The sequence below is a fragment of the Notothenia rossii genome, assembly GCF_949606895.1.
Source record: "Notothenia rossii genome assembly, chromosome: 3".
In the NCBI taxonomy this organism is placed as follows: Eukaryota; Metazoa; Chordata; class Actinopteri; order Perciformes; family Nototheniidae; genus Notothenia; species Notothenia rossii.
In genome coordinates, this window is record NC_136901.1 from 63,117,946 (window position 1) to 63,231,511 (window position 113,566).

The 113,566-nt window shown below is 41.0% G+C and overlaps 4 protein-coding genes across 8 annotated transcripts; all 4 read right to left on the reverse strand.

Annotated features, from left to right (window-relative positions):
• Positions 1-4,327: 4,327 nt before the first annotated feature.
• On the reverse strand, positions 4,328-24,238 carry LOC307031418 (caspase-3-like). 2 transcript variants are annotated; one of them, XM_079668518.1, is made up of 7 exons: positions 24,157-24,238; positions 17,989-18,057; positions 17,232-17,398; positions 7,069-7,197; positions 6,792-6,967; positions 5,124-5,250; positions 4,328-4,641 (listed from the first exon to the last, which is right to left on the reverse strand). In XM_079668518.1, the coding sequence occupies exons 2-7, from the start codon at positions 18,051-18,053 to the stop codon at positions 4,406-4,408; spliced, it is 900 nt and encodes a 299-aa protein (XP_079524644.1). In that variant the 5' UTR covers positions 18,054-18,057; positions 24,157-24,238; the 3' UTR covers positions 4,328-4,405. The 2 variants fall into 2 exon arrangements, with proteins under 2 accessions (XP_079524644.1, XP_079524643.1); XM_079668517.1 differs by lacking the exon at positions 24,157-24,238 and adding an exon at positions 18,985-19,107.
• A 1,968-nt stretch (positions 24,239-26,206) lies between these two features.
• cenpu (centromere protein U) lies at positions 26,207-42,298 on the reverse strand. Of its 3 annotated transcripts, XM_079668372.1 has the most exons (13): positions 42,036-42,286; positions 37,852-37,906; positions 35,347-35,434; positions 34,747-34,966; positions 34,580-34,652; positions 32,580-32,666; positions 32,400-32,490; positions 31,309-31,435; positions 31,124-31,202; positions 29,484-29,531; positions 28,439-28,500; positions 27,749-27,905; positions 26,207-26,528 (listed from the first exon to the last, which is right to left on the reverse strand). In XM_079668372.1, the coding sequence occupies exons 1-13, from the start codon at positions 42,038-42,040 to the stop codon at positions 26,391-26,393; spliced, it is 1,230 nt and encodes a 409-aa protein (XP_079524498.1). In that variant the 5' UTR covers positions 42,041-42,286; the 3' UTR covers positions 26,207-26,390. The 3 variants fall into 3 exon arrangements, with proteins under 3 accessions (XP_079524498.1, XP_079524496.1, XP_079524497.1); XM_079668370.1 differs by lacking the exon at positions 37,852-37,906 and having other exon boundaries at positions 42,036-42,294; XM_079668371.1 differs by lacking the exons at positions 29,484-29,531; positions 37,852-37,906 and having other exon boundaries at positions 42,036-42,298.
• A 403-nt stretch (positions 42,299-42,701) lies between these two features.
• On the reverse strand, positions 42,702-82,742 carry LOC307032588 (long-chain-fatty-acid--CoA ligase 1-like). Of its 2 annotated transcripts, none has more exons than XM_079670678.1 (21): positions 82,675-82,742; positions 69,744-70,058; positions 68,095-68,209; positions 66,166-66,230; positions 65,259-65,360; positions 63,535-63,634; positions 63,058-63,233; positions 62,640-62,672; positions 60,241-60,292; positions 59,790-59,863; positions 58,642-58,719; positions 58,374-58,508; positions 56,031-56,165; positions 55,419-55,514; positions 49,978-50,050; positions 49,310-49,398; positions 49,110-49,226; positions 48,871-49,014; positions 46,890-46,994; positions 44,780-44,851; positions 42,702-43,790 (listed from the first exon to the last, which is right to left on the reverse strand). In XM_079670678.1, exons 2-21 carry the CDS (start codon positions 69,936-69,938, stop codon positions 43,650-43,652), a joined length of 2,097 nt encoding a protein of 698 aa, XP_079526804.1. In that variant the 5' UTR covers positions 69,939-70,058; positions 82,675-82,742; the 3' UTR covers positions 42,702-43,649. The 2 variants fall into 2 exon arrangements, with proteins under 2 accessions (XP_079526804.1, XP_079526805.1); XM_079670679.1 differs by lacking the exon at positions 82,675-82,742 and adding an exon at positions 73,278-73,370.
• A 682-nt stretch (positions 82,743-83,424) lies between these two features.
• Positions 83,425-106,195, reverse strand: LOC307033000 (lactosylceramide alpha-2,3-sialyltransferase-like; the record flags this gene model as incomplete). The annotated part of the gene is made up of 3 exons (XM_079671269.1): positions 83,425-85,040; positions 104,972-105,130; positions 106,184-106,195. 3 exons carry the CDS (start codon positions 106,193-106,195, stop codon positions 84,783-84,785), a joined length of 429 nt encoding a protein of 142 aa, XP_079527395.1. The 3' UTR covers positions 83,425-84,782.
• Between the last annotated feature and the right edge of the window lie 7,371 nt (positions 106,196-113,566).

Genomic DNA, 113,566 nt, shown 5'->3' on the forward strand with positions numbered 1-113,566 from the left:
ATCCTGTACGCAGCTCGCGACGTAACTATGAGTCTAGTGGACGGTATCGGTACTACAAGTACATTAAAAAATATATATATTTTTCTTTGTTAATTACGTTGTTTTTAAATTAATATGGGGGCCGCAAATGAGGAGGTGGGGGCCCGCCATTTGCCCATCCCTGCTCTAGAGTCTAACTGCCATGAGAAAAAAATAATCAATGTTCCACAATCCATCACTAGATGTCGCTCATTGTACCAATACGGTTTATATAATACATAACATATTATTATTATTATTATTATTATTATTATTATTATTATTATTATAGTAAAAGGGCTCGCTTTGGCAAAATCCTGATCCATACAGGCAGCCCTAAATAATAAGTAACCATCATGTGTGGTGCTATCTGTAGTTGTCTGTCTTTTTTTTTCTTTTCTTTTTTTCGATTTCATATTGTTTTCACAGAGCTGTGGAAATGAATTTCCCCCATGCGGACAATACATCTAATCTAAACTAATTTAATATTCAATCCCACACTTGGCGATTGAGAACATACATTCGTAATTTACCTCATTTAAATCACTTTTGTTCTAATACTATGGATTTAGTTGACACTACTAGCCGACTTTCTTTTGTCCAATATTTTGCGGGAAGGTACATTGAATTAGAAGTAGAACAAGAAGAAGGAGTAGAGGTAGAAGAAGAAGTAGAGGTAGAAGAAGAAGAAGTAGAGGTAGAAGAAAGAAGAAGTAGAGGTAGAAGAATAAGTAGAGGTAGAAGAAAGAAGTAGAGGTAGAAGAAAGAAGAGGTAGAAGAAGAAGTATTAGAAAAAGAAATACGCTAACGCTACAAACAGGCACAACACTGTTACTCTATTTTTACTGAAATGTAACATTTTACTTCACGTTGCTCTATGTTTTTTAACGGACATTCCGAAAAAGGGGACTTTGCCCGGAAAACGGGGACGTTTTGGTCCCCCATCCGACTGTGTTTACAGCTAAGCACACATGCTAACATTAATTAATACACGTTGCTTGACTCCCTGCCCACATATCTGATCTAAACATAGTAACGTGTGTTGGGGAAAATAATTATTTAAAGTTATTTCATAATTGTTACATTTATTTAACGTTTCGATGGATGAATGATGCTCAAAGTGAGGGGGCAAATAAGACAACTGAGGGGGCAATGCCCCCTTTTGCCCCCTCGTGGCGCCGGGCCCGTCTACAGGCCTGGCATATGTACTACAGCGTCTCCAGCGCTTTCGAACGGCAATGTCCGTGGCTGTCTCCTCCTGATTGGTGGAGTTGGCCCAATAGCCGTAGCGCCACTTCTGTGACGTCACAGAAGTGTTCAAATCTGGATCAGTCGGTATCAGATCCGTTGCAGCCCCTTTTTAAGAGATTTGGGTATGGAGGAAATAGAGAGGGTTGTGTTTTCTGACACTTCGTGAGTTCTCTGGAACACCGGGGACACATTGATGTATAAAAGACGTACAAAAGTGCATTGATAGGTCACCTTTAAATGTCTTGTTTTTGTCGGTCCAAAACCCAAATATACTCCGAAAATAATTCATCTCTATATCTAAGAAGCAAAAGACTGCATTTTCTGCAATTTTTTGCCCAAAAAAACACTTAAAGGAATAATCTGTGAGTTAAATAGATTATTTTTTTCTCTATGTAACAATGGATAAATATAGTAATCAGCTTTTACATGTAGGCTGTACACACACACACACACACACACACACACACACACACACACACACACACACACACACACACACACACACACACACACACACACACACACACACACACACACACACACACACACACACACACACACACACACACACACACACACACACACACACACACACACACACACACACACACTAATGTAGGAGAAGATCTCCACTTCCTGGAATAGTGCACTTTTTTAAATTAAAGGCCCTCAGAACACATTCAATATTTCTCTTCTTCCTCTAGTGGCTGCTTGTTTAACCTGTCACCAATAACTTACATAACAATCCTAGTAAAGTACACAACAGGCTTAATAACAGGCGCATTGCCTTTATCAGACTTGGTGAACAGATTAGAACCAGGTACACAACACATGAAGAAAGAAAATGCAGATTGTCAGGTCCTGGCCGTTCATCAATCAGTTTATATACTCCATTCTTTCTCACTGTAAGATGGTGTAATATTAAAGTGCCTTGCTGACACTTTAGTGCACTACCATTTTTATTATGCTGCCACCTTCTGGTGCCGAAACCGAATGGCTTCATATAAACGTAACCTTTGCGTTGTCTTTCTCTCAGCTACTTTAGTCCTGTCTATTAAGTGTATAAATCATAACCCAAATCTTGGATACACCTTTTTAGCTGTTCATATTATTGTAAATAAACCTAATGTACACATCAAATTTACATTTTGGAGTTTAAAACACTCAATTTTTTGACTATAGTTATAATGAGAAATATCCCTGATATCAAATTTTAGCCATGAATCTATTTTGAAAAAATATAAATGCAACAGTCCCATCATTCAATGCAAATAGTGATAATAAATGTTGTTGCGTAGAACATTGCATGAAACTATGTGATTTTTGTGGCAATTAGATGAAATAACCACATTTCTTTTTCATGAAAACATTTAGAGACGGGTCAGATTTGACCCAAAGACAACAGAAGGGTTAAAATTATCTAATCTCTCTGAACACACTTGGACTGAATGTTTAAAAGTCAGAATATTACTAAAGAAATCTGAAAAGGAGGCAGTTTCTGGTTACTTAAAGGCTCAACACATTTCCATCGACACATATTTAGTAAAACATGTGGTTAACAAATGTTTGTGGAAATAGTAAATCCTGAGTTTAGTTTAGTTTTCTTTTGTTGTGTGTTTTTAAACACTATTGCCTTGCATGTCAGGGTTTTGGTTTTCGAAGTACAGTATGGAAGCCCATTTCTGCCAATGTGATGGAAATAAACCCTGCAAGTAGGCCTGTCGCGATAATCAATAAATTGACTTATCGTACGATAAATAAAAATGGACTCGATAACTTTTCTGAGCTTGATAAATTGCCGTTTACATGCGTGTTTGTTTACATAAGGATGTGACCAGCATTTTAGCCAGGCGCACAGTGAGGGGCGGGGCTCACACACAGCCCATGACACAGCCAGGTCAGGACACTCCGCGTGAAGCAATGTAGCAGCCGAATTAATAATATAGAGATAAGCAGGAGACAACGTGTGACTTACTCGAGGGGAATTTGAAATGAAATGGAAGTGGTTGCAAAACCTAATACCACATCTCCGGTGTGGGAATATTTTGGATTTAGGCCAAATCAACGAGGCGAACCTACGGACTTGAATGAGCCGGGCGGTGTGTCGCATTTGTTTTAAAAAGGTAGCAACAAAAGCTAGCAATACGACCAACCTTAAACTGCACCTGAAACACAACCTACCCATTCCGTTTTCCCAGCTGGGAGCAAACACGGCAGCTGGAGATGGAGAGCCCCCACCTTCCCGACAGTTTGCAATCAAAGAGGCATTTGCCCGACAATGCAAACATGGTCTTCCTTGCTCGAAATCTTTGAAATACCGATTTTGATATGGCCTGTTGAGGCATCTGGGTCTTTGTATGGACAGTGGACTGTACACTTGACTGTTGTTTTAAGGAGGGTTTTATTGCTTGTGAGACAATTTGTGCTCATATTTATTTATTTATATATATATATATATATATATATATATATATATATATATATATATATACATATATATGAGAGAGAGAGAGCTCTGTTTTCCAGCCTGAGTCTATTTAATTGATTGTTATGGTTGCTTGTGATTTTTTTGTGTATTGATTGTATTCAAAAACTGTTAAAACGCAGACACATTGTATGTTGTAAACTCATTGTTTATCCTTAAATATACTGTTTAATGCTATTATAAAAGAAGTCCACATTTCCAGGCTTCTGCTTATGTTTTAGTGTGAAATCACTGATAATGTTCCCAACACCCTTTACTGTACCACAGGGAGTAAAAACGTTTTCTAAAACCAAACACTAAAAAAAAAACATATAAGAAAGTTAATGCTTATTATTACACAGCTCAGTTGAAGACTTGATTCTGATTGGTCAATTTGGACATTCTAGAGGTTAATCTTTCTGCTCTCCTTTGCTCAGGACGACGCTCTGCAGAAGGGACTACAGTGCTGTCATATCAATCCGCGGAAAGAAGTCCGGCCATTTTAATGTTGTTAATCGAACAAGGCTCTGGCAGTGTTTTAAGACAATGGACATAGAAAATGGAAAAGAAAATACGGCATCCTAGAGATCTACTCTCTTGGATGCCGCATTTTCTTTTCGGTAAAAATAAGTAATACCTGGTTTTTAGACTCTGATTGTAGTTAAGAACGCTCTATATTTTTTTAGGAAAGTAGAAGTCTTTGGTCAGCATTGAGACGATGCAGGGGATCTGCTTCTTCCCGCTGTACCCCGGCAAGTTGGAGGAGGACTCAAAGTGCAGCGCCACCTTGCGGTTGACTCGGGTCATGATCTGCATGAGCTCCAGCTCTCCGCTGAATCTCTGCAGCATCTCACACAGAGACTGCATGAACCAGGAGCCGTTGCTTTGGTTCCTCCATGAGTAGTAGCCTGAAGGACAGTGTGAACACTGATTACAAGGCGCACACACACTGTAGTGCCGATTCAGCTTTATACAGGTATCAGACAGTGTGTCTTTTCATGAAAATAACGCATAAAGGCAGGAAATTATAGCAGGACAAGAAGTATTTAACTATGGTATAATGGCCATTGTAGGAAATGTTATTAATAATAATTATAGCGCCAGGTGATACAAAAATAAAACGAGACGATTAAAGTTGTACATTCATGAGAGCATAACTTGAATATTTTTTCACCATGTTGTTTTCTTCTAAATAGTTAAATTCCCAGCTATGTTTCTACAAAGTCCATCAAATTACAATGGTATGGAGTTTTTTGTGATAACATCTGAATTATTTCTTATATGTTTTATTTTTTTACCATATCCTATATTAAATCCTTTGTATTTTTTAGACTTAAATCATTGCCCTTATACTCCATTTGACTTTTCTAACACTTCTGTTTGAAGTTACCTGGAGCAGTGGAATAAGCATACAGGAAGTCTGCCTCCACTGGAATCCTCTCAGATGATGATGATTGGGCATCCACACTGTCAGCCTCAATGCAGGATCCCTCGTCCAGGCCCGACCCACGGCACGCCTGCAGAGGACAGGGGTCAGCTGCATATGTTACCATTAATAGATGTACACTAAGTGTGATGGTGTTTCATGGTGCTACAGAAGCTCTGTAAACACTGCATGTGGTTTACAGCTGTAATAACAACCAGTTTTTTTATTTACTTCCTTCGTCAGGTAAGACAGTGGAATACTTGACGTCAGAGAAATCAGCAGAAGAGAGACAGGAACTAAAGCTCTGGCAGTGTTTCAAGACAGGTGATGGAAAAGAAAATGTGAACAGACTTGGACAGTTACAGAAAACCTTGTTCAGTGCTGCTGATAATCTTTTGTTATCGGAAGCAATACGGTATTCTTGATATCAATAAAATCATTAAAAAATCATTATTTTTAGGCGATTTTCAAAACCCTCTGCTCCGCGTCTTGATCCTGCTCAACCGGTCAGTGTTATTTTTTCATTAGTGACTGGCTCGCGCACATTACCCCTTACTTTAAAAAAGGGTAAACCACATTTGGTGTGGATTTCCAAAAGTTTGAAAAACAGAACTTCCTTGTTCTCTTTGCTTGGATTGCAAACTATCTACGTTCTGAACAGCTGAATCTTGTTATATAATTGCAGAGTGCAGATATGAGAGGGATACATTTTACAGTGTTTTGGTTGACTTGGATATTTAGCCTGTTTTTATTCGGCCAATAGGGACAATCCTGATACTAAACCAAGGAGCAAATTCTGCTGTAATGAATGTCAGCAGGGGCAGTTTTTGTTGCAGGTTTTTTCCAATACAACCCCCCGAGAGAGAGCCTCGTTTGCATTATTTTGCATGAACAGCTAGTGAAGGTTCCTTCTTTGAAATCCCAAAGATAAACTGGAAAACTCTTCTTTGTTAGCCAAATAACTTAGTGAATTTAAATGTATATTTTATTGTTAAAGTTTAAAATGGAAAAAGTAAGCTTTACTGAGCTTTTATAGAGTGGTACAGGTATGATATATTTTAGGATGCCGACCAGGAAGTTAGAATCGCACAAGTTTGCTAGACTAAAATACAATGGGATCTCCCATTCGCTTTTAAGATATTGTAGAGACTAAGCTCTGTGGCAAACTAGCTTTCATAAGACTTCTTTTAGCAGGATAATCTCCATATCTTTACCCGACTTTTATGTTTGTGAAGCCTAAATGCAATCACCAGAATTAAAAGTCAGACCACAGTCACATGAGGTCACGTCCACATTGCTAAGTTAAAGGCAGCTAATGTTCGGCGTGATGATGTTTCGTAGTTTCATTTAGCCAATTTTTGGCATGAATGGTGCTTTAATAAGACACGTAAGAGCTACAGATATTCACAAATGGGCTATTTGTTGATTTAAAAGATGCATCTTGTTAGCTAAAGACGTTATTCAAGATGTTTTTGTTTATTTTTTTACCTGTGTGTAGGCATAACTTATTAACCCTGGCTATAAAAATGTTTTTATGTCAAATCAGTGTCAGTATTGCTAGCATTTCAACGACTTATGTGGCAAGAGACAGTACTGGTAAAACAGGTTTGTGTCACTTTGTTTATTTCTCACCTGTATGAAGAAGAGCTTGGGTTTCCCCACCAGACCCCTACAGCGATCTCCTTTAAAGTGCTTAATCAGTTCCTCAAGCTGTTCACAGCCGTCGATACCGTATATCACCCCGTCATTTCCGTGACTCAGCAACACACAAGCAAATGATGCATTTTGACTGTGGTCCATCTTGGATGCTAGAGGCACAAGCGAGAAAAAACAAGACAAGAGTAAACTTGTCAGATTTTGATTTCACACAGCGGTAGTTTGGAATGGATGAAACATTGGTTTCTGTTACCATTACACAACAGTTGTTTCATCTCCTTCACAGTCTGATCATTGGCAAACTGGACCTTATAACCCATCTCAGAGAAGGTCTTCATGGCAGCGGCAGCATCTAAATCCGTCCCGTTACGAGCAGTCATCCCTAGAGAGACACAAACACAAGTAGAGCAGTCCAGGGACGGGATTACTTTGATATGAAATTAACATTTTCAACTCATACTAAAAATGTGGACAGCTAATATTTAGGGGTGCTCCGATCGATTGGCCACCAATCGATATCCGCCGATACTCACTCTCTGCCGATCGATTGGTGCTCTCTAAAGGCCACTACACACCAACCTGAGACCAAAGAACGCGTACCGAAGGCGTCCCGACTTTTACGTCCGCTACGTCGCCTGTGTCGGCTACGCCGCCCGCCTACGCCGCCCGCCTACGAACGTGTGTCGTGTGTATTCGTCATTCAACATGTTGAATCGGCCGCGGGAGGTGTGAAAATGTGTTTTGGACAGTCTGCCGTGGTTCCATCTAGGGCTGCACGATATTGAAAAAAAACTGACATTGCGATTTTTTATTCCCTGCGATATATATTGCGTTTTTTTTAACTATATTTAACCGGATGAAGGTATTGTCCTCCTGTGCCTCGCTCATTTTTTACCGGTGTTTTGATGGTCTGCAAACTAGCGGGGCGGGGCCTGCTGTGATCAGATCAAGAATGATTGTGATTGGTGGTTTACTGTGCATGCAGAGCCTGCATGTCACTCACTCAAGTACCCCTGACAAGAGAGCCGCGCAAGTTTTCCTTTTGTAGGAAGCAGCAAAAATAATTGTAACATGACGTGTTTGAGTTAATTCACCTACTTAAGCACTGAGCCTGTTTTTCAGGTCTCAGGCTCGAAATGACATTCCCAGAACAAATGACAATACCTTCCCTTCTAAAAGGGTTACATTCATAATCTTTTCTCTCAAAGTAATGATAAACCTTTGAGTTGGATGTAGAAAAGTCAGAATCAATATAGATGTTTTTTATTTGAAAGAAAATTCAGATTGAACAAAGTAAAAAACTGTAAATTATAGTGTCCGTCCAAACATTCTTTTTTACTTATAGTGAAAACTACCCTTGGATGATGGTAAGGTAGACTAAAAGCTTTAGGACTCCAAAGTACAACATGTAATAATTACCCTGTATCAAGATTGATGCAAAACAATTTACCTTTGACCTTTTTAGAGAGATTTAGCAAAAAAAAACACTTCTGGGGTCATTTGGGTGGATTTTCCATATCTCTGGCCCCCACTCAAACATTAAATCACAGAGCTTGAGGACTATCACAGGGTTTGTCAAGCGAAGACAAACACTATAAATTGACGGAGGAAGGGGGTAGCAATAAAGATAACACCATTAAACAGTTACACTAGATAACAGAAATAATATCGATCGTCCCCAGCAACCACCTTGGTAACAATGAAATCGTTGAATGGACACAATTTCCTGAAGTAATCTTCGTAATAACTAGGGATCTTACCATTTCAGAGGCGTTTTTGTAGAAATACTACGTCCCAAGTTGTGGACCAACTTATTACACGTTTTTTTGTGAGACTGGGTTGGTGTGTCAGGGCCTTAAAAATGCAGATCGCAAGAGCCGATCGCATCACGTAAAATTATGACGTAAAATACATGACACGTTTCTATGTGCGCGGCAGTATTTGAAGGTGTCCGAAAATGACAATAAAATAGCGGTATGCAACGTGTGTGAAGTACACATCCTGCAGCTCCACCCGCTGTGACGGACCGGTGAGCGGAGCAAGACACACACTAAGAGTTAGACCTAACACACTTGGCTATTTTTCTACTTCTGGAACAAGCTAAACTAGTTATAAATATGTTTATTCTTCAATGTCTGGTCACTCATTACTGGATCAGTGAGCTGCATGAGATACTGAGAGGCTGTCAGGAGAGGGAGAGAGGGAGAGAGAGAGGGAGAGAGGAAAAGAGAGGGCTTCTGCTCATTTCCCCCTGTGTTATTATCCAAAGTTGATGTAAACTTGAATAATGTACTTCATTTGAATGTAATAATTATGTTGGTTGTTGTTTGTGGAAGCGCCAGTGAATGATCCCCATTAACTGAGTTTTAAACACAGGCCCGGTTCTACGGGGGTGCATAAGGGTGCTTGTTCGTCATCTGCAAAGTGCTTACACAGCAGTTATGATTGACATCAGAAAATGGTTAAAACAACCAGCCCTTATCGCCAGCAGTAACGCTGCATCTACTGCAGGTAATAACAGTTCAGATCATGGGGACATTACATTACCCGCGGCCACTGTTGTGGACACTAATGTCTTCCCGCCCTCCTCACCCACGGAGGCGGAGCAGCCGCAGCCATCTCCGTTGCCCCAAACACCGCCACCCCTCGGCGGCCCGCAAGTGCCAGAGGACCTCGGCAAAACAGAGCCTGCCCAGTTATATTTAAAAAAGTACCCAACTCGCCTGTACAGTGGGGTAAGGCGCTCATTTTGCAGCTCATGGTTTCAAAACAGAGATTGGCTGGAATATTCATGTAAAAAATATACCATCTTCTGCTATGCATGTAGAAATTTCGTTTCAAGTAAGTCAGATGCCTTCACCACAACTGGCTACAACAACAGGCACCATGCTCTTGTACGTGATAAGGGACTGGGAAGGCATGAATCAAGCAAAGAGCACATAGATCCATAGATCTCTTAATTTTGCTCTCAAACACTAGATCGCCTTCGCGTCCGAGCGCCTGTCGGGGAGGTTCGCCGGTCGTCACGGCTTCAAGCAGACGCGCGCGAGTCCTCCGAAATGAGAGAATGGAAGCCATTTTTAAATATGTCTGCAATCCCATGAGGAATGTCTGTGCCAAGATTCGGGTACCTCGGAGAAACTATATGTGACCACCGCACAATAGGGGGCACTATTGAGCCGTATTTGCAAAAACATACAATTTTTTTGTACAGTCTGGAAAAGGTTGTGGGCTGTCACGTGTGTTCGAAGTGTAAAGGCCGTAACTCATTTCAACACAAAGTTATGTGTCCATAAGTGTTTTTAACCCTTCAATTTCGAGAAAAAACTGAATAGGACACGCCCACCTTCATCATTGGTTGCGACACTTTAAATCTCAGTTTATACTCATCCTGCCAGTATATCTATGACAAAATATATATAATTCGTCCATCTGTTCTTGAGGTATACATTTGTTGTGTTTTTGGCACCCCCTATTGTCCAAAATGGACATGCTTTTATGTGCATATTTCCCAAGACAGACTGCACCTATCCACTGAAATCTGTGATATTTGGATAAATTGTGGATGAATTATGAGCATTTATGTGTAAGCCACACCTTTTTGCTAATATGTTGCGATTGATGTCGGCCACATTTTTCCACACATCGTGCTCATTTCCTATGGTAATGTGTCTGACCATCCACTGATGCTGCACACCAGCGTTTCTCAAAGTGTGGGGCGATTTTTTTTAAAATTAATTTTTTGGACCTCAGGCCGGAATCGAAACAGTGTCCTCACGGGCGTTAGTGGACTGTTACAGCCAGAGACTCGCAACGGCGGTGGACTTTACAGCGCCGGATCCGCCAGAGCCTCGCAACGGCGGGTATTTGCGGCGGCGGGTGCGGTACCGGCGGGTGCGGTACCGGCGCAGCGGCGCTGTGAAAGTCCACGGCCCACCTATGTCAGAGCCAGCAGTCCACCAAAGGCAGCGGCCCACCGGGAAAAGTCCCGAATCTCCCGATGGCCAATCCGAGCATGCTCACACACACACAACTGAAACCAAAATAATTTTCAGCGTTGCAGTCGGGAAGAAAAGCAATGTGGAGTGGCACCTCACCACTTCACAAGGAGTTTAACCGTGACACTTTTCAAAATCCCGTTTGTGTCCCCCCACTTTACAATTAGGCCTATGTTTATTATAACTTTTTAACGCAAGCCGTCATCGCCACGGAGGAGCACACAGCCTCTGTGAGCGAGCGAGACAGAGAGAGAGAGCGAGAGAGCTAGAGAGAACACACATTTATCTATTTAATATAGCCTAGGTGTAAAAAATAAAGTAAGAAATCATTCCAATGTGTGCTATAGGACAGTAAAAAAAAAAAAAGTTTAAAAGGGAAGTGATTAGTAAAATATGCATAAATAAAAAGAAAGAATTCTAACTAGGTAACATAAGATAAGAATAAACAAGTTTAAATGATTTGTTATTGGTTTTGATCATATTCTAAAGATGTTTGGATTATTGAAAAGTATACAGCTCCCTTTCAGTGTGTTGAGAGCTGTATCCATAAATTCATTTTTTGCTCAAAGTGCACCAGATTGAGGCATTTCACTTCAACATTAAAAAAAAAATCTTCCCGGGGATGCATCCCTAGAGGAGGTGAGGTCCACCCCCAAATAAAGCAGGTCAAAATAATTAAATTGCATACATTTCCTTTTAGTAAACATTGAAAACGGGTCCCACAGACCCAAACAGCACACAAAGGTTAAAGGTAAGCATATAATAATGTTCAAATGTACTAAATATATACAGTGCAAAAAAACTAAAAAAGAGGAGTAAAAGTAGCTCACGACTTGTTTTATTTTTTGAAAGTAGCTCTCATCCTAAAAAAGGTTGGGGACCACTGTTATAGAACGATACATTTGACAATTTTAAGCTTGGCCTACCAATTGGAGCGATGAGGAACAGGTGGGGCTTGAAAAGGCCCACCTGTTCAAAGTGGGGAATGACAGAAAAAGTTTGAGAACCACTGCTGTACACTAAGTTTGTTGTAGCTTAGTAGGCAGAGCTTAGGGATACGCAAAGCCGTAGGAACATGTTTCAAATGGGGTTGCTGTGGGGATGACACCAGGGCCGGTTCTGACCAATTTGCTGCCCTAGGCAAGATTTTAGCTGGCAATGAAAAACCTCTATGACCAATACACTACAAAAAGAGAAACGTATTGACATGATGGACAGCTTATATAAAAAGGTTTCAAATGTATTTAGTATTGCATGAACATGTTTTAATTGGGGGGGGGGGGTGGACTTCACATCCTCTAGGGGGGTCCGGGGGAGCCCCCCCGCGAAGATATTTTTTAACATTTTACAGTAAAATGCTTCAATCTGGTGCACTTTGAACACCCAATTACTAGAGACTGATCTAGGGGGTACAACTGTAAACATCCATATGAAAAAGATCGGCTTGCATTTTATTAATCAAATAAGTATGTGAACATAACCAATAGCCTACCATAACCAATAACCTACCATAACCAATAACCTACCATAGCCAATAACAAATAAATGTAGGCTAACTTATTGTATTTTTGTGGTTCATTTATATCTTATTTTACCATTTAATATTTATTTTTGCATATTTTTAAATCTCTCCAGTTTTAAACAATATGTTTGGTTACTGTATATATAGTATACATCAATCAATCAATTGTGATCAAAACGTTTGAGACCCACTGAGACAACTTAGACTAAAGTGAACTATCCAAACACTCAGAGTCCTTTACCTCACTGAGCCTCTCAGTCTGACAGGACAAAACTCTCCCTCAACATTATTTTAGAAACAGCTTCTTATATCCGTTAGCGCAGCAGAAGCTAACAACTATCCCCGCCGCTACCGGTGCACCCCCTCTATCTATCTGTCTGTCTGTCTGTCTGTCTGTCTATCTCTCTCTCTCTCTCTCTCACTTTGGCTGTGAGTTGCGGGCGCCTAATAAGCCAACATCCCCCACTTTCATCACTTACAGCGCCCATACAGGGCAAATGGAAAATGTAACCGGGGTGAAAAGGGTGTTATCTTTACTTAATTATGAATGTTATTAAATCAAGGCTGAACATTTTTTTGTATTATATTTGTATTTAATCTTGTGGAAGTGCAGATCCCCTGTCCTCCACCAGGGGGTGCTGCAGCACCCTCAGCACCCTTACTTCCCACGGCCCAGGGGATACGTGAGGATAATATGTAGAGCAGCTCCACCCGGATAAGTGTGCAAAATTTCAGGTCCATCAGAGTGACGCTGCGACTATGTACATTTTTCGAAAACTGATTTTTCACAGGTAGCTCTAGCGAGCACAGTGGACATTTTTGAACCCATCGGCTTCAGAATCTAAAAATGTTGACCCGTCCTGGCAGCGTTGCCAAATGTCGCTACATGAATAGTGTCGTAACCAGAGTTGGGTGTAACGAGTTACTGTAATAATATTACTTTTGTCCGTAACGGAGTAGTGTAACGCGCTACTTTTATAATTCAGTAATCACACTACAGTTACTAACATTGCCCCGACACGCGTTACTTTGTTACTTACTAAAATCAGTCATAATCACACTGACAGACAAGAGGGGTTTCCGCCGCAGGTTTATATGTTCGTAATCTGCGCGTGCAGTGCTGCATAAACATGGCTGAGTCAGCGATAACTTTCGAGGGGTGGAGGTGTGCCCCTTATTTTGAGTTTGTCCGAATAACAGACAGTAATGTGACGGTGAGGTGCAAACTGTGTCCAGGACAGAAGCTGTTATCCACTGCTGTGAACACCACGTCACACCTCAACAAACAACTGCAAAGAACACATGCTAAGGTGAAGCTAACGCATACGCTATATCAGGGCTATTCAACTACACATTCAGTTGGGCCAGATTTTATAACTACAAAATTCAGCTGGGCCAGACATTCAGCGGCCTGTAAAAAGCGGGTAGTGACACATTTTAAACCAACACATATTACTGCGATGAAAAACATGCAATTTTTATTCATTGTTCATCTAACAAAGGTAGGTCAAAAAGTGCATAAAAACACAACAAATTAGCATTAATTTAACAGAATCTGAAAAAAAAAGTGCACAGTTGTAGCATTACATTTGTTTGCTTTAGAAGTCAAATATTCAGGTTATTTTTTCTGAACCAGGCACAACACAAAGTGCATTTACTGAATACAATAATAGCAGTCTTAATAAATGCGCTCACATACAAAAAAAACAGCTAAAGAGCTCCAATGCAACACAAAGAGGTAGTACTGTAGCAATATTTTTTCACCTTTCAAGTAATAACAAAAAAAATCATACGTTTTGGTCACATTTGTCCCAGACACATTACAAAGTGCACTTAAATGAATACAGAAAGAACTGTCAAACACTTCAGTGCACAAACCCATAACAAGGGATATGGGTAACTATATGAATGAATACTACACTACACATCTACTATAGTAAACTAGGTGCTTACTATCACCTCATTTGTGATTTGTCATCGCTGACTTTCTCAATGGGAGAAGGGACATTTTTTGTTGTAAACAAGAGCAGTGATTTTTGGCTCATAGGATGTCAATGCAATCCTAAGACATTGGTGAAGAGTGCTGTCAGTCAGGGAGCAGCGAGTGCTACTTTTGATTGAGTTCATGTGTGAAAAGCTTGATTCACATGTGTATGTTGATCCAAACATACTGAGCACACAGATCGCTACTTTCTGAACGTTAGGGAACTGCTGTTTTTTGACATCACTCCAAAACTTCGCTGGCCCGTTAGTGCGCTGCATGTCAATAAGTTCCAGTGTATATTTCCCCTTGTCGATGCAGGGGACCACTTCCTTTGCTCTGGTTGATACGTCCCCCTCTATTGCAACAGTGAAGGGGTCTCTGGCAAAGCCCATCATCACATCTGTGGGCAGAGCAAGTCCATCCAATCGACCGGCAAAGTTCTCTTTCAACCTCGCAATAAAATCTGTCATCACATCCGTGATTTGTGCCGGAGATGTGATGTGTTTGGGGAGCGTCGGAAAATGCAGCATCCGACCCGTGCTCAAGTCGGTAGCGAAAAGGTCCAGCTTGACTTGAATCTGCTCCACAAGATCAATTACCGTTTTGTCTCTGTTTACGCTTCAGAGTTGAGAGGGACATGTTTTAGAGTTGCTATCATAGGACCACCGTTACTAGCACCACTAGATGCACTTTCAAAAAACGTGCTGCGTTGTGGTTTGGTGGTTTCTATGCAACGCGGAGTGTTACGTTCATGGTCTGTACTAGTGTAGGAATTTGGCTACGAGAGGCTGGGCCACTCGGGAGTTGGTTCTGGGCCGCATCCGGCCCGCGGGCCGCCAGTTGAATAGGCCTGCGCTATATGTTGTTTGTTTATATAAAGTAGTCTGTTCTTCTTCTGTCTTCCGGTTGTTGCCTGTTTTGAATGACGAATACACACTACCGCCGCCTGCTGGTAAGGAGAGTTATTGCCACTCACGCATGCGCAGTTCGTACGTGCTCGGCGAGTAAAGTAACGAGTAAAGTAACGAGTTACTTTATGTAGAGAGTAACAAAGTAGTGTAATATATTACTTTTCTTTTAAAGTAATATATAATATATTACATTTTTTTAGTAACGACCCCATTTCTGGTCATAACCCCCTCAAAAACAGGTCGAATCCCCAGACTATGAAGAATAAGAATAAGAATTCTATGCAGAACAATAGGTCTTTGCACACTTCGTGCTCAGGCCCTAATGATTGTTCTTAGGGACATTTTAGCTGCCATTTTGATTTGTTTTACTGGTTTGAGTCTTTTGTGTTCCCATATGATGCAAATAAAATAATCAAATGTGAGAAAGTACGGTATGTTCCTTTTAAACATTTCTTATGTAATGTACATTACGTAATACTGTATTCTGTTGTGTACCATTTCTGTGATGTATAATTACTAAGGCTGTCAGTCGATTAAAATATTTAATCGCGATTAATCGCATGATTGTCCATAGTTAATCGGAAATGTTGTGTCTGTTCTAAATGTACCTTAGAGGGATATTTTTCAAGTTTTTAAAACTCTTATCAACATATGAGTGGACAAATATGCTTTGTGCAAATGTTTGTTTATTATCATTTGAACAATGACAAATATTGTCATGAATATTAAACACAACATCTCTGAACATTACAAATATTCGCCTCAATTAAACCTGGAACCTCTCTCATACAATAATATAATACAAAGTGTGTGTGTGTGTGTGTGTGTGTGTGTGTGTGTGTGTGTGTGTGTGTGTGTGTGTGTGTGTGTGTGTGTGTGTGTGTGTGTGTGTGTGTGTGTGTGTGTGTGTGTGTGTGTGTGTGTGTGTGTGTGTGTGTGTGTGTGTGTGTGTGTGTGTGTGTGTGTGTGTGTGTGTGTGTGTGTGTGTGTGTGTGTGTGTGTGTGCGTGTGGAGACAGACACTGTGATGGATCGTTGCAGCTATGTGCAACTCAAGGCATATGCTCGAACGGGAGCTGCCTGGACGCTGCAATCATGTTGCGCGCACTATCAGTGCTGAGTGTGCTGACCTTTCGTACAATGTCCCACTGTCTGTCTACCTGCATAAAGTCAAGTGCTCGGCGCAGTTGTCGGCGAAATGTCGCTCCTCTGTTTTCATTGAAACAGCTCCTTATATCCGTTAGCGCAGCTAGCTTGCACCAGATGCTAACAACAACAATACACGTAAGGTGTGCGCGTTCTCTCTCTCTCGCTCGCTCGCTTGCTTGCGCCACACATACACACACCCTCCCGGTCCTCCCGATGGCCAGTCCGATTAGCGTAGAAGTGTGGTCTGCCACAAGCGGGCAGCAGGAGCGGGGCTGTCAGCATCAGCTTGTAGATGGTATTTTAAACTTGATGCGCTCTGAAACTATGGGGCGGCCGAGGACAAAAAATACACATGCGTTAATTGCGTTAAAATAATTAGTGGCGTTAATTTTGCGTTAATGCTTATTAATGCGTTAACTTGACAGCCCTACTAGTTACATATAACATGATAGAAGGAAAATGCTTTTTTCCACATTTGTTTAAGTCACAAACAAATGTAATGTAAATTAGAAAATGGTTCACCTGATTTTTTCTTTGTCTTTCTTGCCTCTAGGGCTTCCGTAGTATTTTGTCTAATTGTGTGTAATGTAACAGAAAATGGCCAAACACTAACTAATTTGACAGTTTAGTAAATTACTAAAGGTGAAGATGTGACAGGGTGGAGGCTTTCAATCATTTCTTTTTTTTATATATAAATATACAGAGGGGGAGATTTGGTACAAGTCCATCAGAGAAGACCTTTTTTATATTTATTTTATGTTTGTTGTGTACATTATTAAAAATGCAGAACATTGAGTGCAAGTGACTATACAATGAAAAATAACTTTGTGTTTTGTAGAAAGGGTGTATCTACCTGTGCTTGGGTGGAAGTTCTTGTTGTTGATGATCAGACAGGTTCCGATGCAGGGATAGTCCATCTTGTAGCGGTAAGTGTCACTATGGTTGCGGGGGGCAGAGTCAGTTTCCTCAGGAGTCTCACTGCTAAGAGTCTCACTACGGCCTGCAGGCTTTGCACCCAACCTAAAAATACATACACACACAGTACACACATGAAGACAGGGATGGACAATAAACAGGCCTACCAAACAGAGCCCCATTACCCATTTGGGTTTGATCAGGGCACTTCTTGGCTTCACCAACAGAATGAAACTAAAAGAGTTAAGTACAGAAAAATAATCAAAATAATCACAAAGCAACTACAGAGAGACAAAGAAATACTTCAAAGACGACCTGAAAGGGTTAAAAAGACTCAAAACGATTTTAAACAGACAAAAAATACTTCAGAGACACAAAATAATTTAATAACGAGTTACAAAGACTTCGAACAGACACAAACATATTTTAAAGAGACAAAAAAGACTTCAAAGAGACACCAAAACACATTTAAAGAGTTACAAATACGTTGCAGAGACACAGAAAGACCTCAGAGACAAAAGAGAGAAACAAAATCACTTTAAAAGAGACTTCAAGGAGAGATAACACAGCTGCAAAGAGACATGAAGGGATTCAAATGTTATTAAAAGGGTAATACAAAAAGGAAAATAAGTCACAAAACGGGAACAAAGAGGCACAATTTTACTATAAGATAGTCATCAGTGTACAAATATTACCTTTTTCCAAACAATTTTAAGGCGTCCACAGAGTCCTCAGCACTCTGCAAGTCTCCGTCAGCCATGTTCCTACAGGCACACATTCAGAGGCAGAGATCAGAAAATAAATACAATGGAAACATACCATTATTAAACAATTAGTACTTTTCCAGCAAATAAGAATGACTACCACACCCCGAAGGAAACTTGATAGATAACATCATAACAAAATAAAAACTGATAGACATTTTGAACATTGTAATTTATGATAAAAATAAGTGTTTAAAGCAATACAGTTTTTCCCTCCAGGAAATAGTTTTGCCAAGGTAGTAAGTCACCCCATATCGAGGCAGAATTAGCTAAATCTTTCATAAATATTAGGCCTTTTCCGTATGAAATAGCCTCTGCTCGTGTCCCATCCATAAAACTAAAAAGTACATGTTTGATGTAAAGACATCTCCACTATTCTATAATACACAACAGGAAATCCTGCATACAGGGGCGGACTGGCCATTGGGAATACCGGGAGATTTCCCGGTGGGCCGGTACCGGAGTGGGCCGGTCGGACAGTTCACTAGCACCCCCATTAGTCCAGCAGATATGTGAAATATCTGAAAGAATTGTGCTTTTGATGAAAAAAGCATGACATTTGGAACACTGTTAGAGCATGCCCTAACGAAATTTTTTGGCTATACGGCCATCGCAAATTTGTCTAATGGTTGTTATTTTACCAGCAGTTTAGGATCTAGACCACCTAGGATCTTGATTCTGGTGGCTAATCCTACATTTTCAAGGATGGGGAATGCATTGGTACTATTTACAACATGCTAGAATGTAGCTAACTATATGTATCTGGTATTCAGGGAACAAAATACACAGTAAACCATTAACATATTTATTATGGTGAAGTAATAATACATGTTCCAGTGTAATATTACAGGTTTTCAACTAAATGCAGAGTTAGTTCTGAAAACACAGTTCACCACAGTGGCAAAGGGCACTGCACTGAATTGCTACCTTGACACATTTGCATTGTCCACTGCACCCCTTTTTGCATCCACAGCGGAGGAGTTCACGACAGGCCTGGTAATGTGGTCCAGTAAACTTCCCATCCACCTGTGGCCTTCCTCTTCCACCCCCAGACACCTGGGGATGTGAGTTCCGGGGCTGCAAACATCATCTGTCCCCAGCAGTGACCAGGAAGGCAGCTCTCTTTGTGTGCTGAATCAATGCTGCTTGTGTTCGGGGGAGACCTTCAATTGTTCTACCTTTCTGGGTGAAGAGCTGCTTGCGTGCCTGATTGACTGACTCCTGGCTGCTAGTGCGGTCATACAATACCAGAGAGCAGTGTCACACTCACTTCTCTACTTCCCCTCTTCTACGACCAGGCCAATTATGTAGCCATGATTCGTCATTCCATCAATGTGGTAAGTCAGGCATTACAGATTCTGAATCCTGGTCAGATCACTCTGGACCATACTTGCCAACCCTCCCGATGTCATAGCCCTCTCCCGGTTTCCTCCCGGGGTCATATTTCTCCCGCATTTCTCTCGATTTCTGACAAAATCAGATTTGCACACGAGTGTTTCCACTCGGACTTTATTACAGCTACACCATTGTTTGGTTTCCATGGTAGCGCGTCACTTTACTCATGGGCGTAGGAAGCATCCTGAATGTGGGGGGCACATTTTTAACGTGGGGGGGGGGGGGGTTTGGGGATCCCCCCCATGAAAAAAAAAATAGATTTCCTGTATTCTGGTGCATTTAAACAGGTGGTTTAATACTTTTATGTGGCTATACTAGCATGAGGAAAATGATGGGTACATTTTGTAATTTCATCCAGTAGTAAAGAAAGGAAACATATTTGATTATTAATTCAGAGCCGTCTTTGGATTAATAAAAAGCAGTTTAAATGCCCATATTTTGTACATTTATATACAACAATAAATATTTGAGTGCATTGAGAGATATTGTTGTGGAGAGTCATTTATATATAAATCGCAAAATACATTTGTGAATCCTTCTGAGCATTTATTAATATTGAGACTGATCTGACTCCATACAGATGTTAAGTTCACCTAGGATTGTTATCATTGACTTAAATGTTCAAATACATGTTGCTCCTCTGTCTATATTGGTCATACGATGCCCCTTGACTGCAATTTTTCTTGTTCAATATCCCCACTGATTTCCTTAAAATTCTGGGATGAAAGTCCACATCACAATTTACTCTAAACTGTCATTTCCCTTTCATCACTCACCTCAGCAATGGACCTCTCTCCACTGTCCCTGTGTTCTGCCTCTGACTCACTCTCAAGCGCCTAGATGTCAAGAGAGGTGGTGAAGTGATCATCATGTATTGAGCAGTATACTCTTTCACATTGAATCATAACAAGTCATACTGAATGTAAATACAACTGACTCTAAAGTAAGTCCCAGTCTGTGACATTGGACATTTTGAAGACTCAAAGTCCCAAGCAGTAGGTAAAATATTAGCTAGTCTATGTAATGTGGACAGAAAATAAATAGTTAACTGAATACTGGGATGGAAATTGCCTATAAGCACTCAGTAAAACATAAACTCACACAAAAAGCTTCTGAATGATAAGAAGTATAATTGAAACATAATGCACATTACCATTTTGAGAGAGAGTACCTAAGTTAAAGAACTCAGAAAATAATCTCTTATCGAACTGAGGCTCCAGTCAAACACACTGACTGCATCTCTACAGTACATCATGGTGTTTACATGAGCACAGTGAGATCGGGTTATTCATGTTCCCTGTTTACATGATAAATACTAGTAACCTGGCATTTCGATGCCTTTTCTCATCTAAACTATTCAATATTTGTATCTCTCTATCATGACATAAAGACGAAACTCCTCTCAAGAAGTGAGACGCTTTTGCCGCCGCCATCACTGTTAACTGATGAACTGCTACCAGCTGAAGACTTACTTTCCTCTTCTTTGAAAAAAATGTTCTTATGTCCATGTTGTCTGGGGGAGAAAACATATCAAACCAAGAGATCGTCAGCTTTGATTTTCGCTGTATTAACCATTTCCTGAACACTTGATGTGTGTGCCTTACCTCTGCTACCGTCATCGCTTCATACAACAGATCTGAGCTGTCCAACTATGGCAACACTCCATGAACATGCGCGCGCTATGGGAGAATCTGTGCACGCTATGGGAGAATCTGTCTTGGTACAAAGTAGCAGTGAAAACATGGTACGAAGTTTCATTGATTTGGGCATTCTCTCAATAAGCAAGTGGAATGGATTTGATAGTGAAGCACTGACACAGCGCTCTACAAAGTGCGGAGAGTGACCGATTCACGGACTTTCCACATGGTAGAAGTGGGGGGGTCTAAAATAATCATTTGAAAAAGTGGGGGGGACTTGTCCCACCCTCATATAATGGCTGCGACGCCCATGACTTTAGTAGCGTGCGTAACTACATAGTCACAGAAAAACAGAACAAGAATCGACATCTCGACCCTCTGGTGCAACAGGCCGCAACTCAGAACTACAACTCAGAACTACAACTCAGAACTACAATAAGCATGTTAATGTTAATCTAACAGCTCCGGCGATCCACTAGCGATTTCTGAGATCTCAAGGTTGGCAAGTATGCTCTGGATCAACCTCTATACGCTGTGGCTAAACAAATCAAGTGGAGCTGGCCAGCAACTCACAGTGAAGATATCCTGGAGGGGTAGCGGGGTGGACAAGAGCAGTGTCATGTTCCCAGTTCCACTTCCGGTCAATCATCCTGCAGCTGGAAATAGAGTTGATGATCTATGTGCGATCAATAAGAGAGGGCGACTTCCTACTCTACATAAATGCCTTGACCAAGATTGTGCCAACATCACTGCTGTGGGTTGCCTTTGGAGCTGGGAAGAGTTTTCAGCATTTAGCAGCTCATGAGATGGCAAGGTCACTAGGTCCAGATCGATGGATTGATCCAGATCAATGTTCCATGCATTTACTGGATGTGACATTGTCATCTTTTGGTGGCAGGGGCAAGAAGACGGCGTGGGATACATGGATGACGTTTGATGAATGCCACTAGAGCCTTCTGTGCCTTGGCTGCCACCCCAGACTCCGTACACAACTGGATGGAGCCTCTGGAGCGATTTGTGGTACTGCTAGCAGCCAAGAGTCATTGAATCAGTCACGCAAGTAGCTCTTCACCCAGAAAGGTAGAACAATTGAAGGATTTAAAGAGAGCTGCCTTCCAAGCTGGTCACTGCTGGGGACAGATGATGTTTGTAGCCCCTGAACTCCCATCCCCAGGTGACTGGGGGTGGAAGAGGAAGGCCACAGGTAGATGGGAAGTTTACTGGACCACATTACCAGAAGCGACCCAGGCCTGTTGTGAACTCCTCCGCTGTGAATGCAAAAAGGGGTGCAGTGGACAATGCAAATGTGTCAAGTTAGCAATTCAGTGCAGTGCCCTTTGCCACTGTGGTGGACTGTGTTTTCAGAACTAAGTCTGCATTTAGTTGAAAACCTGTAATATTACATATATATTATGTAACATGTATTACTTCACCATAATAAATATGTTAATAATTTACTGTGTATTTTGTTCCCTGAATACCAGACACATATAGTTAGCTACATTCTAGGATGTTGTAAATAGTACCAATGTAGGATTAGCCACCAGAATCAAGATCCTAGGTGGTCTAGATCCTAAACTACTGGTAAAATAACAACCAATGGACAAATTTGCAATGGCCCTATAGCCAAAAATCTTCCTTAGGGCATGCTCTAACAGTGTGCCAAATGTCATGCTTTTATCATCAAAAGTACAATTCTTTTACATATCTGCTGGACTACATGCAGCAGCAATGTCCAGATACCCAAAAAGATAACTAGGCTGTTTATGGAAATGTCTTTCCTGTGCAATTTGGGTGAAGTCACTTCTTTAAATGCAGCCTTCTGTATGATTTACATTTGGCAACTTTTTAAAAAGAAGAAAAAAAGAAAAGACGTTCCTTACTGGACAGCAGACACTTTTTAAAAAACATATTTGATACAGGTGGTAGGCCCTACATTACACAGGATGGTACATTACACAGAGGCTTTAAATGAAATGTGACTATAAACTAAATTCCATTGCATAATATATGGTATATATGCAAATGTTACTCAAGTAAAAGTACTTAAGTATAAGCAATGCATCAAAAATAAACGTAAAGTACCGAAAGCAAAAGTACTCATTATGGAGATTGGCCCATTTTCTTATAATATATATTGTGATTTAAGTAGGTAAAGGTGCAGCTAGTTTAAATTAGCTTGTGAATGTACTCCAGGTGTAACTAAAGTTTTGTTTAAGTGTTGATTATATTTCACATCATTAAACAAAATCTGTAAAGTAACTAAAGTTCATAAATAAATGTAGAGGAATAAAAGTACACGATTTACATCTGAATTGTAGTGGAGTTGAAAGAGGCAAAACACTGAGTCCCTCAAAATTGTATTTAAGTACATCTACTTAGTTACTCTACACACCACTGGAGCTGATGCATCCTGCAATATATGATATGAATATCGCAATATAATACTGTTGACGTCAGGAGGTAGCTCATAGCGAAACTGCATTGACCAAACAGAGCCAGTCAAAAGTGGGAATGATTAACCGAGTGGTGTAAACCGACTTGAGTCACTGACAAATCATACCGCAGAAAAGCACAAGGGAATATTCATTAAAAAGTTAATATTATATAAACGCTTTATTTCGACTGAGGAGTGTTGTGTACGCTGAAGAAGTGACAGTACATTACATTACAACGGTAGTCGTGTTATAGAGCATGTTTGCTGTAACTAGCTAACGAGCAAGTATACTGGATTAAAAGCACCAGTGAAACCAAACTTTGAATATCTGTCATAACAGAGGCTACTATGGTTTAACGCACCTGCATTTATTTTAAAAACACCGAATGAATTCACAACTGCCTGCTACTTCAGAATGAACATTAACCTACCGACAAAGAGTTGTTTATTTAAGGTGGTACCCGAAGTAAATTAAGTTTCCCGTTCACAAAAACGCATAGCCTACTACAGCCGGTTTTACAAGCCCTGTTAACCACAGCAGACACGACAAAAGTCAAGCTTCGTCAAAATATGAATTAAAACTAATGATATATCTATATATTGTATTCTTTTTTTTTTAAATAAACCTACCTTTTTGTGTAAGTCGTTAGCCCCCGGCCGTCTCTACTATTATTAGAGTATAAGGAAATGTTCAACTGTTCTTCAACTTTCAGCCAATCAGGAACGCCCCTCCCTATGTGGGCGGGAGAAACTAGGCGCACACCTTGACCATAGGTAGCAGTTCATTGGCTTAGAAATCTGTCCGGTAACGTGACGACCAATCTTTTGTCGTGTCAGAACATGTTTAAAGAAAGGAAAAACTGAAACTACAGTATTTTATGAGCATGCACATTTAATGCACCTTTTCAAATAAAAAATATATAATTTACATCATATTTAAAACAATCCATCTCCAGAAATACAACCTACTATATAACTTTGTGAAGAAAAACGCACAAATTAAAAAGTTTAATTAGTCTGTCAAATCAGGTTGTGTGTGTGTGCGTACACCTAACTTTAGTTATTTGGAAGCTGTTTTCACTATATCAGCCTGCGCTGAACTGTTGTTTTGAAGATGTGGTTTAGAACCACAAGACCAAAGCGCATTTTATTTATTTATTTTATATGTTTCAGTTGGCAATTTTTTGGCAGCCTCTTTACAAAACTGCAGCATTGCAGTTTGTGATTCAAATATGTTCCGAATCAAACATGCAGTTGTAATCATTTAACTTCCTGAAATAGTGTACGTTTTTCAGGGCTTTTGATTCACTAAAGGCCTTCTTAACTACATTTGATATTTTCTTCAGGCTTCATCTAGGCTGCATGCCCAACATGTCACCACCAATTTACAACAACCATCCTGATGAACTGTTAATCATTCCTATTTTTATAGTATACCAAACCCAGTAGAAAACAGGTTCAAAGCCTTTCATCGGTCTTAATGCACAATTATTTTAGACCAGTTGGAAATAAATACAGATAGTTCAACCTTAAAACTAAATTATTTTTCCAGGAAAGCAGCCCTGTGAGATGTAACTATAGACTGTACGTGACATCAAATAATCTTGCTGGGATAATGCTGTCGCCTTCTGGTGCATAAATCAAATGGCTCTAAAATAAACTCATGAGTTGCTTCTCAATACTCTCTCTGTAAACACTTGGACTCACATGTTGTTACAGTTACGAACCTGAACAGAAGGCTGTTTCTGTTTACTTAGCTTCAACTAATGTGGTTTGTAGATTTCAAACTTTTGGATTCAGGATTTCAAGGGACATAACTTTCGCATTTTGGTTTAAGAAATTATTGTTAAATCGCATGTGATTAATTATATTGTCTTCTGTTGTGCGTACCCATTCTTGCCTTGCTTGTGTGTAGGCAAGAATGGGTGTATCTACACCAATGGGATGAAAGGAAAATATCTTGTCGATATAATGAGACACTTTCTCGGAATACTGTGTTAGTATTTTAAGAAATTAAATCATTATTTTTGAGTTTTCTCATAATATTGCAATATGTATGTAAAATGGGAAGGGGTGTGTCACTTGTCAAATATTTGCCACTAGACAGGTTTTGGATGCATTGGTTCTGTTGCAGCTTGATTATTGTTTGGTTATTTGGTCTAGTGCTGCAGAAAAAGACTTATACAAATTACAAGTAGCACAAAATAAGGCAGCACGATGTGCATTGCAGTGCTCCTACAGTACCAGAGTAACTGAAATGCTGGAGACACTGAAATGGTTAAGTGTCAGACAGATGTCCACTTATATGTTGTTACATTTTGTCAGAAATATTAGTAACGCACTTACCACATACTGTATATTATCACAGAGGTTTATAGCGTAGTATGTTCAACATAACTATCAAACACGACATGCAATAGAAGGAAGGTTTGTATTACCCAAAATCTAAATCCAGTATGTAACAGTATTTTTTCTCAATTTTGAATTTTCTATTGGAGTAGGAGTAAGAGAAGTAAGAGAAGTTAGGACATCTGGAGAAATGTCTGTTTTTTTATTTTGGATGGAGTAACACATTAAATGTAGGGTACTGTAACATTTATATTTAAAGATGATTTAGAAGAATTAAAACATAACTTTGAACGCAAAACCAGTAAACCATATCACCAAAACCAAAACTTCCTGCAAGTGGTTCAAGGTATTTTAATGTGATTAGTAAGGTTACCGAACAAGATTATATTTCGATCTGGGGATCCTCTACGTTTCCTTCCTTCTTTCTCCCACCGTTACATTTATCTCCACAAGTGGCCAAACTAAATAATCATATAAACACAAAAATAAATAATGTCGCTTTTCCATTTACTGGTTTAAGAAATGTCAGTGTCTGGGGTATAGTGCATTATTTCTGAGTTTTGTTCTTCTTCATTGTTTCCTTTTGGCTGAAGTTCTTCTGCCTGAATACTCTTGGCCTCTAATAGCAGAGCTGGCAAGCTGGAGGCACCATACTGCAGGAGAGGGGGAAGAAGGAAAGGAGTGTCAGTCAGTTATATTAAAAGGGGCCCTTTTATGCTCACATTTGTATTTTGTGCCTCTACTGTGAAATGTCTCCATGCTTTAATGTTGACATTTTTTTTATTTTTCTCATACTACCTGTGCTGCAGCACCTCTTTTCACCCTCTATCTGAAACCAGAGCCCAGTCTGCTCTGATTGGTTAGCTGACCGGCTCTGTTGTGATTGGTCAACCACTTAGAGATGTCCTACCACTTTTACACAGAGACGAAACGGGTTGTATTCGCTACAGTTCTCTATCGTATGGACGGTTCGTCCACACGAAGCCGTAAAGGAACCGCGGAAAACGGAGGCCCCTAACAGCTCCCAAGGTAGGTCGATCTGTGGACGAGACGCTCTGGGGGGCCAAACGGCTGTGCGTACGTCCTATACGACTATTTCCTGATAACGATGACGCCATAGCCCCACCTCTACCCACCTCTGCTGCTCACCCCCGCGTCACCGCTGATGTGTTTCGCCAACAACAATGGCGGATCACACCGTTGCTTTCGTGCTCCAGATACTACTGACCATGCTACAGATGTTAGTGTAAAATCTACAGCTCCTCTACCACAACCATCAGCAACAAGTGGACAAGGAGAACTACATGAACTACATGTTGCTAAATCCACCGCGGAGAATAAACAGAAGGGCAACCAGGCAACCGTGGCAACCATGCTCGGAGGGTCTTCTTCGCTGCTTTTGGTGTATTTTGTGGCTGAAGTACAGCGCCACTTACAGGCCAGGCCTATGTACTATAGCGTCTCCAGCGATTTGAGCGGTCTCGTGTGGACGGACACCTTTCTTGAGCCGATTCCGTGTGGACGGAAGACTTTTTTGATATCGACATCGGTTTGTTTTCGTCTCTGTGTAAACGTGGCCTTAGCCTATCACATATCTTGGTGCGCTAGCCAATAGAAGTGGAAGTGTTAAGTAGTGATGTCACTATGTTAAAGAAGTAAGAAAGAAGTCTAATGGAGGCGTTTCATGCAGGGGGGGTGCAGAAGAGAAAAGTTTACATTTTAGCCTTTGCAGACCATTTACAAGCAGATAAATCGATATAACACACTACAGGAAAGAGAAACATCCAAAAAGCATAATAGGGCCCCTCTAAAATGCTTTAAAAAACATCAATTAAAATAAATGTAGGTTGATTTCCTAAAGTTGTGTGTATACCATCTCTTTTTCTTTGGGGTGTTTGTGTCGGTAGTCCAGGTATTGTGTGTTGAGCTCTCTGATGTCGTGCAGGAAGGCTTGGCCTCGTCTCAGATCAGCTAGTCGTGCTTTAAGTTCAGATTTCTCCTTTTGCAGCAAACACACCTGCCTCTCCCCCCTGACCAATCAAAAGAGGAGTCATTGTGAGTTAAGGATAGAAGTAACCTTAACAGGAAGTAAAGGTTGTTTAAAGAACATAGGTTTCACCCCGTTTCAGTTTTTATTACAAATGTATTCTTATTTTTCTGTATTTTATTTCCCCTGTTATATCCATTTATACAGGATTATTTTTAGGTTGAAATATCTAAATTAATCATTAAAATTACTAATCGTATCTTTATTTTCTATACCGTGGCAATGTCTTTTTGTCGTCGTAGGGTAAGTGGGATCCGTTTGATTCCACCAAAACATTTAAAAATACTTTTGAAATGAACAAAAAACAGACTTAGATAAGAATTTAAAAAAGAGCTGACTTTAGAAAATATCACTGAAAATACATTTATGTGCAAATTATGGACCTCACTGTTGAAACCATAACGGTTTTTATTACTAGATTCTTTCAAAGGCAATATTTTTAATCTTTTAGACTATAAGATTTAACATGAATCAAAATGAAAACTGATCTGTTGTGGCATCCGAACCGCCTCTCACCCCATCAGCTCATTTTTGGCATCCAACAGTCTCTTTGTCTTTGTACGGATTGAAGAAGCCACCTGACACAAAAAAAAACACACACACACACACACACACACACACACACACACACACACACACACACACACACACACACACACACACACACACACACACACACACACACACACACACACACACACACACACACACACACACACACACACACACACACACACACACACACACACACACACACACACACACACACACCAAGTCAGAGCATCACCAGAGTTCAGATAAATTATGCCAAGAGTGTGATAAATGTCCACGATATTAGTTGTTGAGACAGTTCATTGAAAGCCATAACATGTTAACGTCATGTTGGAGTAGAACTTTCCTTGGAGAAATGCTCATTATTGGAAAATAATGGGTGTTCAGTATAATGCTATAATACTTGGTATAACACAGTATAATACTATAGTGTAATGTTAGGGTGTGTGTGCACTGTCCGAACAGTGTTTCCACCAGACTGTGTGTGTAACTTTATGTGGAGGAGAGTAGTGGACACTGCTGCTAAGGCTAATACACATGTCTGTATGCGGGTCCGACCCTCACACAGGAACTACAGGAAAGGGACAACCCCAAAAAAGCATAATGGGACGCTTTAAGAGATTTGCTCTATGCTCACTGCAAGGTAGGGCGCAGAGCCTTGGGAGAAAAACAACAAGTTAGTTTTGTTTAAATGGTTACCTCCCCCGCTTGCCTGTGCCACTATAACAATCTGTTATCTGATTAGTTTCTGTTACATCCCAGCTCGTTAAGGGAAGGGGAAGCAACACAAAACCAGATGTTCTTTGGTTAAATAAAGATATTGTCAAAAAATATAGTCTGTCTCAAGGGCCAAGTGGCGTTATCGGTGTCCATGCCAATGACCTCTTGTGCAAAATGTAATCGTACTTCTTCCCGTGGTTGTCATCATATTTCAGTCTGGACTAAAGTGATAGGTCAACTTCGTAAAGCCATTTTGTTAGCATTGCTTAAAGCTGGTGGCCATAGTTACCTTTATGTTTTCTCTTTTTAAAACCTTTAGCTCCTTGGAAGTAGAGATCTGGGGGAAAAACACATAAAGAATATACAGCAGTGTTTCCCACAGATCTGAAATATACTTGGCAGGGGTGGTGGTTGAGGTGAACAACATTAACCTTTCTGTTGGTCGCTTGTTAGCAGACCCTTCACACGATAGCAGAGCGAACAGGCAGGGCCCATAGTGATAGCCCTATAGTTTAAATCTACTACCCACATATAAACATATGGACATGGGTCACTATTTTAAAAAAATGGTAAATGTATTTAGGAACCTATCAATGTGATTTTAAGTGGGGGTGGACCTCAAATCCTCTAGGGGGGTCCGGGGGCATGCTCCACCGGTAAGATTTGTTTTTAAATGTTGGAGTTAAATGCATCAATCTGGTGCATTTTGAGGGGAAAATAAAGAGACTATCTATGGAAACACCTATATGAAACAGAACTGTGTACATTTTAATAATCATAAAAGCATGGCCATAACCAATAACATCCCATTTCCAATATGAAAAAAACATTGAAACTTGTTTATTTATTTATTTTTGGTTCATTTATAGTTGTGAGTGTGTCTGTGCTCCTGAATCAGCCTCTCCTGTCTCCCTCCTCTCCTCCCTTCTCCTCTTTGAGGCAGTAGCAAAGACTAATTTTAGCCCTCAACAAGTTTTTTTAAGTTTTCCCCGCGCGCTGTTAAAAAAATGGCAGCACACTGCTCCTAACACTAGGATGGGTCAAATGCAGAGAAACAATTTCCCCACGGGGATTAATAAAGTATATCAAAATCAAAACAAAAAAAAGTGTATCTTACCTTTTTTCAGCTAGTTAACTTTTTATTTTTTATTCATGCATATTTTACTAATCACTACCCTCTCAAATGGAAATATGTGTTTACATAAATGGTGACCAAACCGTTTGAGACCCACTGAGAACTTAGACTAAGTTAACTATCTAAACACTCAGAGAGTCCTTTACCTCACCTGAGCTGAGGTTATCCCGAGCTTGAATGACACACAGAGACCAATTAAGGGCTTTGATTTATGATCTGTATGACAGTGGCCATGTCGGCAGGCCACATCATGTAGACAGCCAGTCACCCTGTGTGAGGCAGGCCACTTAACAGGCCAGTTCATCGGGAAACCCCCCGGTCCTCCCGATGGCCAGTCCGTGTACTGGGTACAGGAGGCGTGGAGCGAGGGATCATTGTCCACAAGTTAATCGATCGCAGATGGCGTCGTTGTCACGGATGAATAAAAATAAATACATTTAAAAAATAAAAGGGTCGCGAAATATACTTGGGCGGCGGTTAATATACCTGGGCGGCCCGCCCAAGTATAGTCAATGTGTGGGAAACCCTGTACAGAATATGTCTTTGATTAAAATCCTGATATCAATTAATTTTGTTCACCTCTGTTTTGATGTTTAACGCTTATTTTATGAGGAAAAAATACTTTGGTGGAATTAATGCATATTTCCCTAAAGATAATAATTATTCAAAAGCTGTAAAAAAACAGAGTACTGTCTTCCTGTTTTACAACAGATTTGTCATTTCTTATGTGAATGAAAAATGCCTCAACAGTTAGAAATATGGTTGTAACTCTGCACTACATTCTGTTATCTGACCTTTTCTAAGAGCTGATTTTCCACATTGGAGGAGAAAGAATCAACACACTCTTGCAAAGTGTTGGACTCCAAAGACTCCCTGAAACACAAACACAAAAGGTTCACTTCTTCAACTGCAAAACTTGCAATAAAAAGTATTAAAATGTAAGGAGTGTTGGTGGTGAAATGATTTGACTGGAGTTTACCTGTACTGGTCACAGAAGTCCAGGAAGGCTTCCAGCACCACCTCTAACTGTGTCCCCCCCTGGCCCTCCTTCTGCCTCTTCCTCTGTTTTTCAGTGCTGGCCGTATCTGGTTCAGGAGATGCACTGCCTAAAAATGATCCAGGGCATTAGCGTTGATCTCGTGCACAATATATGTTGTGATGTATAATAAAATAAAAGTCTCAACTACTGTCACAAACTGGTTGCATTTGTAATAAGAGCTTTTCAGTTTGCTGTACATACTGATTGAGGATGCAGAATGCAGCAAATATTGAATATGGATCACCTTAAAAGAAAATGCTTTCTTGCTGAGAGTTAGATGCAAAGCTAAATAAACTTAGCTTGGCATGAAGACTGGAAAAAACTAGCTAATGCTAAGCTAAAGGCCTCCAAGTTCCAGCTTCATAGGGAAGGTTTGGATATGAGGGTGCTATTAATTCACATTCTAAAAAACGGTTTTATTTTACCTATTTGTTGTAGTATTTTTAGAGTTTTATTTTTACTCTCTATATTTATGTTCTATTTACAGTATTTATATAGTGAATTTTCTATTATATATTTGTTACTAGTCTTTATATAGGTATTTTTTTATTTTATATTTATGTTTTTGTTATATTACCTTATTCAGTTTTTTATTTTAATGTTTTGTTTCTATATTTTTTCTAAAAGCAGCTTTTCACATTTCTATTTTATTTTATTGATTTTCTTATTATAGTGTTTTTACAGCATTGTTTTCATATTTTTATTGAACATTTTCTATTATATATTTTTGTTATTGTTAAAGTATTTTATATGACCTTTTAAATATATTTCTTGTATTTTTCTATATGTATGTTAGAAGATTTAATATTATCTTTATTATAATTTTTGTATTTTCTATTTATGTTCTTTTTACAGTACTTTAACATATCTCGTAAAAAAAAATATTTTAAGATTTCTGTTTTTTATTTAATATTATTATATTATTATATATCCATCGTATCCATATTGACACCAGAGCACATAAGTATAACTCCCAAAATGTCAAACCATTATTTTTAACTCGGTTGAAACTTAACACTTTTTTCTCTTACCTGATGAAGACTTGTTAGATTTCGACTTCTCCGATGAAGACTTTCTGCTTCTGCCCAAACGATAGAACCTGGCCGTCTTTGGACTTGGGCACTGAGTCAATAATATGAGAAAAAGTCACAATTTAATTTGAAATTCCTGGCTGCTGATGCAAGTATCTGACTCCAGGAGTTAGTCCGTACCCAGCTCCTACCCTCTCCCCCATCCTCTTCCTCAGAGGACAGCACCCTCTTACGTCTCTGTTGAGCGCCACCAGAGTCAGACTGCTCCTAAGGAGGAAAAAAACAAGAAACAGTTCATCGTCATACCTTTTCAACTCGACTACTGATACAAAAAGTTCCCTTCCTAATTATCTAATGCTACTTTCACAACGTCATTATCACAATTATTGTAAACTACAGACACTACCCTTGGTATTGGAGACACTGAAACTGACGTACATTTGAGTATGTAATACACTCTGAATGTACAGTGGGGCAAAAAAGTATTTAGTCAGCCACCAATTGTGCAAGTTCTCCCACTTAAAAAGATGAGAGAGGCCTGTAATTTTCATCCTAGGTATACCTCAACTATGAGAGACAAAATGAGAAAAAAAAAATCCAGAAAATCACATTGTCTGATTTTTAAAGAATTTATTTGCAAATTATGGTGGAAAATAAGTATTTGGTCAATAACAAATGTTCATCTCAATACTTTGTTATATACCCTTTGTTGGCAATGACAGAGGTCAAACGTTTTCTGTAAGTCTTGACAAGGTTTTCACACACTGTTGCTGGTATTTTGGCCCATTCCTCCATGCAGATCTCCTTTAGAGCAGTGATGTTTTGGGGCTGTCGCTGGGCAACACAGACTTTCAACTCCCTCCAAAGATTTTCTATGGGGTTGAGATCTGGAGACTGGCTAGGCCACTCCAGGACCTTAAAATGCTTCTTACGAAGCCACTCCTTCATTGCCCGGGCGGTGTGTTTGGGATCATTGTCATGCTGAAAGACCCAGCCACGTTTCATCTTCAATGCCCTTGCTGATGGAAGGAGGTTGTCACTCAAAATCTCACGATACATGGCCCCATTCATTCTTTCCTTTACACGGATCAGTCGTCTGACAGGTGTCTTTTATACTGATAACGAGTTCAAACAGGTGCCATTAATACAGTTAACAAGTGGAGGACAGAGGAGGCTCTTAAAGAAGAAGTTACAGGTCCGTGAGAGCCAGAAATCTTGTTGGTTTGTAGGTGACCAAATACTTATTTTCCACCATAATTTGCAAATAAATTCTTTAAAAATCAGACAATGTGATTTTCTGGATTTTTTTTCTCATTTTGTCTTTCATAGTTGATGTATACCTAGGATGAAAATTACAGGCCTCTCTCATCTTTTTAAGTGGGAGAACTTGCACAATTGTTGGTTGACTAAATACTTTTTTGCCCCACTGTATGTGGATTTTGCATCCACGAGGAAAGCATGGATGTATAATACATTAGCAAAAATGTCTGCGTATGAGACATAAGCTTACTGGCCCAGAATGCATTGCGTGTTTTCAGACTGTCCCATGGCGGACAGCTATAATAATTCAAATTTGGCAAGTGAGGTTAAAGAGCTGTTAAGGACAGGAGCTTGTATATATAATCTACCGTAGAAAACATATTTAACACTACAATATGTAATACCATTAATTTGCCTTAGAATAATACTGGTAATATTGATTTACATTTGTAAAACTTTTTTTTTAACCAGCACTAGCTCAGAAAAAAATGCAGTACATACTGATTGAGGATGTTGTAGGCAGTACAATCATCATTCGTCTAAAGTGGATTTTTGTGTCTATTATTATTATTATTTTTCTATGTCCCACTTGTCTGAGTATCATTGAAGTACACCCCCATAACCTTGCTCTTGTTCATCATTTATTTCATAGCATGTTTAAAGCAGAGTCCTGCATCGGGTCGGGCGGGTTCGGTATTGCACGTCGCGGGTGCGGGGCGGGTCTTGAAAATCCGACCCGTGCAGGACTCTAGTTAAAGGTCAATGCCTCTGTATTGTCCACAAAAACTGTAATTCATTGATGTGTGCTTTCATTGTACTACAGAAGGCGTAAAGAGAATATTGATATTTATTGACAAGGATTGTATAGACTTGAAAAACTGAATAAAAATAGAGAAAGTCTTTATGGTTCAAATCCTTACCTGTGGCTCTGGGTCACATGACATCCCGCTCTTTCTCTTCTTGCCTTTCTTCACCAGCTGATTCTTCTCCGGCCTTGTCGACACAGAGACAGATAAATACTTTGATGGGAGAACAGGACATTCATCATGATCTCTGTGAGTGGGATGTAACTTCTGTGTGAGCTCACCTCGCTGCAGACGTCTTCACAGCACTCCTCCTCTTTTTCTTCTCCTCTTCCTCCTTCCCCTCTCCATCCCTCTGTGCCTCCTTCCTCTTCTCCTCAGCTCCACGCTCTTTACCAGCAGCCTTCAACGTCTGAGGAATTGCCTTTCTCCCAGCCTTTCCTTCGTTCACCTGTTCCTCGACGTTTAAATCTTCTTCCAAGGCAGTGCTGTGAAGAGGGTTGCCTAGGAAACACAAGAGTTAGTCTATTGTTCTTAGGTGTGATTAGGTTTTTCCAACTTTGGAAAGGCAAGTGACATATGTTTACAAGTTTTTGTCTCGTAAATGTTTTCTCTGGAATGTACCACTTGTTTGAGATAATATCCTGCTTTTGTCTTTTTCTTTTAAGTTTAATCTCCAATTTATAATGCAGCAACCATATGAAAGTGTTGTGTTGGGCTTTCAAAGATCCTTGGAATTAAAAAGTTATTAAATTCAAATGGTTTATTCCTTTTATCTTTACTAACAAGAGAGAATTTTTTTTCTATTAAACCCCTCGAAGACAAATAGTGTGTTTTAAATGAAATAGTGACACACACACTTTATAATGATATAGCTGACTTACCATAGTTTAGCTGCAGTCCCTCCAGGAAGCTAGTTCTGTCTATAGCTGACAGGTTGGGAGAATCTGTGTTCTCATTAGACGAACCTTTCTGGATTTCAACAAAGCAGAGGATAAGAAAATGTTCATCATTCAAACATGTTATCACGTTAGGCCCTTTCACATCGCAGTACTTTTCCACTTTAGTTCCGATATAGTTCCGAAATGTTGCGTTTACACCAAAAAAATCCGGAACGAAAATTAGTTCATGAGAACCTTCTTACCCCCTTTTCCGTCCCTGCTAGAGAGCAGGAACTTTCGTGGGAGAAAAAGGTTCCTATTTCTGATTGGCTGGGCGGATGGAAAACCATGCCCCGTAAAACTCCCCAAAAGTTTTGTGAAGCCGCCATTTTATTATTGCATTAGCATTATTAGCATTAGCATTAACCCAGCGCACTTATGGCAACACAAAAGAAACAGGGGAGCGGTGGAGATGAGGAGGTGTCGGCGTTCTGGCGATGTACTCGGAAGGCTTCAGTAGAAGCTGCTGGGAGTCCCAGCGGCTTCTACTGAAGCCAGTCCCCAACTCCGGGGACTTCCGGCCGGGGACTTCGGGTGGCAGTATAGAGTGGCGAAGTCCCTCCCCTTCCGGTGGACCTCCATGGGACCTTATTTCGGAAAAATTATGTATTGAAGTCAATGGAGAGAGAACAATTAACTTTCGATCCCGTTTGAATTGTGCCACGAATTACACATACACTGAACAAAAATATAAACGCAACACTTTTGTTTTTGCTCCCATTTTTCATGAGATGAACTCAAAGATCTATAACATTTTCTATATACACAAAATAACAATTTCTCTCAAATATTGTTCACACATCTGAAAAAATCTGTGATAGTGAGCACTTCTCCTTTGCCGAGATAATCCATCCCATCTCACAGGTGTGGCATATCAAGATGCTGATTAGACAGCATGATTATTGCACAGGTGTGCCTTAGGCTGGCCACAATAAAAGGCCACTCTGAAACTTGCAGTTTTGCTTTATTGGGGGGGTCTGAAAACCCTAGGGTTAAACCCTAACCCTAACATGTCACCCATCTCCTTCGCATAGAGTTGATCAGGTTGTTGATTGTGGCCTGTGGAACTCCTCTTCAATGGCTGTGCGAAGTTGCTGGATATTGGCAGGAACTGGAACACGCTGTCGTATACGCCGATCCAGAGCATCAAAAACATGCTCAATGGGTGACATGTTAGGGTTAGGGTTAAACCTGACTGGTTTTCGGACCCCCCAAAAAAATAAAATGTGTCTAAAAAATGTGAAGTAACACATTTGTTTGTGTGAAACGCTGAATGAACTACATCTCCGGTCTAGCAGAACAACACACGTCACCAAGATGGCCGTCACTACTGTCTTGTCAACAAAAGGATTGACTACCCTCACTATCACCACAAGGAAACATGTCCAGAAGAATGTCATGCAAAGCTGCCTGCCTTCCTTCCTTTGATTCTCTCTGAACTGCCTGATCTTTTTAATGTTTAATGTGTGAACCATTTGTGCAGATAGCGTGAAGTAAAAAAAAGATTACAGATGCTAATGTAGCGTTTCTCCCCCGGGCTTAAATTGTGTATTATAGAATGATCACACCGGTGTGATCATTCTATACTCTTCAAAGGGTTCACGAAATATGACTACTACTCTTACTGTTTAACATGTTGGGTTACTTAATGTTAGGGCTAATAAAAATGACAAGGCTGTAATGCTAACTAACGTGCTAGCTACTAGCTAGGTAGCTAACTTGATCCAGCCACTCCTGGTCCTTTCATCAGACGGGAAGCGATAGAACGAGCAAGACCCATTACTGGTATGATAACAACCTGGTACTAAGCACACAGGCATCTTGTTAAAGTTATCTTATCTTAGCCAGCCATAGATTATATCTATATGGCGCTGATCTTAGCTATCTCTTAGTGGAGGAAAACAGTTATGACATCACTTACGCGACTCTGGGATTTGTAGTCTTTCTAGTTGCGTATTTTTCATAGTCTTATATTTCAACAGTTTTACGACAAACTGTGACTTTTTTGACAAGGAAATTATTTTTGTAAGATTGACAAACATCATATGTGTAATTCATGGCACAATTCAAACGGGATCGAAAGATAAGTTTTCTCTCTCCATTGACTTCAATGTATAATTTTTCCGAAATAAGGTCCCATGGACCGGAAGTAGATGGGCGTGACTTTGCCACTCTATACGCAGTGAAGTTGTTTGCGGCCTGCCAGTAAACCCAAAGCAGAAGAAGAAGAAGTGACGTCAGCGGTTTCATTTGCCTAATCCTCCCCCATGGATGTATTCCGGTGTGAACGCGATCTGTACTTAGTTCATGAGAACTAAAGAGTTCACATGAACTAAGTTCTGATTAACCTTTGTGGGAAAAGTACTGCGGTGTGAAAGTGCCTATTGGTAATACCATTTTTCTTCAAATCAGTAGGGCAAATTATACAATGGCCATTGACCAACTCACTTTGCTCTCATGTTGTTGTACTGTGCGCACTTTGGCTCCTCTGCCTTTAATGGCACTGTGGAAACAAAGGAGAAAACACTAAAGACCTAAATACACATATTTTGCAAGCTTATAGTTAGGCTTGAAGTGTCAAGTTAACAAAATATTATTTTTTGCATTTATAATAATTTAATATTTGTATATCCTTTCCTTTTTATTGCAATACCTTATCTTATATGAAATACCATCTTATCAAACCTATTTTTATATATCACACCACCCCTTTAAAGGTGGGGTAGGTAATTTTGGAGAAACCAGCTCGAGTGAGCTAGAATTTGAAAATACACAGCCGGAAAAAATCTGCCACTTCCTTACAGAGCCCCTCCTCCAACACACACAAACGCACACATGACCAATGAGGGCAAGAGATACATTTGTGCATAGATGGAAGGCTGACAGGTAGGCCATCCAGTTACTTTAGCCGGGACGGCTAAAATGATTGGTCATGCTTTTTACAGTACTACGGCTTCCACAGATGACGGTTTTTTGTGGATTTTTTGTCAAAGCACTTAAGATATTCATTGCTATCAGGATGTTAAGAGCATCCCATGGAATATAACAAAAAGTTTATCTCGAGCCGGTTTCTCAAACGTGCCTACCCCACCTTTAAGTTTGTATATACAGTACCAGTCAAAAGTTTGGACACACCTTCAAATTCTAAGTTTTTTATTTATTGAAATGTTTTCTACATTGTAGATTTATACTGAAGACATCAAAACTATAAAGGAACACATATGGAATTGTCTAGTAAACAGAAAAGTGTTAACAAATCCATAATATGATTTATATTTTGCTGACTACTGCAGCATGCTGTGGTAGCCATGCTGGTTAAGAGTGCCTTGAATTCTGAATAAATCACCAACAGTGACACCAGCAAAGCCCCCCCAACACCATCACACTTCCTCCTCCGTGCTTCAAGGTGGGAACCACACATGCAGAAACCATCCGCTCACCTTTTCTGCGTCTCACAAGGACACAGAGGTTGGAAACAGAAATCTCAGATTTGGACTCATCAGACTAAAGTACAGATTTCCACTTTCTAATGTCCATTCCTTTCTGTTTCTTGGCCCAAACAATTCTCTTCTTCTTGTTGTTCATCGTCAGTAGTGGATCTTTGCAGCGATTGGACCATGAAGGCCTGATTCATGCAGTCTCCTCTGAACATTGGATGTTGAGATTGTCTGTTACTTGAGCTCTGTGATCATTTATGTGGGCTCTAATCTGAGGTGCTTTGATTTGTGTTTTCTGAGGCTGGTAACTCTTGTGTTTTTATCCTCTGCAATAGAGCTCACTCTTGCTCTTCCTTTCCCGGGGGGGTCCTCGTGAGAGCCAGTTTCATCATAGCGTTCGATGGTTTTTGTGACTGCATTTGAGGATAAATTCAAAGTTCTTGACTATTTCCGGATCGACTGGCCTTCATTTCTTAAAGTGATGATGGACGGTTGTTTCTCTTTACTGAGTTGAGTGGTTCTTGCCATAATATGGATTAGAAATCACCAGCCTCAACGACTACCGCTTAGTAGCACTCACCTCCATCATAATGAAGTGCTTTGAGCGGTTAGTCAAATCATTCATCACCTCCTCCCTCTCTGACTCTCTGGACCCCCTGCAGTTTGCCGACAGAGCAAACAGGTCCACAGACGACGCCATAGCCCTCACCATCCACACTGCCCTCTCACACCTGGACCAGAAGAACACATGAGAATGCTGTTCATTGATTACAATTCAGCATTCAATACCATTTTTCCCTCCAAGCTGGTCATCAAGCTCAGAGACCTCAGGCTCAAAAGCGCCCTCTGTGACTGGATCCTGAACTTCCTGACGGGCAGACCCCAGGCAGTGGGGATGGGAAACATCACATCCTCCACCCTGATCCTCAACACCGGAGCCCCTCAAGGCTGCGTGCTCAGCCCTCTCCTCTACTCCCTGTTCACTCACGACTGCGTGGCCACACACAGTTGAAGTTTGCTGACGACACGACCGTCATCGGCCAGATCACAGACGGCGACGAGACGGCGTACACTGTACAGAGAGGAGGTCGAAAACCTGACATCTTGGTGCCAGGATGACAACCTCCATCTCAATGTCAGCAAAACAAAGGAGCTGATTGTGGATTACAGGAAGCAGCAGAGAGAGGGACACGCCCCCATTGCCATCAATGGGACTACGGTGGAGAGAGTCAGCAGCTTCAGGTTCCTCGGTGTCCACATCAATGAGGAAATGACATGGACTCTTCACACCATCACCAAAAACATTCGACAGCGGCTCTTCTTCCTCCGCAGGCTGAGGAGGTTCAACATGGACTCCAGGATACTCTGCAACTTCTACAGGTATAGAGAGTATCCTGACTGGCTGCATCACGGCCTGGTACGGCAGCTGCACCGCCCTCAATCGTAAGGCTTTACAGAGGGTGGTAAAAACTGCACAGAACATCACCAGGACGGAGCTGCCATCCACGGAGGACCTTTACTCCCAGCGGCTCAGGAAGAAAGCCCTCAGGATTATAAAAGACCCCCCATCACCCCAGCCACAGACTGTTCTGCCTGCTGCCGTCTGGCAAGCGCTACCCCAGCATCCGGACTAAAACCACCAGACTCAGGGACAGTTTCATCCCACAGGCAATAAGACTGTGAAACACCTGAACTTTTGAAACAACATCCACAATATTCATCTGGCTGCTACTTAACAATTATTTATCTATTTACCTAATATATCATATTTCAATGATTTGCATATAGACTCTTATTGCATTTGTAGATAACCCAATTTGTGTTATTTGAAACTGAAGGGGATGTTGCATTTTTTTTTGTTGCTTTCTTTGCAGTTTTATATATATCTTATAGTGTAATTTAGGTGAACTTCCTGTTTCATTTGTATTCCTTTATGTTGAAGGCGAGTTAACAAGGCTGACAGGAAGGGGTTGTAGCTTTTGAAAACAACGTGACGGAGAAAGTAATATCTTCGATGTAACGGCGGAGAAAGAGAAGAACGGACTGTATATTTAAATGTTGGCACCCCCCGAAGAGGCTCAAGCTCTTACGTTGGGTCTGGAGTTTGATTAAATTCTGGTTCATCAGTAAAGCCTACGACCATTATTCGGAGGGAAATGCTACAGCACTATTTCACTTTTTTAAACTATTTTTCTTCTTGTATTTACTATGCACTTGCACTATATTTTTCTAATTCCATAAGTGTTCTTTCATAGTTTTGATGTCTTCAGTATTAATCTACAAAGTAGAAACAATTTAAAAATAAACAAAAAACTTCGAATTTGAAGGTGTGTACAAACTTTTGACTGGTAGTGTATGTAATGCCCTTTTGCAGTAGGCCTATCTGTTTTATACATTGAATACCCATTTATATTATGTGTTTTTATATGTGTAATCTTCTTAGCCAATTTTTTAAAAATATTTGTAATACCTTTTTAACATGTTTTTTTATGAATGTAATACCCTCTTATCATATATTCAAAACCCTCTTATATTATGTTTGTATATATTAAATGTCATATAGTATTTTTTTGTATAAATGTAATACCTTCTTATCATGTCTTTATGTATTTAATACCCTCTAACATTATATGTTTTTATGTATTTAACTCTCTTCTATATTGCATGTATTCATATATGTAATACCTTCTTATCTAATATGTTTTTGTCACGTATGATCAATACTTCAGTCTGCTGATATAAATACACTTCACTTGAGCATCCTACTGCACGTGTCATGACACCACTCCTGGCTGCTGTGTGATAATGCGGACCCAAATCATCCAGGACCGGTTTGTCATTATGTTTAGCTGCTATGTGGCTAGCCTTAAACAACACTCTATTCAGTCAGGTAGCACCTTCATGTAATACGTTAAATGCAACGCCAAATGTCGTACAAATGCTACAAAAATGAATGCTTTTCTAATAAGTTGTAATAGCTTAGCTCTTCTGAACTTCCTAACGAAACTGACAACAGACAAAGCGTTTATTAGCCTCTTCTTTCACGTGCATTTGTATCGAAATTACAGTAACGTTACTCTCACCGCGAAAGCATTTAACAATTATTTAATGTGTTATTAGCTTACGGCTATGCCGATACCAGCAACACAAAATGAGGTTGATTATAACTTATAACTAATTAATAATGTGTCTTACCTCATTGAGACGACTGTAGTAGACTGTAATGTAGTTTAGTAACAAGTTTGTTTTGTAAACACTCCGTAGCTCGGGTTGCTTCCTCATGGTTGCTTCCCGCAAAATGCTTGAATTGTTGGACTGTACCATTCCAAAGACTTGGGGTTTGAAGGGTGTTCAAAATATATTAAGTTTAAAGTTATATCTCAAAACTTCAGTTTTCCTTTTACAAAATAACATTTTACACTTAATTATATGGTGGTCAAATATTGGTTGTATTGTTCTTAAAATAAACAATTGTACTGAAAATATGTAAAAACAAACGACCCCGAGAAGACTTAAATGTCGGTCCTACGGAGAGCAAAATGGTTCATTATATGCTCAAGCCGTTTCAATAAAGTAGCTATCTAACACAAGTCGTTTAAACCTTTATATAAAGTAGGCCTATATGGTTTAAACCCATAAGCAAGACCATTTTTTTACCAAGATAATATATGTTTATAGCTCAGTCTAGTGCATGCAACAAATACAATCCATACCAAAACAAATAACAATAATAATTATACAAATGCGGATTATGAGTAAAATATATGCAAATATTTTTGGGTCAAAATAATTTGATTAACTATTCAAATAGTTTTTCATGATCACACAGCCCTGATAAAGCAAAACACATGGGACTCGCACTGCTCTTATCTTCCGATACATTTTAATTACATTTTTTACAAAACAAATTTGAAGACAGATTAAAATGATTAAAACATACATATTTCACTATAAACATTTCAAAGGACTTTAATCAAATTGTTAACCATTTTATTTGGAGATGTTTATTCTCCCCCTACAGCATTAAATTATAATAATTTAAGAAAACCAATTTATTCAACAAATCATCATCCCTTTATAAATAAATCAAAAGATTGACAGTGTCCGTTACTGTTCTTTAGTACCCGGATTCCAGCTAGTTTTGTTCAGATTATTTTAATATGGCTCACGCTGAATTTTCCCGGGGTCCTTATTGGATCCAAGCTTATTCACTGAAAACAATCTCGTTACACATTGTGGAATTCAACTTCAAAACAAACTCAAGAAACATATTAAACTAAAATCTGACAAAAAATCGGATCAAGGACCTGAGATATATGGTTTGTAAAGCTGCAAAACCTTCACTGAACCCGTTTCGGCCTTCATCTATCCTTAGAGTTAAAAGTGTGTGTTTTGGAGGTACTGTGTGTGAAATCCTGAGTTGTCTGATGCCACAAAGCTGCACTTTCCCTTTTAAAACACCCCTAATGGAGATGATATCACAAAACAACTGATTAGAATCAACACTTTATCACATAAATCGTACTGCACATGGCTTAGGCAAAACAATTTAATCAATAGACAAACAATCATAATCTTTTAAATCTACTCTTGTATTCTGTGCTATAGATCCTCATAGATTGTGTTCTAAATGCTCTGAATCAAGTTCCATTTTAAAGCTACATCACTTCCTGTTGCTGTTGTTTCCAGGGTAACTAAACATGTTGTTTTTGGTCTGAGAGGATCTTTTCATTTGCTTCCCTTTGTGTTTTAACTTCCCTTCATCTTAAAAACCACTTTGGTAGAGCTTGTGTCCACTTTGTTTTTGTTTTACATTTTGATCGCAGAGTATAGCTCGTCTATCTGGGATCTGAAGTACTGTCGCTGCTCATTCCTCTTCGCCTTCAGTGTGGGAGTGAGCAGGCCGTTCTCGATGGAGAACAGCTCAGTGTGGACGTAGATGGACTTCACCTTAAAGGACACACAAACAAATATTGGCAGGTTTGGTTAAATGGGATAATTGTTAAGACAAAAAATAAAAATAATACGTGAATAAATGCATGAATAAATAAATAGATTGTTAACTGTGATGATTACGGCAATTGACAATGAAACATTGTTGGTATCTACATGGCGATAAGGCCTGCCTCCATGTCAGCGTGTGTAGTTTCAGTGACGCGAGGAAACACAATGATGTCGAAATAAATAAATAAATTAATAGATAGTAATTAATTAAATAATCATTTTTACAGTATTTTCCTTTTAGATTCATAAAAGTGACAATTTTGGACTTAAGCACGCCTTCTTGCCAACACATCTAGTTTGAGTGACCCAAGTAAACACCAATAATGCCTCCGTCAATCTTGTGCGAGGCGAATCTTCGCCACCTTCAGTTGTTTTTAAACAATAAGCATCAGAGGAACTAAAAAGGAATTTCTGTTTGTTCTGTAATGTCAATAACAAATTAAGTTAAGTGAGGCAAAATCCAGATTAAAAAAACATAACACGTAAAAAGAAAAGTAACAATAACTTTATTCTAAAGGAAACTTAGAAGTTAGTTTATACAAAAATCTTTTTTTAAATGTGCTAATGATTCATTCTAAAATTATGAAATTGTTCTTATTGTAAGTCGCTTTGGATAAAAGCGTCAGCTAAATGCAATGTAATGTAATGTAATGTTCATTTTCGATTATTTTGTGAAAAATCCTTTAATAAAAACAACGCAATAAGTATGAAAATGTTGAAAATGGTTTTAGCTGTGGCTAACAAGTTAATTCAAACGTCTATTTAGGTCAATAACCATTTAAAAATACTTAAATGAAGAAAAGAAGATTTAAATTAAGTTGTGCGATCCATCCTTTGTTTTCTTAAAACCTTTCACGTTCAGGCAGACATTGAGAGAGAGACTAACTAAATAACCTAAAAATAATGTTTCAGAAAAGTTTAGAAGAGTGTTTTACCTGCTCAAAAGACTTGAGGCCTCCTTCCTTTCCAAGTCTCATCATGTCCTCAAAGATGGCTGCCTTTACTTCCTGGACAGACAAGAAAAAAAGAGGCACATTTTATGTCACAAGCTCTTTAAATTAATTCGTTTTCACAAACACTGAATTGCACAAATGTTTAATTGGAGTAGTCTTGTGCTGGTATCTGGATTTCTAAAAATGTATTTTGACCAACACATTATGATTAGCCTTGCTCATCTTTAGAGACCTCTATCTTACAAATATGTCAAATAGAGAAAAAATGAAATACAATTAGAAGACTTTATATTATTTTAAACAGATAAAGATTAAAATACGTTTTCTTTTTTTAATTAAGCCCAAGTAACTGCAATTGTATCTCCTGGTGTTGGCTCTGTTAGGAGAGAAACGCTGGAGGGAACACAGGTAATTTAGCCTTGCAGACCATTTACATGCACACAAACCTATATCACACACTACAGGAAAGGGAAACCCCAAAAAGCAAAATAGGGCCCCTTTAAAGAGCAACTTGCAGGTTAGAGATCCCAGTGAATAAATGTGCAGGAAAATGCTGTATGCACTAGATTTTCCCAAAAATATACATACTGTAAATATACACTACAGTGACATCTGGCGTCGTTTTTGTAAGACATTTTTACCTCCGCATGAAAAAAGACCACCCGCGTGTGAAGTCACATCAGGGAGAGCGGCCGGTCTAGCGTATTAATATAAACATGGATCACAATGCTAGTTTTGACACAGAAGAGGTTGAAAATGTATATTCGTGTGCATATGACAGACCACAACCTTATAATTATGAGCCTGCTAGGCGTCCAAGAGACCAGGAGCAGCCAAGGATTAGAAGAAATAACGGCCATCGGAGAGAAATGGAGCTGTGGTGTGAGGAGAACCAGTGGAGAACTGGGCAGCTATCTTGGTGAGCGACCGGCGTTAGCTACAGTTAATGTTAGCTAACGTCACATCACAACACTGTAAAGTTATTATTAGTGTAAATCATATATCAGGCTATAACTAAAGTAGTATTGATAATATAGTAACGTTACTGGCAGGACTATTGATACTTATCCATAACAGAAACTAATGCGCAAGTATCAGCGGTATCTCGCGTTACCTAATGCAACTACACACTACGTCTTACCGGAGTAAGGTGTCCCCCCCTCCGGTGTACCGGAGGGGAGGGAGAGAGGAGCAAAGGGGGGGGAGAGAGATGTAATACGGTTTCCTGATGAACGTTTTGTTTGATAGGTGCTTGTGTGGGAAATGCCGGCCCATGGCCTCAGCTGTGGAGAATATGTGCAGCAGGGGGGTGGATGCACCTCGCACAACGCACCCAGGAACGAAAGCTAGCTCCGATCCTTTTCCTGTTAGGGAAACTGTGGACTCGATGTCCTGACAGGCTGGAGTTTGTGCAACCTGCACAAACATAATAGCTCACCATGATTAAAAATTGTGAAATGCAATGTAAAATTACCGAAAAAATACCAGCTCAATAAATCACAACCGCTCAAACCAACTACTACCGTGAATTGGGCAGAGAAGGAGTCCGAGAAAGTTGCTCCCCTATGTGACGTAATATGACGCGTTTGACGTTAACAAAACAGTTTTTAGGAGCAGAGCTCAAAACGGCTACTTTCCCCTTTGAATTCCTGCCCTTATGTCTCGTAAAACATATCAAATCCTGCATTAACTTTTTTAATTGTAATTGTCAGGCAAGGTTAAGCATAAATGTAGTAAAAAAATAAATCTGCAAGTTGCTCTTTAAGTCTTCATGAATTCCATCTGTATGATTCTGAGCCATATCCAGAGAGGAAAGAATGGGCATGTACTGCCTTGGTCAGGGATCATTGAATTTGTCACACGTCTTTGTAGATTGTTTGTTGCTGATTCCTAGGTTTACGAACGGACAAAGTGAGTTGTCAGCAATGCGGTCCACTTTATTCATTGTACTTGTGTAAAGTTATTTGAACTCTTTAGTGTTCTTGTTGTCGATTTATTATAGTCCAGATGGTCTTTTTCCTTTTCTTCCATGTTCAGACGCCCCCTTACCCCCACCCATCACTTTTGTACACACTGTGGTCAAAAGTCTTACCGCTCTGCCACAGAGCTCCTGGAAGCTGCCCTCCAGTCCCAGAGTTCTTTTGGTCCAGCCAGACAGGAAGTCAGGGTCAGGAACCACCACAGCTACCAGACACGCCTTCAAAATAAACACAATGCATAGCAGTTAAAAGCAGCAGAGATCTTCGGGACTTCATAATGCACTCATCCCACTGAGGTTTAAAGGTCCCATGTCATGCTTTTCTGGTTATTACCCGTCCCCTTGTGTGTTATGAAGGTTTTTATGCATGTAAACGGTCTGCAGAGTCAAAAACCCTCAAAGTACACCCTGTAGGGAGTAAAACTCTAACACAGAAAAGACCTCCCCAAAACGCCTCGTTGGAGATTTCTCATTTACTTCCTGGGAATCGCTACGTAGGGATACCCAGTAGCCACGCCCAGAGCTATGGCCGCACCCTCTGCCAGCCTTTCACGAAACAAAGCTTCCCAAAACCTTTCAGCGATTCATGCCGGATATGTACAGTGTAGGGCACTGAAGAACGATGCTGTTCCTACTTTGTTTGGACCAGCGGGAGATTCGGGTACACAAGTATTCATTGTTGTTTGTGTATTTATGATGTTTAAAACAAACAAGGTATCTACCACGACTGTTTAAATGGGTAAACGTTTTTCAGGCTACTACGTTGGGATCAAAGAGAAATGCTCTCTGCAGACCCACTCTCACAACGTTATAAACCTTTTTCTTACTCAATATCAAGCCACACTTATTGTTTTTACTTCGGCTGTGAGTTTTTGTGTGTGCTCAGGATGAGTTTTGCTTGTTCTTGCTGTATTTGTTTTGACAGACGGAAGCCCTGTCTGCTCCTCACAGCAGCTCCTCACTGCAGCTGCACGTCGCTTGACCAATCAGAGCACACTGGGCTCACAGGGAGGGGGGGGTCGAGCTCCAACAAGCCGCTTAGGACAGAGAGTGAATACCGGTGAATACACATACTTTACAGAGATGCTGTATGAGAAACCAATATGAGTTTGGAAAATTGCACAATATAAATCTATTTTAGTAGACCTCAACAATGGAATTATGATCAGTAGAAATGGCCATGACATGTGACCTTTAACAAAGCGGACTCATGTCAGAAGGAATCAGGAGACAATCTGTGTTGGGGAGGCAGACACCCACTTCACTTTTAAGACCAGGCTTAAGACTTATTGACGAAGCTTTTAGGGTTGGCTCAGGCTTACCTTGATGTGTCCTCTAGTTATGTTGTTATAGGCCTAAGCTGCGTTCACATAACAGGCGGTAAAACAGCTCTGGGCTGACATTGCCGTTTGGTTTTTATGGGGAGATGGAGGGGCCGTCGACTAGGTGAAAGTGCTACCCTCTTCACACCGCCCAAAATTGTCTCTCAAGGCTCGATTCAAGTTCAAATGACTTCTACTTTGACCTCGATTGTCGCTGACACTCGGCGCGCAACCAATTACATGACAGCTGTGCTAAGCTAGCAGGGGGAGGTAACCATAGAAGGAAAACTTAGGCTTAAAACTTTACCTTTCAATAAAGCTTATATTTAGGGCTGGCTCAGCAAACCATGAACAAGCCCCTAGCTATGCTGCTATAGGCTAAGATGTTTCTCTTTCTCGGTATGTACATAACTGCATGTTATTAACTCAGAATCCAGGGGCATTATCCCCTACGTATTTGGATTCATTTTACATTTTTTCCACATTATCGTTTTTGTCAATCTGTTTGTGTTATCATGTTTTTAAATCCATACAGACGACATATATTCCAACTATTATAGAGGGATCCCTTCTATGTTGCTCTTCCTGAGGTTTTTCCATTTTGAGATGTCTTTCCAGGGTGTTGATGCTGTGTAAACACTGTAACGCCCCCAGAGAGAAATGTGTATTTTGTGATATTGGGATGTAAAAATAACATTTGATTGATTGATTGAGCCGAGGATTTTGCTAACAAGTATAACAGGTAATAACACTGCAGCATGTCCTCCACCTACCTGCAGACTGTCTCCGTGCACAAACACCTGTGCCACTGCATCGCTCCTCATGTACACATTCTCTATCTTCTCAGGAGCGATGTACTCCCCCTGGGACAGCTTAAAGATGTGCTTCTTCCTGTCCACGATCTTCAGCGTGCCATTCTGTCAACACACACAAGGACATCTGATCAAACGTCTGCAGGTTGTTAGAGATACAGAAGTTTGAGGTTGAATTCAAACTGTATTACTGAACCTACAGGAAGCCATTTTCCAACATCTCCGGTGTGCAGCCATCCATCTGCATCGATAGCCTCTGCCGTCTTCTCTGGGTCCTTCAGGTAGCCCTGGAACACGTTAGGGCCCTTCACACACACCTAGAAACAAGCACAAACTTATACATGAAGTACTTTATCATAAAATATATATAAAAGATAGAGTTGTTGTCTTTTTGTTTCACCTCTCCCTCCCCGTTTACAGCCAAGTAGTTCATCTCAGACACATCCACCAGTTTAAGGGAGTTACAGGGCAGAGGAGCTCCAACGTGACCTGCAGGGCAATGTTACATAATTAAGTATTAAGGTTAAGGTTAAGTTATTGTAAAGCTCAGTACAGTGTGACGTCATACACACAAAGGCAATTAAAGCAGCCCTCTTATTCATAGTGTTGGTTTCAATAACATCAACTATGACTGAAAATGTTATTCAACCACTTTTCTTCCACCACTAAAACAGAGATGCAACAGAACAAATGTATGACTTTAAAATAAAAGCAGTATTTCTCTTTTGTTAACAGAAAAGAAGGAGTTTAATATGATTGACAATTGGTGAAGTCCTAATCAGAACAAGCTAAGATGAGAAGAGAAACATATTTTGGCAAGACTAGCTTGAATAAGAATGTGAAAAATTGTTTGTTGACTAAAACTGTTTTCATTGACTAAAACTAAAATATTCACGCTTTTCTTTGACTAGGAGATAATAACAAAATACCCAGACTTTGAGTCAAATAAAACTTGATCACAAAAAAAGGCTGAGTTTGACATAATAGGATCAAAATAATGACATTTAAAACTGGACTGAGACTTAATAAAATAAATAGCCAACTAAATGTACATGTGTTATTCATTACCTGCATTGTACTCCCCGGGCATGGTCAAGGTGCATCCAGCAGTACACTCTGTCTGTCCATAGCCTTCATAGAGCTGAGACAGACAGCAACAAAACATGATTATTATATTGAAAAAAATCAAATTAAAATAATAACAATAATAATGTTTTTGTATTATTATTATTATTTAAAAAGATTATACAAAATTAATTATGTAATTAATGCTATTCAAAACACAATTATGTTATTACTGTTAATAATATCATAATTTTTTGTATCATAACTGCTTATGCTGTACAAACACATGATTATGTTTTTATCATTATCATGTTACTACTACTACTACCAACATGATTATGTTATTATTATTAGGGTCTGAGACCTAGGTCGGCGAAGACCCTATTGAAATCGGTCGCGCAGTGACTGCTAAACACACACAAAACAGGGAAAACGACCGGCAAAAGCACAGAAAAGGTTCGGAAATCATGACGGGTGATAGGCCGCGTGAGCACAGTCACGTGACTGCAACTCGCATGATTGATATCGGTAGGATCAATTTAGTCGCTCGCAACGCCAGCGATAACCATGCAAAACCCACACAAAACAGGGCAAAAGACGGGCAAAAGTTGCCTAAATCATGACAGTAGGTAGCCCACGCCATCCTAGGCCGTCCATAAACATGATTGATATCGGTCCGATTATTATTATTATTCTTCTTCTTCTGATTATTATTTGAATACATTGCGCGCACTTTTGACCCCCGCAACATATGTGAAAACTCACCAAATTTCGCATGCGCATCAGAAGTCGTGAAAATAGCGATGTGTAATTGGTACCGGAACTTTGCGTAAAAAATTGCGTAGACCACGCCCACTTCCGTTTTTAACGTTAACTCCCCCTACTTTAACTTTCACGTAAACCAACGAAACTCGCTACGCATATCTAGGGTGCGGAGACGAGCAAAAAAGCCTCTTGGAGGGGTATAAAATAACGTACAGCAAGTCGGCCATTTTGAATTTGGCGTTGGAAAAACGCGATTTATCGCGTTTTTCGTCCTCCGCACTTTAACGAACTCCTCCTAGGGACTTTATCCGTACGAGTCCAAATTCGTCGGGTAGCTTCTCGACAAATGGGCGATCTAAAGTTATCACGGAACTTCTTTTCTTTCGCACGGCGCAGCCGTGATTTGGCGCCAAAGTTCGCGTTCGCTCGATGCTAGGCCAACCCCTCGCCATGGAACACGATGATGTCATAATTCAAACTGACATGCTCAGAACGCCACCAAAATTCACATGATGATTAACACTGCGGCCCTGAACAGCTCTACGTCAAATCCGATGTTACTTAATATGGCGTTACCATGGCAACGGATCCCTCGCCATAACACACGGTGTCGCTGTAACTCCAATGGACACGGTCCCATCGTCCCCCAATCTTCACTTTTATATCACCGGTGAATGCCTCAACAGCTCTACATGAAATCTGAGATCTCATCGTATGCCGTTTCCATGGCCCCTCGCCAAAAAACACGATGTTCTGTTAACTCAATGGAAAATCGTCCAAACGGCACCAGACTTCATATGATGGGTGATGGTCAGGCCCTAAACAGCTCTATGCCAATTATGGGATGTCATCGTATGCCGTTTCCATGGCAACGCATCCCTCGCCATACAACTCTATGTTGTCGTAATTCAATGGAAAATCGTCCAAACGCCACCAGACTTCATATGATGGGTGATGGTGAGGCCCTAAACAGCTCTATGCCAATTATGGGATGTCATCATTTGCCATTTCCATGGCAACGCATCCCCCTCCATAAAACCCAATGTTGTCTTAACTCAATGGAAAATGGTCCAAACGGCACCAGACTTCAGATCACAGTTAATGGTCCGGCCCTCAACACCTCAATGTGACAATAGTGAGTTTTCCTCAAAAGCTGTTGCCATGGCAACCCATCCCTCGCCGTTAAGCACGATATTGCTAAAACTCCTGTTTAAATGTTCAAAAAGTGTTCAAATTTCACATGTGTGCTAACGGTCAACCCCTCGAGACATATATGTGTCAGTTTTGAGATTTCGTCAAATGTCGTTGCTATGGTAACTAAATGGTCGCCGTGAAACACGGTTCTCTCATAACTCCAGTTAACTTGCTCCAAACGGCCCAAAACTTCACAGGTTTGATAACGATGCAGCCCTCAACACATCTAGGCGTATTATGGGGTGTCATCAAATTCCGTTGCCATGGCGACAGATCACTCCCCATCAAACACAATGTTTGTGATACTGCTGTAACTCCTGTGTACGTTGTCCGATCGGCCTGAAACTTCCCACGTTTGCCAACGGCCGAGTCCTCGAGACATCTGCCTGACGTCGACGTGCGGACAACAGCCTGCGGAGCGTCGAAGACCCGCTCAACGCTGCTCGCAGCTTTAATTATTATTATTATTCTTCTTCTGATTATTATTTGAATACATTGCGCGCACTTTTGACCCCCGCAACATATGTGAAAACTCACCAAATTTCGCATGCGCATCACAAGTCATGAAAATAGCGATGTGTAATTGGTACCGGAACTTTGCGTAAAAGACCACGCCCACTTCCGTTTTTAACGTTAACTCCCCCTACTTTAACTTTCACGTAAACCAACGAAACTCGCTACGCATATCTAGGGTGCGGAGACGAGCAAAAAAGCCTCTTGGAGGGGTATAAAATAACGTACAGGAAGTCGGCCATTTTTAATTTGGTGTCGGAAAAACGCGATTTATCGCGTTTTTCGTCCTCCGTACAAATTTTTATCGCGTTCGGGACTTTATCCGAACGACTCGAAATTCGTCAGGTATTATCTCGAGACATGGGCGGCAAATTGTTATCATGCAGTTTTTTGGTTTTTCGCACGGCATGACCGTGATTTGGCGCCAAAATTCGCGTTCGCTCGATGCTAGGCGGTCCCTTGCCATGGAACACGATGATGGCATAACGCCAACTGAAATACTCAGAACGCCACCAAACTTCACATGATGGTTAACACTGCGGCCCTGAACAGCTCTAGGTCAAATCTGATGTTACTTCATTTGCCATTACCATGGCAACGGATCCTTCGCCATTAAACACGTTGTCGCTGTAACTCCAATGGACACGGTCCCATCGTCCCCCAATCTTCACTTTTATATCACCTGTCCATGCCTCAACAGCTCTACGTTAAATATGAAATCTCACCATTTGTCGTTTCCATGGCAACGCTTCCCTCGCCAAAAAACCTGGTCTTTTTGTAATTCAATGGAAAATCGTCCAAACGGCACCAGACTTCAGACTATCATTAATGGTCCGGCCCTCAACAGCTCTCTCTCAATTAGGGGATGTCAACATATGCCGTTTCCATGGCAACCCATCCTTCGCCAAAAAATACGATGTTGTTGTAAGTCAATGGAAAATCGTCCAAACAGCACCAAACTTCAGACTATCATTAATGGTCCGGCCCTCAACAGCTCTACGTCAATTATGGGATGTCATCATATGCCGTTTCCAAGGCAACGCTTCCTTCGCCATAAAATACCATGTTGTTGTAAGTCAATGGAAAATTGTCCAAACGGCACCAGACTTCAGACTATCATTAATGGTCCGGCCCTCAACAGCTCTATGTCAATTATGGAATGTCCTCATATGCCGTTGCCATGGCAATGCGTCCCCCGCCAATAAAACTGGTGTTGTCGTAACTCCAATGGACAAGGTCCCATCGTCCCCCAGACTTAACTTTTATATCACCGGTCAATGCCTCAACAGCTCTACGTGAAACCCGAGATCTCACCATATGCCGTTTCCATGGCAACACTTCCCTCGCCAAAAAACCCGGTATTGACGTAACTCAATGGAAAATCCTCCAAACGGCACCAGACTTCAGACTATCATTAATGGTCCGGCCCTCAACAGCTCTATGTCAATTATGGGATGTCATCATATGCCGTTTCCATGGCAACGCTTCCTTCGCCATAAAATACCATGTTGTTGTAAGTCAATGGAAAATCGTCCAAACGGCACCAGACTTCATATGATGGCTAATGGTCCGGCCCTCAACAGCTCTCCGCCAATTATGGGATGTCATCATATGCCGTTTCGATGGCAACGCGTCCCTCACCAAAAAACCTGGTGTTGTTGTAATTCAATGGAAAATCCTCCAAACGGCACCAGACTTCAGACTATCATTAATGGTCCGGCCCTCAACAGCTCTATGCCAATTATGGGATGTAGTCATATGCCGTTGCCATGGCAACAGATCCCTCGCCATGAAACACGGTGTTGTCCTAATTCAATGGAAAATCGTCCAAACGGCACCAGACTTCAGACTATCATTAATGGTCCGGCCCTCAACAGCTCTATGTCAATTATGGGATGTCCTCATATGCCGTTGCCATGGCAATGCGTCCCCCGCCAATAAACCTGGTGTTGTCGTAACTCCAATGGACAAGGTCCCATCGTCCCCCAGTCTTAACTTTTATATCACCGGTCAATGCCTCAACAGCTCTACGTGAAATCTGAGATCTCACCATATGCCGTTTCCATGGCAACACTTCCCTCGCCATGAAACATGGTGTTGTCCTAACTCAATGGAAAATCATCCAAACGGCACCAGACTTTAGATGATGGCTAATGGTTTGTCCCTCAACACCTCAATATGACAATAGTGAGTTTTCCCCAAAAGCTGTTGCCATGGCAACACACCCCTCGCCGTTAACCACGATATTGCTATAAGTCCTGTGTATATGGTCGAAAACTGTTCAAACTTTACATGTGTGCTAACTGTCAAGCCCTCGACACATATATGTGTCAGTTTTGAGATTTTGTCAAATTTCGTTGCTATGATAACAAAATGGTCTCCGTGAAACACGGTTTTCTCATAACTCCAGTTAACATGCTCCAAACGGCCCAAAACTTCACAGATCTGATAACGATGCAGCCCTCAACACATCTAGGCGTATTATGGGGTTTCATCAAATTCCGTTGCCATGGCGACAGATCCCTCGCCATCAAACACAATGTATCTGATACTGCTGTAACTCCTAAATACATTGTCCGATCGGCCTGAAACTTCCCACGTTTGCCAACGGCCGAGTCCTTCAGACACCTAGACACGTCGACGTGCGGACAACAGCCTGCGGAACGTCGAAGACCCGCTCAACGCTGCTTGCAGCTTTAATTATTATTATTATTACTACGACTGTTATACACACACATGATTATTACTACTATTCCTACTGTGGCTGCTGCTATATAAACACATGATTATGTTATGTCAAACAGACAGGAATATAGAAAAGGAAATGTCATGAAATGTAATGATTTAATAGTTAACTTCAGATTGTTTTATATTACCTGGGTATTCTACAGAATTCCAGGACATGTGATGTATATGATATGTGATATAAAGAGACGGAGCAATGTAGAACACAGTGAGCTGGTGTTTATTACCTGGCAGCCTATAGCAGCTCTGAGGAAGGTTAGGACCGTGGGGGAGATGGGAGCAGCTCCTGTCAGCATGAGACGCACACGGCCTCCGAGGCTGGCCTGTAGGGGGCAGCACAACACAAAAGACAACATCAACAACCGCCCATCATGTTTACCCCCCTCACCGCTTAAAATATCTGATTTACTTTCTTAACGTATATAGATCACTTTGATATTAATACAATGCCTTATAATACCTGACTGTCTTTTTGGGAGAAACTTTTATTTGGTTGTTTGGGTAATTGTCACCCCCAAATTGTTTGTGTAACCATTTACTGACAAACATTTTAATAGAAGGCAGGGTTTAACAGAAGAAAAAGATGTTGCTGGAACATATGGCCAAAAACAAAATCATTGGGGGTCTTTCAAGCTTTGGGTCAAATAAAAGTTACTACTTTACTTCAAAAGGCAAAAAGACAGCTGGAGTTGTCTGTGCCTTTTTATGCACATTAAAATAACTGTTCCACGGAATTAAGGGAATTTTGCCTATCAACGAACCCTAGTGAAACACATTACTGGACACATAGCACTGAACTCTACAGTGAGGTTCAGAGTTGTGCCTGGGCTGCTCTGTACCTGAACCTTCCCGAAGATGAGTCGATCCCAGATGCTGTCTCTCCTCACGATGCCTCTCTTGATCTCAGACTCCTTCCTCCTGTAGGCGAACCCCAGCAGCCAGCGCTTCAGGGAGGTGTTAGCCTGCCCGAAGATCTACACACAGACAGTAGCGTGGCGTGGGGAAAAAATTAGGGGAAGCCAATAATACGTCCTTTCTTTTGGGGTGGGGGGGGGGTGTGGTGGTCAATGTAATAACGTAACCAGATGAGTGATTACAGCGCCCGGTATCATTTTACACACATTTGTATCATACAGATGCAGGACTTACACACGCCTGTTATCTGACCGACAGGTCCGCACGCACTCTCCAGCCGAAACTCTAATAAGCATTCATTCACAAACTAAATCAGGAGACCTTTAACGTTTTACGTCCGGTTCGCTCCTTTGTTCCTCGCTGTACACAGCTCCAGTTTGGGCATTGGCCTGTCATCAGATTGTATTTGTTGTTGCTGCTGCAGCGGAAGTTTAGTACAATTATTTTTGATTAAATACTCCAAATCTCCACCCTCCATAATTGCACTTGCTTCAGTTGCTTGCTACTTTCTAACGGCGGTGAGAGTGGTGCAGTGACGCTATCTATCTTCTATCGATTAGATTTATGATTTGACAATTATAAAAGTAGGGTAGACATGTGGATATTATCCGACTGAACAAAACGTGCATTTATCTAACAGGTTCGTTTTCCACTGACCTTATTTTGAGCTATTTTCCAAAATCCTATGGAGAAATCCCATTGCTATTTTGTCGAGGGAAACCGAGCGCAGCTTACTTCCGCTTTTTGGGACGCGTCACTGCACCACTAAATTGATGCGATTTGATTGGATTGTGAGGCAAGGGAAGCCAGCCGCCTCTGGCTTCCCTTGGCATGGCCCTGACCAATCACAGGTTGGCAGGGGCATGACGTGAGCCTCATCTGATTGGTCAATCCCTCCATTGTTTTTTACCAAGAGAAACAAATTTCGGCAAGCCTCCTCTCGCAACAGAGAGTGCAATATACTGTTTCACCATAACATCTAGAGGGGCGCTGTTTCACTCTTTGTAAAATACTCAATGAGAATGGGGGAGAGACGGGCCGGCAGCAACACACAACAAAGAATTTCCGAAACTAAACAAAGTGTTTTTATTTATTTATAAAAATTATAACTACAATCCGAAAAAACAGGGGAAGCCTGGCTTCCCTTGGCCTCCAGGAGAAAACGCCACTACACACAGACACACACAACATTACTATTATCATCTTTAATGTTGGTCATTATTCAACTATAAAGCAAATAATCTGTGTGAGTGTGTCCTCCAGCTATTTAAATAACTGTTCATCTGATCTATGGTTGTATTACGGTAGATACCCATTGATTCTATACATAACTCTATATTTTTCACAAATAAACACATAAACACCTCAATAACTCTGTAGCTGTTATGCATCCTTTCCTCACATAATGGTAATATTTTCCCTGGGTTTTTATTTCCACTGAATGTATTTCACCAATTTTGCTGTAACTTTGGTGTGTTATTCAACTATGTCATGACAGGACATGAGTAGGACTTTTCCCTTCCCTGTAGTGTATTCTATAGACCCTATTTACACGGGAACGTTTGCGTTTGCGCAACAAATTTGTTTAGAAAAAGTCTTCCGTTCACACGCATTTGGCTCATTTAACGTGTCCGTTCACACGAGACCACTGGAAACGCCGTAGTACATATGCCGGGCCTGTAAGTGGCACTGTACTTCCGCAGGAGACCGCTCGAAAGCGCTGGAGACGCTGTAGTACATATGCCGGGCCTGTAAGTGGCGCTGTACTTTCGCCACATAATACACCAAAAGCAGCGAAGAAGACCCCCGAGCATGGTTGCCATTGTTGCCCCTCTGTTTATTGTCCGCGGTGGATTTAGCAACATGTAGTTCATGTAATTCTCCATGTCCACTTGTTGCTGATGGTTGTGGTAGAGGAGCTGTAGATTGTGCACTAACATCTGTAGCATGGTCAGTAGCAGTAGCTACTGACCATGCTACAGCAGTGAGCAGCAGAGGTGGGGAGAGGTGGGGCTATGGCTCATCGTTATCAGGAAAATTATCGTATAGGGCGTAAACACGGAGCCGTTTGCCCCCTCAGAGCGTTCCGTCCGCAGATCTATCCACCTTGGGACCCGTTATCGTTTGCAGGGTCCGCTTCCGCGTTTCCGTTACGGCTTTGTGTGGCCGAACGGGCTAAACGAAAGAGAAAAGTTGCGGATACAACCGTTTGCGTTATTGTGTAAACACTGCCTAAGAGGCTATTCATCACCGTTTTGCCCACTTACCTTATCATACATTCTGTTGAGGAGTCGGGGCACCACAGGGAACACAGTGGGCTTCAGTGTGTTCAGGTCATCTGACAGCAGACGGATATCTCCCTGGAAAAAGCCGATCCTGGCTCCGTGCACTATCATCACTCCCTGCCAGCAATTTACAAAAGATACAGAAGGGAAAAGTTAAAAGTCACCATAAAGTAAAAGAAAAAAGTAATGGACACACACACATAAATATTTAACAAATGGTGACTATAGGAACTAAGGGAAAATACAATACCTGGACTACTCTCTCAAACATATGAGCCAGGGGCAGGAAGGAAATATGGACATCACTGTGAGAAAACGGAGCACACACCTAAACACACACACAGGAATACAGACACACACACAGCAGGGGATGGGACAGACGGACAGGGAAACACACCAACACACAGACAGGAAGGAGAGCAGTCAGTGTTCATGTTTGTACCTCCACCACTCTCTCAAACATGTGGGCCAGAGGCAGAAAAGATAGCAGGACATCCTCTGAGGTGGTCTGAGCGTTAGACTGGAGAAAAGAGGGAAGAGGTTATAACGGTCCTCGCTCAGCAAACTAAGATTTATAACCTTTATCATTAGTTCTTCCTTTTGAATATGATGGTGGCACTGCTGGATCCTGAATCAACTGAGGGTTGAAAAAGGTTGATACAACAGGCGGGACCAAGACATGAGGCCTCAGTTAAATCTGGCAATGAACAACAGTTTACAGAAACTGACCATTATCTCCGAAATATAACTTCAAGTTTTAAATTGTAGATTTAATATACTGTTTTCTCCGTTGCTTTACTCCTCAGTAACTCTGTTGTAGCACAGGAGAAATATCAGCATTGTTAGTTATTAGGTTAGTTAGTTATAATAAGGCAGAAAATAAAGGGGAAGGAGGATGTACAGGAAAAAACAGTCAGAGAAGGAAATAATGAGATATGGGATTAAAGAACAAACGGCAGAGGTATAAGAGTAATGGACGAGGTAGAGAAGAAGCTATGGAGAAAATAGGAGGTTCATGAAAAAAACAGTCAAAGTAGAGAAGAACAGAATGAAGTAGGAGAGAAAAGGAGGTATAAATAGAAATTAAGTAAGGGGGGAAAGGGGGATGTAAAAAAAGAAAAGGGAGGTAGAGGAGAAAAGGAGGAGGTAGAGAAGGAATGGAGGAGGAAGGAGAAGAAAAAACGAAGTAGAGAAGGAAAGAAGGAGGTAGGTAGGAAAGGAGGCACATGACAAAATAATGCAGAGAAGCTAAAAATTAGGTAGAGAAGGAATGCAGGGACTAGGGGAGGGAAAGACGAGGGAGAGACGGAAATAAGGAGGTATATGATAAAAGGAGGTGGTGGAGAAGGAGATGAGGATAACAGAATAGTAATGGATGATATCACATCAGCGCCTCACCTCTGTCGTTTTGATGAAGGCCGAGCAGTTGGACACGACATTCCTGTGAGTCAACATCGCTCCCTTTGGGTTTCCTGGACACACACACACACACACACACACACACACACACACACACACACACACACACACACACACACACACACACACACACACACACACACACACACACACACACACACACACACACACACACACACACACACACACACACACACACACACACACACACACACACACACACACACACACACACACACACACACACACACACACACACACACACACACACACTAGAGATCACTGTCAGTGTATGTGGACAGTAGGATTTCAGGCAGTCATGGATATTACATTGTGTGTGTGTGTGTGTGTGTGTGTGTGTGTGTGTGTGTGTGTGTGTGTGTGTGTGTGTGTGTGTGTGTGTGTGTGTGTGTGTGTGTGTGTTTGTCACCTGTTGTTCCACTGGTGAAGCAGATGAGAGCCATGTCCTCAGGTCGTGGAGGCTGCAGGGAGAGCAATGGGTCAAACAGGGCCCCATAATAACACACAACATCATCGTCATCATAAGTATTCACTGCTGATCGGTCATCTACGCAGTGGTTCTCAAAGTGGGGTCCGCGACCCCCCGGGGGTCCGTGGCACTCTGCCAGGGGGTCCGAAAAGTTTTCAGATTCAGTAATTTAAATTGTCATGATACATTTTTTTCCATTTTTTTTTTTTACAAAACGCTTCATAGTTCAACAAATAATATTTAATTTTTTTAATCTAATATAGTTCAAAGATTACGTTCTAATCTACCAAATCTATACATTTAAAAATCAAGCGTGTAACCCGTTACCGTGGAAACAACAATAACTGGTACGTCAGTCAGAAAGCGCCGCTGCTAGCATCAGAGAGATATAACACGGCTAGCATACTACGAAGATGGAGAGATTTTTAAAACGACCGGTTACGGCTACAAATGAAGTAAATGAAAAACAAAAAACAAAAGTAAGGAAATACGATGAGGAGTATCTCCAGTATATATATGGATTTATTGAAGTGGAAGGGAAACCGAAATGTCTGATATGCCTGCGGTGTCTTGCCAATGAGGCGATGAAGCCTGCCAAATTCAACGGATGGTTAATATTACGTCTGTTTCTGCCAAAGCGCAAAGTTTAACTTTAAACCATTCTGGTTGGTTGGGAACCCTCATCCCGTGTGATGTATCCGGTTTGAGACCCCTCTGATTGGCCACTGTAAATGCCACTCCTCATCTCTCTCAACAGCGCTCTTATTATTGTTGTGAGACTCCCGCAGGCATGGCGGACTATGCGAAGCGATCCAAGGTCTGGGTGCACTTTTAAAAAATGTAGTGGTGATAGTGCAAGGTGCAATCTATATACTCAATTAGTTGCTTGCAAAGGGGGTGACACAAGCAACTTAATGAAGCATTTGCAACCGAGACACTCATTGAATCTAAAACGGTGCTAGCGATACTGCTAGTGCTAATAGTGCTAGCGGGCTTCAGCCGCGCCGTGTGTAAATGTGACCTGAGCGAAGGATCGCAGGCATGTTAGCTGCTGCGCACGGGTAATATGTTTTGTTTACCTGGGTGCAGTCTTGCAGGCACATCCCCTTGTCTTTTTTTAGTTTATTAACACCAAATTATTGAAAAGTATCGATAAGAGTATCGAAAAATACCGATACGATAAGCAGTACCAGTATCGATAAAATCCTGATGCCTGGGACTGGGTGTGCCTCTCTCTCTCTCTCTCTCTCTCTCTCTCTCTCTCTCTCTCTCTCTCTCTCTCTCTCTCTCTCTCTCTCTCTCTCTCTCTCTCTCTCTCTCTCTCTCTCTCTCACAATGTGCAGTAGTGTCCTCTTTTCGTACCATGATATTATCAGTTATGAATTAGTTTTTCACTGCTTGAGAAAATGGACTTGTGGCTGAGAGCACTGTTGTGTGAGAGTTGGCAGCCCTGTGAACTCGCTTGACATTATTATGTATGAAACTGCCAATCAGATGTATTTACTTATTAATCGAAGGGGCCAGAACGCTGTTCTGGATCGTTCCGGCCCACTTTGTGTGTGTGTGTGTGTGTGTGTGTGTGTGTGTGTGTGTGTGTGTGTGTGTGTGTGTGTGTGTGTGTGTGTGTGTGTGTGTGTGTGTGTGTGTGTGTGTGTGTGTGTGTGTGTGTGTGTGTGTGTGTGTGTGTGTGTGTGTGTGTGTGTGTGTGTGTGTGTGTGTGTGTGTGTGTGTGTGTGTGTGTGTGTGTGTGTGTGTGTGTGTGTGTGTGTGTGTGTGTGAGCAACATAAATGTCAATGCAATCAGCTTCATGGACTGCCTTAAATCACTCCAATAGTGTCCAGAGCTGGTTGCCATTACAAGTAGTGGTTTGGGATTGTAGCAATGCAGTTGCAGTTGTTTTGCAATTTACTTGATATATGTTGCAATGCAGGCATGTGTTCAATTGTTTATAGCCTGCATTTATTTTGTGATTATTATTAATTTTAACTAAGAGTGTTCTGAATTGCACTTCAAATGATCACTTTTCTCTTGATTTCCCTTTGATATTTTGTTTAGGTACAGTGTTATTTGCAGCTAATTGATTGATTGTTTTATGGGTATTCTGTGTTGAGATGGTGCAAATATTTTTAATACATATCTAATATCTTTCTAATACATTTCTCTTGTGTTGTTCTTTCACATAACTAAGACTATAGAAGTGTAAAAAATAGGCTATGTCAGATTATTCCAAGGGACATGTCAAGTCAAGTCAATTTTTATTTATATAGCCCAAAATCACAAATCAGAATGAGGGGGTCCTTGGTGTATTCTCTATATTGTAAGGGGTTCTTGTACTCACCATTGGTTGGCGATGGTTAGCCTTTCCAATAGCCTGAGCAACAGGAGAAAAAAACATCAATGAAGCAATTGTTGAAGGAATAAAGTGACAAAAACACTACAATAATAATGAAAATCTAAATCTAACTAAAATAGGGACAACAGAACAAGAAAACAAGCAAGAATACAATTAATTAAGTTAATTTAAATGAGAAATTGTATTACACAAAAGGAAGTTAGCACGTAAAGCACCAAAAGGACAAAAAAAAGATAAAACTACAATGACACATAAAAAAGGGAGAAACTAAAAATATCAAGAAAAAAAGACAGACAGGGGAAGTAAACTAAAATAATGTCCAAACAACAACATAAAAGAGAACATTTTTCATAAATCAATAATTGAATACTTAGAAGGAATAAAGAGTGAGCTGTCTGCTGACCTCCATCTCCTGCAGGCTGATGATGTGGACCCCCGCCTGCTGGCCCCTGCTGACCAGGTCAGCACTGGGGGCCCCCATCAGGACGATGGTCTTCACTGAGTGGGTCCTGTCCTTAACACAGTCCAGCACCAGCTCCACTTTCTCTGCCACGTCACACAAAACAGTCGAGATGGAAGCTACACACACACACACACACACACACACACACACACACACCACACACACACACACACACACACACACACACACACACACACACACACACACACACACACACACACACACACACACACACACACACACACACACACACACACACACACACACACACACACACACACACACACACACACACACACCATTTTTATAAACATAAGAAGTTAGGGTGAAATTTGCACATTGGACTACAATATATAAAAGGTATTTTACATTACAAACAATGGTCTAATTGCAATAAAGTGTATGTATGTATCTTACCTTTGTCTATGATGTAGAGGATAGCTTCTGTGCCCAGTGTGTCGTACAGAGGCACCGACACCAGAGAATATGTGTAACACGCCAGCTCACTGATGGTCCACTACACACACACACACACACACACACACACACACACACACACACACACACACACACACACACACACACACACACACACACACACACACACACACACACACACACACACACACACACACACACACACACACACACACACACACACACACACACACACACACACACACACACACACCAAGTCAGAGCATCTCCAGAGTTCAGATAAATTATGCCAAGAGTGGGATAAATGTTCAGATAAATTATGCCAAGAGTGTGATAAATGTCCACGACATTAGTTGTTGAGACAGTTCATTGAAAGCCATAAAATGTTAAGGTCATGTTGGAGTAGAACTTTCCTTGGAGAAATGCTCATTATTGGAAAATAATGGGTGTTCAGTATAATGCTATAATACTTGGTATAACACAGTAATAACAGGGTAATCCATGACTAATGAAACAATAGCAAGTCAAACACTGAAAACATAATAAATAGACTGTATGCACTGAGTGGTGAATGCAGTAACTATCACATGTTTGATATCATGAATACTTTACTATGACTAAAGGATACATGTTGTGCTTGATTCTAACAGCTAGACATCACAAAATGTCAATGTGTGGCTGATTGTGAGTTCTACCATACGTCTTCATTAAAAGGTAATGAATGCATAGAGAAAAAAGTTCAAGCATATAAGAACCATAGTTATTTAAAAGTTAATATTAATAATGTTGTCATCCTATTTTATTTCTAGAGTGGTGCAGGGATTACGTACTTTGTAGGCCGACCTGTACAGTAGGTTAGCAGCGCAAGGGCTCCCTCGACAAAAAGCAATGGTATTTCTTTTTCCCCACATGTTTTGATAAGCTCACATTTAGACGAGGGAAGTTGTAAAGTTTGCGGGGTTTTAGGACTCATTCCTGCACCACTCTATTTGGAGGATAACCAAGCTTTAAGTTCAGGAACCACAGTTCCCCTAATACTTTGAAAGATGTACCCAGGATATAAAATGGTACTATGGGTTCAGTGACTTACGCTGTGGCCTAGAAATATTTGTTTGCTTCTAATTTTAATATTTTGGCAAAATAGCACTGAAAAGTATGCTAAATTAGTGTTCAGCAGTTTTTGTTTGTTGACTTCCTTTGAGACTATTGAAAAAGAAAACAGTTTTCTGATGTCTTAAAGGACATTTTGAAGATTATTCGCAATACAGTGGTACGTTTACTGGTCTCATTAAGTCACTCTTTAGTAACTGATGTTTTTTAGGACACAGAGTGGGGGCTTTACAGACACATTGTTTGTTGAACAAAATGTGAAAATTCCTTTAGCTTGTGTTGACCACAGACCTTGATAAGACATCTATCCAAAAACACTTTCAAAAAACCTTTGAGGTGGGACGAGGGAACCAGGAGTGCTACAAGGCTAACTCACTTCCGGGTTTTAACATTCCAGCAGCACTCTTATAGATATCCGGAATAATGATGACCTGGGAAAATGTAAGTCACACTGAAACAAAAAATATCCACAAGTGTCTACTGTATGTGTTGGATCATGTTACCGATGTTACTGAGTCATGACTCAGAGAAGGAGTGTGATTTTGATGCAAATGAGCTGCCCTTTAAACAGGCCCTCAGGGTACAGTCAGTACCTCGGGTCTGTTCTGAGAGAAGATGCCAATGTGGGGGTCTGTCGTCTTGGAGTGTCCTTTGTGAAGAAACGCGGATCCCAAATTCTCTGATCGCTCCATTACCTAAAACAAGGAAACACACACACGTCAAATTGAATTGGCTGCCGGTTTTACAACAGTTGTTCACTCAGGTGGTGCTGGAATGCTCCATTAATATTTTACAATGTTAATCAGTCAAGTTAGATGTATGTTTGACCAGAAATAACAGAAAACAATCTCCTTAATGTTCAACAAATTATGATAGCAATCTAGTACTGTCAAAGGAAACACATTTTAAATATGCTTTTAAGTCACCATCACCTCATAGAAATACTACAAATATTAAGATGTTAATTAGATGTATTAACAACACGAAATACAAATAAATAAATAAACATTTATATAAACAAAGATTTAAGTAAAACATTTTAATAAAACAAATAAAGAATAAAATAGGATACGCATTTTAAATGTTATATTCACATTTAGGTCACCAAAAGCTCATAGAAATAGATTATGTATTGCATATTATAATGAACTTTTCTTTTCAAATATTATAAAACCTTGTTTAAAATAAAACAATGGAGAGTTGGTTATGTTGGTATGTAACTGAAGAGTTGAATATGGAGCGAACAAAAATTCACCTGGAAAAATATAGATGTTTTTCTTTTGAAATAAACTAAATCTATGAAGTAGAAAAAACCCTGCCTTGTGAGGGCCAAACAAAAAACTCACTAGATCCCACATATCCAATAATGCCATTCAATAGCATTTACCACACAACTCTTAAGAAACTAAATATAGTTACTGTGTGTCACCACTGTTTGTTAGCCTGCACCCTTTACAGCTTTAATGTTTTACGAGCTGAGCTGCTCACGGTGACTCTGACCTCTCTGTAGGACATCCACTGATACGGCTGTTTGGGTTTCCTGGAGCCCAGGAATGGGCCGTTATCTGGAGAGACAAAGGGGGGGGGGATTTGTATATATTAAAACACCCTCTTATCACACATGCATGCTGTACTCTCCTGCTGCTGACACAAACGGAAAAATATGCGACACTACAATATTGATAGTCGTGGTACTGTAAGGTCAACATACAAAAACAGTATCATCAAACGCAATTCAACTCTCTCATTTCAGGGGAGAGAGTTGGAAACCCTCTAAATAACCATTTATTTCGGATGAAGATATCCCGGACCTTGCATCTCTTGTGCAAGCAATTACTGAACTCTTTATTAAGTGTTTATTACTTGTCAAATAGAACCGAAAGTCTCAACTTTATTATTTGTGTCATTTGGATTGTCTATGTTGTGATTTTATTGTCTTTGTTGTATCTATTAGTGATGTTACGTATTGCGCCGAGGCTTCGGAGCGTGTGTCGAGTAATCCCCGAAGCTTTATTTGAAGCTTGTATCGAGGCTTGTGTCGTTTTGGACCAGTGACGTCACCGATGACAAACAAAGCCTCGCTGCCTTTCGATACCACGTGACTGCTTCAGAAAGTGCTTTAGATCGGTTGAACCACAACGCTCATATTACCCATGGATGTATAAGGACGATGTTACCCCTCCTGTACCCGGGCCCGGCGGTGACACGATGGAATTAAGAGAGCTCAGACCCTCACTTATACAGAGGTCGGAACATGTCATAATTATAAATAAATAAAAGCATCAATAAAAGTAGGAATAAAAACATCAATAAATAAATAAATGAATAAATACAGGAATAAGTAGTATACAGTGTTTTCAGTCAGAATCAGTGTGTGTGCTGCGGCTCAGCTGGAAAGCAGTTGACTCACAACCGCAGGGTCCCTGGTTCAACAACTGGTCAATACGTCATGATATACCCGACCAGCATCTGCCAGACGACATTCCAATTAATACGGTTTAATCATTTAATAAATACTATATCAATAATTAGTATAAATTATGTAAAAATGTGCAAATATGCAATGCCAAACTGTACTGTGCAATCAAGCTATTAAAGTGCAAACTGTTCACGACCAAAGTGCTGAGTGACATTATTTCTGTGCAAAGGGAAGTTGTTTCATAAAGTGCAAACCCAAATGTGCAATATTACAAGGCCCGAAGCCGTCTGTCCATAGTAACAAAGTTACTTTCGTTACAGTACGCCTGCTGATCTTTACGGTGGCTTACAGGGAGAAGCGCGTTACAGCGGCCCTTAACACTTCATTAGGAGAAATGCGCTGCAGTTTCAAAAACAATGCAAATATAAAAATACAAATGTGCCAAATCACATGCAAATGAGGAACCAATCTTCACCAACCTGACAAAACATGTGCAGCGTTTTGTCAGTATATTTGCAATGACTAGGTTAACGTGCTAGATGACAGCAGATGCAAAAATATCGGAAGAAATCTTGTGATCACATAGCTCAAATAAGCTAATAAAATTTACATTTTAAGTTTTCAGTGACAGTTGGCCAACATTATTATCCCTGTAAACAAGCGCTCCGGTCCCAGCTGTGTGCGTCACTTTTTAGAGTCCCCGTTTCCGTTGTGTTTTGAGCTTCCTGCAGCGTTACGTATGCAGCACTTTTAGTAAATCCTGCCCATGTCTTGTCAAGTTGGTGAAGTTCTCCATTTGCATGTTTTGGCACAATAGTGTTTTTACATTTAAAACATTTTTGGAAGTGCAGCACGTGTTTTGGGCCATTGTAGCGTGTTGGCACATGTCGGCCACCGTAGATTCTACTCTGTTGCTCTCCCAAGAGCAACATTTATTCCCCATTATGCAAGGCAGACAGACTGTCAAACTATCAAAAATGAATTCATATATTTATGTGTTTGTGACTTACTGGAGACTCTGACGCCTCTGAGGAAGCACTCGTACATTGTTGTGGCGTCATCGTAGAAGTGTGTGATGTTAGCGTCTCCTTTCAGCAGCACCGATCGGCGTGCCAACTCTCCACCCTGATAAAACAAATCAATGTAATCTAAGATTGATCTAACAGATATTTATTTAATCATTCATTCAAACATCAGTTATAGTCTCTTAATCATTCACATCAAGTTTCAATTATTTTAGTGTTGTTATTACAGTTTAGTGCAGTGTCAGATTGTTTCCCAATAGAGTGGTGCAGGAATGAGTCCTAAAACCAGGACATTAGTTATTTCTTTCACACTTCTGCTTCCTCGTCTAAAAGTCAAGGTTTTGTTCAGATTCCTGAAATAAGGTCTGCACAAGAAAATAAATGTTCACCTTTTGTTCTACGACATAAAATACGTCAGTAAACACCCTACTGGTGAATGTCTGAGCTTCTATGTGTCATGGTTGTTTGCTAGTGACTAAATGGCTTGTTGGGGGGGGGTCTCTGTCACTGTCGAAGCTTCTATCGCTGTCACCTGACCTGATGTGTTGCACCAGATGCTTCTTTGTGAGTACAATATAGGTTACAACAAAACTTGACTTCCTCTGTGATCTGCCGACGGAGAAATCATTGTGAAACAATGGCAGCTTGTCCTGCCTTTGCACTTAAATTAATAATTAACACCTGGTTCAGTTGGTTTTGAATCAGTTTTTTTATAATGGTTTTCTTGGGGCTTTTGTCTGGTCAAAGCGAGAGCACTTAAAGAATTGCCTCATTGAAAAAGGGAGGGGTGTACAATCCAAACACTTGAGTCAGGGTTGTTCCTGTGTTTGAATGTTGCCACATTTAGAGCAACAGCCCTTTACTGAACCACCGTATGTACAGCGTAATACCTTCGTCAATGTTCATACATTTGATTTCAACAGTATTTTTCAGTGGTGTTTCATTAGCTGTCACAGTATGTATACATTATTGTCCTACATCTGCACTTACAGGAAAGCTTGCTCTTTTATTTAAAGTAGTACGTTAGTCAGAAGGAGTCTGACATTTGTCTTGTATCAATGCAGCTCCATATGAAACATAAACAATGGTAAATATATAAAGAGTGCATATTAATTAATTGATATTTGTATTTTGTGCCTCTACTGTGACATGTTTATATACTTTAAGGATCAAAAATAAACTCCCCCGGAGGGAATTTTGGATTTTGGCCTTTGCAGACCATTAACATGCACAAAAATCTACAAGCACACTGCAAGAAAGGGAAAACCTCATATCATATTCATAATAGGGCCCTTTTAAGACAAGAAACAATGGAACAGAAACTGAACATAACATTTTATTTGCTGAAGACAAGATCTTTAATCTGGGATTAACCTCAGTTTACATTTTTGGATTGGCTGGTGCACGAAAGAGTGCTCAAGTCTAACCTTATTAAATCGTGGGACCCTGTGTCTTTGGTGGACCCTTTGATTTAATGGTAACAATTCATATTCACTTTTCAGGTCGTGGTTGGAAGCAGAAACAGAGGGTTGACCAACAAATTTAGCAGATTGAGCAATTTGGACCTAAAAGAGGTGGCCAGAGATTTGTGTTTCTTCTATATATTTGAACCTACAACCCGATGTGAAACCCACCTGAACCTCCAGGGACTGCATGCGGAGGTCGCACACTGGCGGGAGGGCTTTGGGCCGGGTTGCCAGGTAGTATGTTGTCGCGGCAGCCACCGCCCCCACGCTGACCAGCACTGGGGTGGAGACGCTCTGGATGTACTGGCTGACATCATCCAGATCTGGCATCTTCAGCTTCCGCAGGAACTCCTGTCCCAGCATGGTGAGGTAAAAGTGTGTGTGTGGAGTGGTAGTGATAACACAGAGCTCTGGTTGAGGTGAGGTAAAGAGTGTGTGTTAGAAGAAGGAGTGCGTGTGGTGGGCAGCAGGCCAGGAGGGGACCTGAAGAGAGGGAGAGAAGGCAGGTCATTCATTTTTTTAAATAAAATCTAGGATCTAGGATATTTGGACTTATTGCACCATCAGCAGCTAAAAGCCCCTCAAACTGTGAATTCAGAATCCATATCTTTGTTAATGCTGATACACCACTGCAAATATTGTGATAAACACATCTTTACATATTTATTGCTATTAGATATTGAACAGTGTGCATAGCTTATCTTCAAGTGCTTATGTATATATAAATAGTAGTATTCCATTTTTATCTTTTTTTTTAACCTTTTTAACTTTAACTTCTTATGCTTATATAAATACTTGTATTATATCAAAATGTTAAATATTTTATTGCACTTTTTCCTTTAATGTCTTAAATATTGTTATGTTATTGCATTCTGAAAAGGAGCAACTGTCACAATATTTCCCCCGAGATACATTAAGTATTCTGATTATATCTATACATTTTTAGGTGTGTTACTTTTAACCACCAAGCGAGCGCAGCCCTAATTCAATTATTAAGCATACGTGTAGTCGTTTCCTCAGTATATTATATATACATATATATATGTATATATATAGTATATTCCTCAGAAATAAGATAAACAGTGGCACCTCTGTTGATATTACCGGTACTTCAAAATGAAAATGGAACATTTCTTTGATTTTTGAAATGACCTTGCTAACGTGCTCATTGGAACAATGCTAACACAATGTTATTTAGAAAGTAATATCCAACAGGTACATCTGCTTATTTCAAGCTGCTCGCTGCATGCTAATTTGTGATAATCAGCTGTAATCACAGAGAACAGCTAAGGTTTAAGGAAACCTCATTATTTTGGAGGTATTACGTCACATTTTGATCTTGTTCACTTCGCTATTGGAATGGCTATTCAAGTCAATTCAGGTTTTGCTGCTGATGTTTAACGATATCCATTTTTGATCAAACTGTCGCCAACCCAACACAATGGATACAGTTTACATTGGAATTACCCTCTTCGGTATAGAGTGGTTAAATGATCATTTAAAGTCAATGAAAAGTTGGTTTGAAGTTAAAGTAAAAAAAAAACATGCTTTTGGAATTATTGTATTGGTATTATTATAAACAATTAAAGACTCAAGCTGATTCGCTCCATCAGGAGTGTGTGGTTTGATTTCAAATGTTACATCTTGTGAGAATAAGTATGGAACATCTTCTTTTCTTTTGTTTTATTGAGCTTGTCCCTTTTCAAACCATTGGGAAAAAACTGACATCGGTCCTATGGAGAAACAACCAAAACTAGACTGCATTCTTTACATTACAGAATAATTGGCTCATTTGTATTCCTTTGTTTGGTTAATCGTAAAATGTCTGAAAATACCACCAAAGGAGTGTGTTTGCAGCGTTCTCTCAACTACGAGTACTTTGTCCTGCAGCTACTAATGTAGAATAATGACGGATGCTCACATTGCAGTAAAGTTATATGATATAATTAACAGGTTCTCTGGGGACGAGTCTAGCCGGTGTCACGTTCCCAGGGTGTGCATTTTTTGTTGAACAGGTTCTTCTCAGTGTTGTGACAAACACACACAGTTGAGGTGCGAGAGCTGTTTAAGAATAAACAGATTAGAAACACAGTCTGAACACAGCGTCCATGTGAACCTTGAGGGTGAGGACGACCTTAGGCCCAGATTCCATGTCAACAATACAAACTGAGAGACGTCAGTTATTACAGAGGACAGCATTGATATGACACCAAAGTTTGGGAAATCAAATGAATCCAATCAGTTCAGCTTACAAGGGAGCACTCGTCTGGTACTGTTACTCCTCACTCTGATGGGAGGAGTGTTCACGGATGGGAAATGTGTACAAAAAGCATTCAGAGACTTACATGATCAGAAATGTCTCATTGGCAATAGTAATGATGAAGCCTTCTAAAACAGGTCTGGTTGCTTCTCCTCTCATTTGTGTAATTGTTGCATAATGTAGCATCCGTAAAGTGGTTCACTTATATGAAATCCATTGTCAAGATAGTTAATTGTTAACTATTGTTATAATAGTAAAGGCAGAGTAACTGCAGCACATGATTTAGTATTCTTTATTTTAAGGCCCATGCTAAAATGAGCTACCAAAAGCTATTGGCCATACCAACACCAGACCAGGTATGAGTGTAAGGAACTAATGTTTCAAACGTTTCACTTGTAATGGGAAGATCATCTTGAAACTTTTTTTGATTTTTCAAGTTTTTCAAACTGATATTGCGCTTTTTGTGATAATTAAATATGAAGAGCCTGGACCGCCAGATAGCTCAGCGCAGTGTTTCCGCCAGGGGGGCGTCTTGCCGTCATTTGACAGCCTTATTCAGCTCGGAACAGCCTGAACTCGAGCCGAGGGCGTCCCAAAAAAAAGATTGCTTGAAATGACGAAAAGGAAAAAGGACAAGGACATCAATCTGTTGGAGGGGCAAAGGAGCCTATTGGGATTATTTTCGGAGTATTGAACCCACGGTGCCTGCCACAGGACAACACGGAAAGTGCGCAATTTGGACGCGATGAGCGGTGGAGCATGAGCGTGAACTGCGACGAAAACTGAGGCTCCGTGGTAAACTGTGGTAAAAAGAGCCGGCTCTTCTTGTTAGTTAGCCGAGCCAAATGATCAGACTCACTAAAAAGAGCCGTAATTCCCATCACTAACGTAAAGAGATATTATTTACTATAAGGGACGGCTCAATTCAAAAATCAAGTCACGTGACTCTCTCTCGGGTGGACGCCCTCTCAGCCCTGATCTGGCGGAAACACTGGCTCAGCGGTTAGAGCTGGCGGCCCATATTCAGTGCCTGCTGCTAAGTTATTGTTTATCGCAATCATTTCCAGGAACATTTATCGTCCAACAAAATTAATTATCGTGACAGGCCTAATCTCCTTTTAAGATTGAATTCTTAATCCTAGAGTGTTGGGATTGCTTCTAAATCTTTTTAAACTATAAGAGAAAGCGACCTCCGCCAAGGCTGCTTCCATAAGGTAAAATAATGCATGTATCTGTCTTGTGCATAAATATGCTTGAACAAGTTACTGACAAGTAACTTGAGACTTGGCAAGACTTGCCTGGTATGGTATGCATCTATAGGCATAAATAACTGCATACAGACTGTTGACAAGACGACCAGATTGTTTCCATCCTCTACGAGTACAATGCAGAGCTATTCCTATCTTCCAGCTCTACTCCTATAGCATCTGGTCCTTACTCACCTGGACAGAAAGCAGCTGGGACGTTGTTGTTGTTTCTGCTGCCAAAGCAACCGGCTCACTCTGCTTTCACGAGGCGGAAGCACGGATACATTCCTGGCACAAAAAACTCTCAAAGATCTGCTACACGCTGATGTGTAAACTCAGCTAATCTACCAATCAAAGGTCACACCAGCTCCAGGGAGGGCTCTGATTGGCTGGTCGGGACAAGACATGTGGTCTGATTGACTCAATACCATTAATGAACTTATCCATTGACAAGATCAATAAGATGGTAAAAGTGTGAGGACCAATCATTGTGAGATTTGGATATGTTTTATAATTGCTGTTATGTTATACCACAATACAGCATTGTGCCCACCCTGTCCATTCCGCTCTACTGTCTTGTTGTAGTTTCTATGAATAGAAATCTTTGACTTAGTGCCATGACTGAAGTAGTGTCCTTCTCTCTTCACCTTTCCCCCAGTGACCTGAGGTGGCTGCTGAGATGATTAGAGAGTGAGACTAAAGCTGATCAAAGGGAACCGGTGTCCACTTATCTACTTCTGCCATTGTTTATTCTCTTATTGTAACGGCTCTGGGTTAAGAGTCCATGAAATAATATCTTGATCCATAAAATGTCCTGAAATACTGGGAAATGTGATTAACAATTACCTTCAGGTATCCTCTTCAAAGTGCATGTTTTGTTTGACCAACTATCCAACACTTTGATTTTGAGTTCATTGTAACAAAAAACAAATAAGTTTGTTTGATTTCATATTGATATCGTGCTAAAAATGTACAATTTCAGAAGTCTTTCTTTCACTTTTTGGAATTGCATGTTTTGTCTAGCTAACTGTCCAAAACTATAGATCAGGGTTCGGCAACCTTTTTGATATGAAGTGCCATTTAAAAAAAAAATTGTTATCAGCGTGCCAACGATCGAGAATTATCAACGGGGGGTTGAGGAGCTTGACGCTCGTCAACTATAAGCAGGAGGGCGCGGGAGCCTCGCTGCGGGGAAGAAGTGTGTGGACCTGTCAACGCAACTTACATGATGCCGAATTTAACAAAAACATTTAAATAATTGGTTTAAACGGCATAATAATAAGGATGATCGTCCGTTCTGTGATTCTCCAGAGTACACATGTTATGATATTAGGGTCATGCAGAGTGAGATGAGATCGCTGTCCCTTTAAGAGATAGAGGGGTGTGGCTTGTGCATGTGTGTGTGGATGGTAGAGCGAAAGTGAGGGAACGTGTGTATGTTTCTGGAAGTGAAACGAGGCAGCAGAAAAACAGAGGTCTGTGATGTATTTTGTGAAACAGAAGAACAGCTAAATAAATGCAACGGCCTCCCAAGAAGAGCTCGCCTCTCTCCAGTCATTTAAGCTAAAGTGGGTTATTGAACCTGAAGCTTGTTGCTTCTGCCCTAGTGATGGGAATTCCGGCTCTTCTTGGTGAGCCGGATCATTTGGCTCGGCTCACCAAGAAGAGCCGGCTCTTTTGGCTCCCAAACGGCTCTTCAGTTTACCACATATTATACCTTTTAATTCAATTAAATGTAGCCATGTTTTGACTAATGAATGATGTATATGTGTACACATATATCACTTAAATTATTCAATACATCCTTTGAGAAGGAGTAGCAGTAGATCCTGCATTTTAGCCATGCCTCATTTCGCTCTATTTGCTCTTTCCAGCGCTGTTTTTGCAGGGGGCTGATTCTGTGAGCTGCAGCTGACCACGCCCCCCTGCAGGAGAGGGGAGCATGCTCTGAGATCAGCTGCTGGGCTGTCAGAAGAGGGGGAGAAAAAGAGATCTCCCTCCTCCGTGTTTTATTCTTATAGAAGTAAGAAGATAATACTTGAACTCCTTCACTTGGGGTAAGGACTCATTCCCTACTTGGAGTGGACAGTCCATCGGTTTCCTGCTGAGAACCATGGCCTCAGATTTGGAGGTGCTGATCCTCATCCCAGCCGCTTCACACTCGGTTGCGAACCGATCCAGTGAGTGCTGAAGGTCGCAGACCGATGAAGCCATCAGAACCACATCATCTGCAAAAAGCAGTGGTGCAATCCTTAGTCCACCGAACTGCAGACCCCCTCCCCCACGACTACGCCTCGAAATCCGATCCATGTATATTACAAACAGGATTGGTGACAAAGCGCAGCCCTGGCGGAGGCCAACCCTCACCTGAAATGGGTCCGACTTACTGCCGAGGACCCGGACACAGCTCTCGCTTTGGGAGTACAGAGATTGGATGGCCCTGAGTAGAGACCCCCTCACCCCATACTCCCGCAGCACCTCCCACAGTGACTCCCTGGGAACCCGGTCATATGCCTTCTCCAAGTCTACAAAACACATGTAGACTGGATAAGCGTACTCCCAGGCACCCTCCAGGATCCTTGCGAGAGTAAAAAGCTGATCCGTCGTTCCACGACCAGGACGGAATCCGCATTGTTCCTCCTCAATCTGAGGTTCGACAATCGGCCTGACCCTCCTTTCGAGTACCTTAGAGTAAACTTTCCCGGGGAGGCTGAGTAGTGTGATGCCTCGGTAATTGGCACACACCCTCTGATCCCCCTTTTTGAAAAGGGGAACCACCACTCCGGTCTGCCACTCCTTCGGTACTGTTTCCGACTTCCACGCAACGTTGATGAGACGTGTCAACCATGACAGTCCCTCAACACCCAGAGCCTTCAGCATTTCTGGGCGGATCTCATCCACCCCCGGGGCTTTGCCACTGTGAAGTTGTTTGACGACCTCAGGGGAGGGAACAATGGAGCGTGAGATGGGTCGGAGAATCGGAGCAGCGGGAGCGGTACTGCAGTCTCTTTACCGCACCGTTGTGACGAAAAGGGAGCTGAGCCAGAAGGCAAAGCTCTCTGTCTACCGGGCCATTTTCGTTCCTACCCTCACCTATGGTCATGAACGATGGGTCATGACCGAAAGAACGAGATCGCGGGTACAAGCGGCCGAGATGGGTTTTCTCCGCAGGGTGGCTGGTGTCTCCCTTAGGGATAAGGTGAGAAGTTCGGTCATCCGGGAGGGACTCGGAGTTGAACCGCTCCTCCTTCGCGTCGAAAGGAGCCAGTTGAGGTGGTTCGGGCACCTAGTTAGGATGCCACCTGGGCGCCTCCCTAGGGAGGTGTTCCAGGCACGTCCAGCTGGGAAGAGACCAAGGGGTAGACCTAGAACCAGATGGAGGGATTATATCTCTTCTCTGGCCTGGGAGCGCCTTGGGATCCCCCAGTCAGAGCTGGTTGATGTGGCCAGGGAAAAGAAAGTTTGGGGCTCTCTGCTGGAACTGCTACCTCCGCGACCCGACCACGGATAAGCGGGAGAAGATGGATGGATGGATGGATGGATGGAAGTAAGAAGATAAGTAACGGGGCCGAAACCCTCCTTTTTACGCAGCGGTCCAGACATAGACATCAAACCTGCGACACATATTCAGTGTGCAGTTACTTTGGCATTAGGGCAGGGATATCAAGATACTTTCCAAGGTTTGACATCATGAATTGTGCTACTTTTAAAGCAAGCAACGATGTTTTCAAATCTGTAATCAAAAAGCTCCTCAAAAACGCTATCGAAGCAGTTCCTGCCGTTGCTACGTTAATTCAAACAGTAACAACGGACTATTTTTCTTAGCGGATGCATTTTAATTTAAATAAATACATACAACGATTTGTATTAAATCAATAAAATCATTTTCTAAATCCATAAAAGCATTTCAAATAATATTGGGAGTCATGTCGTTACTCTGTTGAGAATGTGGCCTTGTAATAAACGGGATAATGTGCACATTGCATAATGTGCCTTCTTGCTAATCTAGATCCCTCCGCAAAAAAAACAAAAAACCGGCTCGTTCGCGGGCGCGAGCCGGCTCCCGTCGTTCACTTTTTGAGCCGGCTCGTTCGAGACCAACACATCCCTATTCTGCCCTCCTCGACTACGGTCTGGGAGCCGACAGGAAAGTTCAACACACAAGATGGCCAGTCCGCCACTTTGTAGCATATTATTTCGATAACAGATGAACAGATCGCCACTGGGCTTTCAACTAAATACACAGCCACGCAAAAACTGCAGCATTTGTACAGCTCCTTGTGGGTACTGCAATTAGTGAAGTGCTTTCCTCCGTGGTGAAACGATCAGCACTGCACCACGGAGGAAAGTGGCAGAAAGTCACCGATAAAGAGAGCAGGGCTGCGTTGCGTGCATGGCTTCCTTCTGCAGGTAACAGGGAGACGCGCTCTGGCGGCGGTCTCGGTCAGGATCCAAAAATACAATTTAAATATTTTGCACACTTATTCCACTTATTCCTCGTGTGCCACTGGTTACGGTGCCGCGTGCCAGGGGTTGCCGACTCCTGCTATAGATAGTTAGTACATTTTAAACAGAAAAAACTGCACATTTATATAAAAAATGCCATACAGAGATACGGACATACCAGTGTTTCCCCTAGGATGGAGTCATAGCAGCATGTGGGCCCATCATAATATGAGCGCGGAGCGCGAGGAATTTTTTAGTGTGTGCGGGTGCGAAGTGCGCTCCGCCAATTTGTTTTTATGTGTCAGGACAAGAAAGGCTCTTGAGGCCTAGTACCAGGGCCGGTTCTAGACAATTTGCTGCCCTAGGTGAGATTTTAGGCGACATTTTATATGTAAAGAATAAATTAAAAGTCTCTACAAAAGACAAATACACTACAAAAACAGAAACTTATTGACATAGGTAATATACGTGAAAATGGCTTCAAATGTATTCAGTATTGTATGAACATGTTTGAATTGGGGGGTGGACGTCACATCCTCTAGGGGGGTCCGGGGGTATGCCCCATTTTAAAGTAAAATGCTTCAATCTGGTGCACTTTGAGCACACAATTACTAGAGACCTGATCTAGGGAGCAAAACTCTAAAACGCCCATATGAAAAAGATCGGTTTACATTTTAATAATCAAATAAGTATGTAAACATAACCAATAACCTACCGTAGCCAATAACAAATAAATGTAGCTTATTTTATTTTTGTTGTTCATTCATATCTTATCTAGTTAACATTTATTTATTTATGCATATTTTTGTATCTCTCAAACTTTAAACGATATTTTTGGTTTACTGTCCTATAGTATACATTGGAATGATTTCAAACCTGTTTTTATTTATCCTAATAATTATAAAGGAGTGCCTTGGAAATATGTGTTTACATAATTTGTGGTCAAAACGTTTGAGACCCACTGAGATAACTTAGACTAAAATTAACTATCTAAATAATCAGAGAGTCCTTTACCTCACTGAGCCTCTCAGTCTGACAGGAGAGCTCTCCTCCACCCTGGTTGTAGAAACATCTACTTCTTATATCCGTTAGCGCAGCTAGCACCACATTATAATAACAACAGCGCTGGTACCGGTGCGCCCTCTCCCTTGCTCGCTCTCTCGCTACCATGCTCGCACTTTGGCTGTGAACTGCGGGCGCCTCATAAGCCAACATCCCCAACTTTCATCACTTACAGCGCCCACCGTACAGAGTAGGGATGCACCGAATATTCGGCCGCCGAAAATTATCGTCCGAAAATGGTTAAAAAGGCCCTTTCGGCCGAAAGGGTTCTAGCACCGAAAAAATATCACCGAATGTCAGAGAACAGGGTTACATTGGTAAGCTAACGTGTTGTTGTGATGACGTAATCAAAACGCGGCGACAAGCACGGCGCGCGAACATGCTCGCGGCTGGCTCACAGCCAACATGTCTGCCGCTTGGAGATATTTAAAAATATCAGAGAAAGAGGCGCGGATTGCGATTTGTAAAACGTGTTCAGCTGACATTTCTCGAGGGGGTGTAACTGCAAAGACTTTCACCACTTCGGGATTACTCCACCACTTGAAATCAAAACACCCGGACAAATATGCGGAGTATGATCAAATCACAAGCACTGACAGCGAGAGACTGTTCAGCGCTGCCTCTCATGTGCTTGATGAGAAGAGGAACAGACTTATGGCTGATAAAGCAGAGAAGCTAATGTTCATTAAAAAGAACCTCCCACTTTTCCTTAATAAGTAGACAAGGCTGGCTTATCATAAGTTTATCTAGTTATACATGTCTACTCTATACCCACTTTCCTGAACAATTTTCATTGTGAGTTATAATTCACCATCTCAGGTTATCATTAGGGGGAGATGACAGCAGCACAGTGTTCAATATATTGTACTTTCGGTATCTAAATGATACAATGTTGTTTACATTGCTCATGAGGACAGACCACCTTATTTGCAGATTCTTGAAATTGTAATTTAATTTGTAATTGATTGTAGAGTTTGTATCCAGTTTTCACTTTATGTATCTTTATACAATGTTTACTACTTTGCTTATGAGGACAGACAGCCTTATTTACAGATTCTTGAAATTCAATTGTAATTTCATTTGTAAATAGTTACATACATGTGGATTTATCCAGTTTGCACATTTGTATGCATGCACTTATAGGTGCATTTGTTGTTGTTGAAGGCCTGGCTGTTACAGTCTTTATTTACACTATTTTGTTGTAGGCCTACTGGCCTAGATGTTTATGCAGTTCTAAAGCACCTTGGCTTTGTTCTGAATGCACTTTGTTGTAGTTATCCTACAGAGAAAAGAAAATGCACTTGACTTGGAATTAATGTACTGTATGCATTCAAAAGTGCTGAATAAATGTTTTATGAACCCATAATAGTGATTATTATTTAAGTTAAGTTTTGCCATAATCATTTATTTTTCCATAATCAGGCAGCTGAACAACATTGGTAAAAAATGGATACATTATATATATATATATTTCTATTAATCATTTTCGGCCTTTCGGCATTCGGTTTTCGGCCAACCGTTTCCTATTTTCGGTATCGGTTTCGGCCAAGAATTTCCCATTCGGTGCACCCCTAGTACAGAGCAAATTAAACGTTTAACCGGGGTGAAAAGGGTGTTACATTTACTTAATTATGAATGTTGTTACATCAAGGCTGAACATTTGGATGAGATCCAACGGTCAAAAAATTGTTTTCCCTGCCAGAGCTACCAGCGCAGCGCTCCCCAGATCTGGCGCCCTAGGCGACCGCCTTTGCCAGAAATTGGCCCTGCCTAGTACATACAGTGGCAATGTCTCAAGATTTAGCAAAAATACACCTTTATTGAACATACACTAACACAAATAATACAAATCCACATAACAAACAATCAAAAATTAAAAAGGGTCACCACTTATTATTATTTTAAGAAAAAAAAAAAAGTAAAGAAACATTTTTTTTTTTTGGGTACCTGGCTGGTGCCCCCTAGCAGTGGCGCTCATATTTCAGCAGCGGCGCTGCGCTGCCACTATTTGTATATAGGGGAAACACTGCATACTATTAACAAAGTGTGCCATACAGACATACTGACATTCTATAACAAATATGCCATACAGACTTACTATTAGCCAAATAAAGGTATTATTAACAAGTATTTATATTAGGCGAACACTTTTTGCAATTTCATTGGAAAGGGGGCTCCTTCAAATTGCTTGTTTTGTCTAGCTACCGTCCAAAACTGAAGATATTCATTCAATTGTAACTTAATGACAAGTGTTAAACTTATCTTAACTTGATAAACTCAGTGATTAGGTGATAAAGGAAAATATAAAATGAGTTTTCCTGTTGCATTTACTCAAGAGTGCAAGGCTGGATTACCAAGCAGGCAAATGATATGCGCCGTATAGCTACCGCCTTTTGAATGGCTTCATACTTAGGGTCTGTGATGTAGAGGGGCCGTGTGTTCAGATGAAGGCTATTTCTTCTTAAAGAAATATGTGGAAATACTGCAAACCTGAAGTAGGACACTGAATCACTTCAGATATCTTGATTGTTCAATATTTGTATGTGTCAATTGAATAATGCTCTGAATAGATTTTCATGCTAATGTCAATATTTGTTCAGTGGATTGGCATAACTGTATCTCGATATGGTAAAACCAATAAAGAGTTTCAACTTTTTTTTCTTTTATGATCAATTCAGACAAATAAATACCACTTTATACTTTATTGCCAACTTAATATTATGCTAATTTATACTTGTAGGCTACTGTAATTTTGTATTAACATTTTCCTTCTTTCTTCTCTTTAAAAATTGGACCAATGAGTCAGGCTGATTACAGTTCAGAATTCCCAAAGAAGGTGTAAGATGTATCTACGAGGGCTGCTCGATTATGGCAAAAATCATAATCTCGATTATTTGGGTTAATGATTGATATCACAATTATTAAAAATTATAATCCATTTACTTTGAAAACATACATTTATTGAAAAATAATGTGAACAGTATTTTTTTAACAGTTGATTACCCTGAACTTCAAGTATAATTCAACTGAAAAACCAATAGGCCTACACATTTTTTTTTTAAATAAAATAAATAATAGTTTTATTTCGATTATGTTGTTTTCATAATCGTTGCAAGCCAAAATCGTAATTGCGATTAAAATATGATTAATTGAGCAGCCCTATATCTATCATGACCATAGATCATGACGTGAAATGGAGAAGGAGCTAGATCAATATGTTCCATACTGTATTCATGTAATGCACTTCTTTCTGCAATGCATGCTTGAGGTTTTAGTGAAGCACTTGATCCGCTTTTTTCTAGCAGCCTGAGCGTGAGGTGTTTATAACAAGCGCCGCAAGCGATAAAGAGAGGCAGAGAGAGAAGGGGCGGGGGCGGGGGATGGGTAACAAGGAACCAATTAAATTAGGGTGGGTTCATGACTGCCAGCCAATCAGAGACCAGTCACCTTTCACCTCAAAACCTGCAATGTGCCACTAAAACCCTGTAGTGATATTTACAGTCTCTGTCCACCTGCCTAACGTTAATACACAATACTGTTTCTACACAATATTATTCAAACTATCCACCAGAATGTAAGTGAACAGTCATTACGTCAGTGTCGTTCATGTGCGATAATCTCTCTCCCGTCGGACTTTAAACTTCAATGAATCATTAAACTTCCCTGTACATTTAACACTCTTATGCTAAATTTTGGAACACACAACGTTCACTTCTCCCTACCAAAGTCTACTCCAGTAGTGACAGAACTGAAAGGTCATTGTGGCACCGTTACAATGGCAAGTAAAAGTCAACCAGGGAGACAACTTGTACAGAGTCCTTAAAAAGTATCTTGAGTAGCCTACATAGTGAAGTAAAGCCAGGCGTCGCGAGCAGCACTTAAAGTTAAACCCTCTTTTCATTGACAACAAACTGACATTACTCTGAGCAGAAGACCCAACCTGACTTTCAATACCATTCAATGCATGTTTCTTATGTTACACGTGTACATTTCTGTAAAACATGTGGTATACACAATTGTAAACACATTTTAATTAATAGTATTAATACACTAACATTAAGATGATTATTGAGGGAATTCCCACCTGTTAGCAGCTCATCTCCCCGGCTTCTTGTTCCATTCTGACCACGCGCACCTAGACTGTTTAAAAAATATACAATTTCCGGGCCGAATGTTTCAAAATAAAATAAGTCCATAACTTTCTCAACAGTAAACTATGAAAGGGCTACAGTAAACGAGTGTATTTTTAAATAATATTTCATTAGAAATATTCTGAAGTCTACTTAGATAGAACTATTGTCTTCCTAGATTGTCTTTTCATATTGTAGCGATTGCGGTTTGTTTTTAGAACTCTTAATTTGAAAAGGAAAAATTGCCTTATTTCCGGTCATAATACATGTAAAGTAGAGTCGAACATAGTATAATGTTTAAGAAGGTATCTTTAAAAATACGTATTATATCTTTAAAATATAGATTAACTTTAAAAAATCACTTATTGTATGACTGCATGACACGATGCAACTTTTGTTGTGTAATAACCATGGTAATAACCAGTAATTGAAGGTCATAGTGTTTCCTGTTGACTCTGGGGCAGGAAGTCACACTCTGATTTAGAGTGGCCGAGAAGTCATATTTAACCTGGAGGAAAGTTACCTTTACACTTTGAAAAGTACATAAATTGCTTATTACACATTTGAAGTGTAGAGCAGTGGAAGCTGTTACCATGGATACTGGTAGTGCATTCAACTGAATGGAACATAAACAAGGACATTTCATTATTTGTAATTTTAAGAAAATCAGTGAATAATCATTAACATGCAAATGAACCACTCAATTATGCAGTAACACCATATGTATATTTTAATAATAACAAGGTGTAAAAACAAAACAATAAATTAAGACTGATAATTACAGAACATTTAGTATAAAAAAGAACTATATGTGAACATTTACAGTGACATTGACATTTAGATTGTTTTTAATATGTACAGTTTCTTTTTTTTCATTAACTGTTCCAGATTTGAGCTATATGAGATGTGTCTATTCAATAAATGAAGACATACGAAATGATAAGGTCTTTCAAAATGAGACAAAGTAAGAACAGAATAGTGACAACATAAATTAAAGGAATGTTTACAGTGCACACATAAGTAGAATACAATTTAAATGCAGGTGTGAAACATGTCAACTCCTAAATAAAACCACATACAGAACCAACAAAGGAATTGTATAGTTGCTAATTTATAGTGTAATGTTGTTGACGTGCTGATAAAGATAGTTAATTCACATATGTTCAACCCCTTCAAAAAGTAAACTGTAACTACAGATCTATGTGTTAAAGTGTCACCACGAACACATAAGCTTTACCTCCTTAAAATGCAATGTACCACATTAAACTCTGTGGAAGATGCTTTGATAGAATCATTTGTACTTAGAGAACTATTATGACAAAAATAAGGCAGTAATAATACATATTGAGACCTTCTTCATTCCAAATGTGCGTGAGTTGTCTATGCATTAAGAGTATCATAACAACAAGACTGATGTTTTCAGAAGGCTCTCATTTACAGTGACTTCAATTTTGTTCTTCAAGCTACAGAAGCCCGAAAAAGGCAATTAAGAAAATTAATTATTTTTAGTTTTTTAAGTCGGATACAAAAATGAATGTACTTTGTTTATGACCTTAGAATAGGTGAAGATTTTTTTTTCAGGGAACACTTTATAGGATTCATGATTGTTGTTTATCTGTGAAACTGGTAGAAAAAAAGTTTTGACAATCATTTTTTTTTTAAGTTCAAACAATTGTTAAATAGCATTTTGTTAGTATTTAAAAACATCATGCAAAAATAAAATGGCAAAAGGTCTCACAAATGGATTTTTTAAAATAGTAACTTGATACGGCCATTCTGACAAAACCTTTTTTTCTAACAAATTCCCTAATTATTTTTTTAAGAAATTATTTTTTAACCATACCTTTTTTCATCAGGTTATCAAGTCATAAACACAATTAAGATCGGACAAAGAAAATGTTTAACTACATTTGTTTTCTTATTTGCCTCTCAGGGCTTCTGTATAAAGCACTTAATGACAAATTCACATATATAAGACTAGATTTATTCCCATCTTTCAAGTTTTTCTCACCTAAATATTATTTTATTCCTGGCTTCTCAGACGTTTCTAGGTGAAAAGTGTTCAGCTGGGGCAGAAGGAGCAGTGTACCCCCCCAGTCAGGTCTGTGACGGCCCCTTCCCTGACGAGCTTCTGGAGGAGCTGGGTCTCCCGGTCCACGTTGTGAGTTGTCTGCCGCAGCATGGCGCTCATCGGCAGCTGGTCGAAGTAGTGCAGCGGCGCCCCCTGCTGGGAGAGGTTGTAGCCGAAGCCTGCCAGGCTCACCTCGTCACACAGCAGGCTGGCCAAGTTCAGTGCAGATACCCCCATGGTGGGCACATTCTGCAGAAAACCACCATGTTATTTTTCACGCGTTTCTATGAGCATATATCTGCAGGGCTACACAATTAATCAACATTTTATAAACTTTAAAATCCCAATAGATTAGAGCAGGAATGAGTCCTAAACCAGGAAATGAGAAAGAATCTCAGTTTACTTTATGATCATTTTAGTATATTTCTTAATGATAATGTGGATAGTGTTTAAAGAATATACATTCCCTCATCATACTGATATCGCTTTTTCATTCCATTTTTTATTAACTTCTTATGTTTGTATAAATATTTGTTACTTTATTTGATCTTGTAATCGCAAATTATTAGTTTCTTTTTAATATTTTATTTCTATTTCTTTTAGCGTTTATTGGACATTTGATTTACTTCTTATGGTGACAAAAATATATTTATTTTTTCACATGTTATTTATTTTACTTCTTATGTTTATATAAATGATTCTATTTGATCACACATTGTTTCTTTAATTTCTTATGTTTATATAATTATCTTTTCATTTATTTCATTCTTCCTTCAAACCCAGTTTCCTCCCAGATAAATACAAGTATTCTGATTGTTTCTGATATGTGCAACTGCAATATTAGTCTAAATAATTGCAATTAGTTATGTTTTCCAAATGGTTCACCCCTATATATCTGTGTGTCTGGCGGTAGCTATTCTCACATACTACTGGATCAATAAACCAATATTTTGTGAGCTTATACCACCATTGACTGCTGAACTCTATCTTGTTTTAGCCAACCAGTAGGGGGCGCACGAGATCCACAACAATTTCAGTAACAGAAAAGGCATTTCTAGCAACAAGCTAAGCTAAAAGAAAAAGCCACCTTTTTTAGACCACAAGTGAAATGTGTCGAACAGTTTGGTCTCATTTTGAAATGGAGTATTTTTAGGGTACTAAACCACAATAGTGGCGATTACAGAGGGTGGACCTGGTTTAATCAGTGTTAGATTAGTGATGCAAGACCAAACACAAACTGTGGAAACAGGTTCAATGCAGAGGAAGTTAGAGGACATAATGTTTAATATGCAGGAACATAAAAGACTACACTCCTTGTTTAAAAGTGTGTCAACAAATTGATTTGACTGTTAAAGGGGCCCTATTATGCTTTTTGGTCTTCCCTTTTGTTGAGATCTCCATATCAGGTTGAATAATTAAAACAAAAGTTAGTTATAATCAAATATAATCAATTATATTCATGTATAACCCACAATGAAAATGCTTCATATTTTATTATTTTCTATATTTACAGTATAAACAATACACAAATGGTTTGTTAAGTTGAGTGTGTAAGGCCTATAATGATTTATAGGTTTCACTGATAAGGGAGAGACAGTTTCTTCCCTCTTCCCTCACAGCAGTACACAGGGAGGGGGGCTCCTGACTTAAGGACAAATACATTGGGGCCCCAAAAAGGTGGTTATGTCATAGCAGAGAATAATGTTTTGGAAGTCCTGCAGAGTAGGGGTCATGTCCTTTTTACACAAACATGGCTATGGAGGAGGTGTCTTTAGGTTTTTATATCCTGTTTTTGAGCATAAAGACACTGGCGGATAGGGAGCAACCTGGAGAGAGAGGGGGGGGGGGTTCCCCTGGTATACTCTCTCCCGGTAAAAGCTCTCTCCCTCAGAGCTGGGTTTTTGCTCTCGGTAAGGTTCTCTCTAACTTGGTAAATATTGCTTAAATCTCTGTGTATTGAATGCTGAGGGAATGGTTTAGATGAAAGTTTTGAACGGAATTGTTAAACCTACCATTCCTAAATGTGTTGGAATTAATAATATTAATAATAATACATTTGATTTATAAAGCACATTTCATTGCTCACAGCAATCCCAAGGTGCTACAGGAGGCATAATAAAAACAAACAAAATAAACAAAAGTTTAATCAAAAGCTTTTTTAAAAAGAAAGGTTTTTAAGCCTTTCTTGAAGGCGTCAGTGGTCTGTGGAGTCCTCAGGTGGTCTGGGAGGGAATTCCACAGACGAGGAGCAGCTGCACAGAAAGCCCGATCCCCCATTGTGTGGAGTTTGTTCCTCGGGGGCCGAAGCCGATGGTTAGTTGTGGAACGGAGGTTTCGTGTGGAGGTTTGAGATGTGAGAAGTTCCTTCAGGTATGGAGGAGCGTTCCCGTGGATGCATTGATGGGTCAGTAGTGCGATCTTGTATTCGATCCTGAATGAGACAGGAAGCCAGTGGAGGGAATGAAGGACGGGTGTGATGTGGTTGTATTTTCTCACCCTCATCAGGATCCTAGCGGCACTGTTCTGTAGTTCTGTACATATTGGAGCTTCTGAAGGCTCCCGCTAGGAGTCCCGATGAGGAGAGCGTTGCAGTAATTTAGCCTTGAGGAGACGAAGGCATGGACCAGTTGTTCAGCATCTGACAGGGAGAGTGTGGGACGGAGTTTTGCAATGTTCCTGAGGTGGTAGAAGGAGGTTTTGCATAGGTGTTTGATGTGGGAATCAAAGGTTACACCCAGGTTGGTAACTGCTGTGGAGAGGGGTATGTTTTGTCCAGAAAAGGTCATGTGGGTTATGGGGGATGACTGGACCTGGTTTGGTGTGCCAACTAAAATAGCTTCTGTGTTGTAGCTATTTAGTTGCAGGAAGTTTTCTCGCATCCAGGCCTTTATCTCCTCAATGCAGGTGTTAAGGGATGTTGATGGGAGCGGTGACGATGATGGTGACAGTGAGGAAGCAATAGGTTGTTTGTGACCCTGACCAGAGCTGTTTCAGTGCTGTGGGCGGAACGGAAACCGGACTTCTTAAACCTACCATTCTTAAATGTGTTGGGATTCTTAAACCTACCATTCTTAAATGTGTTGGGATTTTTAAACCCACTGTAATGATCAACTATATAAAATAGTTGTGTTAATTAAACGCACAAGGGGTTCTTGAATGAAATAATATTATAAAAAGGTAAACAGAAATAATAAACGGATAATCTGCTTTTTCCCCAAAATAGTCCCCACGGAAATGTATTAACTACAGGCTATATGCATACATTCAAAAAATAGACAAAGACAGGTTTCCTGCGTTATTCAAGTGTACTGTATTCACAGTTTGAGCCAAACAAAACCTAACAAAAAGTCCACTCACGATACACTGAAATTGTCTTTTGGTCTAATCCAGGCAAAATTGAAACACAAAAAAAAGCTCTTGCTCCTGCGCCCGTCGGCGTCAACAACAGAAATGTTTGTAGTGCCTATTTAGGCTATAATCCACAAAAAAGGAAACAGGATGATCCGCATGGCACAAAGGAGCGATCTCACCATACGTTGGAGAGAATCTCTCATTCTCTCTGTGCGTCCTCTCCAAGGAGACATGCTTCCAGGTCGGTCGATGCAATATTCCCATATGGTTATCTTCAGTTATTTCCCCCGTTGCATTTAAAGAGCATCTTGCAGGTTTTTATTTATTCTACATTTATGGTTAAACTTGCTTGAAAATTACAATTAAAAAAGTGAATGCAGGATTTGATATGTTTTATGAGATATAAGGGCAGGAATTCAGAGGGAAAGGAGCAATTTTGAGCTCTGCTCTTAAAAACTGCTTTTTTTTAAGGTCATACGTCAAACGCGTCATATTACATCACAAAGGGGACACATCTCCGCTCTCTAACCGCGGGTATAGTAGAGTTGCGTTGAGTAGAGCGGTTGTGTTTTAAGGAGCTGGTATTTTTCGGTAGTTTTACATTGTATTTCACCATTTGTAATCATGGTGCAGTATTGTGTTTGTGCAGGTTGCACAAATACCAGCCTGTCAGGACATCGAGTCCACAGTAAAAAGGACCGGAGCTAGCGTTCGTTCCTGGGTGCGTTGTGCATCCACCTCCCTGCAGCACATACTCTCCACAGCGTTATCAGGAAACCGTATTACTTCTCTCTCCCCCCCCCCCCCTTCGCTGCTCTCTCTCTCTCCCCCCTCCGGTACACGGCACCGTAAGACATAGTGTGGAGTTGTATTAGGTAACGCTGTGGTGGCTGTACTGCTCCAGCCGTCTCCTTTGTGTTTGTTTGTTTCCCCCTGTCTGTGTTGTTTGTGTGTGCGTGGTGGCTGTCACTCCTGGCTCCCGGCTCAACCTCCACTCACCTGCTGCAATCAGCTGTGCACCCTCCCCGACTACACACCTGCTTTCCATCAAGCCATTTACAACGACATATCAACGGAGGCTCCACAACCTTTCTCCGCCAGATCGTCAAGTATCAGCCGTATCTCGCGTCTCTCCTCCGGTACACAGCACCGTAATGTGGAGTTGCATTAGGTAACGCGAGATACGGCTGATACTTGCGCATTAGTTTCTGTTATGGATCAGTATCAACAGTCCTGCCAGTAACGTTACTATATTATCAATGCTGCTTTAGTTATAGCCTGATATATGATAGCTAACTTTACAATGTTGTGATGTGACGTTCGCTAACATTCTGTAGCTAACGCCGGTCACTCACCAAGATAGCTGCCCAGTTCTCCACTGGTTCTCCTCACACCACAGCTCAATTTCTCTCCGATGGCCGTTATTTCTTCTAATCCTTGGCTGCTCCTGGTCTCTTGGACGCCTAGCAGGCTCATAATTATAAGGTTGTGGTCCGTCATATGCATTCGAATATTCATGTTCAACTTCTTCTGTGTCTTCTGTGTCGAAACTAGCATTGGGATCCATGTTTATTAATACGTTACACCGGCCGCTCTCTCCCTTGTGTTCCCCGTGTTACGTCACACGCGGGAGGTCACGTGCCGAGGCTTTTTTATGCGGAAGTGAACATTTCTTACAAAAACGACGCCAGATGTCACTGTAGTGTATATTTATGTATATTTTTTTGAAAATCTAGTGTATTCATCATTTTCCTACACATTTATTCACAAGTGTCTTTAACCTGGAAGTTGCTCTTTAACATATATATACACATGCTGAGGAAAACTTGAATATCTCGCTGAATACCCGCACTCATTCTTCCTCCTCCCGTGAGAACCACCCCTGGCATCCCGGTGACGCGCCCACTAAAAAGCCTCTGGGCGCGCCGCAACAGGTGAATCTGCAAATGAGGCTTGCAAAACCACACCCCCAAACCTTACACAAAAGTGGACACTTAATGACTGTAGTTGTGAGAATGCATCATAGATTTTCATTTGAATCTGAAGTACCTACCTTAACCTTTTCCCCTGCCCCTACAGTTTATAAGAAACACTGATATCAAACTGCGACTGTCACAGATCCCCCCCCCCCCCCCCACCGGAGGTATGAGGGGCTGCACCCCGAAGTAGGGCTTTAGGTTGACCACATTGATAGTGTCCATTTTCTTGTTTTGGCCGTTCCACTTTATTTGGTAATTGATAGGGCCTAATTTTCTCAACACTGTAGCTGGACCCGACCATTTAGGCGCAAGCTTTGCTGAGAAGTTCTCTGATGCTTTAGAGAGTGGGTGAGTGCGGACCCAGACCAGGTCTCCCAGCAGGAGTTGTGCACCTCTCCTGTGGGTATTATAATACTTGGCTTGTCTGGCTTGGCATACTCCAACTCTCTTTTTTACTTGTTCCACCATTTTTTGTTGTCTTTCCAGTAGCGTATATGTAGGTTGATGAGGTGGAGGTGGAGGGCTGATCAACCTCTCCAGTGGGCCTTTCAGGGATCTTCCGAGTGCCAGGACTGCAGGTGTTTGCCCCGTTGTTTCATGATAGGCAGCATTGACGGTAAAACGAAATTCCCTGATTTGAACCCAGTTCTTATGTTGTGTCCCCACATAAGAAGCAATCATCGTTTTGATGGTCTGGTTGGACCGTTCCGTGAGATTGGCTTAAGGATGATAGCTGGTGGTGAACTTTTGTGTGACTCCCCAGGATTTACATAGGTTGGCCATTTCATGGCCAGTCAACTGCGCTCCCGGATCAGAAACCAACTCACGTGGGACACCAAAACGGGTGAAGATCTCATCTTTCAAGACGGCAACAATCTTGTGAGTTTTGCTGTCTTTTAGGGGAAACATCTCAACCCACTTTGTGAAATAATCCACAACCACGAGGAGAAAGGAATTGCCTTTTTTACTGCGGGGAAAAGGTCCCATAAGATCAATCCCCAGCTTTTCCCAGGGCTCCTCCACAGGGGTAGGCTGCATGAACCCCGCTGGTTTTTGATTATTGGCTTTGTAGGCCTGGCAGGTGTTGCAACACTTTATATGGGCCCACACATCCTTCCTAACAGACTACCACATGGCCACCTCAAGGATCTTAAGAAGAGTCTTAAGCCTGCCCAGATGTCCACTCAGGGGATGGTTGTGGAAGTACTCCAGAAAAGATGTTACTAGACTCTTGGGAACCACTAGCTGATATTTGTCTCCCCCTACTCTCACAGGCGACCGCCGATACAGAATACCCTGTAACACAGTGTACCCTATCCTATTTGGCTTAAAAATGGCAACAGACTCTTTTTGCCATGTCACTGATTTCAGGGTCCCTTTCCTGGGCCTCTCGTATGTCTGATAGGGTGGTTGGTAAGTCAGAAGTACAGTGAGAGGTGTTTGAGGCAACATACAGAGTTGCGGATGGATGTGCAACCGCTCTGGACAGGGCATCAGGCACAATGTTGTGCAGGCTTTTTCTGTATTGGAACCTAAATTGAAATTTGCTGGAGTCGTAATATCCACCTAGTCAGCCGGGAAGAGGTCTTCGGACAGTTGAAGGCCCAAGTCAGAGCGGCATGGTCTGTGTATACAGTGAATTATTTTCCCTCAAGAAAATGTTGCCACTTTTCAACAGCCCATACAACAACTAGACATTCCTTTTCTGATGTGGAGTAGTTACACTCGGCTCCTCTCAATCCCCGTGAAGCATAAGCTATCACCTGCTCCCCTTCCTCAGTAGCTTGGACGAAGACTGCACCCAAACCGGCGTCACTAGCGTCTGTGTGCACCTCAAAAGGAATTGAGTGGTTAGGTTGTGTTAGGATGGGAGCACTGACCATAGCCTGTTTCAAGTGTTCAAAGCTTTGCTGGCATTCTTCGCTCCATATCCACTCCACCGCTTTCCTTGTCAGGCGATGCAAGGGAGCTGCCATATCTGCAAAGTGGGAAATTAATTTGTGGTACCATCCCACAAGTCCCAGAAATCGTTGCAGTGACTTGATATTTGTAGGAGTAGGATATTCTTTCACTGCCAGTGTTTTATCTGGATCCACCTGAACCCCTTTCTCAGACACTATATGGCCAAGGAACTTTAACTCTTGCTGGAAGAAATGGCATTTTTTCAGATTGAGTGTTAAATTGGCCTCATGAAGTCTCTTCATCACAGCGTTTAAATCGTTGAGGTGCTGTTCTCGTGAGGGTGAAAAGATGATGACATCAATATACACAAAGCAGATTTTTCCCCTCAGCTCTCCCAGGACCTTTTCCATCAATCGCTGGAAAGATGCACCGGCGTTCTTCAGCCCAAATGGCATGCACTTGAACTGGTAGAGGCCTATCGGTGTGATTACTGTTGTCTTGGCCTTGCTTTTCTCTGACATTGGCACTTGCCAGTAGCCTGATTTTAGATCAAGGGTACTGAAGAATGAGGCTACATGCAATGACTCCAACAACTCATGAATAAGTGGCATAGGATAGGCATCTTGCAGAGTCTTAGCATTTAGAGGTCGAAAGTCAACACAGAATCTTGGGGACATGTCAGGTTTTGGCACCAAGACCACTGGGGACGCCCAGGCTGACTGTGATGGTTCAATAATGCCATCCCTAAGCATCTGCTCTACCTGGTCTATTATGATTTGACGCTTGTGGGGTGATACCCTGTATGCTTTGCAGCGCACTGGAACCTCGTCTGTAGTAAATATCTTGTGCTCCTCTACCTTAGTTTTTCCTAAACTGCCTGAACACACCTTTGGCCAAGCCTTCAAGATTTCTCTAACCTCTGGTGGATGAGCTGAAAAATCTGGGGCAGTCTCTTCTTGAATAGGAAATGACTTGGACAGCGGAAGGGCCATTATGAGACTAACACTGGGGTGAGCTGCCGGGATCTCAGCAGGTTGAGAAAGGAATGAATAGAACACGTAATCCCTTGGCCCCTTTACTCCATATGTTCGGTCTCACAGGTTGATAATGGTTGAGGTCTCGGTTAGGAAATCCAAGCCTAGAATGATGGGGAATGCCAGGTTGTTGTCATCGATGATGTATGTTTCTAGCGAACACATCATCTCATGCCAGCCGTAGAGTAGCTGTACCTTTCCTAAGGCTCCATGGCATGTCTTCCCATCAGCCAGAGCAAAGCTTTGGTTCTCACTGGGCTTCAGTGGCTCCCCTTTCCGGACTACATCCAGCTATTGGCTGTGCCGCATGAGGGAAATACAGCTTTACACTGCATTCCTCTCACCTCTACGGGAACATGTAGGAGACTTACTGGATTTCTCTTCCCTCTCTGCACTATGGCCACTACATCAGCAGGTTTCTTAGCGCTCCACTTTTCCTGGGGCCTTTTGTTCAATTTCTCTTTTGCTTTTTGTTGATCCACTTTTCCCCAATATTCTTTTGCAGCTGTGCAATCTTTTTCCACTAATGTGCCTATTTACACTGTGACGACCCCTCCACACTACGTGGGGTGCTGTCTGTTTGTGTGTGCTTTGTGGGTGTTCACAGGTTCCGGTGGTGATGAGCTGCACCTGTCGGGGAGGATACCTGCCTGATGAGCTACACCTGGGGAAAAGTATATAGAAGGAGCCCAGCCGGATACGTCTCTCTCACTCCTCTGGGCACTCTCTCCATGCCAGGCTCGGGGACCTGTGGCTGGTTCCTTGCACTACATTGTTTACTAAAAATAAACAATTGTTATATTCTTACCCCTCGTCTCGTCTCCCTGCTTTTTGAAACAGTTGGTCCACAGTTCTGACAGTGCCCCGAAGGCAACCAGCTATTCTACAGTTATTGAGTATTTTCCTCACCAACTCCGCCTCGGTGATATCGGGTTTCCATCGTAGACAAAGGGCTCGGTAATCAGAGGCAAAATCCCTCAAACACTATTCAGGTAACTGCACCATATCCCTCAACTTCTACTCCACTTCCATGAGGTAATCAGGAGTAGGAAAGCTGCATGAAAAGCTTCTTTGAATTCTGGCCAGTTGTGTACTGTGCTTTTTGCTACACACCACCAACTATGCGCTGGCTCCTTAAGAACCCCAGATAAAGCCCTTATTAGCTCTGCATCTGTTAATGGCCTAACTTCAAAGAATGTTTCACAGCGATCCACAAAGTTCAAAACCTCTCCAACCTCCCTGGAACCACCAAAAGAGGGGAACTCCATATGAATGACAGGCTTTGAATACACCACCGGCATACTGGTTGTATGGCGGCATACCGCTCCTAAAGGTGTGATGGGGTTTATATTGTCAATGACTCCTGGTGGTTGTCCCAGCGGAAGTAGATCAGTGAATGATGTCCTGCCGTGTGGCGCAGCATCAATAGTATCAAGTTCTCTTCTGGCAATCTCTGCTCGGCCGACAGAAACCCCAGCAGAGGGAACTGAATGAGTAGGAGTGGATCACTAATATGAGGACCCGACACCTGAGTGTCAGTACCAAGAGAAGGAGCATGGGTGTGAGAGGCACTGATGAGAGGTGTTGGAGCTGGAGTGGTGCGACCATAAGACGTCTGAAAACTAGCACCAGCACTGACAAAGGGCCTATGGACAGCAGGGAGGCTGGCGCGCTTCAGCCTTTGGATTTCTGCCTTCCATTTTTCATCACGCCTTTGTAAACAGTCCACCAGTTTCTCTTCAAAGTTTTTCAAAGTTGACATAACATGATGCTCCAGTGCTTCAACATTCTTATTCACGAAGCCTCTGATGCTATCTTCTCGGTTTAGCGCACTATCAACTGAATCTCTAAAATCAGCCTCAAGGGAGTTAACTCTCTCTGTAACTATTCCCAAGTCTGTGGAGAAAGATGCAAGAGCAGGATATGCATGGTAAGCTGTACTATCCCAATCTCCTACACTTTCCTCCTGCTCCGCATCAGATATATAAAGAGAACCGATCAAAGAGGTAATATCAGTAATATATTTTCTTCTTGTTATCCATGCATCACCTCTGTTTTGACCAACTAGTCTCCTGTACTATACTACCTTCTTCAGGCTCATCCTCTTCTAAGTGTGCTTCCATATTTTGATGTACATTTTCTTCAGAAGCCATTGCTTGACTTTGGTTATTTTACACAAGTACAGAACAAGTTTTTCTTTTCTCATCCAATCAATACAATTCAATACATAGGCTTGTAGTGTCTCAGTAAACACAAATATCCCAATTGGCAGTTTCAAAATCTCCACAAATGTTCCCTTTAAATAATATCAGATTTTTAAAATCACATTTCACTCCCTATACTGGCCACCATCTGTAACGATCAACTCTATAAAATAGTTGTGTTAATTAAACGCACAAGGGGTTCTTGAATGAAATAATATTATAAAAAGGTAAACAGAAATAATAAACGGATAATCTGCTTATTCCCCAAAATAGTCCCCACGGAAATGTATTAACTACAGGCTATATGCATACATTCGAAAAAATAAACAAAGACAGGTTTCCTGCGTTATTCAAGTGTACTGTATTCACAGTTTGAGCCAAACAAAACAAACAAAACCTAACAAAAAGTCCACCAAACCTTACACAAAAGTGGACACTTAATGACTGTAGTTGCGAGGATGCATCATAGATTTTCATTTGAATCTAAAGTACCTGCCTTAACCTTTTCCCCTGCCCCTACAGTTTATAAGAAACACTGATATCAAACTGCGACTGTCACACCACCATTCTTAAATGTGTTGGGAAACCTACCATTCTTAAATGTGTTGGGATTTTTAAACCTACGATTCTTAAATGTGTTGGGATTCTTACCATTCTTAAATGTGTCGGGATTTTAGGACTAATTAGAGAACCTTCGCCACACCGATGAAATTCTTTTTGGATTTTGTCGGAAGACTTTAATGGGTAAACTATGAATTAAGGTTTTAGAATAGAAAATAACCCCAGCATGATATGTTTAGTATGATTATAATGTTGTAAAGAGAGAAGGTAAAAACCCTGTATAAGTTTGGACCTATTTTTCTTCAAATAAACTGATCCCACCTTTTGGATTGGGACAACTTAAAAGACATCTGCACTCTCCTCTCCTATGGGCTCAGAACAGTCTCATAATACACACATGCACACAGAAGGATTCACACTTGCATTTCATGATCCGCAAAAGGATTCACAGTTGCATTTCCGGATCCACACTTGTGTCTTTCAATGCACACACAAATGTTTTCCGTTTCATATACATGTAAATAAAACACAGAAAAAAGTTTTACATGTGTATTTTTGATCCTCACATATTTGTTTTCCGTTTAAATCCTCGGCACCTGCAAACACAAACCGCTTTCTGTGCACGGATCGCTGTGCATTTTTGTGTGGGTTTTTTGAGACTCCCATGACGCTCACCCAATTCATACTTGTAATTTCTCTCATCTATAGCCAATCAGATGTCTCCTCCAGTCTAAGCCAATCACATGAGGGCGCCCCCACGAGGGTATAATTTATTGCGTTCATGACACTTCATATACGCATTTTGCGCAGTCCGGTCAGCTCGCTAAACAGAGGGCGGAGCGTCAGGTGATCATGCAGAGCTGCGTGTCTCTGTCTCTGACTCAGCAGCTGTTCTGATCTCTCTCTCGCGTCCGGTTACACTTCACTCACGTTTATGTCCATATCGATCAGATCCAGCTCTCCTGATCGGCCTTTAGCACCGATCAAACTATTTAGAGTGAATATCGGCCGATAATGGCCGGCCGGGCTCCCCCCCGTTGACAGTTCACTGTCTAGCACTGGTTTCGTAGTGCACTGATCGATTAGGCTAAGCTAACCTGTAGCTGCTCCCTCCACACTCATAACAACTTAATACAGACATAAATAAAGCAGCTGTGTTCGCCATACAGGAAACACACATTCAAAACGGTTTTGCCTGCCGTTTTTTGCCTGCCGTTTTTGTGTACACACAAGCATTCATCAATGGTTCGGAAAGTGGCGCTGTACCTTAATAATATAAAGGCTTGTATTTGCGTGCATTTCCTGTTTGGAAAGTGGCAATGTACTGAGAGTGGAGGTGTCCTGAGATTAGCTCCATGGACCTGTCAGCTCCGGACTGCGCAAAATGCGTACATGAAGCGCTACGTCATGAACGCAAGAAATCTACCCTCGTGGGGGCGCGCTCATGTGATTGGCTTAGAATTGAGGAGACATCTGATTGGCTATAGATAGAAAAAATTACGAGTACGAATCGGCTGACCGTCAGGGGAGTCTCAAAAAACCCACACACGAATGCACAGCGATCCATGCAAAGAAAGCGGTTTGTGTTTGCAGGTTCAGAGGTTTTAAACGGAAAACAAATATGTGTGGATCAAAAATACACATTTAAAACTTTTTCTGTATATGAAACGGAACACATTTGTGTGTGCATTGAAAAACACAAGTGTGGATCCGGAAATACAAGTGTGAATCCTTTTGCGGATCATGAAATACAAGTGTAAATCCTTCTGTGTGCATGTGTGTATTATGAGACTGTTCTGAGCCCATACTCTCCTGCTTCAAAGGTAAGATTGCACACTGCCACACTCACACTTAGGTAGGGCCACACCTCATTTACTGATATAAAAATCCTTCGGGATTGCTTAAACAGATTAAGAGAGTTGTCTGAATTGAAACAGCAGTTAATTGAACTTGGTTCTTCAGGAGTTAATAGAGGTGAGATCTTGCTGACGTTGGTGGATCTGAACCAAGCAGCAAACTTACATAGACTCAATAACTTCGGTTAGGTTAATTAGTAGGTCTGAGTAATTTGCCGGAATAAATGATCAGCTCCTTCCGACTCTTACACTTTCTTGTAGTGTGTTATACAAGTTTTAGTGCATGTAAATGGTCTGCAAAGGCCAGGGGCGGACTGGGGGGAAAAAGTGGCCCGGGGATTAATTGACAGACAGGCCCACTTAATGCGCGGCATATATCGGCGTTACTTAACAAAAAAGCCTATGCATTTTATGTTATTTTGGACAATTATTCATATAGTAATCATATTACCTGAGCCCTTGAGTTGCCTAGAGAAAAATAGTTACAGCATATATTTATTGATTTTAATGTTAACAGATCATTGATGCAAAAACATTTGGACCCAATTTGCCTGACTTGACACATGGAATAAAACATGGGCGTAGGAAGCATCCTCAATGTGGGTGAGACAATTTAACAGGGGTTGTGGGCAGGTGGTGGACCTCACCTCCTCCAAGGGGGTCTGGGGGCAAGCTCCCCCGGGAAGATATTTTTTTAAATGTTGAAGTTAAATGCATCAATCTGGTGCACTTTGAGAGCAAAATTAGGGACTAAATCTGTGGCAGTCAGTAGGGCTTGGACTGTGAGCCGTAGGGTCGCCGGTTCAAGTCCCCAACCAGACCTACATTTGGAGTGTGGACTTCTACTTGGAGAGGTTCCAGTTCACCTCCTGCCCTGCCGTGGTGCCCTTGAGCAAGGCACCGGAAATCCCCAGTAGTATTACCAATCCTGCTTCAATCACATTAGTATGCATGAAAAGTGACAGGTGGGCCCGCCCCCAATTAAGCTAATGAGCTAAGTCCCGCCTCCCTTTGTTCGAGGTGTGAGATCCTTTGATGTGAGGGGTGAGGTGTCAACACACGTAGGTGTGAAATGCCCCCCTGTGTAGCGCCTTTGTTGTCTAATCCTTCGATGTGAGGGTTGAGGTGTTATAACAGGTAGGTGTGATTTCACACCGGTGTGTTATAAGCCTCTGATGTTAATCTATGTGCTGATTAAGGCAGTCTCTTTGAAGTTGTGCGTGAGACTGTCTGGCCCCTGTCCCCTCACAGCCCTTTGTTGTTTAATCTAATTAGCCTTTGATGTCTATCCTCTGATGTGAGGGTTTTAGGTGTCTTAGTGAGTGGAAATGACTGTCTTTTATTTAGTCTGCATGAATTTCTTTGTTTAGACCTAACTCCACCCCCACTATCTTCTGGCCTCATATCGTGTGACAGGAAGGGGTGGAGAAAGGGGGAGAGGCCGGGGCTGTTAGGGGACGGGGGCTCTTTTCAAGTCTCTCCTTGAGGCGTCTGCAATTTTTGAGATTGTGCAGAAAAGCCGAAGCGCCTTGGATCCTCCAATCATCCGTGAAAATGTCTTTATAAATAAGAGTCTGGTCGATCTCAGTAATGAAGTCGGTGAGCCAGAGTCTTTTCATTAACGCGTTGTAATTGTTTCTGAAGAAAAAATCAGGCATGTCATTCAGACAATCGTGTTGCCTCTGGCCGGGGTGACTGACTCGTCATCCGTTGCAGATTTCTTCTCTGTACCGATGTATCACCCTCTCCACAATATCAACCAAATCCCTGGCTTTTTATTTAGCATGGATTTCTCTTCTTCATCTATCTCCACCCCCACTATCTTCGGGGCTCATATCGTGTGACAGGAAGGGGTGGGGAAAGGGGGAGAGGCCGGGGGCTAGACAATCTCACGCACAACTTCAAAGAAACTGCCTCAATCAACACCCATATTAACATCAGAGGCTTGTAACATGCCGGTGTGAAATCACACCTGCATGTTATAACACCTCAACCCTCACATCAAAGGACAAACATCAAAGGACAGACATCAAAGGCTAATTAGATTAGACAACAATGGGTTGTGAGGGGACAGGGGCCAGATAGTCTCACGCACAACTTCAAAGAGCCTGCCTTAATCAACACATAGATTAACATCAAAGGCTTATAACACACCGGTGTGAAATCACACCTACCTGTTATAACACCTCAACCCTCACATCAAAGGATTAGACAACAAAGGCACTACACAGGGGGGCATTTCACACCTACGTGTGATGACACCTCAGACATCCATCAAAGGATCTCACACCTACGTGTGATATTACACCTAGGTGTGACATCCACCTCGAACAAAGGGAGGCGGGACTTAGCTCATTAGTATAATTGGAGGCGGGCCCACCTGTCACTTTGTATGCATACTAATGTGACGAAAGCGGGATTGGTAATACTACTATCCCCCCTCACTCCCATTCAGAGATGGGGTCGTTACTAAAAAAAATGTAATATATTACATATTACATAATACTTTAACAAAAAGTAATATATTACACTACTTTGTTACTATCAAGTTAAATCCATTTCTCACTTACAGTATTCTGACAATGTAACGAGTAAAGTAACTCGTTACTTTACTCGTTACTTTACTCGTCGAGCACGTACGAACTGCGCATGCGTGAGTGGCAATAACTCTCCTTACCAGCAGGCGGCGGTAGTGTGTATTTGTCATTCAAAACAGGCAACAACCGGAAGACAGAGAAGAAGAACAGACACGTGATATAAACAAACAACAAATAGCGTGTGCGTTAGCTTAACCTTAGCATGTGTTCTTTGCAGGTGTTTGTTGAGGTTTGACGTGGTGTTTACAGCAGTGGATAACAGATTCTGGCCTGGACACAGTTTGCACCTCACCGTCACATTCCTGTCTATTCTTCGCACAAACTCAAAATAATGGGCATACCTCCACCCCTCGAAAGTTATCGCTGACTCAGCCATGTTTATGCAGCACTGCACGTGGAGATGTGGACGTGCAAGTCGCGCAGATTACGTACACAGGGTATATGCAGGAATCCTGAAGTCAAATGTAATACCTTTTAAGACCTTTTTTTAAGACCCTTTCCATACATTTTAAGACCTCATCGCAACTTTGAGTTCTAACCGGTTACATTGGCAACACACTTTACGTCACATTTACTATATTGATTGTAAGATAGCAAAACTAAACAGAGTGCAGACAGACTACTGAAGCCTCCTTTCCACATGAACTTCAACCTCCCTGTGAATATAGTCTACATTAGTCTACAATATAGACATTAGAAACCAGTATTTGAACAATAAACAAAACAATTGACAAAACTTTGAACTATGAAATATGTTAAACTTTGGTGAGCTTCAGCGGGGTAATGCCATATAGGAGCTCCCTCACAAATACCCAGGGGTTAAATTGGGCTATAAAAAAGGATATACAGGACTGTCTCAGAAAATTAGAATATTGTGATAAAGTTCTTTATTTTCTGTAATGCAATTAAAAAAACAAAAATATCATACATTCTGGATTCATTACAAATCAACTGAAATATTGCAAGCCTTTTATTATTTTAATATTGCTGATTATGGCATACAGCTTAAGAAAACTCAAAAATCCTATCTCAAAAAATTAGAATAGTTCCTCAGACCAAGTAAAAAAAAAAGATTTATAACAGCAAAACACAATCAAACATTTGAAAATGTCCATTAATGCACTCAGTACTTGGTTGGGAATCCTTTTGCACGGATTACTGCATCAATGCGGCGTGGCATGGAGGCAATCAGCCTGTGGCATTGCTGAGGTGTTATGGATGCCCAGGATGCTTCAATAGCGGCCTTTAGCTCATTAGCATTGTTGGGTCTGGTGTCTTTCAGCTTCTTCTTCACAATACCCCACATATTCTCTATGGGGTTCAGGTCAGGGGAATTTGCAGGCCAATCGAGGACAGTAATGCCATGGTCAGTACACCAGTTACTGGTGGTTTTGGCACTGTGGGCAGGTGCCAGATCATGCTGGAAAATGAATTCCTCATCTCCATAGAGCTTTTCAGCAGACGGAAGCATGTAGTGCTCTAAAATCTCTTGGTACACAGCTGCATTTACTCTGGGCTTGATGAAACACAGTGGACCAACACTAGCAGCTGACATGGCTCCCCAAACCATCGCTGACTGTGGGAACTTCACACTGGATTTCAAGCAACTTGGATTTTGCTCCTCTCCAGCCTTTCTCCAGACTCTGGCGCCTTGACTTCCAAATGAAATACAAAACTTGCTTTCGTCTGAAAAGAGGACTTTGGACCACTGTGCAACTGTCCAGTGCTTTTTTTCCTTAGCCCAAGTCAGACGCCTCTTCCATTGTCTTGAGTTCAGAAGTGGCTTGACCATGGGAATACGGCTATTGTAGCCCATTTCCCGGACACGTCTGTGAACAGTGACTTTTGATACCTGGACTCCAGCTTCAGTCCACTGTCTTTGAAGCTCCCCCAAATTCTGGAAGCGACTCTTCTTCACAATGCTGTTAAGGCTGCGGTCATCTCTCTTGGTTGTGCAGCGTTTCCTGCCACATTTCCCCCTTCCAACAGACTTTTTGTGGATGTGCTTTGAAACTGCACTCTGTGAACAGCTTGCTCTTTGAGAAATTTCTTTTTGTGTCTTACCCTCCTGATGGAGGGTGTCAATGACGGTCCTCTGGACAGCAGTCAGATCAGCAGTCTTCCCCATACTTGTGATTTAGTTTACTGAACCAAGCTGAGTGTTTTTCAAGGCTCAGGAAATCCTTGCAGGTGTTTCGAGTTAATTAGACGATTCAAGTGATTCGTTGAACACCCTACTAGTATACTTTTTCATGATATTCTAATATTTAGAGATAGGATATTTGAGTTTTCTTAAGCTGTATGCCATAATCAGCAATATTAAAATAATAAAAGGCTTGCAATATTTCAGTTGATTTGTAATGAATCCAGAATGTATGACATTTTTGTTTTTTTAAATTGCATTACAGAAAATAAAGAACTTTATCACAATATTCTAATTTTCTGAGACAGTCCTGTATATGTTAAGACTTTTCTCGTTCTTAATATAGACTATACTAGGGTCGATATGTGTTGACTTTACTTTAAAATAGCAGATCTCTGTGACCGGATATAGTTTGGCTTAGACCCCGGCCCCACAAGGACACATACGGTAAAACGCATACGCAAGCGCAAAAAAGGCTTCCATTCACACGCATTCGATTAATTAACGTGTCCGTTCACACTAGACCGCTGGAAATGCTGGAAACGCTGTAGTACATATGTCAGGCCTGTAAGTGGCGCTGCTGCCGCCCAAAATACACCAAAAGCAGCGAAGAAGACCCCGGAGCATGGTTGCCATGGTTGCCCTTCTGTTTATTCTCCGCGGTGGACGGCGTGTTCTCCTGCTGTATATCTCTCAGGTAGTCCACCAGCAGATGAAAAACACCCACCTCTCCGCCTCTTCCAAGGAACGAGGGGACCGTGCGGCAGAGTTTCCGTAAAAAAAATGTTCGGCCGGTCAACATGTCCGTTAAAGTTTAAATCTTCCATACATAAAAAAGTGCCGGTCAGAGGTCTTCTTTGTTATTTATTGAGCTTTAAAACAAATTGATAACGACTCTGTTCTCTGTATAATAATATAAGAATATTTAATAAACGGTAACTGCCTCTCTTTTCCTTACGGCGCGCTATGCATGGGGCCGCCTTGTGGTGTTTCCCGACATGTCGTTTCAGTAAATTAAAGGGTGTTTCATGTTGTCGTTGCTGTGAACCTTCTTAATACCTTGGAAAATGCCGTTTAATACTTTTTAATAGCCTTAATTTTCGCTAAATTGATTTATCAACTTTTAATACTTTTTAAGACCCCGCGGACACCCTGATACATATATAAACCTGCGGCGGAAACCCCTCTTGTCTGTCAGTTTGATTATGACTGATTTTAGTAAGTAACGAAGTAACGCGTGTCGGGGCAATGTTAGTAACTGTAGTGTGATTACTGAATTATAAAAAGTAGCGCGTTACACTACTCCGTTACCGACAAAAGTAATATTATTACAGTAACCCAACTCTGCTCCCATTGCTCCCCGGGCGCTGTACAATAGCTGCCCACTGCTCCTAGTACTAGACTCCTGGTACTAGGATGGGTTAAAAGCAGAGAACACATTTCACTGTGTGTGCTGTGTGCTCTGCATGTGTGACCATTAAAGAGGGTTTCATCCCTCCCAATTCTTCTTCAACACCCATATAAAACAGAACTGTAAACACTTACAAATGTGGGCCGGTAGGATTTAGGTAAGCAAAAAAAAAAAAAGGGAGATTCCGGAATACTTACAAATGTGGGCCGGTAGGATTTAGGCAAAATAAAAAATATTTTTTTTCTTTTCTTCTTTTTTTTTGGCCCTCCGGACCACACACAGCACCGGCCCACCGGGGAAACTCCCGGTATTCCCAATGGCCAGTCCGAGAGAGTTTCTCTCACTAAATAAGTGAGTTCATCCATTTGAGTAATTTCCAAAATGATTCTGTATATTATATATTGTGTATTCTTCAGACACTCTTTATGTATATACTGTATCTTTCTACTGATCAACATATATTTTAAATTGTAATGTTTGTTTGTATGCTATTTTTAGCTCAATGCCTCGTTAACATGCTGATGTAACAATGCTGATGGGATAAATAAAGCATATTTTAAATATTATAATAAATTGTATATCTTTTTTTTGTACCTGATCACACTCTGTTTCTCCCTTTCAATAACCCTGAACAATTTGTACATATCCTATTTATACTCTACTCGATTGCATTTACATTTAATAAACTACAACTACTTTGCAGCCTTGTATAACATATTCATTTTATCATTTTATTTTTGCATGAGCAGCTTGGTCCATTAGATTAATTTATAAATTATTATGTATATTTCATTTTGTGAATTCTAGAGACACGAAATACATCTTTCTACTGTTGATATATTTATTTGAAATTGTTCTGTTTATTTTAGTTTTATTATATTTTTAACTCAATGCCTTGTCCACACGCTGCTATAACAACAACAAAACCATTTGGGATGAATAAAGTATATCTAATCTAATCTGAAGTAACAAAAGCCGTTTGTAGCTGCAAATGATACAGTCAGGTGGGTGTTGTAAGTGATAAATGTGTTTAGTGGTAATATGTAGCTACAACCAAGCTATAAAAACAACGTTTCATTCAGCTTGCTTTGTGTTGACTCTATAGTCACAGTCAAATCCGTAGTCTGGGATGAGTCTATTACCTGGTCCTTTCCCCAGAGGCGGGGTTTGGGTGGAGGGTACTTCAGGAGTTCAAGAGCCGTCTCCCTGATGACGAGAGGGTTCAGGAGTCTGAATCTGTGCCGCTCCAGAGGGATATGATCCGGAACCTTCTGCCAGAAGAAGAGCCAGTCCCAAAGAGACTGAAACACAAAGCACACACAGAAATACATATTTACCTGCAACAGAATAGGAATCTTTACACACCATATTTATATAAACATAAGAAGTTAAAGGGGCCCTATTCTGCTCATTTTCAGGTTCATATGTGTATGTTGTTCCTCTCCTGTGACATGTTTCCATGCTTTAATGTTCAAAAAGCTCTTTATTTTTCTCATACTGCAAGTGCTGCAGCACCTCTCTTCACCCTCTGTCTGAAACCAGAGCCCAGTCTGCTCTGATTGGTTAGCTGGCCGGCTCGGCTGTGATTGGTCAACCACTAAGAGATGTCCCGCCCCTTAGCCTATCACGTACAATGTGTTGGAGCGCTAGCCAATAGAAGCGCGAGTGTTACACAATGATGATATTTTACAGGAGTAAACAAAGGAGTCCAAAAAGAACAAAAATACAATTAAAAATAAATAAAATGAAGATTTGACTTTGGATTATGATTATGTTTCTGGAAAGTCAACCTTAGTTATTTGTTAAATAAATCCTTGTTTTCATTTAAAGGGGACCTGTTAAATGTGTCCCCGGTGTGTAAGGGAACTCACAAAGTGTCAGAAAACAAAACCCTCTCTTTTCCTACGTACCCACATCTAAAAAAAAAAGAAGAAAAGGGGGGTGCTGACAAGCAGATCCAGAATTTTCGCTCCTATAACGTCATTGGCGACATCCGGCCGACATGAATGTCACGTGACTAACAACTCCTTTTATTGGGTCCTTTTATTGGGTTAAGTACATTGTCAGAATACTGTAAGTGAGAAATGGATTTAACTTCGGTTAGACAGCTATCATACTGAAGAAATATAGACTGTGAATGTATGCAATATGTATGGCATTCATAATGTATATCTAATTACATTAACTGTGAATGTCCTTAATTTGATTTCAAATAAAATAAAATAACATAAAATATGTTTGTATAGATATTTGAGACGTTTATGACTCTCGCATGCACAATGCAAATCGGGCAGCCGTCTAGACTTCAAATGTCCTATTTGAGTTGCCGTATGGAGTTGTCCAATATGGCTGACCATATCGCACATGCGCAATGGGGATCGGGAAGGGATGCGGATCGGGTAGTGACAGTGACACGTCCCAACCTATATTCTCCGGCACACATGACACGTCCCAACCTATCGTCTCCGTATACAGTCGCAGCTGTGTGTCTGTGTATTCAGCAGGATGTCTGCTGGAGGCTTAGAGTAAAGTTGTTATATATATATATATAATACATATAATGGGCACTGTTCTAGCGGTAAACACTTAAAGGTCCCATGTCATGGCCATTTCCACTGATCATAATTCCATTGTTGAGGTCTACTAGAATAGATTTATATTATGCAATTTTCCAAAATCACTTTGGTTTCTCATACAGCATCTCTGTAAAATACGTGTATTCACTGAATTTCACCCTCTGCCTTTAAAGGCCATGTAATGCATCTAACACAGGTGTTTTTTAACATGTAGTTTAGATATCACCAGAATAAAAATAAATAAAAATGTTTAAAGTTTGGTCATAATTAAATGACATATACGTTAAAAACCGATGTTGGTTCCGAAGTTTGCAGAGTACGCCCCCGATCACTCCCGAACGGGCGGTGACGTCACACGTGGCAAATATTGCCATTTGATCAAATCAGTCCAAATGGCAAGCAACGCAACAACTTCAGACAGCGACAGCGACAGCGATCATTCAAGCTCAGATTCGGTGGGTTATCTGGATTCAGTTACAGAAGTAGAGAGTGAACCAGCTAGCCTTTCACTTCAAGGCATCTTGCCTTATCAGTACGAGCTTCCTGCCCGGCAATCGAACAACGAGGCAGAAACTTGTGAAAGAGAAGCGGATTCCGCAGCCGGCAAGACTCGAGTCGGCAATACTGAATGGTAAATTCTGTTTTATTTAATTTGACCTGCACTAAATGTCGATCTTAATTTGTCATCTGTTCCTCACACGTCCGGCAGATATTGTTTTTTTTTAATGTTATGTACAATATTCAGGTGTACATGTCAATGCTGTGAAAGCATGCCCACTGCAGATGAATTTGTATGCTGCAGAGAGATCTGGCAGGTGATGGAACAAATAGACAGTTTGCAACCTACTGACCAGATAGCAGAGTCCTGCATCGGGTCGGGTATCCGCGGGTACCCGACGGGTGACTCGCAAAAAAGGTGATTTGCGGGTGGTATTTTTTCAAACGCTTTTTTCCGGGTTCGCTTCTGGGTAAAACAAAGATGATGCGGGTCGGGTTGCGGGTGTTGCATAATAAATATATTTAAACAATAATAATTTAGTTTAATGTTTAAATCCTCAGACCTCTCCTCCGTGGGACCGAGCATAATCATAACCTCTGCAGTGCATCTATCTGCTGCTGAGCGCACCACATTCTGAATGGCTGAGGTGAAGCTCTCTAGCGGAGAATACAGCATTTTCAATAACTCTTCCTCAAGAGCGAAATCCAACGTCTGGGAGGCTTTTGGTGTCATCCTAGATGGAGAAAATAACCAACATCCCAGGCTTTTTGAGCCAAATATGCAACTGCGTGTGTTAATAATTGCACGTTTTCACTGCTTATATATATGCGGGTTCGGGTCGGGTTGCGACTCTTGTGCCGGCGGGTCGGGTCGGGTTGCGGAACTAATTGGCAATATTTGCGGGTAGCGGGGCGGGTTCGGTATTGCACGTCACGGGTGCGGGTCTTGAAAATCAGACCCGTGCAGGACTCTGCCAGATAGAAGACACCGACGAGAAACCAAGGTGCATTATTAGCCACCCAGGCTTTAGAGAAGGCTGTCTCAGTGTTTGGACACTGAAAATAGCGTATCTTCAATACAAACAACAACACAGAGCAGTTGATGGCCCACTACACCAGTAAGTAAATATTGATTGACCCAACTGCCTATTGCAGCTTTGCTTTCATATAATACTTTTAGTCGCTACAGATTAGGGATGTGCATCTCCATCACTGAGGCCGATGCGATGCGCATCTCGATACGTTCCCACGATACGATACATTAACGATACCTTTGAAACACCAGGCGATGCGATACGATACGATTCACCCCTGTTGCGATACAGTTCGATACGATTTGATTCAACATTATGCGATTCGGGGCGATACGATGCGATTCAACACGATGCAAAAATAATGATACTTCAATATGGTACGACAGAGGATTTTTGTTTTATTCCTTATATGCAGCAAATCATACATTAACAAAAAAGTGCTTTACATATTTGGTACTGCACATCCCATCATGCCGTTTATTTTTTTACCTTTAAAAGCTCTCCAGAGTACAATTGTATAACACCTCACAGGTAAACAATGTAAGGATGCATTGCTCATGATTAACAATGTGCAAATAACAGCTACCATAGAGCAATGCCCATACAGCTGCCAGCCTGATGTGCTTAACACTCAGAGGCTAACACACCAGTGAGCAGAAAGCATTGGTTTCTATCTGAACAATAAAGAAAACAAATAACCTTTCACAAACAGGTATTTCATAACTGCTTACAGTAAGGAAGACATTTAAATTATTATTGGCCGTCACAGGCTGCTGTAAGCTAAACACCTCTCTCTGACAGAACACCTCACTGAGTGATTTAACTCATATGTCTCTTTCAGGTTTCTCTTTTCAGCCGCAGACCCCATGTCGCCTCTTTATGTGCGTCGCTAAGTTCCTCGTACTACTTGTGTACTTTAAAGCGGCTCGGCATCGTTAACAATTTGCGAGTGATTTTTCAAGTTGACCGTCTGTAGTAATAGTGCCGCGCACATATACCATCAGGACGTTACTGATGGGGTGCGGCTGCGGAGTGATACTGTGTGTATGCAAGTCCGCATCTAGGACGGATCTATGTATCATGGCTGTAGACCTGTTAAGTAATAAAGATACCTCATACAAAGGTCTACGGATACCTTATTACTCTCCATGACCTGCGGTCAACTATATAGCATAAATGACTATTACACCGTCTTTCTTGAACAATCCGAAGTGTTGCCAAACGTTTGATTTGTAGGTATTTTTCGCTGCGCTGTGTTTCTCTTTCTCCTCAACTTCCGTGTGTGTTGATAACTGAGACTCTCGTTCTCCGTAGTGGCGAAGCAAATATCAAAGATCGTCTCTGCTGAACGTTGACAAGATAAGGGGATTTTATATGAATGAATCGGTTTTTTTCCGATGCAAAGACGCTACGCAATCGATGCATCGCGAGTTCAACCCAAACTGTAGCCGATGTGCACTCTTTCAACCGGTAAACTCGCATCTTGAACGTTTATGCCGGTGCACCGATGCGAATCGGTGAATCTTAACATCTCTACTACAGATATGGTACACTTTTAAAGATACCATTAAACTCTTTCAAGCAGTCTAAAACAGCTTGGCTTTTATTTTTTCTGTGTATGCAAGTTCAATGTATGCTTGGGAAAAGAAACAACTACACATGTGAGGAAATATATAAGAGGTCTATGATTCTGTCAAGCAGTCATGTACAACCTCATATTTATTTTGTACAAGTAAAATACAAATATCATGTTATAAGCCAATTTGTAACCATTGCTACATAATAACATAACATTTTATTTTTCTCCAAATATATTTATAATATGTATACTTTTTTTTCATTAGGAAGTATCGATATACAGCTTATCGACAGTTTGTACTTTGGTGCTGGGGTGTACTCGGCCCAAAAATCAGAGTCCCGCTGCCTGCATGTTCTGTAACCGAGATACGGAAGACTTACCCTGAACCGGGAGGCCGCTATCAGGGATTTCAATGGCCAAATCTGTAATTTGACATAAGTCATGCAGCTGAACTGGTTAAAATGGTTTCGCATGATGTAAATAATTTACAAAGTACATCATTTACAATATTATTTTTCCAAAGAAACATGTAAATATAACAACATTTTCCAAATCACAAGTTTGTAAGATTGTATTAATTTACTGTTTGATAAATAAAAAAGGGTTCTTTTGTTAATTTTTCACTTGTAACATTTGATCTTTATTGCAGTGTACATTAGTCTATTTTGGTATATGTGCGAGCCCACAAATAATTAAAAGTGGTAAAAATAATAAAGATATTCAGACGTAATTCATTTTTGGCCTTACTTATTTCACTTCAACTTTTATATATTTCAGTCACTAGGCAAGTTCACTGTACTCTGGTGACATTTAGCTCAAGCTGGCATAACACCTGTCATAACTTAATTCTGACCCGAGTTTTGTTCACAATCTTCCAGCACCCATGATCAATGTTTATAGCAATCAGGAAACATTCACAGCTCACAACTACCCATCGCTTCCCCATCATGAATTGTTAGATAAAAAAAGTTTAGCGAGGTCTGGTTACACATATGTTGAGCGAAAATAGCGGAAGGATACAAAACAAACAATCCAGACGAGGCTGGTGTTTGCCACGTGTGACGTCACACAGCTGGGTTAATGGCTGGCAAGCTTTTCGCTACCGGAGCGGAATAACACGGGAAAGTGGCACACATTTCATGTTATTTGGGGGGTATTTATGGAAAGAATCATTGATGTTGATATGTCAAATGAAACAGTGGAAAGTGATGAAGCGATTTATTAACACAGAATAACGTTTATTTTGGACATTTCATGGACTTTAAAGGCTTGTTGTAGCTCCAATAGCTCCAGCCCCCACCCTCCCTGTGAGCTAGGGCTGTACCCGAATATTCAACTATTCTAATATTCGTTCGTTGGTCAACTATTCGGGTTTCAATTTCATTATTCGGATATTCGTTTTTTTTTTCTTAAATATATTTTTTTCTAAATGTTTGCTATTAATAAAGGTGAATTGCCATATTCTTATACTATATTTATACTTTTGAATTGCACTGTTAAAATGCGGAAATATATACAATCTCAGCCTGTGCTCCTGACATCGCGTTCACTCAGTCACAAATGCAAACGGCACGCTTCACCTCGTTTCACCCACAAAATGCCGAAGACTTCAACTGTGTGGGACCATTTTAAATTGGACGACGGTAAGAAGAAGGCAGTGTGCCAAATATGCGATAAGAAACTGGCCTACCACGGTGGCACAACAACCCTGAAAAGTCACCTGGATGCTGTAAGTAGTAGCCTAGCTTAGCTTAGCTGTTGTCAAGTTGCCATGATGAAGCTGCTTTATCCAACAGTAACATTGCACATGATAATGTGTGCACTTACTTTGCTTGGAAAATAGTTGCAAGCAACCACATTTTTTTTTATATTAGTTTTTTAATTTAACAAGTAGGTAACAAGGTAACAAGTATGACACTGTTAGGCCTACTGTTACGGCTATGTTATTAAAAGTATTGTTTTTATAACAGAAATATGTGTTTTGTATCTTTGTTTGACTGTTCAGGTTGTAAAATGTTATAGACGGAATTTGGAACCAGATTTGGTCCCCTTGCGCTGCACTGCGGCTGGGTTAAATGCAGAGGACACATTTAGTTTTAATGTTTGCGAGTACTGAGACAATAAATAAATATAAATCGTAATTGTATGCTCTTTCTGCGCTTCTGCTTAACAGCGTGTTGTCAGGTGTCTCGGATTCGGACAGCCCTACTGTGAGCACAGTGTGCTCTGATTGGTCGGTACGTTGTGAATCGCGCTGAGCTCCGTGGAGGTGTGGTTTCCTTGTTTTGCGACAGCGAAACACAGCCAAACTCACCCTGAGCACACACAAAGTCACAGCCGAAGTAAAAACAATAAGTGTGGCTTGATATTGAGTTAGAAAAAGGTTGATAAACGCTGTGAAAATGGGTCTGCAGAGAGAATTTTGCCGCGATCCCAACTGTCTGTTATCAGCCTGCAGCCAGGGAGGAGAGATCAGCAGAGCTGCATGTACTGAGTATGTGTGTGAGGAAGTCCGTGGATTGGTCAATTTGAACCAATCAGTGGGGGCTTAACGTAACGGCTCCGCGGACGTAACGTAACGGCTCCACGGATTGGTCCATTTGGTTCCGGGTAACGCATGACATCATGAGTTACCCGGAAGAATCAATGGACAGTGACGTATCTCCAACGAGGCGTTTTGAGGAGGTATTTTCTGTGTTAGAGTTTTACTCGCTACAGGGTGTACTTTGAGGGTTTTGACTCTGCAGACCGTTTACATGCATAAAAACCTTCATAACACACAAGGGGACGGGTAATAACCGGAAAAGCATGACATGCGACCTTTAAGAAAGAACATGTCAAGCTACGTGCTGTATCAGAAACAATGCGCAGGGTGTTTTGGGAGTAATATGCTGTGTGTTTACATTAGCAAGCATGCTAACACTCAGAAGGCTACTGGAGAGAATATGTGTAACGTAATGTCCTTGTGGTAAACCCTGCGAGAGAGAAAGGTTTGAGGTCCATACTGTTTCAGAAATAAAGCTTGAAGTGGTTAGGAGTATAATATGGCATTGAGGCCCAATCCCAAACCGCCCCCTAAACCCTACCCCTATACACTATACACTACACACTACACACTACACACTACACACTACACACTACCCCTCCGTTTGTGCGTTCGCGCGGAGGGTCCGCCACATTAAGTGTTGTTCCAAACCAACGAGTCTGGAGCGGTGTGGAGAGGGAGTGGGCTATCAAGCCATCAAACAGCGAAGCTGTCTCAACGCTGTGTGTGTCCATCAGGAAACACGCTGTTTACAAGTAGTTCCAGCAAACATCCGCTGATAAATTGCGATGTTAACAACCTCATGATAAACCTCATTTTTTTTACTTAGGATCGTATACCTGTGTTTGGTCTAGAAAAAGGTAAATGTGTGCATTTTATTATAAATTTGTGTATATTTACAGACTGTTGCAAAAATTAAGAGGCTTATAAACATCAGGTTTAAAACTAAAAGAGCTCTACAAAAAAGTAACACAATTAAAGATGTTTGGAGTTTTATTTTAGTTATACATTTTTATTTTTTGTCTAAGGCATGCTGATTTGAAACCGTTTTTACATACAGTTACGGCATTTCCTGTTTCTGCCGGAGAGAGGGGAGTTTGTCCCAAAGCTTGCCGGTGTATTTACTCCCTCCATCTGACAGGAGAGAGCCTCATTGAGTTGCGAGTGTCACTCCACGGAGTTCACTCCGTCACGGAGGGGGAGTGTGTAGGGGTACGGTGTAGGGCGTGGTTTGGGATTGGGCCTGAATGGCCGCAGCGTTTAGCTGAGATCTCCCGGTAGAAATCTCTCTCTAGCAGGGGAAAGCTGCGTGACGCTACAAAGGGGCGTGGCATTTAAAGCAGAATCAGCCTGTTTGCAACAGGGCTGCAATAGAGGGGTATGAGCAGTATGAGGCATGGCGACAATGGGTGATCTGTTTGGTATTTTAAGCAAAAAACTTCACAGACATGTTTTGTATAGGTATGGCCCTAACATATATTTTTCCAATATAGCATAATAGGTCC

Coding starts and splice junctions, on each gene's coding strand:
- cenpu (XM_079668370.1), bottom strand. CDS start 42,164: ATGGTACAGTCCAACAATTCAAGCATTTTGCGGGAAGCAACCATGAGG. Junction 32,667..34,579: donor CATGTGACCCAGAGCCACAG/GTAAGGATTTGA, acceptor TTTCCTCCTTAG/GAGCAGTCTGACTCTGGTGG. Junction 31,203..31,308: donor GACTTCTGTGACCAGTACAG/GTAAACTCCAGT, acceptor TTTGTGTTTCAG/GGAGTCTTTGGAGTCCAACA.
- LOC307031418 (XM_079668517.1), bottom strand. CDS start 19,079: ATGGGAAGTTTACTGGACCACATTACCAGGCCTGTCGTGAACTCCTCC. Junction 7,198..17,231: donor GAACTTCCACCCAAGCACAG/GTAGATACACCC, acceptor GTGTCTCTCTAG/GGATGACTGCTCGTAACGGG. Junction 4,642..5,123: donor TGCTTATTCCACTGCTCCAG/GTAACTTCAAAC, acceptor ACTGTCCTTCAG/GCTACTACTCATGGAGGAAC.
- LOC307032588 (XM_079670678.1), bottom strand. CDS start 69,938: ATGCTGGGACAGGAGTTCCTGCGGAAGCTGAAGATGCCAGATCTGGAT. Junction 58,509..58,641: donor TGTTTGAGAGAGTAGTCCAG/GTATTGTATTTT, acceptor AATTGCTGGCAG/GGAGTGATGATAGTGCACGG. Junction 46,995..48,870: donor TGCACGGAGACAGTCTGCAG/GTAGGTGGAGGA, acceptor TTTATTTTGAAG/GCGTGTCTGGTAGCTGTGGT.